The 141,259-nt window shown below is 39.3% G+C and overlaps 1 protein-coding gene across 2 annotated transcripts; it reads right to left on the bottom strand.

The window, feature by feature from the left end:
• Nucleotides 1-19,879: 19,879 nt before the first annotated feature.
• On the bottom strand, nucleotides 19,880-119,353 carry IFT81 (intraflagellar transport 81). Of its 2 annotated transcripts, XM_027956496.2 has the most exons (19): nucleotides 119,302-119,353; nucleotides 114,051-114,215; nucleotides 113,424-113,527; nucleotides 112,673-112,853; nucleotides 107,951-108,040; nucleotides 105,280-105,345; nucleotides 104,855-104,965; nucleotides 103,736-103,820; nucleotides 96,475-96,638; nucleotides 95,115-95,210; nucleotides 83,455-83,601; nucleotides 55,977-56,126; nucleotides 48,753-48,881; nucleotides 47,691-47,780; nucleotides 31,603-31,689; nucleotides 30,510-30,581; nucleotides 30,339-30,424; nucleotides 26,630-26,675; nucleotides 19,880-23,380 (listed from the first exon to the last, which is right to left on the bottom strand). In XM_027956496.2, exons 2-19 carry the CDS (start codon nucleotides 114,192-114,194, stop codon nucleotides 23,198-23,200), a joined length of 2,031 nt encoding a protein of 676 aa, XP_027812297.1. In that variant the 5' UTR covers nucleotides 114,195-114,215; nucleotides 119,302-119,353; the 3' UTR covers nucleotides 19,880-23,197. The 2 variants fall into 2 exon arrangements, with proteins under 2 accessions (XP_027812297.1, XP_027812298.1); XM_027956497.2 differs by lacking the exon at nucleotides 83,455-83,601.
• Between the last annotated feature and the right edge of the window lie 21,906 nt (nucleotides 119,354-141,259).

The raw sequence follows: 141,259 nt of genomic DNA, 5'->3' as shown, positions 1-141,259 counted from the left end.
TCTCCCATTTGGCTTCTTTCCACGTGGAGGATGGCTAAAGGAAGAGAGAGCTTAGAGCCGTTGTGCTGGTGCCTTAAAAATAATGATATAAACACAGCCACAGAGGTTGGCCTATGGAGTCCCTGATGGGGACCAGAGAAGAAATGTTGTCCTGACTTACCCTTCAACCCTCGCTCTGCAAACAGAAGTGACCCAGCCCTCATCTATCACCTCTGAAGCTAAACAACTTCCTCAGATGGCCCCATGGAACATAAATCAAGAGGGCCCTGGCTTCAGAGAAACCTGTACACAACTGAAGCCCTCAGAAATACTTGTCCTCATATTTTCTTCCTCTATGTTCAGAACAGGGTGCCAGCAAGTCATAATGCCAGAGGAATACAGCAGATCACCTTAACTGTGCTACTCAATTTCGCTGAACCTGGATCCTCACCATTAAATGAGGAATCATGTCGTGGGTTTGAGGTGGCAATTAAGGGAGATAATTCAAAGAGAGTGCTTAGTTCAGTGCCTTGAATAATATTAGCTTCTATATTATCGTGTCATTGTTTGAGGGCCATTCCTTGGTACAAAGAGGAAACGCAAACACATAATAGCAATTCTAATTGTAATCCCAAACAAGAAGGGCTGTGGACTAGAGCCTCAGTGATTTCACAACACACAAGGCTTCTGTCTCCTGCTCACTCTCGAGCCAAATCTGGGACAGACCTGGTTATACTTGGCAACCTCAGTGGCCTCCAACTTGTTTAAATTCTCAGAGAATCCCAATGGATACTTAGACCTGCTGACGCAGAGACAAATTCAGACATGCTGAGCTGGCAGTGAAATGGAGGATAAGGAATCAAAGAAAGTGTGTTCACATTCTAAGAGTGTCTGAAGCGCTGTGGTTTGCACAGAGAGCCCTCCTCTCACATGGGAGGCTCACAGATTCTTTCTTCTCGTGGTTATTCCACAACAGGAGCATCACGCCCATAACAAATATAACAAACATGGTTTTGCTCCCAACTGAACAGGTAAAGACATGACAAAGCTATTGAATGCCAGCTCCTCTGCTTCTGCTCAGGTTGTTCTAACCATCCCTGCCTGGGAACTGGATCTGGGGTAATGGGTGACCCAGCAGGCAGAGAGATGACAGATTCCTACATCGTGTAGCAACGCCGGGACAACCTGGGGCATCTGGCCTGGCAGACGGGCAGGCAGGCTGGGAGAGGCAGCTGTAAGTACACCGACCTTTGTCCCCATTTGCTCTGGGAGAGGGTGGACCTGCCAAGGCTGCTCTCTTCTTTCTCTCCGTGGCCGCTGGGCACTCCTGCTAATCACAATGTTTTCAGGGACCTCAGAAAACCTGACCCTTGCGGGTGGCAAGCAGAGACCTCTTCTGGCAGCCGAAGGGCGCTCTGAACCTCTGTCCAGACACGGCAGGCACAGGACTCCTAGGCGTGCGTGTGCTGCTCCTGAAAGAAATCTCTTCCCTTCTGGCTTTCTCCCAGCTAGAAGGCTTATCATTAACTAGCCATTTACTCCTCTAGAAAACTATCCACTCTGGGCACTCCTTCATTCAGACTGCTAAGGGATCCAAGGGAACAGATTAGAGGTCAGTGCCCCTGACTTTGAGCTCAGCAGGACTGCCTTCCTCTTTGCAGGGCTTGTCCCCCGGGGAGGGAAACGCTCCTGTTGCTGCTGTGCTCACTGTCAGCACTGTCAGCTAAGTGCCGGTTCTGAGGAAACTGTGTTCTTTCTTCTGCAAGGTCCTCCAGTCCTCTGGCTCGCCAGGCTGGACATGAGGAGGGTGAGGAACGCACATGTCTAGTGGGCAGGTGGGGGTACTCTCTGGTTCGTTCAGGGTAAATTTGCCTTCTTTTTCCCCTTTCTTTCTTAGTTTCCCTGAATGATGCTGCTGGGGGTTGAAGCAGGTTGGGCCGGAAAGTCAATTTTTCTTGAGAAAAAGTCAAAGTTTGCTCTTTGGAGTAAGAAGTTAGGCCCCGGTTGCCTATCCCCTTCACCTTATGGAGGGCACTACGCCTGCTAGTTCCCATCCAGCTGGCAGCGGAGCCCACGGTCAGAGAGAAGCATCCTTCTCTTTCACAAATAAACAAATCCAATCCATGTGCTACAGGACTTAGGGTATATTAATAGCCAGATATTTTGTTTTCCTATTCTGGTGCTTATCCCCATCCACTAGTATGAAAGATAAGAGAACACAAAATGTTCTCCACTAGCCACCCTTCTCCCCTCCCCCAGGAGAGGCAAGCCAGGGGGCATGAGCTATTCTGTTTAAAGTGATCGCTGCTGTCCGAACTCTGAGAAAAGAGACTTAAAAGTTCATATTCGGTCTCTCTTGGCTACTGTTGCTGCTCAGCAAAGAAACTCCATACTGTTTAAACCCTCCAGGCAAATGGGTTGCAAGGCAACCTTCAAACAATAGAAAATACCCCAAACTAAAAATACAGGCATCGAAGGATTGAAAGCATGGTGGTATCTTGGGGAAGTAATTACAAAACTGGGGTGAAGGAGAAAGCTGTCGGCTAAGCTGCTGTTATGTCACGTTAGCCCATTTGCCAGCTTTCGCCCTTCACTGAGTTTCTTATAATCCACATATACTGGACTTAGTTCTTTCTATGGTCATCAACACCTTTATGAGGGAAGGGAGGATGCTCAAAAAGCCTGTAATAGCAGGCTGTCTCCTGTCCTACGAAAGTTACAGTGATTCTAATCAATGTACTTCCCTACTAGCTCCCAGCCCTGACAATGATTGCAACTTCTATTCCTGAGAAGTCCTTAGAAACCCAAGAAAGAAGAGGGCTCAGGCTCAACCATAACGGTCCTGTGCCAGGAAGGCAGAGGCTCAGTTAGACAGTAATGTGATGATGGAAGGAAAGGTGAGAATGATGCATTTGGAAGACAGTTGAAGGGACCACAAGCCAAGGAATGCAGGCGGCCTCCAGAAGCTGGAAAAGGCAAGGAGTTGCATTCTCTCCAAGAGCCCCAGGAGGAATGTAGCCTTGCCGACACCCTAACTTTAGCCTCATGAGACTTCTGATCTCCAAAAAAGTTAAGAAAATACACTTGTGTTGTTTTAAGTTTGTGATAATTTGTTACAACAACAACAGGTCACTAATACAGCAGGTGAGAATCCAAGGATCTTTTCCAAGAACAAGAAGCCTTCCATTAGTTCTTGGGTCCTCCACACTCTAGTACTGCAGGCAGATGACTGGGAAACCAAGGTGTTTCCTTCCTGATGTATTTACCACAGATGACCAGATCATCAAAGGGCACTGAATCAGGTGGGCTGATTCACAATTAAACACAAATCAATGAAAAGGCTGCTCTTTGGGGACTTTCCTGGTGGCCCAGTGGTTAGGAATCCACCTTGCAATGCAGGGGACGCAGGAACTGGTTGAGGAACTAAGATCCTACATGCTGCAAACTACAGAGTGCACGCACTCTAGAGCCCGCATGCCAAAACTACAGAGGCCCTGCACCATCCCGGGGCCACAACGAAGACTCAACACAACCGAAGACTACAAAAAAACAAAAAAGGCTGCTCTTTTATTTTCACCCATCAACACTGCAGGCTGATCAATCTATTATCCAGTAGGCAGACTTGAGCAACTGGGACGTGGTTTTCTCCCTTTACTTGTGGCCCCACCCCAGCCAGCATCACTTAGACCAGACTAGAAAGGCAAACTGGCAGAAGGAAAAATGAACCACCTCTATATCTCTACTCCAGGAAGCTGGCCAGAAACTAGAAGAGAATCTCTTAGACCTCTTTGAAGGAAACACTTCAGAAATTTCAAGGCTCTCTTCTTTTGTGAGCAGTTTTGCTTTTTTCCAGACTATTCTCTGATTAAATGTCTTCCTAGGGTTTGCACAGAGTGCCTAGAAAACCCTATCTCAAAAACAGAAAAAAAAAAAAGAGAGAGAGAAAAGCACAGAATTTCCCTAGTTCCATGCCTCCTAGAAGCATAAGTACTGGAAGACAGCAACTCACTCTGTCTTATGACATTTCGAGGAGATAAGAACTATCGATCTGGCCCCCATTTTATATTTTGGGACCCTGAGTACTACAGGAAGGGCAGCAACACAGATATGGTCACCCAGCAAGTAGAAGAGATTTGCCCAAACTAGAACACAGCTCCCCCTACTCCTAGACTGGCGCTGCCCTCCTGTCCTCATGCTTAGTCTTGGGCCCTGGTGAACCAGGTCAGGAGGGTGTGGCCTCTGGGTAGGTGGTCTCAGTGGAATGCAGAGATATCAAACCATTAAGCCTGTCATCACATGGCAAGCTACTGACGCCCCAGGGGAAAGATTTTCCAGACCAGAACAGAGCTAGGAACTGCTCTGTATGTCTGGTATGTGTGTGTGTGTGTGTGTGTGTGTGTGTGTGTGTGTGTGAATCTGGAAGGTAGTTAAGGGTTTGAAACAACTGTCAGGTCAAGGTATGTGCACTTTACCTTACCTAAGTAAACTCAAGATGAGGTTTCATTTTTTTCTACCATCAAAACAAATCTTTTTCTAGCTTCTCTCTCATTTGTCCTTTCTCTCCCTCCCTCTACCATTCTGCTGCTGGTGCTGCTGCTGCTGCTGCTGCTGCTAAGTCACTTCAGTCATGTCCGACTCTGTGTGACCCCATAGACAGCAGCCCACTAGGCTCCCCCCATCCCTGAGATTTTCCAGGCAAGAACACTGGGGTAGGTTGCCATTTCCTTCTTCAATGCATGAAAGTGAAAAGAGAAAGTGAAGTCGCTCAGTCCTGTCCGACCCTTAGCGACCCCATGGACTGCAGCCCACCAGGCTCCTGCGTCCGTGGGATTCTCCAGGCAAGAGTATTTGAGTGGGGCGGCATTTCCTTCTCCAACCATTCTTCTGAGAGAGCCTGAAATCTAGCTTTAGGAGCAAATCTAATAGACTTACCAAGCTCATCGCAAAGGGATCGCACTGGCTTGTACTGAAATGGTGACTCTGGCTTCAGAGCCAGATCTACAGATGCCCCAGCTCAGCGTGAATGCTGACAAGCTCTACACAAACTCCACCGTTCTACTGGCCTTTCACACACAGGGTGCTAGTTTCTCTGCCACAGATTGAACAGGGGCACCTGGCAGTGAAAGCTCAGAGTCCTAACCACTGGCCCATCAGGGAATTCCCTGGCTAGTGCTTTTTAAACTCTGGGCTACTAATGGACTCAGATCTTTTTTTAGTTATCTATTTATGTATTGGCTGTATTGGGTCTTCACTGCGACATGCAGGGTCTCCTCTCTAGTTGTGGCACGCGGGCTTCTCTTGCTGCCGAGTGCGGGCTCTGGAGCTCGAGAGTTCAGTTGTTGCAGCACTTGGGCTTAGCTGCCCTACTGCATGTGGGATCTTAGTTCCTTCCCCGACCAGGCACTGAACCCGTGTCCCCTGCATTGGAAGGTGGATTCTTAACTAGTCTACCACCATGGAAGTCCCCCGGGTTTGGGTTTGACTGACTGTCCCTCAACCTTGTATTAGTCCTACATGAAAAATAACCAATGCCCCTGAGTCTCCTTGCCTTATGCTACAACTATGCATACACAGGGATGACAGGATACAGGATTGGGTTTTATCGGTGAGGAGAAGTGAGACAGGAAGACTGGGACTCAGGGCAAAGGATCAGATGAGAACCAGAACCAGTTACAAGGTTAACTCTGAGAAGTCCAGAAATAAACCATCAGAGTTATGATCAACTGACTTTAAATAAGGGTGCTAAGATAATTCAGGGGCTTCCCCAGGGGCTCAATGGTAAAGAATCCACGGGCAATGCAAGAGATGTAGGAGACACGGGTTTGATCCCTGGGTTGGGAAGATCCCCTGGAGAAGCAAATGGCAATCCACTCCAGTATTCTGGTCTGGGAAATCCTATGGACAGAGGAACCTGGCAGGCTACAGTCCATAGGGTCCCAAAGAGCTAAGACTGAGTGACAGCACACAGACACACACTATGAAAATTCATTGGGGGAAATTATAGTCTTTCAACAAATGGTGCTGGGACAAATGGATATCCACATGCAAAATAATGAAGTTGGATCTCTTCCTTATATCATACTCAAAAATTACCTAAAAATGAATCATAGACCTAAATACAAGAGCTAAAACTATAAAAAAACTCTTAGAAGAAAATAGGAGTAAATCATCGTGCTCTTTGGTTAGGCAAAAGCCTTTTTAGATATCACACCAAAGGTACAAGTGTCAAAAGAAAAAGTAACTTTGACTTCATTGAAGTAAAAAATCTTTGTACTTCAAAGGACACCATTAAGAAAGTATAATATAAGGCAACCTACAGCACAGGAGAAAACGTTTCATTTCTAAGTCATATGTCTGACAAGGGACTTGTATTTAGAATAAAAAAAACTCCTACAACTCAACAAGAAAAAGACAAATGGAGGACTTTTCCTGGTGATTCAGTTAGGAATCCACCTGCCAGTGCAGAGGACACAGGTTTGATCGAGGGCTGGGAAGATTCCACATGATGCCACAGGGCAACCTAAGCCCATGCAGCACTACTGAAGCTCACGTGCTCTACAGCCTGCGTGCTGCAACAAGAGAAGCCACCACCGTGAGAAGCCTCTGCAACTCCCACTCGCCGCAACAAAAGAAGACACTCAGTGCAGTCAAATTAATTAATTAATTAAAAAAAAGACAAATGGAAGGGACGTCCTTGGAGGTCTGTGACTAAGACTCCATGCTCAGGAAACTAGATCCCATAAGCCGCAACGAAGACCCAGCACAACCAACGAACCAAATATATAAATAAATATTTTAAAAAGACAAATAAAAATATAAGGAAGGATCTGAATAGACATTTTGTCAAAGAAGATATGCAAATGGCCAATAAATGTAAGAATGTTAGCCATTAGGCTAATAGTGACTTCTCTGGTGGTCCAGTGGCTGGCATTCCACGCTCCCAATGCAGGCTGTCTGTGTTAGATCCCTGGCTGGGGAGTGAGATCCCACATGCTGCAGCTGAGAGTTTACATGCCGCAAGCAAAGATCTTGCATACTGCAACAGAGGTCAAAGATCCTGCGTGCCTCAACTCAGACCTGGCACAGTCAAATAAATAAAAATGGTTAAGGGAATTCCCTGGCAGTCCAGTGGTTAGGACTCCATGCTTTCACTGCTGTGGGCCCAGGTTTGATCCCCAGTTGGCTGGGGAACTATAATAAGACCCTGTAAGACACATTATACAGCCAAAAAATAAAAAGGTTAAGATGGTAAATTTTATGTTATGTGTATTTTCCCACAATTAAAAAAAAAAAGTAATGATATACACTGTGACATGGATGACCTTGAAAACCTTATACTAAGGGAAAGAAGCCAGACACAAAAGACCACATATTATATGGTACCATTTAAATGAGACATTGTCATTTCCCAGACTGAGGTGTCTGGGGGAAATGGGGAGGGACTGCTAATGGGTACAGGGTCTCTTTTCAGGGCACTGAGATGTTTTCAAAATGAATGTAGTAATGGCTGCACAACTCTGGAAATACACTGAAAATCACCGAGTTTTTGAATGGGTGTACTGTGTGTACGTGAATTACATCTCAATAAAGTTGTTAAAAAATTAAGGTGGGCAGACTGAAAATGAATGAACTGCTTCTTTTTTTAAAAAATTATTATTGTTAGGTTCTGTGATCTAACAATATCTTAATGAACTGTGGGAACATGAGGCTGTTGCCATGACAGAATGCAGGAGAAGTGTTATTCACAAATAGGAATACAGCTAACTCAGTCGAAGAACTCAGAATATCTGCAGGCTGGAAAGAAAAAAATAACGCAGCAGCAGAGATTTTTTTAAGGATACTTCAAAAAAAGTTGTAATAGGTCAAATACATTTTTAGAAAAAGAAAACTAAAAACCTTCAATACAAGGGGCTTGCAAAAGGTCTTTAACGTTTTTCTCAAACTAAGCCCTACACTGTTTAATCACTTTATAACCTCTTTTGATTTCTTGACAAGATAATTTGGAAGTTCAAATGTGTATTTCAACTTGCTTCTCATCATTCTGTATTTGATCAGGTCTGGGACATTAAAATAGACAATACTGCAAAGATGCTTAAGAGTAGAATACACTGTACCATAAAAATGACACTGAAAAGGACAGTGGGGCTTCCTTGGTGGCTCTGTGGTAAGAATCTGCCTGCCAATGCAGGAAACACAAGTTCAATCCCTGATCCAGGAAGATCCCACATGCAGAGCAACTAATCCTGCGTGCCACAACCTTTGAGCTTGTGCTCTCAAGCCCGAGAACCACAACTTCTGAAGTCCCCTAGAGGCTGTGCTCTGAAACAAAAGAAACCATGGCAATGAGAAGCCCAGGAACCACAATTAGAGAGTAACCCCCACTTTCTGCAACTAGAGAAAAGTTTGAGTAGCAACAGAGACCCAGCATAGCCAAAAATAAATTTGAAAAAAAAAAAAAAAGGGACAGGGGTCTGCCTTAAACAGGAAAGAAATCCTGTCACATACTACAGCTTAAGGACACGCTAAGTGAAGTCACCTGGTCACAAAAAGATAAATACTTTATAATTCTACTTACTTGAGGACCCTAGAATATCCAAATTCAGAGACAGAAAGTAGAATGGCTGTTGCCAGCTGGGAGAAGGATGGAGAGTTAAATGTTTAATGGGTATAGAGTTTCAGTTTGTTCTGGAGATCTACTGTGCAACAATGTGAATCTTCTAAACCATACACTTAAAGGTGGTTCAGTTCAGTTCAGTTCAGTCGCTCAGTCGTGTCTGACTCTTTGTGACCCCATGAACTGCAGCACGCCAGGCTTCCCTGTCCATCACCACCTCCCAGAGTTCACCCAAACCCAGGTCCATCGAGTCAGTGATGCCATCCAACCATCTCATCCTCTGTCGTCCCCTTCTCCTTCTGCTCTCAATCTTTCCCAGCATCAGGGTCTTTTCAAATGAGTCAGCTCTTTGCATCAGGTGGCCAAAATATTGGAGTTTCAGCTTCAACATCAGTCCTTCCAATGAACACCCAGGACTGATCTCCTTGAGGACGGACTGGTTGGATCTCCTTGCAGTCCAAGGGACTCTCAAGAGTCTTCTCCAACACCACAGTTCAAAAGCATCAATTCTTCAGTGCTCAGCGTTCTTTATAGTCCAATTTAAAGGTGGTTAAGATGGTAAATTTTAGGTTATGTATTCTTCACCATAAAGAAGGATGAGCATCAAAGAACTGATACTTTCAAACTGTGGTACTGGAGAAGACTCTTGAGAGTTCCTTGGACTGCAAGAGATCAAATCAGTCAATCCTGAAGGAAATCAACCCTGAATATTCACTGGAAGGACTGATGCTGAAGCTGAAGCTCCAACTTTGGCCACCTGATGCGAAACGCCAACTTACTGCAAAAGACCCTGATACTGGGAAAGATTGACGGCAGGAGGAGAAGGGGGCAACAGAGGATGAGATGATTGGATGGCATCATCGACTCAATGGATGTGAGTTTGAGCAAACTCTGTGAGATAGTGAAGAACAGGGAAGTCTGGCGTGCTACAGTCCAGGGGGTCACAAAGAGGCAGATACGACTTAGCAACTGAACAATAACAACAAATTCTTCACCATAATTTTAAAAAATTAAAATAGGACAGTGCTGAGTTATAAGCCTTAATAAATTTTCATTTTTATTCTATTAAGATATGACTGACTTGGAAAATATTTTCAAATTTGATAAAGAAACTTGTTGGTTGTGTTTATCTTTACCTTTTACTCCTCCTGGAGTATAATGAAAACAGATCACTTGGCTTAATTTTGTGATTATTTTAACCTCTTGATTCCTGCCTGATTATGTACTGCTTTGATTGCAAATAGGAAAAAAAAAAGGTTATGTGCTAGTATTTTTATGGTATTACATTAAAGAGGAATGGACTAAGAGATATTTCTACTTACATAAGTTTTATACAGATTTATTTCTAAATAAATTTTAATTTTGGAAGGTAAGGAATCTTCCTTAAGAACTATGAGGTGATGCTAATTTAGCTTCAACAAACTTAAAAGGTCATAGAATTGATCTTGAGTAAGACATAAAATATTTCATAGATTTTAAAAGTTTCATCACATTAACTCCAAAATATAACCATTGCTTGGAACTGTCTATGATAATTTGATACAAGATAAGCCAAAAAGGACAGATGTTCATTACAATTATGTACAATGGGTCACTCTGAGAACAGTGACCAACTATTCCATACTTGTACTATGTGCATTCCTTAGTTATCCTCTCTGCTTTTAGACAGTAATCATACATATGCATTTCTAAGTGTGTTAAAGGCCTGATAACATTCATTTTCTATAACCTTCATCCTAAGTCTGATGAGTTTTTTAGTACTGTACTAGAGTTATACAACATACTCTTAAATAATGAGAATGAAGCAGTGGTTAAGATGTCAGAGTCTCCAGATCATACTGACAATTATTTCTAATTATAGAGCTATGTTATATTTAGTTTATTCTCTACCTGGTTAATCAAGATGACACTCGGGCAGTTACTACAGTAAGCTCTACCTGAAGGGTGACTCTCCTTTGAAGTTTTCAGAGAAAGAAACTAAGGTCCAAAGCAATTAAGTAATTTACTTAAGGTCACTCTCTTTTACTTTCACTCATTCATTATTCATTTAACTAGTATTTACTGATCAAAGTTGCTCATGTGCAAGTAGGCACAGGAAATGCAGCTGTGAACGGAAACCAGTTCTGCATGCCATGCTCGTACAGTCCCAAAGGAGAATCAGGTAAGGATACGTATGATTACCATACAGGACTTGTACCTTTAATTGGCTGACCCTGTCTGTTACATATTTTACTGTTCTCCAGGTGTCTACCATACTTCCTGAAGGTTCTTACCCTGGCTCACTAATCTCATCTCCTGTTTTATGTGTGTGTGAGAGAGAACAATGATTATATATATTCAGACTCCTCTATCTTCCATGCCATTAAGGGATTATACAGCTCCTTTTCCTCCACTAAGAGACCTATTGGCTCCTAGGAAATCGCCTCCAGTTTGAGCCCTGGTAGTGACAGGACAGTGTCAAGGAAAGAATGCTAATGATTTTTCCACTAGCTGATCCCAAAAGCTTGGCAGAGGGGAGCTCAGTCCACTGAATATTTATATAGCACCTTGATTAAAACAGCTCAAAGCAGTATTCTAAGCAGCTGTATTATAACGTCATTTTGTAAACTTTGTATTTTAAATACAAAAATAAGCTCCTTTACCAATGTTAAAAATAATCATGAGATAAGTTTCACGGACAAAAGACTAGAAATAAAATTGTAAATGGTGATAATCCCTGGGTGGTAGGATTACAGATTATTTTAATTACCTTCTGTATTCAAAATTTCTACAGTTGACATTATGGACTTCTTATTTAGAAAAAAAAACTATTACTGAGGCTTCCCCGGTGTCTCAGTGGTAAGGAATCTGCCTGCCAATGCAGGAGACACGGGTTTGATTGCTGGTCCCCTGGTTTAGGAAGATCCCGCATGCCATGGAGCAACAAAGCCCAGGGCCCCAAATACTTGGCCTGTGCTCTAGAGCCCAGGAACCACAGCTACTGAAGCCCAGAGCATCTAGAGCCTGTGCTGTGCAACAAGCGAAGCCACTGCAGTGAGAAGCCTGTGTGCTGCAGCAAAGAGTAGCTCCCTCTTGCTGTAACTAGAGAAAAACTGGCACAGCAATGAAGACCCAGCACAACCAAAAATAAACAAATACAATTATAAAAAATATTACTTAAGCAATTAAAAAAGAGACTGTGAAAACTCAATGTCACATAATTAAAAACTGCAAATTAAAATAATGATTTAAACCTATCATATTGACAAAGATGTTATGAAGCTAATATACATAGTATAAGTAAGGGGACAGCTAACAGGCACTGACACATGACTGATGGGATTACAAACTGTCACCAGCTTTTTGCAGGGTGATTTGGCAATACTGATCTAAAATATCTATCTAAAAATTTAAATGCAAATCTGAATCCAACAATTCTAAGATATTTTTCTCTGAAGATATACTTGCATAACAGTACAAAGATATAAGTAGAAGGATGTTCAATAAAGAACTTGTTAAACTGTACTATATTCATGTAGTGGATATAGTGGAATACTCTGAAACTATTAAGAATAAGATAGCTCCATATGTACATATGATTATAATTTACTGTTTAGTGCAAACAAGAAATTTCAGAAAACTGAATATAACCCTTTTTGTACATAATTTTAAAAGGCTGTAAATGCATACATGTGTTTGTGCATGCAATTAAAATGTCTGGAAGAATATTCGAAAACCTAACTGTGGAAACATCTCTGAGAAGTGAGAAAACTGAGACAGGTGAGGGTTTATTTTTTCAAACCACTGATATTATCTGAAATTGTTACACTGAGCGTGTATTTCAAACAGCTTTATTGGCACATAATTCACATACCATACAGTTCACCAATTTAAAGTGATTTTTGTGTATGTACACATTCATTATTTCTTTAGCATATTCACAGAGTTGTAAAATGATTATCACAGTGTGTAATTTTTTTAATGAAAAACATTTTGAAAAATGCTCTAAAAGTAAACTTAGTAGTAAAACAATGCGTGTCTGAGATAGGATCAGAAAAAAATTTGAGGGACTTCCCTGGTGGTCCAGAGGCTAAGACTCTGCACTCCCAATGCAGCGGGCCTGGGTTTGATTTCTGGTCAGGAAACTAGAACCCACATGCCACAACTAAGAGGTGGCATGCTGCAACTAAAGATCTCACATGCTGCAAATAAGACCTGGTGACGTCAAGTAAATATATAAAATAAAAAGTTTGAATAGTAAGGGAATGATAAACATAAACAAGGAGAAAAAAAATGATGGAAAGGATCTGAGACAGAAAATAAATAAAGATGTTAAACCGAGTTTTAACTAGGGATGTATTAGATCTCCCTTCATTAAATCAACACATCTGGATTCTGTAAGAACAAGATCAAGGTAAGACATTCAGGCATGATAAGAAAAAAGAAAGAAATCCTTGATTTGATGGTACTACAAATATTTGGATAAACCAGATTCTATATAAATCTGCAGACAGCTGGATATGAATTCCATCTATGGAAGACACAGATAAAAAGAATTTAGAGAAATATATTTACTTTGTAGTTGCTAGAAATCTCTCCTCTTAGGAAAATGGCAGAGAAATACTAAGTCTTGAGCAATGAACACGACTGAGTGACTTCACTTTCACTTTTCACTTTCACGCATTGGAGAAGGAAATGGCAACCCACTCCAGTGTTCTTGGCTGGAGAATCCCAGGGACTGGGGAGCCTGGTGGGCTGCCGTCTATGGGGTCGTACAGAGTCGGACACGACTGAAGCGACTTAGCAGCAGCAGCAGCAGCAGCAGAGCAATGAACACTTACTGAACTCAACCGTGGTCTGATTTACATGAGAATACCCAAGAATATGAAGACTTGGGTAGAGAAAAGAGCTCCTGAAACATAAACTTAATAAACAAACACTGTGTAGAAATATTCATTCTGACTCTTTGACTCAAAGTTTTATATATGTTTTTAGAAGAAGGATGAGAAAACATACATTTGAAAGATAATATTTTGTGAAAACATTCAGTAAAACTCACATTTAATCTCTGTACTATTTAAAATTACTTTTTCTCTGAGACTTTTCCCTCATTAAAATCTTCCTTGAGCACTACAGATCTTAGGAACACTTTGTAGAATATCACCTATTTTCCTCTTTCGTATCTTTAAAAATGCAGTTCAAAAGTTGTGAGGTTAGAGGATTCTCTGGCACCAGGAAAGGCGAACTTTATTGATTATCCTATGAATCAATTAGCTTGGGTACAATGAGCTCTTATCTATAATAATTAGGGCACTGAGGAGACTGTAGCAACTGATCTGGTTCAACATTAATAAAATAATGGAAATGTATGCAAGATACCCACACTCATGCAAAACCTGTTTTTATAAAGAAGAAAATGTGAAGTTAAAAAAGGTCACCAGTTTTGAATTAGGAAACTACAAAGTAACAGTGGTGTAATAGTTTTTTTTTGGCGATCCTCCTGAAAGTTGGTCAGTCTTTGAGACCCCATGGACTGTATAGAACCTCCAGGCCAGAATATTGGAGTGGGTACCCTTTCCCTTCTCCAGGGTATCTTCCCAACCCAGGGATCGAACCCAGGTCTCCCACATTGCAGGCAGATTCTTTACCAGCTGAGCCACAAGGGAAGCCCAAGAATACTAGAGTGGGTAGCCTACCCATTCTCCAGGGGATCTTCCCGACCCAGGAATCAAACCAGGTCTCCTGAATTGCAAGCGGATTCTTTACCAACTGAGCTATCAGTTACCGTGTGGCAACTTGCAGGATCTTAGTTCCCTGACCAGGGACTGAACCTGAGTCCTCAGCAGTGACAGCAAGGAGTCCTAACCACTGGACCATCAGGGAATTCCTGCTGGTCCAATAATTTATAACAATTAAAAATTTAAGATCAATCTGTTATCTGATAGTAGGAATCATCTTTAAAAGTAGCTTAAGTGTTAACAGTTGCAAAATCACTCACCCTTGTGGCTCACAATTGACACAATATTTGATTCAAAATCAAGCAACAAGACATAAAGGACAGACTTTCGGACACAGGGGCAGGAGAGAGTGGGATGATCTGAGACAGTAGCACTGAGAATATGCATTACCATACGTAAAACAGAGAGCCAGTGGGGTGCAGGGAGCCCAAAGCCAGTGCTCTGGACAACCTAGAGGGGTGGGATGGGGAAGGAGGTGGGAGGAAGCTTCAAGAGGGAGGGGACATATGTATACCTATGGCTGACTATGTTGATGTATGGCAGAAATCATCACAACATTGTAAAGCAATTATCTTCCAATTAAAAATAAAATAAAATTTAAAAAAATCAAGTAAAGAATGCTCAAGAACAAGATATGCTTTTAAGTATTATAATACGATGTGTTTTCCTATTTCTACATGTGCATGTTAAATGTGTGCATGTGTGTAACACAACATTTTCCTGGGAATTAATGAATTGTGCATGCTGGAGGCTGTTGCTAACAACATAATCATCTCTATAAATGCTCTGATGGACTATGACAGCTTAGGAAACCATGTGAAAATAAAAAGCGCTATGCTCCCTGAGAATATGCTATGGAGAACAATGATCAAACTATAACTCATAGTTACTTATTTGCTTAAAAGTAAAATTGCTTTATCAGAAAGGTTACCTAAGTCTTGTCCTGTGACTGTGACAACAGATTAAAAATGGAACTGCTTAAACCTCCAAAATATGCAAAATGGTAACTGAAAGAATATCGCTTTAATGACAGTTAAAACCATCCATCTCCATGGGCTAAATGTAGATGCATTTGGAAGCTAACCTTGGCTTTCAGGCTTGAGGTTAGACTAGCAGGACTTCTATTGTCATCTGGACAGGTGGCAATAACCTTAGACGGGGATGTCAGAGCCTCCGAAGTCTTCTTTTAGATCTGACATCAAGCTACAATGAACCCTGGCTTCTGAACAAACTTTGAATGCCAAAAGGCAAAGGCGAAGGGTTAACTGCTCGTTATTTTTTTTTTTCAAAATTTCTTACATGCTAAAATATTTTAAAAAGCAAGGACAGCTCGATTTAGATTATAAAAAAGGCACTCTGATGAAAAGCAAATGTGTTCCTAAATGTATTTTGAAGTAGATGGTTAGCAAGCTAATATAGAGCTTGCAGTCTAAATATATCATTCTTTTAGAGGCAGAACATATTGCTGGGGGAAAAAAATTCTCTATCACAGGACTTATGGCATATAGTAACTAAAATGTTTTTCCATTCGTTGAATCTTCAATGTTCAGGAATATTATTCAGTAGACCCAGAGAGAAGTCCTAAATTGGAAAAGCAGCTGAGTCCAAGGTCATCTCTCTTGTTTCCAAATATATCTTGAAACAAATGCAAGAAGGGCACTTTGCTGAGTGTTATCTGGACATATATAGTTTCAATCAAATTCTTCAAGAAGTGTCAGAATAAAAGTTGAACATTTGTTTGACACTGCCAAGTCACTAGCAAGTGGGTCTCTTCAAGGGCTGAGGCTCTCCTTGGCTACTTGGCAATTATTACAACGTAAAACAGTTCTTTTTCTTACTCTCAAGAAAAAGCAATCAAGGACTGTTAAACACCAGCTTTGAATTTTTTTCCTCACATTTCTGGTTACATAGGAAATCAAATAAACTTATAAAAATGTCTCCCAACAAAAATGTAACTTTAAAATCTTCTGTTTCTCATCTAAATTTCTTCAAATTAGCAAATCTTTTCCACATATCTGAAAATGTGACATGAAACAAAAAAGTGATTGTACAAATGAGATGACAAAGAGTTGCAAACTGAATCAAAGAATAAAATGTTGAATCTCTGAGTTAGTGTAAAAAAATATTCCCCCAAAGATGATGAAACAAACAACTGACTTATTGCCTATACTGCTCTCTTTTGTCATAAAAAACAAATCAAACTTAGTCCATGATAGCAGTCTTTTGTGGAGATGATAATCTGTGATTCCCTGCAATGCAGTGAATCTCTCATTTCATTGAGGGTCCAAAAGGAATTAGGATATTAACAACAGCTCCAACAACTGTACCAACTCGAAACAGCTCATTGATTTGGTTTCCAGCTCCTTTTCCAGCTTTAACTCTCTTACTCTCTGCAGCCTTGCCTGGCTGGTACCTCAGGGCATTCCTTTCTTGGGGCTTCCTCAATCCCGTGGAGCTCTTGTTCCCTCCCTAAGCCAAATTCTACCCATGCTTCCAGAGTGGTTTTAAACTTGTACCATCTCTTTCTCCAGTCTGCCCAGATTGCTCCAGCCCACAGTGTTTTTTCCCCCTCTGAATTCCCATTAGACTAGTAACTCTTGATGGGATTCCAAAAAGCTAAACTGAAACTTTCAGAGACCCTGAACTCTAAGGAGAGTGTAAGGAAGTCTGAGTTTTGATTTTTCTAAAGAAAACTTCTTTGATTTCTGAAATATCAAATATTGGGGTATATCTGTTTGATAATCCAGTGCTGTAAATTGCTTCAATCGCTGGTTCCTATCCAAACTTTACTCATCTTTCCAGGCCCAGATCATTCCCTCTTCTTTGATGAAACCTCCTGGACGCCCCTTTGACCTTTTAGTCTTCCCTAGTCCATTTTGGAAGGAAATGGCAACCCACTCCAGTACTCTTGCCTGGAAAATCCCATGGACAGAGGAGGCTGGTAGGCTGCAGTCCACGGGGTTGCGAAGAGTCAGACATGACTGAGCGACTTCACTTTCACTTTTCATTCTCATGCATTGGGGAAGGAAATGGCAACCCACTTCAGTATTCTTGCCTGAAGAATCCCAGGGACAGGGGAGCCTGGCGGGCTGCTGTCTATGGGGTCTCACAGGGTTGGACACGACTGAAGTGACTTAGCAGCAGCAGCAGCAGCAGTAGCAGTCTGTTTTGACTGAACTTCTACAGCACACAAAATTTAGCACTAGGTTTTAGGATTCAATGTATTTGCTGTATTGTATTGTTAGTCTGGCTAATGACAGGGGCCATGTCTTATCCTTTTACTGTACCTTTTCATGGAGTCCAGCTGAGTGCCCAGCATGTCAAATTACAGAGCACACGAGCTTAGCCCATATTAGGAACTCCTTACCCTGGCCTCACACAACTAGGTAACTTATTGAGCCATTCTAGACTTGCCATTTCCTGAACATGTCATGTACTTAAATGCCTTTATGTCTTCCACTTGTCTTACACTATCAAAATCTTAATTCATTCTTATAAATCCAGCTCAAGTCCCACCTCTTCCATTAATCTTTCTCCAATCCCCCATGTCAAAATTAACTGTTTCTTCCTCTGAGCTCCTTGTTTTATACATTTAAAAAAACTTTTCTTTTTGCTGCTTAATGTTAGAATCTTCTAGACTGTGTGCTCTTTGAGAGAAAAAACCAGGTCATGTTCACTTTCTATTTTAGCATGTAGCACAGTGTCAGGCATGCAGAAGATATTCAATAAATATTCACATATAAATAAATGAATGAACTTACAATTTTATTCTCCAGTTAATCAAGTAACAGCTTGTTAATATCTTTGGTTTAGCCTTGGCATTTTCACAGATGAAGGTGAGAAAAGTCCATAAAACTATTCAATGAATTCTGGATTTGACTAAATAAATTTTGTGGTTCTGCTTAATATTTTATCTTATTTCAACCTTTAAGTTTGATGGTAGCATTGTTTGTAAAGTAAAAAACTGGAATCAATCTAAATGTCCAGCAACAGGAGACATATATGAGTTTAAGACTTTCACAGAGAAAGTTTTTTTTTTTTTCTTTTTCACCACCATCTACCTCCAGAACTTTTTCATCATCCCAACTGAAACTCTTCATGGAGAAAGTTTTAAATTATAACCTATAAAGTTTCTACTCTCTCTTTACCTAAACCTATTACTCACTTCTTTTATGCATTTACTCGACAATCATTTTTACTATAATTCCCTCATCTGGTTGGTAGAGTTTATTCACTTTAAAATATTTATTGATTTATTTTATTTATTTTTGGCTGTGCTGAGTCTTTGTTGCTGTACACAGGCTCAGTAGTTGCGATTTGTGTGCCATAGTTGTTGGTGCATGGGCTTAGTTGCCACAAGGCATGTGGGATTTTCCTGGAGCACGGATAGAACCCATGTCCCCTGCACTGGCAGGTGGATTCTTAACCACTGGACCGCCAGGTTAAGTCCCAGCAGAGTTTATTTTTAATCATTTAGTAAAGCAGTGAAGTTTTTTTTTCAGCTATAGTTAAGGAAATATATTATTGAAAATGCATTATAAATGCAAAAAAAATAATTTCACGTATACTGCAGTTCATAAATGGACAGCAACCTTTATGGATATATACAACTATGGGTCACATTGCAGGACAGCACATAGTTAAGAGCACAGGTTTTGGACCCTGGCTCCACCTGTTACAGTTATTAGCTGTGTAATACTGTAAAAGCCTTTCTGTGCCTCAGTTTCTCCATTTATAAAGCGAGGATAATGGTATCCATCTCATAGGGTTATTTTGAGAGTTACACTAGTTCATACACATAAAGGACTTAGGACGGTGTCTGGTACATAATCAGTGCTTACTAATGGACTAGCTGCTAGCATATTATTATTTTCATCTTTCCCACGATTCTGATTATTATAATAACCACAATAATATTACTCCCCTGAAGTAAAATTTTTTTCAGGGAGCAAAATTTGTTCAATCTGGCTTTGCCGAACTGCTGTTTAACGAAATTTCCCTTCCTCTGTAAGTTGGCTTTGCTTCTAGAACCAATAAACCAATCAGTCTTTGCTCTTTAACAATGGGACCGGCTCCCTCATGAGGAGTGAACTGCATTGTGGTTACTCTACTGAGGCTGGAAAGCCATTTGCCACAAGCACTCCTGTCCTGATTTCTGCACTGAGAGAGGCTGAAAGAGATCCCTCAAAGGTCCCAATTTAATGAATGACCATATGAATCATTCTGAGGTTCCTTTCAAGCTCCAAAATTCTCTGCCTATTCACCAGGTTCTCACATGCAATGTTAAGCGGCAGTCTTGCCAAGAACCTGCAGTTCATACTCTGAACTGAGGCGGAAACAAATACTGTCACAGAAGAGCAGAAAGCTTAAATTTCTTTCTGTCTTCTGAACAATGCATTTCCACAGCAGTGAACCACGTTTGGTGACTCAAGTCTCTCAGCAATTCTAGAGAGGAAATTGTGAAATTATCGCTGTTTGCTGAGACAGTACTTACAGTTTGCCAAAAGAGGGAGCATGGGAGCAGAAAACACATTTGTCCAAGTCTTAAAAAAAAAAATGTTTGTTTGGATTTAGTTTTTTAGTTTTTTATTTCTTTTGCAAGGATTGGATGAAACTAAATGACAGTTACAGACAATATTTTCTTTTTAAGACTATCTTAAGACAGAAAGGTCCAAGATTGAAAATAGACACATAACTTTAAACGATCTCTCTCTATCTTCCCCAGACAAAACATTCACCTTATGCCTGGCTGCCACACATCAAATTGCTCTAACTAAACTGCTCTCATTAAAAAGAAAGGAAGGAGGAGCTCAGGCCAGCAGTTCTCCTGAGTAGGGAAGCAATCACATATTCAATAAAAGTACAACTTTCTCTCCTGGCTGCCATGGATTGTTTAAAAGAGAAGGATTCATTGTATATATAATCTAGATCTCACCTTTACTACAATAATGGAGAAGTTATTGAAATAACCAAGTTTAATGAAAGTTAATCATCAGGGTGCTGTTACTCACTCCCTAAGGCTAAACACTCCTTGGTGCCAAGCAAGAGGAATGATGTAAGCTCCTAGAACCTTTTGTAGAAACAAGTCTTGGATTCACACTCATTAGTCACTAATACTGGGTGAAAGCCTGTGTAAGACAAGGAGGTTTCTATATATCATATCCCTACAAAGTCATTTTTTCAATACAAATTTGATTGCTGCTTTTGTAAATGCAGCTTTGGCAATTTCCCCATTTGTACATATATTTTTAGTATTTTTAGTTTAAGGAACATATTCAGTCTCTTACTCAAATTACCAAAAAGTACTCTGTATCATGTTTAGCCTAAAAATTTAAGAAAGACACCTAGAAAATTCACAGAGCTTAAAAATTTTCCCCCCAAATTATGTATGTTATATAAACTAATTACATGATAGTTTAATGAAATGGTTTCTTTCATTGCTGCTGTCCACTGCATTAAAGCAATATGATATAAAATATTAATCTAAAGAACAAAGTTAAATATTCTACAATTTCCTGAGAGTTGGTTTAATTTCCATATGCCTCTGAACAATGCTCTAAGGTAACTCTGCTAACACTTTCTAGACCTGGAAAACACATGACCTTAGATTCAGTTATTAACAGATTTATAACAGAAAAGACATTATATTATAAAATTCTTCTTAAAGGACAACCTTTAAAGTTGTATTTTTCCTTAACTAATACAGGAAACAAGATAGGCAGTGGCTTTTTGAAATTTATGGTTTAGTCAGTCCCATGCAACAGCTGGCAATACTGGGTCCTAGTAGGAGAAAAATCTGTGAACAAAGAAGTAGATTTCACAGGCTACATTTTTTTCCTTAATTTGGGTCATCATGTGGAAGACGAGATTATTTTCCAAAATGATTAGGCATTCTCATCAATTAGCCAGCTAAAGTATCAATCCTGAAGGAAAAACGTAATCAGCTCTTCTTTTGTAAGTGCCACCTGTCAAAAACTGTCAGAGTTAGTCAAAGCTTTTTACTGTTCCAATCAAATCATAAAATGAGTGGAAAGTCACTGTATAAAACCCATTAAGCTATGTTACTAAATGTCCAATGTTACATAAAAACTATAAATAGCTTTGCACTTTTAGGCCTTTTTTTCAATTTGCTTTTCTTGAAGTAGTAATGATGTTCTGCTTCAGTGAATAAAATAATTTTGGAGCTGCCTTAGTGTTTAATCCACATAACTCTTTCTGTGTGGAATGAAAGCAAGCAGTAATCAAATCAGAATTATAAGCATTCCTTGACGTATCTCTTGCTAACAATTTAAAAAATTAAGAGCACCAAAGATAGCAAAGACTGAAAAAACTAGTCACTAGGCTTAATAGTCTTACAAATTGGCATTTCTTTGGGGAATAAAATGCTGTTTCTGGGAAGGGCATCTAGTCTTTTTCAAATATTTTTAAAGGAATTCATACTCTAAAAGGAACATCACTTACTACTGGCTTAAAAATAACAAGCCAGTAGCCAACTCTGAACAAATACAATGTCCAAAAACTGATTATTGAATTAGTAAGGGTTTGTTTCCACACACTGAACACAGTCTTTGCTCTTTTAGTACATGGTTGATCCAATAGTTGATCTAAGGGCCAAGTGAGAATTCTGATAACTGATATTTGTCCAAATAAGTAGTTAAAGTAAGCTGAGGACCAGATCCAAAGCACTTAATAACACTGAAATACTTCTCTTTTTTCTTCTTACAATATGTTAAAAGAAGTTTCTTTCTATACTTTCCTGGTAAGTTCTTCCATACTCGGATGGATCCTATCTATTCTGGTGATAGCTCCTAGAAATGTAAGTAATTTCCATGCTAATGAAATTCTCTAATTATCAAGAAAGACAAAAAAAGGGTAGGACACATTTGGGAACAGACACCCAAGGCCATTAATCAAGTTTGTATATTTTGCAAGGGTGGAAACAATTTTTTTCATCAAAATGTTTTTGCTTTGTTTTCTCCAGGAAAGCTAAGAAGAACGAACCCAAGAAGGACATGCTAACCATTTGAAATCTGAGTTTTCAAGTCTAAAATAAAGAAAATTTGAAAAGTATATTGAAACTGAAATGAAGTAAAGGGTGGCATATGAATTTAGTATCTTTAAGGAAAAATTAAAGACATCTTCAGATACCTTGTCCAAATGAAGCAGAGATTGGAGGCACTTTGACAGTTTCTTATATTTAAAATAATAATGCCCAGAACCTACTGTGTTAGATTTTTGGTGAAAATAAGCAATAATCTTAAATTTAGTACAGTACTATACATGAATACTTACTTTAAAAATATTAAAATTTATACTATATAAATTTTAAATAGCCATGATATGTGCACCAAGTTTTATTTGCCTTTAAACAATACAAATAGAACAAATATGTGATTCAAAATATTAAATGTTCTTGAATTGTACAGAAGAAAAAGAAACTGAAGTGAAACTGTAGGAATTGCTGAACTTCAGATAAACGTTTCTTCAAAACAAGAGATATTAGTTCCTAAAAGATTTCTCTAAAGTTAAAAAAAGATTAAGAAAAACATTAAGCCACTGGGTTATTATGTTCAAACAAAAACTTACATGTTTCTTAATGGACATGTGTTTACATTTACAGATAGTAAACTCAGTCTCTTGTCTTATAAAACAGAAGACGCCACTGATGTATAAACTAAGCGAAATAATAAAAGCCTCTTTTTCATATTAGAAACTTTTAAAACCTAAATCTACCTTAGCATTATTTTCCATGAAAACTTAATAGAGAATGGCTAATCTGAAAGCAAAATGTTGAACAAATCACTTAAAAAAAAAAAAAGAAATACACCGTGGGATTTTGCTTATAGCTAGCAGCATCAACTAACGCCCCTAACAATGGCAAATGAACTCAGAGTATCAGCCGGTCCTCTCCTCCCTCCTGAATTACCTGACCAATGGAAGTTTGGGTTTGTTGTTTCAGAAAGCACTGTTTCTTACATTCCATCAATTGTTCAAAATCATGCCACATTTTTGCTTGTTTCATATTTGGACCATGACTTTCTCGTACAGCTTTTTGTTTTTCCCGGAGTTTCTAGCATTAAAAAAAAAAAAAAAAGAATAATTAAATATCATATAGGGATTTACTTCTACTGCTCTAATCAGAAGAATATGGTATGCTTTGTACATCTGATAAATAATAGCTAAACCAGATGATATATGAAAGCTAAGATGATAAAAGTTAATTAAATTTACCATAGATCTAAGACAACCTGAAGCTAAAAAGAACAGAAAAATAGAAAAGAAGGGGAAAATAAGGGAAATCAGGAAAGTGGAGCAGTATCATGGTATATAAAAAATGCAGATTTTGGAAGTCAGAAGACTTGAGTTCCAACCTTGGCTTTGTCACTAGCCATAAGGAAGACAATTTCTCTGGACTGTAGTTTGTTCAACTGTTAATTAAGGTTAATAATAGGAGTAATTATAAAAGTATCTGCTTTATAATACTATTTTTTTCACATGACAATAGATATAGAAATAATTACAAACTATCATGTGTTATATATGTTATTATTATTAAATATTATATTATTTCCTAAATCAGTATACTCTAAGGGTATGCTCTATGCCCAAATAAATCAAATTGTATGCAACTATTCTTCAAGGAGAAAGTCCAGTGATATTTTTAAAAGACTCAGATCCTTATCAGAATTATTTTTGTTACTAATAGCCTACATATATAGTTCCACCTTCCAATACTGTTCTACTTACTGACTAAAATTATAAACAGGAATAGGAACATTTTTCAGTAAACTGCGAACTGTTCTTTGGCTCTGTGTTATGGCAAATCAAGGAAGAGTGACAAAGAAAAGACCGCACAAAGTCAGAGAGACAATGAGAGGAAAGAAAAGTAGGAAGGAAAGAAGAGAAAAACAGAGATGACAGCACACACAGAAGGAAGCAGAGAGTAACAGAAATACACTCACTGACACAGACTGTCCGAAATCACCAAGAAGGGCAGAAAAACAAGCAAAGATTACATGGGAACATCCCCATCTTTTCCTCTTTTAGTATGCAGGGTTGATCTAACAGTTGATCTAAGGACACAAGTGAGAAGGCTGGTGGTCGGTACTTGCCCAAATAAGAGGCTAAACTAAACTGAGGCCAGATTCAAAATGCTTATTAAAGACTGCCCTTCCCACCTATGGCTAAGAAAAGCAAAGTTAACAGCAGACAGCAAAACAAAACAGAATGAAGAAAATATAATTTAAATATAAACAGCAAATTTTTGACACAATGCCTGGCATGCAAATACATCTACTTAACTCTATGTTACAAATAAAGTATCTTACAACAAATATTTTTATCCTTATAAACTAAAACAAAAGTAGTAAGTCAGATCAAGAGTTTTAAGAGTATTGAACCTGATTTTAAGATTAAGGTACTACTTAACTGTAACTTTTCTTATATTATTGGAATAATTTCTTTTTCAGAAATCCTAACAACCAATAAAAGCTATTTAAAGAACCAAAGACAGAATGCAGGCATTGTCTGTATCAAAAATATTAAATTTAATTTGCTTCATAACCATATGTGTTTGAAACCTTTAACTTTATGAATACAACTGACTTTATAATTTATTTTTAATGTTATGTCATATACTACAGATTTATTTTATGGATAGTTGTAATGCACAAAAAATATTTGTCACAGATTTCATTGTTCTTAAAAGGAAGAGGTGGTACAGGAGGGGGAAGGTTACAACTTTGAGCATCATATTCCACGGCACTTGGTAAGGCAAAGTCTAGTATACGATAGTGTGAATTGTAGCACTATAGCTTGGTCTCATTTCAGAAACTCAAGCTGGCCTGAGGAGGTCTGTGGATGTCCAGTCTGCTGGTTTGGAAGACTTACGCTATTGTCAGTTTGAAAGCCTAGGTATATTCTGTGTTTGCTTTGAAAATTCAGATCTATTCTAAGAGCGAGAGGATCAAGAAGCTTTCTTTCTTAAGTGATACAGCCAGACAATCAGGGCATGAGCTAATCAATGGCTCATTTTGCTCAAACATGCTTGATGTCAGAATATTGCTACTGCTTTCCCCTCAAATCTTGCAGTATAATAAAACACTACACTGGGAGGGGAAAGAATAATCATATTTAGCCATTAAGTTTGAGTCTATGAAAGGATTCAAGGTTTGGCAAATATTTCTCTATATACAACATCCATTCAGATACTAAACAAATGAAGTGGAGGAATAGTTTCATATGAAAAAGTGCATTACTTCACTTAAAAAATATCTGGATGAAAGTCTATTATTGACAATCATACTAAATCCTAAAGCCCCCAAAATCTCTAGTTAAAATACTATACAAATGTGTCTACAACTTGATTCAAATACATACATTTGAACATGAAAGTATCCAATAGCTAAACTGTACAATGTATTGATTGAAGCAAAGCCCTACTGTTAATTTTTACTTTCAGAACAGAAAAGCCTATATTTATATAAAATCATTTCCAGGCTGCAGACTCAAGAATATTTGAACACTGAAATGAAACACTGACATATAGTTAGTATTTTAAAAGAAAAACTGCAGCTAACAATTCCTAACAAATGATAATACAAACTGGACACTCCTATTAGAAAAACTAAGAGGAAACTTCAATTTTCAGTAGTGAAACTCAGTAAGAAACAGATAAAATGGTATATCATGAAGCATGGTTAGCATTCACTATGTAACATGGTCTTAAAATCATTGAATATTAGAATCAGTTAGAGAAATCAGTTAGTCATTTACATCCTGATGGTCAAGGCCCCTACCACCTCTTCCACTAGGAGTGTCTCAGGGAACTGAAAAAACAAAGCTCAATCATACACTCCTATTTTTAGTAGTCCTCATATAAGACTGGCAGGTAGGGAGTGAATATCTTAAGAAAAGTTTTTTGATTATTTTTAACTGAGTCAATGTTTGTAAAGGACTTAGACCAGGCCCTGGCTCATAGTAAGAGCTTTGTGCTTATTAAATAAAATAAATGAGTAAGTTTATACTTATCTTATAAACAGAGATACCTGGGAATAATGTGAAACTTGTAGTTCATTCATTACATGTGGCATTTTGTTATGTATGAACTTTTTATTTAAAACTAGATTTCTCCCTTTCCCCCAAAATCTATGTGCCTTCACTTTTATAAAAATAAATTTCTAAGGAAGAGTCTTCATTTTTCAAAGAGAGTAAGAAAGTTCTAATTTCCCCTATAACTTTAAAAAAAACTGACAATGACATAACCATGTCCCGTAAACCTGAATTATGCACACATTAAAAAACAAACAAATATTCTTACCTTTCCAAGATTTTCCTGTTCAGCAATATTTTTGGTATATTGTTCCCTAGGGAGTCAATATAATGATATAGTTTACATTTACTTCAATTGATTTGATCATACAACTAAATTATAAATCAACATATCTATCTAAATATATTAGCTAATACAGTTTAGAGTACTAGAATCAGAATGAAACCCATTATCAAATACTCCCTTTTCTAATCTTTAGTTCATCTAATAAACAATAATATAAGTAAAAAAACAAGGCAAAATATCATGTAAGAAATTAAGTACTATTTGTGGTTAATCTACACTTAAAACAATAGCAATACATTTGCTTAAATTACACTTTTTTGGAAGAGGCTTGCAGAAAAGAGAGAGGATACACATTAAAAAAATAACAAACCACAATAAATATCATCTAACCCTGCAATCCAACTTCTACGAAGCCTTCCTACAGAAAAACTCTTAAAACTTAATAAAAATAAAAGCAAAGACTATTCACTTCACCATTGCTTACTGTAGTAAAAATCTACAATCAACTAAATGCTGATAGATGGGGAAATGTTTAAATAAATTATGGTACATCCATTCAAAAGAATGATACAGAGTTGTAAAAAAAGAATGAGGTAGATTTATAAATACTAAACTGGACAGAATTCTAGATAAATGAGGTATGGCAATGTAGACAACATTTAATTTTTGTGCACTACTTGATAATGGTTACTTTTTATTTTTATAAATATTTCTTTTGTAAGCTAAAAAATTATAAATTTTTAATGTAAAAAATATAAATAATATCATATGGTATTTTTAAACAAAAGTATAATTATATTTTAAGACAAAAAATAAGATTTAAAGTGTTAAGGACAAAAACTGAAGAATGAAGACAATGGAACCAATGATAAGAAGAGAAACTTTAGACCTCAAATTTGTATGGAAAAAGACTGTATTTCTGTGAAAAGCTACACAGCAGTACTCAAGAAGAAATTACATAACACAAAATTGGGAATCTAAGAAATCATAAACCACAAAGACAAACTCTAGCAGGTTAAGCGAAGAAAGATTTGCATTTGTGTAAAAAAGGGAGGTTAATGTCTTTAGAACAGAAAGAAAGGCAATCAGAAGTACCTGAAGTCCTTACAGAGATGAAGTGAAGGTAGAATTTGTGCACAAGGATAAAAGCTAAAGGGAACAGACCCAGTCTGGATGAACCTTCATTTTGCCCATAAAATTTATGAGACACTAAGTCAGTGTTTGCTTTTCTAGCTCTCCAGTGAAAAACAGCTCAGAGGATATAAATGACATATTACTCAGAATAATGTATGATTATAATTAAGAGAACTTTAAATAATTCATTTATTACCCCAGGTCTGAGGAATGTCCAAATTGTTTTAGGATTTCCATTTCTATTTTATCAAGAAATCAATAGGCGCATGCTCATAACACTAATATGTAATTTTATTCAATTGATTTACTCAAGTAGTAATTACAGAGCACCTGTTCTATACCAAGTATGTCCTGGGATTTCAAGAAGAAAACAGGGACAGACAAAGTCCTCACTCTTCAGGAACTCATACTATACCATTTCCAAAATACTGCTGCAAACATTACATTGAACTTGAGCTCCTATGGCATATATTGTTCTCTTTATTTTATAGATGAAAAAGTGATATATCCAAGATCACAAAACTAGGAACTGGAAAAATCAGGTTAGAAACAAAATTTTATTGAGTCCCTTTCTAGAACTTTGATATATAACATGCTGCCTCTTTAAATAAAATTACATTTTACAAGTGATCTTTCAAAAACAAGCTAATTCCTTAGAACTTTGGCCTTACCAGAAAGTACCATAAAAGTAGAAAATGAAATGACATAAAAAATATTGTGTCTACACTAATAATAAATTTTACATATGTATCAGTGAGTTTAGAGTATAACTCCATTTTATTCCTAAATATTCTTATCATGTACTTCTCTAGTCAGGGTGCAATATTTTTCTATTGGAAAACTGAGGAATGGTAAAGATTTACAATGATTTTTAAAATAATGGAAATCTCCTTGGAAGTCCAGTGGTTAAGACTTCTCACTCCCAACACAGGGGGCATTGGTTCCATCCCTAGTTGGGAAACTAAGATCCCACATGGTGCACTGTGTGGCCAAAAAATTAAATAAATAAAAATGATGAAGAGGAATATCTAGAAAACAGATCAGAAAACCAATAGCTCAGGAGCAATGTTTCCTTCTTTATTAATTGCATTGATAACTTTGGAAGAAAAGAAACAATTTCTAAAACTTTTATTTTTCAAGAACAAAATTACTTCTCACATTAGTGAACATTAGTATCGACTATATAGATTTAGAGAGCAAAATTTACATGCAATAAAATAATTTGATTAAATACATTCAGTATGTTTAATATGCTAGAGTATTAAAAATAATATCCTATTTATAGGATGTTTTCAGCCTGGCTTGCATTATATAAAGAAATTTAGACTCTGCAAAACATTCTACTTCTTAGATTCCTTTTTATAATACCAATGTACTGTTGTTGTTCACTTCCTAAGACATGTCGGACTCTTTGTGACCCCATGCATTGCAGCATGCCAGGTTTTCCCATTTCACTATCTCCTGGAGTTTGCTCAAACTCATGTCTATTGAGTCATGAATATCAATGTATAAGCTACTAAAAATCTCAACTGCAATCTTGAATAAATGTGAATCCTACACTTCATTTGAGTTCTTATTGAATGGTAAAAGCAAAGCATTTGAATTGTGATTAAGGGCAAAGAAAGTTTATCTTGTTCACTACTGCATATTTTTTTCAAAGCTAGCAATTCAACTATAAACGTATTTTTAAGGCAGCATTTATTATGTTATAGTATGCTAGAATTACAAAAAGAAAAAAATCACCATATTAGGGCTAGTAGTATTTATACATTCTTCGTTTCAAAGGCTGGCACTCTGCAATCATAGAATTTCTAGCTGAAGTGCAGCTGCTCACACTGCAACAATGAGCACACCAATGACCAGAGTCCAGGCTACGTGGGACTTTAAAAATAGACCAAATTTAGTGCTTATAAAAAAGCAACCATGAAATTATACGTAATGCTACATGCATACATACTCAGCTGTGTCTGACTCTTTGTGACCCCATGGACTATAGCCTTTCAGGTTCCTCTGTCCATGGAATTCTCCAGGCAAGAACACTGGACTGGGTTGTCATTTCCTACTCCAAGGGATCTTCCCAACCCAGGGATCAAACCTACGTCTCTTGTGTCCCCTGCATTGGCTGGCAGATTGTTTACCACTGCACCGCCTGGGAAGCTCAACGTATTCCTGAGGAGGGGGGAATGGGGATTAAGTGGCTTAATGGCTATAAGAGTTTCTGTTTCAGGTGATGAAAATGTTTTGGTAATCTATAGTGATGGTTACATAATATTTTGAATGTAATGAATACAACTGATTATACACTTAAAAATGGTTAAAATGGCAAATTTTATGTTATATGTCTTTTGCCACAATAAAAAGTAAGCAAGCAAGCAAGAAAAATTATATGTATTCTTACTTAGTCAGGAGGGCTGGACTACCCAGAGGATGTTCAACAAGATCTAATTCTAAATAATATCTTACTATTTGCTTATTTAGGTACTCTGTATAATTCCATCTTATCTTCTATAGATGAAAACATTAAGTAACTCAATATAAAAACAACAAAATGACTTGCCTAATTGCTTTTCTTTTTTCTTGTTGATCAGAGGAGACATATGCCTTCATTTCATCAGTAGCACGACGAAGTTGTACTTCTAGGTTCTAAGTGGAAAGACTATGTTTTAGGTTAAGTCCTTGATACAGAAAAATCTCAGAAAAGTTTCTGATCCAATTTTCTTTGTCTTACCTTAATCATACAGTTTATATAATGGTATCTACTTTCTTCTTGAAGACACTCCTCACGGAGCCCTCTGACTTCCTAAAAGATAATTTTAAATGGGCAATATTATCGAAATAATAATTAGATACAGAAAGGATAACCAAATGCACAACAAAAAAAATACTATCAGAGTATTTCCTCTTCTGTGCCAAAACTTTATTGTATCAGACTAGGTTGCAATCTTATCTAGAGACATGCATACCACTCTACAACCTATAAGTTCAGTTATTAAGTAACTACTGTGTGCCTAGCTCTGTGCTAGGTGCTGGGGACAGAGAAGTGAACAAGACAGGTCCCTGCTCTCATTCAAGTAGAGGAGACAGATATAAACAAGGTAATGTGTAATGAAGGCAGTTGCAGATGGGGTAAGTGCTATGAAGAAAATTCTGCAGTACAATGTGATAGGGGTACTGAGTGGGCGAAGTTAGACAGGTGATTAGAGAAGATCTCTAGGAGGCGGTAACATTTAGGCTGAGACCTAAAATGGTGAAAGAAAAAGAGAGAGAAAGGCAAAGAGCTGGTGGTAGAGTATCCCAGAGAGAGAAAAATATATGCAAATCTGCCCCTGAGGAGAAAACAAGCTTGGCCTGTTTGAAGTACAAGAAGAAGGCTAGTATGTCTGGGGTCTGTAGGTGAGGAGGAGAGCATGTGGATATGAAGTTCATGGAGCAGGTAGGGTCTTGAAAACCAAAGTTTTGAAGTTAGATTTTAAGTGCAACAGGAAGCCGGTAGAAGGTAGTTTAAGTGTTGTACCGGTTTCTTTGGCTGCTCTATGGAGAATAAACTTTAGGGAAAGGCAAGTGTGGAAGGGGAGAGGAGGTTGTAGGTTACTGTGGTAGTCAAGGAAACACATGATGGGGCCTGGACTCTGGCAGTAGGGGTGCAGATGGAGAATTTAGTGTGTGTACATCAAGTTTGAATAATAAAAATCTCTGCAACTTGGTAGACAGACTCAAGGCATGAGGGCAAAGATCTGGGAATCTTTTGACATTGGTGTAGTGGAAATATGCATACAAAGTCAGTTTCTGCTAGGCTGTTAAAATAAGAACTATCTTCTTACCTGTTCTAATTTGGACCGATTGCTTTCAAGGCCTGCAGCACAGCTATCATACTGGGATTTCTTTTCATCACACTCTTGGGTTAACTCCTAGTATGAAAAGGGTGATTGATTGAATAAATGAAAAAAAAAACGAAGGCCTAAAAGGTGACTCTGAAACAATACATGCCCTTGTCAGTCTTGTAACTTAACTCTAAGCTTCTTGGCATACTAACGAGTTATTTATACAACAACCAGATATTTGAGCATTATGACAGATGAAGGTGCTGATAAAAAGAATAGCTGCCATGTATTAAGTTGTGTGCCAGGCTCTCTGTTAGAAGCTGGGGATACAAGAGTGAACAAAAGAGTCAAAAATCCTTCCTTTCAAGTAATGCTCAGACAAGTAAATAGGCTGAGTGCTACGAGAGACAAATGCAAGGTGTTACAGGAGCACATGCAACTCTCATTGGACTTAACCCAGGCTTGGGGATCAGCAGGGACAACTTCCTGGAGAAACTGATATCTAAGCTGAGGTACCAAGGATTAGTAAGAATAGTTAGACAGACTAGGAGACAGACAAGGAGGAGAGTGTTCAGAAAAAAGGAACACTATGTATGAAGTCTTGGAAGATTAGAGGGAAGGACAATTTAGGATGTGTAAGTAGTTTATTATACTGGAGCACATCTAGGAAGTGTGAGAAGGGGCTGAAGACTTTGGCAGAGGCCTGATCAGAACTTTGTAAACCATGTTAAGGGCATTTGAGCTTTACCCTTGACAATAACTAAATCTCACAACAACCTCTTAAGGTAAATACTAATATCCCCACATTGTGCTTAGAGAAAATTCACAGAGGACAAGTATCTTGCAAAAGATTATATGGCTGGAAAGAGGTGTTAGAATTTGAACTCAGGCTGTTTGAGTAGTTTCATGCTTTTTTCTAATGTAATATTTTGAAGCTGCTGCTGCTGCTGCTAAGTAACTTCAGTTGTGTCCGACTCTGTGTGACCCCATAGACGGCAGCCCACCAGACTTCCCCGCCCCTGTGATTCTCCAGGCAAGAACACTGGAGTGGGTTGCCATTTCCTTCTCCAATAATATTTTGAAGCAGATAATCTGAAAATTTGCTACCAACACCTAGAAATGCTAAAAGTATCAACAAATGCTTAATAAGGTAGGGTAAGCATCCTTTCAAATCGAGAGCTAACTGAACTCTCAAAGAAGTAAAATGAATTACCAGAGTTAGAAACAAAGGATGACAGCCTGTGGATACCCTTGGTGAAGGGAGTTGGGAGTCAATCTTGATAACAGAATGATTAGAATGGCTAGGCAGGGCAAAAGACCTTAAAATCTGTGAGTAAAGGGTTAACACCAGGCCAGCCTGGGAATGACCTTGGTTTTACATAGCACAGTTTCCTTGGGAACAAGAGAGTTAACATTACTGGGTAATGTTGTGTGGTGCTTCTATTGCTGGATGGGATTGCATCTGGGTTGGGGTGACTAGCAAAGTATAAAAGATTGGTGGGAAAAAGATGCCATGGTTTTTATGTATCAAAGTGACCTACAGACATTTGTGGCTCTCGTGGTTGACAGTCACATACACACCAAATAGGAGAAGGGGCAATAGAGGCTATGTACTTGGGTAGCTGTTGGGCCTGTAAATGAGATGAAGATACTATAGTAGATGAAAGACTTTTTTTGTCTGTGAGTCTGATGGAAAACCGATCAGTAAATGTAGCTATGTTGCTTCAGAAGCAGATGGAACAAAGGTGCCTGTCCTCAGCAAGTTTGGGATTTGGACTTACCCTGTGTCCGTGACCTAAGAACTTCCAAGCTGAGACATTAACTCAAAATTAGCTCCAAACTTGTGACATTCAGAACAGAGAATACAAGCAGAACAACGGCAAAAACACCCTGGAGGGACACACCCTCCATCCTAGCTGCCAGGATTCAAGAGACAAAACCCTACTAAAGGTAAGCTCACAATCCAAAACTATAAATATGCAGGGAATAATCAATCCATTATGAGTGAGAATTAGAAGATATAAAACAGTAGGAGTAAACCTCCTCTAGCAGGAGAATACTAGAAATAAATCTATTAAATAAGTATACTTAACATTTTATTAAAGGAGGAACTGAAAACAAAAGACTGAAAAAGGTACAGTGAGTAAAAGAACAGACAAAAATGAAAAAGAAGTCACTGAAATTAAAACTAAGTAGGCAACATAAATATAAGATTAGCTCAGGAGATAGAATGAGTTAGAAAACAGAGCTGAAGAAATTATCAAAAATTCATCACAAAGAGACAAAGAGATGAAAATATGAAAATGAGGTTAAACAACAGAGAACAGAATAAATACATCTAACATACATCTAACAGAATTGCTGAAGAACAGACCAGAAAGACCAGGGGAGAGAATATTTGAAGACATGTAGAATATGTCCAGAATTAATGAGAGACAAAAAGCATGAATTGCAGCAGAGCAAATAACACTAAATCTATACTTAGATCATGTCAGTGAAATGGGACACCACCACCGACAAAGATAAAAATACTAAAACTATCTATAGATTCAAGGGAATCCCTATCAAAATACCAATGGTACTTTTCACAGCACTAGAACAAATAATTATAAAACTTGCATGGAAACACAAAAGACTCTGAATAGCCAAAACAATCTTCAGAACGTAGAACATAGCTGGAAGTACCATATGCCCTGACCTCAGACTATACTACAAAACTACAGTAATCAAAACAGTATGATGTTGGCACCAAGGAGAGACACATAGATCAATGGAACAGAAAAAAAGCCCAGAAATAAACCCACACACTTATGGTCAATTAATCTATGACAAAGAAAACAAGAATATACAATTGAGAAAAGACAGTCTCTTCAATAAGTGGTGCTGGGAAAACTGGACAACTACATGTAAAAGAATGAAATTAGAACATTTTCTCACACCATGTACAAAAATAAACTCAAAATGGATTAAAGACCTAAATGTAAGAAATCATAAAACTTAGAAAACATAGGTAGAATACTTTTTTTTTTAACCTCAAATCAAGAGTTTTTATTGTCTCTTTAAAAGATCACAACTGAGTCCATAGAACCATCTGCTATCCCATCTGCAGCAGGATCACTGAGATCTTATTCATCAGCCTACTGAACTGTTCCTTTTTCAGAAACATAGATACCATCCAAAAATTTTCTGATATCCTTGTTTTTAATTGTGGTGGCTTGCTGAATCAAAGCAGCTGAATTTGACACAAGTTCAATGTCATTTCCTTCAAGAATCAACTCATCTTTCTGGGCTTGAGATACTGAACAGGCAACCCCTGGCCTCATTCGAACCCTGCGTATATATTTTTCACCCAAAAAATGTCAGATTTCCACAAGAGAACCATTCTCCTGAGTAACAACGTTGATGGGGAAGTGGGCATACACTGACCTCATCTTGTAATGGAAGCCCAATGTAACACCCTTGATCATGTTCTGTACGTGACTACAGATTGTGTGAACAGTGGCCAGTTCCTTTCTGTTTCCCCACTATTTGTCAACACGGAGCCTCTTCCTTTTCTTTCCAAGGAGACTGAGTTCTACACTGATGTGGTTGAAGTCCGTCCGTAGGGTGCCTCTGGGGCCCTTCACAATAACTGTCCGTCCCTTCAAGTTAATGTCGACATTTTCTGGGATGTCGACAGTCTGATTGCTGAGAATGGTCTTCATTTTCACAGTAGATGCGGCAAAGAGCGGTAGAATACTTTCTGACATTAATAAATCATAGCAATATTTTTGGATCTGTCTCCTAAAACAAAGGTGAAAGTGAAAGTGAAGTCGCTCAGTTGTGTCCAACTCTTTGCGGCCCCATGGACTGTAGCCTACCAAGCTCCTCTGTCCATGGGATTTTCCAAGCAATAGTACTGGAATGGATTGCCATTTCCTTCTCCAGAGGATCTTCCCGACCCAGGGATCGAACCCAGGTCTCCCGCATTGCAGACAGACGCTTTACCGTCTAAGCCACCAGGGAAGTTACAAAGGTAACAAAGGCAACAAAGGCAAACAAAGGTAACAAAGGCAAAAATGAACAAATGGAACTTAATTAAATTTAAAATCATTTTCATAGCAAAGGAAACCATCAGCAAAACAAAAGATAACCTACTGAGTGGCAGAAAATATTTTTAAATTTATTGGTGATAAAAGGTAATATCCAAAATATATAAATAGCTCATACAACTCAGTATCAAAAAAAAAAAAAAAAAAAGGCCCAGTTAAAAAATAGAAGACCTGAAGAGTCAGGTTTTTACCAAAGACATACAGATGGTCAACAGCACATGAAAAGATGCTCATCATCATTAACCATCAGAGAAATACAAATCAAAACCACAATGAGATATCACTTTACACCTGTCAGAATGGCTATCACCAAAAAAGACCACAAATAATTTGTTATTCATGAGGATGTGGAGAAAAGGGAATCCTTGTACACATTTGGTGAGAATGTAAATTGATGCAGCTACCATGGAAAATAGTGTGGAGGTTCCTCAAAACACTAAAAGCAGAACCACCATATAATCCAGCAATTCCATTTCTGAGTATATATCCAAAGAAAACAAAAACATTAATTTGAAAAGATATATGCATGCCAATGTTCACAGCAGTATTATTTATAATAGCCAAGATATGCAAGCAACCAAAATGTCCATCAAGAGATGAATGGAAAAAGAAGATGTGAGATACACATACACACACACACTATGGAATACTACTCAGTCATTAAAAACAAAGAAATTTTGCCATTTACAACAACATGATGAACCTGGAGGGTATTATGCTTATTGAAATAAGTCAAAAAGAGAAAGACAAACACTATATGATATTACTTATATGTGGAGTCTAAAACAAACTAGTGAATATAAGAACAAAAATTGAAACCAGTTGTAGGGAAGATATTACCTAAAAAGAAATGAGAATTAAATGAATAGCATATCCTTCAACATGACAAGAGAAAAGAGAAAGCAATGAATATAGTTTTTTCTGACCAAGTGACTATCGAAGAGGAAAAACAAAGATGGTTTACTTTCGGCAATGATTCTTTACTGAGAGAACTACTAAAAGAAAACAAAACAAGGAAATTTCATTTCAGGAAGAAGGAAACTGAATCCAGAAGTAAGGAATAAAGTACATGAGGCAATGGTAGGAATTCCTAAGTATGTGGGTAAATCTAAACAGGAAATGACTGTGTGAAGTAGTAATTATTATAACAGTAATGACTACCATGACAACCACTTTTAGAGTTGAAGAAATAAAATGGAAATTAAATACCAGAGGATAAGAACACATGTGTAAGGCAAGAGAGGGTATGAAATCATTCTGAGGCCCTTATATTGTTCAGGAGATTAACAATTGTTCAGCTGACTAACTTTAGGCAAGAAAAATGTGCTAAAAATATAAGAGTAAACAATACCAGAACAGGAGTAGAAAAGGAAATAAAGGGAAAAAAGAAGATAAAGAAAACAGGATTGGTACAATGGAAAGTAGAAAAAGAAACCATAGGAAAAGCATAGTCAATAGGATGTGCAAAACATAAATAACTTCCAATGTATCAATAATAAGAGAAAATATAAACAGGACTAAACTCACTAATTAAAAGACAAGTTCTCAAACTGGATGTAAGAAACTATATCTACATGAAATCCCCTATATGATATTTAAGAGACATATGTAGAACAAAAATAAGGATGCAGACAGCTGAAATTAAAGAAAGACATACCAAGCAGTACTAAACATAAGAAAGCTGGCACACTTATATTAATAGCAAACAAAATAAGACCCTTAGACAAAAAAGCACTGCAAGGAATTGAGTCATAAAATAATGATAAAATGAATAATTTACCAGGAAGTATTTTTTTTAAACCAGGAATCTTTTTCTAAATTGTGGTAAAATACACATAATCTAAAACTTAACTATTTTAACTATTTTTAAGGCTGCAGTTCAGAAGTATTAAAACATTCACATTATTGTACAACCAATCTCCAAAACTCTTTTTATCTTGCAAAACTTAAACTCTACATCCATTACACCAAAAGTCCCTACTCACCAGGAATTTTTGAACAGGCACATTCAAGAACCTTGATCTGATAAACACATGGAGAACTCAGTACTCAACAACTGGAAAATATATTCTTTTCCAGATCAAGTCATTAAAAAAATTATGTTGGCTTCAGCTCTCTCCATGTCCACCCTTAACTCCTGAAGACTGTGGAGCTACTCTTTAAAAATCCTCAAGGAAAGAAAGCATGATGTAATGATTTTTATGCCCAATCAAGCAGCGATTGAAATATTTAAGGCAACAAACTCTAGAAACCTAAGAACTCATCAGGGAATATCGTTCTTCTAAACTTTGAGGACTCTATTAGAAAACAAATGAGAGACAATAAAAAGTAGCAGAATGGGTAGTGAGAGGATTAGTAATGAGCACTGAGTCTAACAAGTACAGGTATAATACTAGAGCCAAAAGGGAAAACTAGTATAACAGAACAGAAAGTAAATGTAATACGCTCTGACAATGTAGACATGATACGTAAAATCTGCAGGGAGGGGAAGGGAAAAAGAAGGTGGAAGGTAGAATGAGTAAGCTGGTTTCCTCAGTAAGCGGTTTTCCATTGCTGGGGATGGTAAGGGAAGGGCAACAGATACAACTTAAAGCTGATGAATCAAGTCATAGTATAAGCATATTACATGTATAAAGGCAAACAGTAAGAAAGACAAATGACCAAAATGAGGTGCTAAAGGAGAGGGAAGAAGAAGTTTAGAGGAAAAATATCAATTTCATCATTACTCATAGTGGGAATTAATAGATACTATCAAAGTAATGAAATATTAATGGCGGCATTACAGATACAACCAGTAGAGCAAAACCACAAGCCAGAAAATATGAGAGACAGAGACAGAGAATGAACAGAGGAATTTATTTTTATAGGCTATAAAGTCAGAAGCAAAACATAATAAAGTACACAAAGACCAAATATGTTTGCATATCAGTAAATAAGAACTGGCTAAACTTATTTATTAAAATAAACCTGTCAGATTATATCATATAACAAAACACAATTCAAGATCTATTCAGAGACATACCTAAAACAAAGCAACTTTTTAAAAGTTGAAAGCAAAAGATGGGCAAAAGGATAGCAGGTACAATGAAAACAAAAGGAAGAAGACATTAATACGTCAGAGTTGACTTCTGCCCCCTCACCCCAAAAAGCCTTTGTATTTTTTTAAGACAGTAGAACAAAGGTGTGGAGAGCAAACTTCAGGAAGCCAATAAATAATTACCTATTCATTAATTTTCAGAAAATTTCTAGAAAATACACAAAGAGCTGTTAACATTATTTCTAGGGAGTGTGCTGGGGTGGGATGTAGAGAGAGAAATAATTTCAATTCTTTCCGTTAATAATTCTTTAGAGTTTGAATTCTTGCCAAGAGCATGGTTTTACTTCTATAAGAAAAAACAATCAATAAGAAATATTTCAGTGAAATCAATAATTACCATATTATATACTCTAAAACAAGTATTTTAGCTTTAGCAATTACATGTATTATGCCATTTAATTACATATAATTTAAGGAACAGTTTCTAAAAAACAAACATGAAACTTCAAGATGCTAGCTAATTCCAGATAATTATAAAAGATTTAGATAAATATAAGTTGTACATCTTAAGTTGTGACGCTCCAATTTTCAAATGATTATGAATATTCAATTTATAACAAAATGCAAATACAAAAGAAGGGAAATGTATTAATACTTCACTGTAAACTTTCCTAAATTTTGAGAGTTGTCCATTAAAACAAGAAGTGTAAAGTATTTTTTAAGTACTCCTGCACTTTAACACTATGATAGGGGCTTCCCTGGTATCTCAGTGGTAAAGAATTTGCCTACCAATACAGGAGACACAGGTTCAATTCCTGATCCAGGAAGATCCCACTTGCCGCAGAGCAACTAAGCACGTGCGTCCCCCTGTTGAGCCTGTGCTCTAGAGCCTGGGAGTCACAACTGCTGAACCCACAAGCTGCAGCTACTGAAACCTGTGCTCCCTAGAGCCGGTGCTCGGCAGCAAGAGGAGCCACCACAATGAGAAGCCCTCCCACCACAATTAGAGAAAGCCAGTTCACAACGAAGACCCAGCACAGCTATAAAGAAAGAAATTAAATTATTAAAAAAATGATAATACATCCATGTCGTTTCAAGTGTTAGACATACTTAAACAAGTTAAAAATAAATACCATTCAAACTAGAGAACAATTAAGAATTTCAGTTACTATTTGGAAATAGCTCAAAGTCAATGAAGTAGCTTTTTTTTCAGTACACTCTTCATTACAAAAGGTTCCTGGGTAAAAAAAACTATACAGGGATGTAGGAATTGACATATGGAGATAAACAAGATGAACATTAGGGACTCAATAAGGTAACTGAACTCAAACATTTAAAAAAACCAAATGGTTGATAAAAACGTGGGCAAGTTCTATACTCTTTTCTTTTTTTTAGACTTTTAAAACTGTGGTAAAATACTCATAAAATAAAAATAATCAGAATAAATAAAATACTTATTTATTATTTTTTGGCTGTGTTAGGTCTCAGCTGTGACAAGCTGACTCCTCTCTAGTTGTGGTGCACGGGCTTAGTTGCCCTGCCATGTGTGGGATCTTAGTTCCTCGACCAGGGATTGAACCCACACCCATGCATTGGAAGGCAGATTCTTATCTACTGGACCACCAAGGATGTCCCACTTAAACCCATTTTAAGTGCACAGTTCAGTGGCATTAAATATATTCACACTGCTGTACAACCATCATCACTATCTATCTACAGAACTCTTTCCATCTTCTAAAATTGAAACTGTCCCCATTACTTTTCAACATGGCAGAAGACAGAGATGGAAAGCTTACACGACTTCGGTGCCCTTTGATTTGATGAATATGTTAAGAACTGAAGAGCTGTATTATCTGGGAATGGTGGTGAGATAGCTATATTTCTTTGAAATGGAACAGGCAGGAAGTACTTGACATACAGAGAAATCCAGTTAAAACACGTAAAAATGAATTTCAGGTTTTGGTTATATTTTATAATAAATGACTTTATAGAATTTAATCTAGTATATGGTTTAACTGAGAAAATCAATTTTTTTGAAAGGCAATAGTATTCCTTCCTTTAAAACTATTGCTAATAGTTAAAATGATAAATAACTTTTTAAAACAGTTCTTATGTATTAGTCATTGCTACTGCTAAAGCATCGCCACGAACAAAGCTAGTGGAGGTGATGGAATTCCAGTTGAGCTATTTCAGATCCTGAAAGATGATGTTGTGAAAGTGCTGCACTCAATCTGCCAGCAAATTTGGAAAACTCAGCAGTGGCCACAGGACTGGAAAAGGTCAGTTTTCATTCCAATCCCAAAGAAAGGCAATGCCAAAGAATGCTCAAACTACCGCACAATTGCCCTCATCTCACATGCTAGTAAAGTAATGCTCAAAATTCTCCAAGCCAGCCTTCAGCAGTACGTGAACCATGAACTTCCAGATGTTCAAGCTGGTCTTAGAAAAGGCAGAGGAACCAGAGATCAAATTGCCAACATCCGCTGGATCATGGAAAAAGCAAGAGAGTTCCAGAAAAACATCTATTTCTGCTTTATTGACAATGCCAAAGCCTTTGACTGTGTGGATCACAACAAACTGTGGAAAATTGTGAACGAGATGGGAATACCAGACCACCTGACCTGCCTCTTGAGAAACCTGTATCTAGGTCAGGAAGCAACAGTTAGAACTGGACATGGAACAACAGACTGGTTCCAAATAGGAAAAGGAGAATGTCAAGGCTGTATATTGTCACCCTGCTTATTTAACTTCTATGCAGAGTACATCATGAGAAACGCTGGGCTGGAAGAAGCACAAGCTGGAATCAAGATTGCTAGGAGAAATATCAATAACCTCAGATATACAGATGACACCACCCTTATGGCAGAAAGTGAAGAAGAACTAAAGCCTGTTGATGAAAGTGAAAGAGGAGAGTGATAAAGTTGGCTTAAAGCTCAACATTCAGAAAACTAAGATCATGGCATCTGGTCCCATCACTTCATGGCAAATAGATGGGGAAACAGTGGAAACAGTGTCAGACTTTATTTTTTGGGGCTCCAAAATCACTGCAGATGGTGATTGCAGCCATGAAATTCAAAGACACTTACTCCTTGGAAGGAAAGTTATGACCAACCTAGATAGCATATTCAAAAGCAGAGATATTACTTTTGCCAATGAAGGTCCATCTAGTCTAGGCTATGGTTTTTCCAGTGGTCATATATGGATGCGAGTTGGACTGTGAAGAAAGCTGAGCGCTGAAGAATTGATGCTTTTGAACTGTGGTGTTGGAGAAAACTCTTGAGAGTCCCTTGGACTGCAAGGAGATCCAACCAGTCCATCCTAAAGGAGATTAGTCCTGGGTGTTCTTTGGAAGGACTGATGCTAAAGCTGAAATTCCAATATTTTGGCCACGTCATGCGAAGAGTTGACTCATTGGAAAAGACCCTGATGCTGGGAGGGATTGGGGGCAGGAGGAGAAGGGGACAACAGAGGATAAGATGGCTGGATGACATCACCAACTCGATGGACATGGGTTTGGGTGAACTCCAGGAGTTGGTAATGGACAGGGAGGCCTGGTGTGCTGCAATTAATGGGGTCGCAAAGAGTCAGACACGATTGAGCAACTGAACTGAACTGATTGCAAAGTACCTTACGTGTGTTATTTCATAATTTTATTACCACTTTTAAGAAGGGATTGGTTTATAGGTGCGGACACAATACAGAGATGAAGTCATCTACCTAAGGTTATTTAGGGTCTGCCTGATTCTGTAGCTTCTCCAGAAGGAAAATTCTCTAGGCAGCTATGCTTAGTTCCATATTATCCTCCTTTCTTCTGATCCTTACCCACAAGCATGGCTGGTTCAACTAAGGATGGATCCTTGATCTGACCTGAGGATAGCAGTAATCTCTGAGTTGGTCTGGCATGGAAAACTGCTCTCCAAAGAGAGGCACTGCACCAGGAATTTAAATTAGAAAATGCAGAAAAAATGGGAATTATAAGTTCACAACTTCAACACATATGTAGAGAAAGGCTACAGTGTGAGATGTGAACATTGAGGAGCCATAAGCAAGCTAAGGTTACAACTCTGCCAATCCAAAGAATGAGGAGAAACTAAAAAATGGAGAAAAAAAACAGCACACAGGTAGACACATGCTGTGGCAGGAACAGTGAGAAGCCAATATGAAGTGAGTCATGTTCTGGTGTAGTATGAGTTCTTTTTTAAAAAAATATATTTATTTTAATTGGAGGCGAATTACTTTACAACATTGTAGTGGTTTTGCCATACATTGACATGAATCTGCCATGGGTGTACATGTGTTCCCCATCCTGAACCCCCCTCCCATCTCCCTCCCCATCCCATCCCTCTGGGTCATCCCAGTGCACCAGTCCCGAGCATCCTGTCTCATGCATCAAACATGGACTGGCGATTCATTTGACATATGATAATATACATGTTTCAATGCCATTCTCCCAAATGATCCCACCCTCGCCCTCTCCCACAGAGTCCAAAAGAGTGTTCTATACATCTGTGTCTCTTTTGCTGTCCTGCATATAGAGTTATCATTACCATCCATCTAAATTCCATATATATGCATTAGTATACTGTATTGGTGTTTTTCTTTCCAGTTTACTTCACTCTGTATAATAGGCTCCAGTTTCATCCACCTCATTAGAACTGATTTAAATGTATTCTTTTTACTGGCTGAGTAATATTCCATGGTGTATATGTACCACAGCTTTCTTATCCATTTGTCTGCTGATGGACATCTAGGTTGCTTCCAAGTCCTAGCTATTGTAATCAGTGCTGCAATGAACACTGGGGTATACATGTCTCTTTCAGTTCTGGTTTCCTCAGTGTGTATTCCCAGTAGTGGGATTGCTGGGTCATATGGCAGTTCTAATTCCAGTTTTCTAAGGAATCTCCATGCGTTCTCCATAGTGGCTGTCCTAGTTTGCATTCCCACCAACAGTGTAAGAGGGTTCCCTTTCTTTAGAACTTTGCTCTGCTATGTACCAGCTGTGTGATCTTGGGCAAGTCCTTTACCCTGTGTGCTTTTATCTGCTTCTTTGTGTAAAGGGTGGTTTATCTAACTGGGTGGTTATGCGGCCTGAATGAAAAACGTAATAGTGCCTGGCACACAGATAGCACTTGATAAACGCTCTTATTATCACTGCTGCTGTTGCTGCTGTTCAGTCACCAGGTAGTGTCCGACCCTTTTGCAACCTCCTGGACTACAGTCCACTAGGCTCCTACAGTCCACCAGGCTCCTCTGTCCATGAGTTTTTTAGGCAAGAACACTGGAGTGGGTTACCATTTCCTTCTCCAGGGGATCTTTCTGACTAGGGGTCAAACCCACGTCTCCTACATAGGCAGGCAGATGCTTTAGTGCTGCGCCACCTGAGAAACCCTCTTATTATCACATACATTGATATTATCCACAAATTCCCACTAATGTCCCTGAAGCTTCCCTGAACCCAAATGCTCAGGCAGTAGTACCTCCAACTGCTCCAGACAGACTACAGTTTTGATCTTTGGATTTCCATAACAGTGCATTTCCTTTGTGTGTGTGTGTGTGTGTGTGTGTGTGTGTGTGTGTGTGTGTGTGTGTGTGTGTGTGTGTGTGTGTTAGTTGCTCAGTCATGTCCAACTCTTTGTGACCCCATGGACTGTAGCTCATGAGTCTTTATCCGTGGGATTTCCCAAGCAAGAATGCGAGAGTGGGTTGCCAATCCCTTCTCCAGGGGATCCTCTTCACCCAGGATTGAACCCAGATCTCCCACACTGCAGGCGAATTCTTGACAATTTAAGCTACCCAGGAAGCATTTCCTTTAATGAACTAAATGCTCTTTCAATAACTCTCCCCATTTAAAATGTAAATGGATTTAATGAAAGAACTATAGGCATACTGCCTCAGTTCAGTTCAGTCGCTCAGTCCTGTTTGACTCTTTGTAACCCCATGAATTGCAGAACGCCAGGCCTCCCTGTCCATCACCAACTCCTGGAGTCCACCCAAACCCACGTCCATCGAGTCGGTGATGCCATCCAGCCATCTCATTCTCTGTCGTCCCCTTCTCCTCCTGCCCCCGATCCCTCCCAGCATCAGGGTCTTTTCCAATGAGTCAACTGTTCGCTTGAGGTGACCAAAGTATTGGAGTTGCAGCTTCAGCATCAGTCCTTCGAATGAACACTCAGGACTGATCTCCTTTAGGATGGACTGGTTGGATCTCCTTGCAGTCCAAGGAACTCTCAAGAGTCTTCTCCAACACCACAGTTCAAAAGCATCAATTCTTCAGCACTCAGCTTTCTTCACAGTCCAACTCTCACATCCATACATGACCACTGGAAAAACCATAGCCTTGACTAGACGGATGGACCTGTGTTGGCAAGGTAATATCTCTGCTTTTGAATATGCTATCTAGGTTGATCATAACTTTCCTTCCAAGGAGTAAGCGTCTTTTAATTTCATGGCTGCAATCACCATCTGCAGTGATTTTGGAGTCCCAAAAAATAAAGTCTGACACTGTTTCCACTGTTTCCCCATCTATTTGCCATGGAGTGATGGGACTGGATGCCATGATCTTAGTTTTCTGAATGTTGAGCTTTAAGCCAACTTTATCACTCTCCTCTTTCACTTTCATCAACAGGCTTTAGTTCTTCTTCACTTTCTGCCATAAGGGTGGTGTCATCTGTATATCTGAGGTTATTGATATTTCTCCTAGCAATCTTGATTCCAGCTTGTGCTTCTTCCAGCCCAGCGTTTCTCATGATGTACTCTGCATAGAAGTTAAATAAGCAGGGTGACAATATACAGCCTTGACATTCTCCTTTTCCTATTTGGAACCAGTCTGTTGTTCCATGTCCAGTTCTAACTGTTGCTTCCTGACCTAGATACAGGTTTCTCAAGAGGCAGGTCAGGTGGTCTGGTATTCCCATCTCGTTCACAATTTTCCACAGTTTGTTGTGATCCACACAGTCAAAGGCTTTGGCAGAGTCAATAAAGCAGAAATAGATGTTTTTCTGGAACTCTCTTGCTTTTTCCATGATCCAGCGGATGTTGGCAATTTGATCTCTGGTTCCTCTGCCTTTTCTAAGACCAGCTTGAACATCTGGAAGTTCATGGTTCCCGTACTGCTGAAGGCTGGCTTGGAGAATTTTGAGCATTACTTTACTAGCATGTGAGATGAGTGCAATTGTGCGGTAGTTTGAGCATTCTTTGGCATTGCCTTTCTTTGGGATTGGAATGAAAACTGACCTTTTCCAGTCCTGTGGCCACTGCTGAGTTTTCCAAATTTGCTGGCAGATTGAGTGCAGCACGTTCACAACATCATCTTTCAGGATCTGAAATAGCTCAACTGGAATTCCATCACCTCCACTAGCTTTGTTTGTAGTGATGCTTTCTAAGGCCCACTTGACTTCACATTCCAGGATGTCTGGCTCTAGGTGAGTGATCACACCATCATGATTATCTGGGTCATGAAGATCTCTTTTGTACAGTTCTTCTGTGTATTCTTGCCACCTCTTCTTAATATCTTCTGCTTCTGTTAGGTCCATACCATTTCTGTCCTTTATTGAGCCTATCTTTGCATGAAATGTTCCCTTGGTATCTCTAATTTTCTTGAAGAGATCTCTAGTCTTTCCCATTCTGTTCTTTTCCTCTATTTCTTTGCATTGATCACTGAGGAAGGTTTTCTTATTTCTCCTTGCTATTCTATGGAACTCTGCTTCCAGAGTTCCAGAAATAAGCAGAAGATGTAAAATATGCTAGAGATGCTAGAGTGAAGCTCCAACTCTCTCATTTCCTTCTCTATTTGGACAAGTTACTAAACCTATCACCAGAGAGTTGGACTGTAAAGAAAGCTGAGCGCCAAAGAATTCATGCTTTTGAACTGTGGTGCTGGAGGAGACTCTTGAGAGTCCCTTGGACTGCAAGGGACTCCAACCAGTCCATACTAAAGGAAATCAGTCCTGAATATTCATTGGAAGGACTGATGCTGAAGCTGAAACTGCAATACTTGGGCCACCTGATGCGAAGAACCGACTCATTAGAAAAGACCCTGATGCTGGGAAAGACTGAGGGCAGGAGGAGAAGGGGATGACAGAGGATGAGGTGGTTGGATGGCATCACTGACTCAATGCACATGAGTTTGTGCAAACTCCAGGAGTTGGTGATGGACAGGGAGGCCTGGCGTGCTGCAGTCCATGAGGTCACAAGGAGTTGGACACAACTGAGTGACTGAACTGAACTGAAACCTGTCTCAGACTCCATGGCATTTTCTATAAAAAAGGAAACAAGGTCTATCTGATTTCAAGGTCCATGCGATCTCTCACTGTGCTTCTCTTGTCTCTGATGGATAGCATTTATGAAGAGTTTTATAGTTTATCCTTAGGCACATGCAGTATCGCTCACATTCAAACCTAAAATTACTACATGGAGAATGAGAAAATAACCATTGTTATGTCAAATGGTGAAGGCCACCTGATCTGGGCATTTACCTTCTTACAGTTTATCTTTAAAGCAGTGTCTAGAATTAGCTTCCAAGTAACTGTATTTCATCACTTAAGCATAAGTTATCATGATTTGCCCCCCATCCTGCTCCCCAGCAAAGCAAGTTCATTAATCTAACATTAACTTGTCACCACTTGTTGGCACAATCTGAACTTTCACCTGGCCACTGAAGAATGTGACTTCATATTTATAGCTCTGACATGAACATTATTTAAAGCACAAATCTCATTTGGCTGCACTTTTGACTGTAGCTTAAACTCCTTCTCCTTCTCTTCCCAGCACAAAAATTTATGACAAAACAACATAAATTAAACAAAAACTATTGATGGTCACATCATTATTCTTTTTCACAGAATCATATAGAAATAATGATTTGTTTGCCAGGAATTATCCAAGTGAAATATCTAGGATTTTAACTAATACATTTGAACAAGAGAGAGTATTAAAAGTATCATAAAACTAAATTATCTTACTTGGCATTTCTGACGCAATTGTCGTAGTTCTTTTATAATTGGAGCCAGAGCTGACTTCTTTTCAGATACCAGGGAATTTAGTTTTTTTACCTGCCATTTAAATAAAATATATGACATCTAAGAAAGAATTCAAAAGAACAAAAATACTATATATACAAAGACATTTACTGAAGTATTTATATAAGTGAATACAACTATAAATTATTTCAATGCCAACCAAAGGGAAGTCATTTAATAAGTATTGACTTCTCAGTAAGACAGAATATGATTTAACTATTCAAAATGTCAATTATTAAGACTGCAAACCATTATGGGGAAATATTTATAATCTAGCTGAAAGATAAAACAAATTATAAAGTTGCTGATATACAACTCTGCATTAAGTATAAAAAGTATACAAATTATGTAGGTTATATAAAATGCACATAAACATGGATGAAGTGATAGTCAAACTACTTAATAACCCAAAAGGTATAGCAATGACCAATCACAATGGACACCAGCCATAGAGATGAATCAGGTCTTGGAGGCATCTGCTGTGCAAAATGTTAATCTTTTTAGGAGTTAGGATGTTGTGAAATCCAGTGGGCTTTGGGAACAATGTGGACAAGATAGGTAGAGGTAGGTACTCTGAGAGTTTGGGGCAGCAGCTATTTACCAATAAATAATGAAAGATTTAAACATTTTAAAGTCTGATGAAGCTCTATCTGTGCATTCTGGTTGAATAGCAGTCCTGAACATGGAAAAAAACTAAGGACATACACAAAAATGAAATAACTGAATTAAGTAGTATAATTTGGAAAAACTTATTTTTTTATCTTAAATATTTCTTTAATGCTGTGTAACTTTTACACCCTTCAAAAACCACAAAACGTGTAAAGTATTACAAATTGAACAACCTCCTAAGAATGGAAAAATTTTAAAGAGAGTAATAAAGACAGATGAAAGAATATAATGAAAGCAATACACAGAAATGAAAATCTGAATGTTGCACTAAAAACAGAACAAACACAAAAATATCTGCCTTAGAGCCTGTGTGTAAAACAAAGCCTATGTAATCACCATTTCAGACATGTCATCCAGTGTTCGTCCTTTCATTTCATCAACTTCACTCTTCAGAGCAGACACTCGTTCTAGTTCTTCTTGGGTATAACTATATCCAGATATACCCCTTTTCTCCTCAATAGTTTGCTGAAAGTAAAGAATAAAAATAGGCGTAAAAAACAAGAGTCCACAAAATTGATGTCTAACCTTGATGATTCCATAAGAAGTATATAGATTTAATACATAACAATAAAGTTGTAAGTAAAATAAAGGAATTTAGTCAACAATCTTCACTGACTTCAACAATAATTATATCCCTTTATACTTTATAAACTTATACTAAATTTTACTATAGTATTTTCAGGGACATAGGAAGTAATTATAATTTTAGACTTTAGCATAATGCTATGTACTTGGCATAGAAGCTAAAACACAGGACGCACTCATTAAATATTTGGTGAATGAATGATCTCAAGTGAAAAACTGTACATATTTGCTCACTTATCTAGTATTTATTAACGTGCCAAGTATAGTTCTAGGCTCTTCAGAAGAACTAAACAGTCTCTTGATGAGGGCAAAAGAGGAGAGTGGGAAAAGCTGGCTTAAAACTCAACATTCAAAAAACACAGATCATGGCATCTGGTCCCATCACTTCACAGCAAATAGAAAGGGAAAAAGTGGAAGCAGTGACAGATTTTATTTTCTTATGCTCTTGAATCACTGTGGATGGTGACTGCAGCTGTAAAATTAAAAGGTGTTTGCTCCTTGGAAGGAAATCTATGACAGACCTAGGCAGAGAATGAAAAAGCAGAGACATCACTTTGCCAACAAAGGTCCACAGAGTCAAAGCTATGGTTTTTCCAGTAGTCATGTATGAATATGAGAGTTGAACCTAAAGAAGGCTGAGTGCCAAAGAATTGATGCTTTCGAATTGTGGTGCTGGAGAAGACTCTTAAGAGTCCTTGGCCTGCAAGGAGATCAAACCAGTCAATCCTAAAGGAAATCAACCTTGAATATTCACTGGATGGACTGATGCTGAAGCTAAAGCTCTAATACTTTAGCCATCTGATGCAAAGAGCTGACTCATTGGAAAAGACTCTGATGCGGGGAAAGACTGAAGACAAAAGGAGATGGGGGTGGCAGAGAATGGATGGTTAGATAGCATCACTGACTCAATGGAGATGAACCTGAGGAAGCTTTGGGAGAAAGTGAAGGAAAGGGAAGCCCGGTGTTCTGCAGTCAATGAGCAAGATACAACTTAGAAACTGAACAAGAACACAGTTCTAGACACCAGATATACTGCAGTGAAAAAAAGAAAAAACCAGGGAAAAAAATCCCTTCCCTCACAGAGCTAACTTCTAGTGAGAGCAAATGGGCAATAGGTAAACAACTAAAATATATACAGTGTGAGGGAAGAGTAGGGTTGGAATCTTAAGTAACAAGATGGTTAGATAAGGTCTCCCTGAGAAGATGACACCTAAGTGAAGCTCTGAAGAAAGTGAGGGAGCAAGTCATAGAGATACTCAGGGGATCAACAAGAGCAAAAGACATGAAGTAGGTACGTACTTGGGGACTTCTCGGTGGCACAGCGGTAAAGAATCCGCCTGCCAATGCAGGAGACATAGGTTCAATCCCTGGGTTGGGAAGATCCCCTGGAGTCGGAAATGGCAATCTACTCCAATATACTTGCCTGGGAAATCCCACAGACAGAGAAGCCTGGTGAATTACAGTCCTTGGGGTCACAGTCCTGGGGACCGGGGGACTAAAATCTTGGACACAACTGAGAACAGCCCAGCACAGGAGCATGCTTGGCCCTTTCAATAAACAACTAGATGGAGGTGGGGGGGGGGGGGGGCGGGGAGCTTAAAACAGAGGTGGAGATAGGGGAGGGATCATATAGGACTTAGCTGGTTAGCTGAGACAGTATCAGTTTACATCTATTGTCCTTTGCATTCTGAAAAGTGTCCTAGTTTTGATGACAAATAATAGTGTTGTGTTTTAGGCCAGTGAAAGAGCTTGGACTTTAAATAGAAAGGGAGACTTGTTAGAAGGTTCAGAGTAAAGGAGTTTTTTAGTGAAAACTTTAACATCTATGCTGACTGAGATCAATCTATAGAGGGACAAGGGGAGGGGCAGAGAAATCAGTCAGAAGACAATTCCAATAATTCAAGTTAGAGATGATGGTAGTATGAAGCGTATGGGGGCAACAGAGGTGATGAGAAGTGGTTCTGTATATATTTTAAAGATAGATCCAACAAGACGTGTGTGTATATACATATAAACATATAATTTCTGGCTGCACTGGGTCTTCGTTGCTGCGCCTGGGCTTTCTCTAAGTTGCGGCAAGCCAGGGCTACTCTCTAGTTGTGGTATGCGGGCTTCTCTTATTGTGAAGCACAGGTTCTACGGCAGGTGGGCTTCAGCAGCTGCAGCACAAAGGCTCAGTAGATGCGGCTCGCAGGCTCTAGAGCTCTAACTCAGCAGTTGTGGCACATGGGCTTAGCTGCTCTGTGGCATGTGGGATCTTAGTTCCCGGACCAGGGATTGAATCCAAGTTCCCTGCATTGACATGTGAATTCTCAACCACTGGACTGCCAGGGAAGTCCCTCCCAGAAGATATTATGACAGGTTAGGATGTGAAGGAAAGTGAGGGGTAAAGATGACTCCAGGGGGTTTTGGCCTGAAGAACTGAGAGAATGGAGTTGCTATTTGTTGAGATGAGGAAGACTCAGGAGGACAGGTGAGGGAGTAGTGAAGGTCAGAATTTTAAGTTTGGACGTGTTGAAAAAAAATCTATACTCTCTAGTAGAAATCCAGTAGACAGTTCAAGATGTTACATGCACAAGATTGGAATTTGAGAAGCAATCTAGGCTGGAGATACAAATTTGTGAGTTGTCTGCACAATGTCTTTAAAGCCATAAGAGAATAAGATCACCAAGGGACTGAGGGCAGAGAAGAGATCCAAGGCCTGGGGCACTCCGACATCTAGGCTTTGAAGAAGTGGGAAGAAATCAGCCATGGAGTAGGAACAGTAGTGTTAGTAAAGAAAAACAAGGAGAGTGTAGTGTGCTAGAAGACAAGTAAAGAACAATTTTACAGGAAGAGGGAGTTATCTATCATGTCAAACAAACACTGCCAATAGGAAGGTAACTATAATAAATTCATATGGACTAATCTCAGGATACCTGCAGTGGATACTGTGGGTGCTCTGCCCTGATCTGCTTACTGTGTCAGTGTACCCAGCCCCTACATCTTGTGAGAATTGGTATTTTGATGGTTTACAGTTGTCCCTTCCTCAAGGTGTACCCTTGGCTGAACAGGAACTGTGTCACACAGTGGAGTGGTAAGAGGATCCACAGCAAATGGACTGACTGACACAGGGGCCCAAAGCGGGCAGCCCTCTTGCCTAAAGATGAGACCAACTTTGTGATGCAACTTATGCTCCAGAGCTCCTTGTGCAATCAGAATGAAACTGGACTCCAACTGAATCTACTTCTTCCTCTTTGCTTCATCCTGGTTCCTTCCCTTCCTTCCTCCTAAGAGCACTCACTGAATTAATCATGTAAGAAGAACAAGAATTCTTGTTTCAGATTCTGCTTCTAGAGAACCTGATCAAACCTGGCCTCTAGGGTTGGATCACTACTGGATGAACGAGGCAGAGGGCCTTCTGACTGGGGGCAAGTAGAGTAATAGTCTTGGGCATGTTATAGCAGTACCATTGTTAAGACTTGTCAACTAGGGCAGAAAATAGGTGGAAGGAATTATAGTGGTCATAACAATGGATTGCCTGAATCTCCTTCAAGAGTTTCCTGAGAGGAACAAAGCTGGATGACAGCCATTACTGCTGGCCCTCTGTCTCCACCATCATGCTCATACCAAGGCCATGCTTCCCCCAGGCTGTTACCAGCGGCTAACCCATTCCCTCCTGACAGGGAACTCCTCTTACTGGTGACTGGCTCAGGAACTCCCCATCTTCCTAACCAAAATGTCCTTAAAATATCCTATAGCCTGAGGTTCTTCCTCCACAATCTTCCTTCCTCCTTCTTCCTTCATAGATATTAGACTTGCATTAGAGCCTAACATCTTTCCCTGCCTCCTCCTGCCCAACTCCCTCTACCCTTCACAAATATTTCCTTCATAAATATCTTGTACATTTAAACCAATCTGGATGATGCTTCTCGGAGGACCTGAACTATCACAGGAAGGTACTAGCTGGTGCAATGTGGCTGGTATTTGAGAAGCATAAATAAATAGTCACTGTAAGACTATGAAATCTGGGTGGCTGTTGCTAAGCTCAACTGACAGGCTCAAATCCATTAATCAGTGATTTAATGCAAAGCAATAAGGTCAGAGAACTTCCTTAGAAGGTTTAAAGAAACCCTCATTTCCTATGGCTACAGAGCAGAGGAAGCTGAAAACAAGGGACAGGACTTAATCCTGGCAAAACTTCATAGAAGGCTGACTATATCCCATGTCAAAGTCAGGGCTGTGATAGGGAAGAGAATGTGTGCTGAGTCTGAAAGGGGGATAACAGGATAGATTCACTTGAGAATCTTAAAACCCCAGATTATCTTGTATCCTCTGGGCAGTGATAAATGGCTTAGCTTGTTGGTCAGGGGCCTGGGGGAAACAAGAGAGCAAGACTGAATGGCTAGGGACAAGGAGGTCTGGGGAGAAGGCATGCGGACCAAGCTATAAGAACTAACACTAAGTGTGAAGATCTCTTCATCACATGTATATACCCACTAGAGAATGCCCACAACAGAAGAGGCACAACTTTAGGCTCTGTGAGTATAAATGTTCTAATTTCCAGGATGGGCATGCTTTTACCAGAAGGCACACTGACAGGCCCTCTAAACTTAATCCTCTGGCCACCATCCTGTCGCATGGGCTCCTCATGCCCAAAGACCAGCGGGCAAAAAAAGGAGTGATTTATTGGCAGGATACCTTAAGGCTATACTGATGTTGCTATTAATGGGGGACAGACAGGAATATATTTGGCATTCATGTGATCCATTATGGCATATCTTGGTACTCTCCTGCCCAGTTTTACCAGTAAATGGGTAGGTTTAGCAACCACAGCCTGAGAAGGGCATTGTTACTAGAATCTCATAGTTCTGAGGAATGAGGGACTGAGTCATCCCACCAAGTAAGTCATCTAGACCACTGGAGGTACTAGCTAAAGGTGTGGGGAATCTAGGATGGATGGTAGAGGAAGGAGATATTGAGTATTAGTTATGTCTTTGGGACCAAATGCAGCAAAGAGAGTTTTAACTTGTCCCACTAACTCTCCTAAATTGTCCTAGAAATTTTGACCAACTGTAATCCTACGGAAGAAATACCAGGATGGAGTGACTTTAACATGAGAAACAAGCAGATCTCAGGGCAAGGGACGGGTTATAGAGGATGTTGTTGGTGCGCCACTCAGACCTCATCTGCAAGCTGCTAGAGTGCTGCAAGAGTGCTGATTGCTAATGCCTCACAGCTGCCCCTTCTTCAGAACATGCCCTTGGCCCAATGGGAGCTGCCTCATCTAGGCCTCATCACCCTACCACCGCTGATGACTGACTGATATGGGAATATAAAAGGCCAGACCCCTCGCCTCAAGGTGGAATCAACTCCATGGAACAATCTGTGCCCCAAATGTTCCTCACAGGATCAAAATGAAGCTGTTTTCAGTCAAGAATACACCCTTCTTATGTATACCTATGGCTGATTCATGTTGATGTATGGCAGAAACCAACACAGTATTGTAAAACAATTATCCTCTAATTAAAAATAAAATTAAAAAATACACCCTTGTTTGGCTTTTTTCTACTGCTCCACTTGTCTCCCGCATTCCCTTTTTTCTGAAGGTACTCCCTCCCTCATAAAATCACTTGTACCAAGTATTCCCTTCTCAGGCTCTGCTTCTAAGAAGCTTAAGGAAAGATGTACAGCAAAAACTGATGGAACGAAAAAGAGAAAGATCATAGATATTGTAAAACATCTTTCTCAATAATTGATGGGAAAAGCAGATGAAAATGTCAATAGAAACACAGAAGATTTGAGTATCGTGGTTAACATACTGGACTGAATTGACATATATGGAACACCATCCTCAACATAATATATATTCTTCTCAACTGTGCATGGAACAATGATCAAGATAGACCACATGCCAGGCCATAATGCAACACTCAAAATTTTCAAAGAACTGAAATCACAGAGTATGTTCTTTGGTCATAGCAGAAATAAACTAGAAATCAATAACAGAAAGGTAACTAGAAAATCCCCAAATGTTTGGTTTTAAGCAGTAACCATAGGTCAAAGAAATCACAATGAAAATTAGAAAATATTTTGAAGTGAGCAATAATACAGTTGCTACGTATCAATTTTAAGTTACTGCTGTTAGAACCTATGTTTGATGTACTGTAAATGTTCAATCTTTAGTTCCCTAGAAGTAAACAATATTCAACAGCATGAGACAGAAAAGTTCATATTGCCAGCTAACCACAACTGGTTGAAATTTCATTAACCTCTAACAGATTATTGCTTGCTGGTAAGCCAACATCCAACCCACTTCAGTATTCTTGCCTGGAGGATTCCATGGACAGCAAGCCTGGTAGGCTACAGTCCATGGGGTTGCAAAGAGTCAGATATGACTGAAGCAACTTAGCATGCATGCATGCAAGCCAACATCATATGATGACATAATTTCCACATGGGTGAAAGAAAAAAAAAAAAAGCCAAATTAAGAAAGCTCAGAGAAACTGGTACCCACAACAAGAACAGCTTTGTTGCTAGAGAGATTTCTCTGGGTTGAACTTTTTTTGACAACCAAGGCACAAATATATAGGGAACCAAGCCTGCAGGCAAACTTCCATATAGAATCTTCCCTGAATATATCTTTCCACAGCTCCATGGAAGTGGCTGCTTAGATTTCTGCCTAGTAGGCCATGATAAATAAATAAATTACAGTCAATCTCCTGGTATGATTATTTTTGTTATATTAGTTAGCTATCCAAAAGAAAAAGCTACTTGGAATTCAACTTCTATTAATTATCCCAAAGTCCAGCACACATAAAAAAACACTCATTGTTACAGTAAAGTGCATGAATCAGCTTATAGGTCACCTTTATAGTTAACCAGAAAAAATGAATAATTTTATGGTTTTTCTAATAAAAACAATGACTTCAGTATGAAGCTACAACTTATAAACCTCTAGGCATTTGTACTTTTAGAACCTCAATTCTGTATTACCAGTTGATGTTGAATATTTTCATGACGTTGCTTAAGAAGTTCTTCTGTCCTCTGCAAGAGACCAAATTCAGCTTTAAATTCGGCTATTATTTGATGCTTCTTTTTGAAAACTGTACTTTTGCTTCGAAGTTTACTGACATATCGCTTGAACTGCAAAAGAACACAAGTGTAGTTTAATAAGTAGAAAAGTAGTTGCTAAATATTATATATAACCTCACTGTATTACAAGCATTTTCTTTTCTACTGTCCAACATGTGTGTCACAAATACAGAACAATAACTTAGTTTTATTAAAAACTTGGAAAAACTAACTGCTCAATTAAAATACTTTGTGTACATTTTGATTTTTTGGACCCATTAAATACTGTAAATCCTTATATAAAAGCGTTCATTGTGAGCTTTATAATAAAGATTTGGAAAACAACAACTTCAATCCTATACAAGTTAAAAAGGTTAAAAAGAAGAAGAAAAAAGTGGAAGACCAATTCTGGCTATGGTTTTATCTTTTTATTTCTTATGTACTGTACTATTTTGGTGACCCTGGATCTACTGGGATTATTATAACCAAGCAGAACGGTCAACATTTGCAGTTACCATTTATCATTTAAGAAAGGTACTGTGACCATATACCCTAAGAAGCATCTGAAACTCATCCCAAATGTTCAAAAGCTAAAAATACTCCAAATTAGTGGGAACTCATAGTTGCTTAATTCAGCTACTGATCTACTAATAATTGTAACTACTCTAATGGAAAGACCCCATTATTAAACAATACCAACTAGAGTTTGGAAAAGCACATGAAATGAATACTTAAAGGAATTTATTTATCAAGTACTGCTGCTGCTGCTGCAAAGTCACTTCAGTCGTGTCCGACTCTGTGCGACCCCATAGACGGCAGCCCACCAGGCTATCCCGTCCCTGGGATTCTCCAGGCAAGAACACTGGAGTGGGTTGCCATTTCCTTTTCCAGTGTATCAAAGTGAAAAGTGAAAGTGAAGTCACTCAGTCCTGTCCGACCCTCAGCGACCCCACGGACTGCAGCCTTCCACTTATTAACTATTACATAGGCACTGGGCAGACACTGAGAATACAACTCTAAACAAGATACACATCCTGCCCTTAACAAGCTTAAGAAATAGTGGGGAAAATAAACACTGAACTGATGTTCACAACCACAGCGAACATTATGAAACAGTGAAGGGGCCCTGAAAATAAATAACAGGAGTTTAACCTGGGTTGGGACCAAGGTAGAAAAAGCAGTGGGGAGGGGGTGTTGGAATTTTAGAGAGGTGAGTTATGACAAATTTCTCAAAAATAATTTAAGCAAGACTGAAGTAGCAGGAGTATGTTAGAAGAAGGAGAAAGAAGCAAGGAAGAGCATTCTAAGTAGTAGAAACAGCAGATGTAAAGGTCCTGAGGCACTGGCTCATTAAAAGTATTGCTCAACATAAGAGACAAATGTGAAAAATTTCTGGTATTTCTAAAACAGAACAGAATGCTTTTAAAAATCACTTTCTCTTATGCACCATTAGTACTAAGAATTTTCAGATTTTTTTTACTACATAAAATAATTTTTCTGCTCCAACCTTTTAACTACATTCTTTTAAAAATGTCCATACTGAGAATCTGGCCTATTATACTTAAATGCATCACTTCAAAACAAAAGTAAATCTCCATATTACCTATAATGTGAAAATTCTTTAATAATCTTAAACTTTGTAATGCCCAGTTCTTTATAAGGATAATTAGGGAGGTAATAAATAATTTTATAAGTAATAAAAGTAAATGAATGTATTACTGAAGCTTTAGAAAACAGAAAAAAAGGAAAATTCATTCAAAGCCACTATTTAATGCAAGCTCTATGACCATGTGGTATTTTACCTCCTAAAAATAGGCTAAATCTAAGGTCAGTAATTCTCTTGGGTTGGTTCAAAAAGTTAGTTTGGGTTTTTCTGTAGGATGTTACAGAAAAATCCAAACAAACTTTTTGAACCAACCCAATAAACTGTAAGGCAGCAAAACAGGAAGGAGAACGTTTCTAAAATATAGGGGTTTTTTTTTTTTCTTTAAAGACTTGATTGATTCCTGAATACACAAAGAAAGTCCTTAAAACCCATAAGATTAAAAATTCTTCACACAAAAATAACCCACTAATTCATTGTTTAGACATCTTTTTAAATGACTTAAACTTTGAAAGAAATGATGAACACATTGTGATTTAGAAGAAGGAAGTTCAAAATATTTCTCTGTCCATGACTGAGTTAGTTTTAATATTAAGGAATCTAGCCCACACACAGCAAAATTATCAATGGCTGGATTACAGAAACTGTTTAAAAAAATTTAAGTCAGACCAATATACCTAGAATCTAATAACTTGCAATTTTTCCTTTAAAAGAATAAATGTGTAAGCTTGACACAACCACAGATTCAGAATCCTGAGAGTAACTATATGTTCTATTAAAAGTGTCCTGGGCAAAGTGCCCAAAATGAAATCAATCCTGTTCATCTGCTATCCTCTGTATTATCTAGGCCAATCTTCCCTTTCTCTGTCTTGCTGTGCTCTGGAACTATTTTTAAAAGCTAAAAGCTATAAATGTTTTGTGAAAGAACAAACCTACTGATTACTCAATGTGCTCTATGCTGATTGGTTATTTGACATTCACTGGACAAACTACCTAGGGGAAAGGTAGTCAGGGTCAGATAAATAACAAGGATTTACTATAGCACAGGGATATATTGAATATATCTTGTAATAACCTATGATGGAAAAGAATCTGAAAATATGTATGTAACTGAATCATTCTGCTATACAACAAACTAACACTGAAACTAACAACTCTGCTTCAATTTAAGAAAAGAATAAAATGCTCAATTAATGGAGCCCTTACTTGATAATGTAAAAAATCAATACCAACTGGATTATACAGACTTAAATGTGAAAACTAGAACTAAAAATCTAGAATATAGGAAAATATCACTATGATTATTGAGATAGGAAAGGATTTCTGAAAATGGATGTTGATAAACTTGACTGCTAAAATTCAGAACTTCTGTTCATCAAAATATATATTAAGAGATTAAGAATATAAATCACAAGTTGGGAAGAATATATTTGTAACATGTTAATCCAATAAAGAATTTAATCCAAAAATACATAAATTAAACCCACAAATCAATGAGAGAAAGGCAAATAACCCAATAGAAAAATGGATAAAATACTTGAATAGTCACTTCATAGAAAAGAAAACCTAAAGTGGCCAATAAGCATATTAAAAGATGTCTGACCTCATTTATAATCAGTGATGCAAATTAAAACCATAGTAAGATACCATTATTATGCCCATCTGAGTAGTAGAAATAAAAAGCCCTTCCATACTAAGCGTTGTTGAAGATGTGGAGGAAGTAGAACACCTATACACCACTGAGAGTGAGGGATATAAATTTGGAATAATAATTTGGAAGTCAACTGGGCATAGCTACTAAGGTTGACCATGTACCTCCCATCTACCACCAAGACCCACAAACAGCAGGGTTTCTCACACTTATCTATGGTGATTAACCAGTTTTTCAAACTTTCTAATTGTTTGTGAACTGGATACTCTTATAAAATAATAACAATGTTTATACAGTATCAAATCTATCAGATCAGTTCAGTTCAGTCACTCAGTCATGTCCGACTCTTTACAACCCCATGAACTGCGGCATGCCAGGCCTCCCTGTCCATTACCAATTCCTGGAGTTTACCCAAACTCATGTCCATTGAGTCGGTGATACCATCCAACCATCTCATCTCTGTTGTCTCCTCCTCCTGCCTTCAATCTTTCCCAGCATCAGGGTCTTTTCAAATGTGTTAGCTCTTCACATCAGGTGGCCAAAGAATTGGTGTTTCAGCTTCAACATCTGTCCTTCCAATGAACACCCAGGACTGATCTCCTTTAGGATGGACTGGCTGGATCTCCTTGCTGTCCAAGGGACTCTCAAAAGTCTTCTCCAACACCACAGTTCAAAAGCATCAATTCTTCTGCACCCAGCTTTCTTTATAGTCCACCTCTCACATCCATACATGACTACTGGAAATTCCATAGCCTTGACTAGTCAGAACTTTGTTGACAAAGTAATGTCTCTGCTTTTTAACATGTGGTCTAGGTTGGTCATACCTTTCCTTCCAAGTAGTAAGCGTCTTTTAATTTCATGGCTACAGTCACCACCTGCAGTGATTTTGGAGCCCAAAAAAATAAAGTCTGACACTGTTACCACTGTTTCCCCATCTATTTGCCATGAAGTGATGGGACTGGATGCCATGATCTTCATTTTCTGAATGTTGAGCTTTAAGCCAACTTTTTCACTCTCCTCTTTCACTTTCATCAAGAGGCTCTTTAGTTCTTCTTCACTTTCTGCCATAAGTGTGGTGACATCTGCATATCTGAGGTTATTGATATTTCTCCCAGCAATCTTGATTCCAGCTTGTGCTTCATCCAGCCCAGTGGTTCTCATGATGTACTCTGCACAGAAGTTAAACAAGCAGGGTGACAATATACAGCCTTGACGGACTCCTTTTCCTATTTGGAACCAGTCTGTAGTTCCATGTCCAGTTCTAACTGTTGCTTCCTGACCTGTATATAGGTTTCTCAAGAGGCAGGTCAGGTGGTCTGGTATTCCCATCTCTTTCAGAATTTTCCACAGTTTATTGTGATCCACACAGTCATAGGCTTTGGCATAGTCAATAAAGTAGAAATAGACGTTTTTCTGGAACTCTCTTGCTTTTTCTATGATCCAGTAGATGTTGGCAATTTGATCTCTGGTTCCTCTGCCTTTTCTAAGACCAGCTTGAACATCAGGAAGTTCATGGTTCACATATTGCTGAAGCCTGGCTTGGAAAACCTTGAGCATTACTTTAGTAGAGTGTGAGATGAGTGCAATTGTGCTGTAGTTTGAGCATTCTTTGGCATTGCCTTTCTTTGGGATTGGAATGAAAACTGACCTTTTCCAGTCCTGTAGCCACTGCTGAGTTTTCCAAATTTGCTGATATATTGAGTGCAGCACTTTCACAGCATCATCTTTCAGGATTTGAAATAGCTCAACTGGAATTCCATCACCTCCACTAGCTTTGTTCATAGTGATGCTTCCTAAGGTCCATTTGACTTCACATTCTAGTATGTCTGGCTCTAGGTGAGTGATCACACCATCGTGATTATCTAGGTCGTGAAGCTCTTATTTGTACAGTTCTTCTGTGTATTCTTGCCACCTCTTCTTAATATCTTCTGCTTCTGTTAGGTCCGTACCATTTCTGTCCTTTATTGAGCCCATCTTTGCATGAAATGTTCCCTTGGTATCTCTAATTTTCTTGAAGAGATCTCTAGTCTTCCCCATCTATTGTTTTCCTCTATTTCTTTGCACTGATCACTGAGGAAGGCTTTCTTCTCTCTCCTTGCTATTCTTTGGAACTCTCCATTCAAATGGGTATATCTTTCCTTTTCTGCTTTGCTTTTCGCTTCTCTTCTTCTCACAGCTATTCGTAAGGCCTCCTCAGACAGCCATCTACTTTTTTGCATTTCTTTTTCTTAGGGATGGTCTTGATCTCCTGTACAATGTCAGGAACCTCTGTCCATAGTTCATCAGGCACTCTATCAGATCTAGTCCCTTAAATCTATTTCTCTCTTCCACTGTATAATCATAAGGGATTTGATTTAGGTCATACCTGAATGGTCTAGTGGTTTTCCCCACTTTCTTCAATCTAAGTCTGAATTTGGCAATAAGGAGTTCATGATCTGAGCCACAGTCAGCTCCCGGTCTTGTTTTTGTGACTGTATAGAGCTTCTCCATCTTTGGCTGCATGAAAAGTATATAATCAATCTGATTTTGGTGTTGACCATCTAGTGATATCCATGTGTAGAGTCTTCTCTTGTGTTGTTGGAAGAGGGTGTTTGCTATGACCAGTACATTCTCTTGGCAAAACTTTATTAGCCTTGCCCTGCTTCATTCCGTACTCCAAGGCCAAATTTGCCTGTTACTCCAGGTGTTTCTTGACTTCCTATTTAGATGTTCTTAAATGCTTCCTCCTAATTTACATGGTTGTGGATTAGTAACTAACAGTTTGTGTACTAGAACAGCTCTTCAGACCACACTTTAAGAAGCACTGCTCCAGAGCAGGTCTTCCTAAATGGGGTGTGCTCCAGGACACTCATGTGGCACAAACAGTACAGGTGTGCCCACATATTAATCCACTTAGACTCTGCAGCAGCTGGGCAAGATATTATAAAGAATTCCCAGGCCAGTAATCCTCAGCTATAAGCAGCCTTGTCCTTTTATCTCAGTATGCTAAACAGTAACTATTTACTTTAAGTGCCATGTTGTGAAAAAAGTTAGGAAACACTACCCTCCAAAAATCCTTGCTCATAGTCACAGGGAAACATACATAATAATATTGATAGAAACCTGCAATAGCAAAAAGTCAGAAAAAATGCCATAACTAATTGTTTTATATTCATACAATATAGTATACACAATCAAAATAAATAATTATAGGTTCAAGAAATAATGTAGAGCCAAAAAAGCAAGTTACAGAATAAACAGAGAATGCTCCCATTAGCAGTATTGCTTAGGAAACTAAATAATATACTGTTTAGGGATACAAATGGGTGGTCAAACAGTAAATAAAAATCACAGAAGGATAAAAACCTAACTCATGATGGAGTATCCTCTGAGAGGGGTGGAAACTGGATGGGATAAAGTGAAGTCACTCAGTCGTGTTCGACTCTTAGCAACCCCATGGACTGCAGCCCACCAAGATCCTCCGTCCATGGGGTTTTCCAGGCAAGAGTACTGGAGTGGGGTGCCACTGCCTTCTCTGAGACCTCCTACTACTCCTGTTTAATTCCAACCTCTACAAGGAATGCTGGGGTCACCTCCCTGTGCCGATGGTGCCTAGGAAGGGAAGCGTTTTGTCCACAGTCACATCACTCCTCACCCCCATCTCCTGACTGTGAGGCCAGAGTCCTGCTACGGGGACAGTCAGGAAAGCCCTGAGGCCCCTTTGACAGCTCCCACAATGGTTTCCCCCCCTTTCCTGTGAGAAACAGGTAGAAAAAAGATCTTTTCACTTGTTCTTATTCTTAAGTAGGTTTCACCAAGATCTGTGATCTTTCTCGGAAGACAATCTAGGTGTTGCAGCGAGGAAAGAGAGCATGTGATGTTTGCAAAGTGTCTGTGAGAAGTTCCTCTCTATCTAGAGGTTATGCTTGCTTGCTTTTCTTTTCTGGGTGTTTTTATTAAGGAACGGCAAAACATTTAAATGTCCCTTTGCTTAGATTGTCCCCAGCTGTCAGTACTGTCTACAGTGTCTGCTTGGAGGAAAGTAGTAAACAGGGTCAGAAGCTCACCCAGCTCTGGAATGATGGCCCCAGCCAAGCCTGGCCACAGGGGTGGGAACCCTAGATGGCTGCCTCCACCCAGAGAACGGGAACCCTGAACTCCTCTGAGCAGTGAAGATACCTGCTTCAGGCTGTAGGCAGGGATAATGTAGAGGCACAAAAGGAATTTCAAAAGTGTTGTTTTTTTAAGCTGAGTAATAAAAGTATGTGCTTAGTCACTCAGGCGTGTCCAACTATTTGCAACCCCATGGACTGTAGCCTGCCAGGCTCCTCTGTCCCTGTCCTTTTCATACTGTTTGTGGGGTTCTCAAGGCAAGAATACTGAAGTGGTTTGCCACTTCTCCAGTGGATCACATTTTGTCAGAACTCTCTACCATGACCCATCCATCTTGGGTGTCCCTACATGGCTTGTCTTATAGTTTCATTGAGAGAGACAAAGCTGTGATCCATGTGATCAGTTTGGTTAGTTTTCTGTGATTGTGGTTTTTATTCTGTCTGTCCTCTGATGGATAAGGATAAGAGGCTGGTGGAAGCTTCCTGATGGGAAGGACTCACTGTGGGGGAATCTGGGCCTTGCTCTGATGGGTGGGGCCATGCTCAGTAAATCTTTAATCCAATTTTCTGTGGATGGGTAGGACTCTTTTCCCTCCTGTAGTTTGGCCTAAGGCCAAACTATGGTAGGGGTAATGGCAGTAACGGTAGTCCTCCTTCAACAGGACTTATGCCAGCATGCCCCAAGGTTCCCAGGACTGTTGTATTCAGTGCCACTGGCCCCATAGCAGGCCACTGTCCACCCATGCCTCTGCTGGAGACTGCTGGACACTCACAGGCTCAGTCTCTTGTGGGGTCACTGCTCCTTTCTCCTGAGTCCTGGTGTGCACAAAGTTTTGTTGGTGATGGACAGGGAAGCCTGGAGTGCTGCAGTCCATGGGGTTGCAAAGAGTCAGATATGACTGAACCACTGAACTGAACTGAGGCTCCTCTGTCCATGGGGATTTTCCAGGCAAGAATACTGGAGTGGGTTGCCATGCCCTCTTCCAGGGGCTCTTCCCAACCCAGGGACAGAACCCAGGTCTCCCACATGGCAGGCAGATTCTTCACTGTCTGAGCCATAAGGAATGCCTTTCATATACAACACACACACACAAACTTTCACTACTCTTATTTAACATAATTTTTAAAAATTAAACATTTTGAAAGTAAATAAACATTAAACAATCAATCAAGAAGGTCCCAAATCTAACCAATGAATTCCAGAAGACAATAGAAACAAAAAAGGTAGAAATAATACAAGAAAATTTTCCAAAACCAAAGAACAAAAGGTTCTAAATTAGAAGAGCCAACAGAATGCACAGTTCAATGAAAGAAAGAGCTATACTTAAGTATACAATCTTAAAAATTTAGAAAACTAGAGATAAAGAGAGGATTCTAAAAGTTTCAAGAAGAGGTAAATGACAATAATAACAATGAAAGATCACATCAAAGGACTGGGAATCAGAACAGCCTCAGATACCAACAATGAATACTAGCAAGTGTGCACATACTCAGTTGCTTCAGTCACGTCCTACACTTTGGGACCCTTTGAACTGTAGCCGGCCAGTCTCTTCTGTCCATGGGATTCTGCAGGCAAGAATACTGGAGTGGGTTTCCATGCCCTCCTCCAGGGCATCTTCCCCACCCAGGGATCGAACCTCAGTCTCCTAATCTCTTGCATTGGCAAGCAAATTCTTTATCACTGAGCCACCAGGAAGCCCAATGAATACCAGAAGACAATAGAATAATGCCTTCAAATTTCTCAGGGAAAAAGATTTTCAACCAGAATTCATTATTTAGTCAAATTATTGATCATGTATGAGGACGGAAAAAAGACAGTTTGAAACAAGCAAGATTCACAAAAACGTATTATCCATGTTCCTATTTTCAGGAACATTCTCTATTATAACAAGGAAATAAACCAAGGAAGAGAAGACTTGAGGTTTGGAAACAGGAGATCCAAAACAAAAGAGTGGTAAGAGAAATTTTCAGGATAACAACTGTGAAGCCTGAGATTACCATTGTATAGCAAGCCTAGAAATTAATTTTCCTACACTGGAACAGAAGAATGAGAGGGGCTCCAGAAAGAATTAGTCCCAAGGTTTAAGAAATATAATTACTAGATTACTGTGGATGACCATAATGCCATATTAAGAGAAATTGTACAGATCTACCAGAAGGTTTAGAGTTAGGTGAGTGATAGGTACTTAAAAAACTAACCAAACAAAAACAAAAAAATGAGGTCAGTATAAGAAGAGAAAAAAACAGAAGTGTACAAGAAAGGATATGTAATCATAATATGCTGTGTGGCTTAGCTATAAATAACATGTTTATATAATCATCATAATATATATAGTAAATAGTGACATAACCAGAAATTATAATTATATTGGGAGACTATAAAGAACATAAGGATGGATATGGAGGGTATACAGGGAATGGAGAAAGTAGAGCTAAATCCTCATTTCCTATGGTTCAGTTCAGTTGCTCAGTCCTGTCCACCTCTTTGTGACCCCATGGATTGCAGCATGACAGACTTCCCTATCTATCACCAACTCCTGGAGCTTGCTCAAACTCATGTCCATTGAGTTGGTGATGCCATCCAACCATCTCATCCTCTGTTGTCCCCTTCTCCTCCTGCCTTCCAACCTTCCCAGAATCAGGGTCTTTTCCAGTGAGTCAGTTCTTCTCATCAGGTGGCCAAAGTATTGGAGTTTCAGCTTCAGCATCAGCCCTTTCAATGAATATTCAGGACTGATTTCCTTTAGAATTGACTGGTTGGATCTCTTTGCATTCCAAGGGACTCTCAAGAGTTTTCTCCAACACAACAGTTCAAAAGCATCAATTCTTTGGCTTTCAGCTTTCTTTTATAGTCCAGCTCTCACATCCATACAAGACTACTGGAAAAACCATAGCTTTGACTAGACGGACCTTTGTCGGCAAAGTAATGTCTCTGCTGTCTAGGTTGGTCACAGCCTGTCCAAAATTTTTTTAAATATCAAGAAATATACAAAGAAATATCTTTGTTGTTTAGAAATACAAAGGTAAATATTAGAAGAAACAAGTAAAAGCATTAAAAGTGGTTGCCTCTAGGAAGCATGACTTGGGAGCATGGAAGGGCATCATTATTTTCATTACGAGCTTTGTTTACTGTTGCACTTTTATGTGGCTGCACTGGGCCTTTACTGTAGCGCGCAGGCTCTCTCTGGCTGTGGTGAGTGGGGGCTACTCTCTAGCTGCAGTGTGTGGGCTTACTGTTGCAGAGCACTGGCTCTACAGTGCGCGGGCTCAGTAGTCATGGTGCATGGGCTTAGCTGCCCTGCAGCATGTGGGATCTTAGTTCCCAGACCAGGGATTGAACATGTGTCCCTTGCACTGGCAGGCAGATTCTTAGCCACTGGACCACCAGGGAAGTCCCCTGTTTTAGTTTTTAAACTACATATTTGTGTTACTCTAAAAAATTATAATGAAAAGAACACTCCACCTCAAAAAAGCCCATCACCAACAAAAACCTTACAGCTGATAGACTTTAATTTGAACAGACTTTGAGTATTAAAAATTAAATTTACTCATAATTCTGTTATAATGACTTATCTGGGCAAAAATTTATAAACTTATAAATTAATCACTAAAAGTCCTAGGAGAAGTACAACAGGGTCACAGAAGTAGTTCAGAGAATTGTCGAGATCATGGGCTTTGCAATCAGAGAAACAATTTCAAATCTTTGCTCCACCACTTAAAGTGACCTTGCTGCTACTGCTACTGCTAAGTCACTTCAGTCATGTCCGACTCTGTGCGATTCCACAGACGGCAGCCTACTAGGCTCCCCGGTCCCTGGGATTCTCCAGGCAAGAACACTGGAGTGAGTTGCCATTTCCTTCTCCAATGCATGAAAGTGAAAAGGGAAAGTGGAGTCGCTCAGTTGTGTCGACTCCTCACGACCCCATGGACTGCAGCCCACCAGGCTCCTCTGCCCATGGGATTTTCCAGGCAAGAGTACTGGAGTGGGGTGCCATTGCCTTCGGGGAGGTATTTAAATAAGATCCATAAAATGGACTAATGTTCTATAAAATTGAATGATGGATAATGATTAATAATGTCTATCATTTTGTTTGAACTGCTACTGAGGCTGTAATTCCAATACTTTGGCCACCTGATGTGAAGAGCCCAACTCACTGGAACAAACTCTGATGCTGGGAAACATTGAAGGCAAAAGGAGAAAGGGGCAGCAGAGGATAACATGGTTAGATAGCATCACCGACTCAATGGACATGAATCTGAGCAAACTCTGGGAGATAGTGGACAGAGGAGCCTGGTATGCTGCAGCCCATGGGGTCACAAAGAATTGGACTTAGTGACTGAACAATAACAACAAAGATTACATGGAAGATGAGATAACTTACTGTTCCTTTTAAACACTAAGAAACAAAGAAATGTCAAATAATTAGAACGAACAGAAGAGTAAAGATCTAGGTGTGATATAGTGCTCTTCAGAAGTAAAACAGAACAATCACTACTGCAAGAAACTACAAATCTACATACTCTGAGTACAACTAAAATTTTTGTATGTATGTTTATAAACTGAGATTGGAAAAGAATGAAGAAATAAAGATAAATGTTGTGTGTTGGGTATGTAGGGTCATACGTGAATTCTTTGAGATTTATTTCTTAGATATTTAAAAATTAAAAATATTTTGAAGGAACTTTGGCACGAGATAAACAATAAATCCTTGGAACATTAAGGAAAAAGCTTTCAGCAGTGCACTACATAGAGCAGGCCAATCAAGTCAATTTGTCATGAAAGTAAACTATAAAGATTGCCACTGTGCAGGAAGGCCCATTATAGCAGCTATTACTAATCATTTGGTCCAATACAAAACTGTAATCTAAATTTGTCATCTATGAAAGAGCAGCCATCATTTCAGATGCTGAGATTAGTAAGATTAATGTTTTAATAGTGCTAGATTCTGGCTTCAGGACCAATTTTACAGACTCAATTCCTTTGTGATAAAAATGGAATTTGACAGATCTTCTTTCTCCTTTTGCCCATTTAATATGTTTTGGAACCTTTAATAGTAATGGTCAAAATCTGAGCAAGCTTTTTAAAAGGACAAGGCAGCTTATTTCCCTATGTATATAATCATTTACAAATATTTTTCAAGCTTATCTGGAACTCAAAAGTATTACTGGATCCAGATATCATTCTGGATATTTACGTGGAAACAAGAATCTCTGCTTATGTTGCAAATTTCCAACTCAATATCGGGCATGAAGCTATTTTCACAGTACTTAAGCTGTGAAGACGTTATAAGACAACCGTATAATAAGCACTTTATATGGTCAAGAATTACAAAGAGCTATTTTTTAAAACTATTTCTCCTTTTACAGAGGAGAAAACCTATAGAGAAATTAAAACAACTCACTGAAGTTCAGAAAGTTAGAAAAAAAACTGGATTAGAATGAATACTTGTGTCCTCAAATCCTGTTAGTGCACTATCCATGCTATTTTCCACTTCTTAATTAAATCACATCTTTGTCAGTTATTTTATCAAATGATGTTTAACCATAGAAAACTATAGAAATAGGCCCAAGAAAGTTATATGTGAGATGGATAACACCAACTGTTCAAGAGTAGAATGAATATGCCCAAATGGCCATAATTTTTTTGGCCACTTCTATTCTGTCTGAATTCAGAATTGCAGAAAACCTGAAAAGGCCATCTTTTCAAGTCATGCTTCATGTCATAAATCATTTGGATTCTCTGAAGTCTGGTATCAGAGTGGTTATTTGTTTTAAGTCAAGAAAAAAAATGTTTTTAAGCAACTTTTGTTTTCTGCTAAAATGTTAGTCTTCTGAAATCACTCATCATAACTAGCACAATATATAAATATAGACATACAAACACTATTCTAACCTTTTCCAACCTGTTAGTTTAATGTTTTCAACTTTAAATTAGAAAATCTCACTAAGCCAAGCATAAACAACATAATTACCTACATATGGTAGTGGATAGTTAAGTGCTGATTCTCTTGGGAGGGTCTATAATAAGCAATGTGATATATGCTAGTAGAAATCTGTCTTAATAGAAACTTGTGGCATAGGAATATCCATCTGGGAAACACAGTTAATCATACCATCCAAGGTCTCTGTGCTTCTATTATAAATCAAATCACCACCACACAGCTGTTACTATATCTCTAATGGGGTTTTCAACTGCTGTCCAAGCAGTTAACTCTCAAAAAAATTTTCTATGAAGTTTTCACATTTGGAGTTAAAGCTGTGGGATTACGTGGACTGCATATATAATAGCCTACCTTCTATTGTAGTGAAATGAGGCAAATTTATTTGATTCTGTTTTGTTCCATCTCCTGGGAAATTTTAGGGGCCTCAGGTCCTGCTATGAACTCTAAAGAGGGTAATGTGATTTGAAAGGTTCTAAAAATATCACAAGTTTGCCTGGACTCACTTAGAAGGGTGGATGATTCAATTACAAGTGTCAAAATTTGATTCCTAATTTTTCAGGATCTGACAGCTGCAGCTAATCTTGCCAGGATTCCCTTATCTTCATTGTGCTTCTCTTTGAAGTATTTAAAGAAGATTTCATAATCTTTGCAATTTAGCTCTAGGATTTCCATCAGTAGCTGTAGAATGAGTCGGTTGGCTCTTTCTAAAGCTACTTATACATATTATTTGATCAAGCACATTTTTAAAGTAGCCATTAACTGCAAAACAGCTGACCTTCTTTTAATGGTTAGGGAAGAAAATATAATGAACTCTAAACCCGTACACCATAAACCAGGAGTGACCTTTCAATGCATGAAATGCCAATGGAAACTTAACCAAAGGTTCAGTTGTTGCTATAAAAAAGTTCAGATTCAAAAGGCATGCATTCATTTGAATGACAGCTCTGAGAAGGGTACTAGCACTGAATCACTGTGGCTAATTTTTTGTTTTACTTTTCAAATAATTAAAGCAGAGATTCAGAGATACCAAGGTGGCAAAGATGGTAAAGATTGGAAGCTATGTGGCACTACTACATTAGGTACAGCCTCTATTCTCTGCTCTTCCATCAGTGAGACAAAGTCACCAAGCTGATTATTGCCCATGAAAGGGTAAAGATCATATTTAACAAAAGAACTGACTGAGGACTACTGTATTAAATGGCAAATTTAGGTTTATGGTCAGGTATTTAAAAATAACTTCATATAATAAACAACTATGGTTAGGATGAAGACTTTATAAAAATAATTTTTCTTATCAACTGAAGTGCCATGACATTTTAAAATATCAATTTTCTAATGAAAAAATCTGTATCTGGATTAGATTATACACTTCTATTCAGGTTTTCTACACATTTACCAAGTGTTTATTACATGCCAGCTATTAAGTAAATGGTGGCGAAAAAGAGATATGGCCCTGCCATAGAGGAGCTTACTGGTTTCTTAGAGGAGGCAGAAATTTAACAAGTGATCTTAAGTGAGCTGTATCGTAGAACATGGGCTTTGCAGGTGGCTCAGTGGTAAACAGTTGGCATGTCAATGCAGGAGACATGAGTTCAATCCCTGGGTTGGGAAGACCATGTGGAGGCCTCCTCTGGAGGCCACTGCAACCCACTCCAGTATTCTGGCCTGGAGAATCCCATGTACAGTGGAGCCTGGAGGGCTATAGTCCATGAGGTTGCAAAGAGTTGAACATAACTTGAGTGATTGAGCATGCACATCTTAGAACACATGTGAACAGAGTGGTATGCGAATGTTTCAGGGCTGTGGGGTGTGAGCTGGGAAAATAATAACAGGTATGATTCCTGGGAGAGATGCTATTCCAGCTTTGTTATCTTAAAATCGTACTGATCACATCAACCTTTTATTGACAACTCAGATTTATAATTATGAACATTTACTATTATACTCTGCTCTAACACTTTTTAAATCTCTTCTAACACTGAATTTTGCATAAAGCAAGATAATTCTATGTAAACACTTTTATAGCGCCTCAAACTATGGAAAACCAAGGTCACTTATTACTAAAATTCTGTTCCAATATATGAAGTTATCATAGCATGGAACAAGAGCAACAATTTGTACTTTATCATAAATTATATCTCAATAAAACTATTCGGAAAAAAAGGGGAGGAAACCCTCAGTGTGACAAAAGACAGCATATACAAAGTTCAGAGATAAATGACAGACTAGAACAATTATCTAGATTAACAACTAAAATCCAGGTAAAAATATGATAAAGAGATAAAAAAACATTCACTCCATTAGAAAAAAATGAAGAAAGACAGTAAAAGGGCAAATGACAGAGGAAATATAAATGACCAAACATGTATGTGGACAGCTGTTCAATCTTAAGAGAAATGAAAATTAAAATATAATACTGTCAGAATGAAGGAAATTAAAAGAATGAGGATCAAGTGCTATTTTAAATAACAGAGGAAACAGATCCTTTTGTACATTCTCGGTTGGAATAAAAAATTGTACATTCTATAGAACACAATAGAGCAATTAAATTTTGTACATGACAATAATTATTATGACTGTAGTTTGTATTTATGAAGTACTTCCTATAAGCCAGCCACTATTGTATAGTGCTTAGTTATATTAAATCATTTAGCCCTCACAGCCACCATACGAAGGTGAGTTCTATTATTGTCCCCATTTTACAGATAAAGAAACTGAGGCACAGAGCAGTTAGGTAACTACTGACATTAGCTATTAGGTTGAACAGCTGAGAGATGGCAAAGCTGAGATCTGCACACAGGTGTTCTGCCTCCAGAGATGATTTTCTAAACCTCTAGAGAAAAGCCTCTTCATTTACTGACGTGGAAAAATTTCTGACACATGTTATTAAAAATAAGTCACACAACACACACAGTACAATACCATTCACATTTTTAAAAACCCACAAAGCATATTACCCAATCTGTGTCTATCTCCAGAGAAAGGACTAAAAGGGTTTACAAAATTAGTAGCAGTGGTTTCTCTCTGACAAAGAGTCCAAGGACTGGAGGTAAAAGGTAATCAAGGGGGACTTCTGCTTTATGTGTACTGTTTGCTTTTCATTTCATGAAAATGTATTCAGATATTACTTGCACAATCTGATTTTCAAAATATTATATTATTATTATTTTATATACCTTGGAATAAATCATACTTGATCATGGTGTATGATATATACTATGTTGTTGAATTCAATTTGATTTGAAGATGGAAAAAGGTATTCCATGCAAATAGAAACAAAAGGAAAGTTGAGGTAGCAACATTAATATCAGACAAAATAGACTTTAAAACAAAGAAAGAGGACATTACATAATGACAAAGGGATCAATCCAACAAGGAGATACAACAATCATAGATGCATCCAAGACAGGAGAACCTAAATATCCAAAGCTAATATTAACAAACATGAAAGGAGAAACTGACAGTAACACGATAATAGTAGGGGACTTTACCACCCACCTACATCAATGGACAGATCATCTAGACAGAAATTTAATAAGGAAACACTGGCCTTAAATAACCCATTAGACCTGGTGGATTTAATAGATCTAGCAAGAACATTCCATCCCAAAACAAGAGTAATACTAATCCATCTGAATCAGGGGTCCCCAAGACAACCCCCAGGTTCAATGATTTGCTGGGAGAATTCACAGGACTCTGCATAAAATCATGCTCTTGGCTGTGCTTTATTATAGTGAAATGGTACAAAGCAAAACCAGCAAAAGGAAAAGGCACATGGGGTGAAGTCAGGAGGAAACCAGGGGCAAGCTTCCAAGAGTCTTCTCCCTTAATTCCTCCAACAAGGAGGTATAACAACACATGTGAAATTCTGCCAACCAGAGAAGCTCATTAGAGACTCAGAGCCCAGAGTTTTTACTGGGGGCTGATCACGTAGGCATATTCTGCCTAGCCCATACCAAAATTCCAGACTCCAAGAAGGAAAGCAGGTATTCAACATAAACCACACTCTTCGTACATATAGTTTAGGCACGTGAGCCAATCTTATCAAGGAATGGTGGGAATTCTAAAATCCAACTTCCCAGACGCCAGCCAAGGGCCAATCTTGCAAGCAAGTTTTTCTAAAAATAGCAGATTTAGGTCCACTGTTTTAACTCTTTTCTGCAGATCCTTCCATAATCCTAGCTTTTTGTTCTCAGCTAATTCATAATGAATTCTTTCCATGAATGTTTCCAGACTTTTCATTTGTTCTGGTCACCTTCATGTGGACTCTGGCTTGATTATGTCTTTCTTAAAACATGAAGCCAAAAATGCAAAATAATATTCTAAGCATAATTTCACATAAATATGATATTACATTTTTATTAACAGAGTATAATTTAAAAAATTTTTTTCTTGGCCAAGCTAGGTAGCTTATGGGATTTTAGTTTCCCTACCAGGGATTGAATCTGGGGCCCTGGCAGTGACAGTACTGAGTCCTAACCACTGGACTGTCAGGGAATTCTCAGCATTTTGTTTTTAAAGCCGCATTACGACTGGATGATTTTTTTAAAACTTTTTATTTTATATTGGAGTATAGCAGATTAACAGCTACAGTCCATAGGGTCACAAAGAGTTGAACACAACTGAAGAGACTGAGCATACACGCACAGCTGATTAACAGTATTGTGAGTCTCAGGTGGACAGCAAAGAGACTCAGTCATACATATACACGTATTCATTCTCCCCTAAACTCCCTTCCCATACAGGCTGCAACAACAACTAATGCATAATTTTTGAGCTGCAGATAAAACTCAGATTCTACATTATTATTATTTATAATCCCATTAATGACATTTTGTTTACTTAAGCACAAGTCTCCTAACTACCAAGATGACTTTGAATTACAGTGCTATCACCTGTCTCAGACTGACTATTCCTTCTAGCTTCCTGCTATGTGAAAATTATTAAGGTTTCTGGAGCTAGACTGCTGCTGCTGCTAAGTTACTTCAGTTGTATCCAACTCTGTGTGACCCCATAGACAACAGCCCACCAGGCTCCTTTGTCCCTGGGATTCTCCAGGCAAGACTACTAGAGTGGATTGCCATTTCCTTCTCCAATGCATGCATGTATGCTAAGTCACTTCAGTCATGTCTGACTCTGTGCAACCTACCTCAATTCAAATCATGGTGCCACAACTTACTAGCAATATGACCTTGGATTAGTGAGCCTAAGCCCTCTGTGTGCTGGTTTCCTTATCTGTAAAACCTAGGAATAATAATCATACCTATCTCATAGAGTTGTTCAGTGAAATAAATGAGATAATGTATATAATAAACCTAATATAGTGTCTGGCACATTCAATTACATAATAAACATTATTAACCTAAATTATTGATGAGAATAATAAGCAGGTTAGGATCAAGGGCAAAGTTCCATGGCATTTTGGGGGTGACTTCTCTCAGAGATGAAAGCAATCAAAATTCTTTGAGAATATCATTCAGTGAGACTTCTACTTTATGTACTTATATATGTACTTTATATACTTAAATCCAGTACAGAAAACTTCAAGATATAAAGGAGAGTTAGAGACTCATTATTATAAATTTTCAGTTATGTTAGAAACTGTAGTCTCTAAACTTAACCTCTTTATCACCTACCGAACACTTGTTTGAAGAGAAAGAAATCAAGATAGACTAGACTGGCAAGAAAATCTCTATCACTAAGAAGATACTTCCAACTGTGTAAGAAATTCCTACCTATGTCAGAAGTCTGGCAGAATAAGATTTTGCTGTGCTCATCCCTATACATTGCCTACAAGGCCATTATTGAAAATAAACTGTTAACCAAAGTATAAGGAAAAAAACAAGTGTTTTTAGGCTCTTCACCTGTTTTTTTAAAAATATGCATTTATTTGGCTGCTCCAGGTCTTAGATGCAGCACTCAGGATCAAGTGCCCTGACCAGGCCTCCTGCACTGGGAGCACAGAGTCTTATCCACTGGACGGCCAGGGAGGTCCCCATCTTTTTTAATAAGAAAAATCATAGGAACACAAATGAAAAATCTAGTAGAGAACAAATGCCTGTAGCACTTGTCATCTGCAATTAGAAGAGCTAAAATTCTTAGACAAAATGTAACATCTGGAATATTGACTTTAATGGCAGTAGGAAGCATCAAAATATACACTTTGATATTGAATTTTAAAAATGAACTGATCTCTAAAGAAAAAAAATGACAAAGGACTATAAATTACTATATGTATAATATTTGTTCCATTCATCCTAACACAGTCACATTCCTCAATTTTTCCAAGAAAAGATTAGTCAAACAACTACATATGGACAATCAAGGAATGAAAGTTTATTTCCAAATAAATGGCTGTCATACAGTTTCTAGCAAACTATTGTTTCCAGTTAATGACTGTGTACAATGTGGTCCTATTCAGAGTCAAATATGAATTTTAAAATTAACTCATTCTAATAGTACCTTGAAGAATAGTTCAGTATTCATTTTGGAGCACAGATGCAGAGACATTCAGATCTGGATTCAAATCCTTGCTCTGCAACTCACTGTGTGACTTCTGGCAAGTTACTTACTGTCTCTAAGCATTAAGGAAGCTGGCCAAGGTCACCCAGCTAGTAAGTAGGCTAAGAAAGCCAGGATGTGCACTCAGACCAAGTTATAGAGACCATAACCTAACTAGTCTGCCACCCTGCCTCTTCCAGGTACAGCAACATGGGTCCCAGAGGAATGATCACTTTTGGATGCCAGATGTTACATGTTGACTTAGCCTTTGAGTTTCTCAGAAGCTTGGACATCCATTATTTTTAAAATGGAGAAGTGATTTGCTTAAGGTCAACAGGAACACGTGAGAGAGACCTGGATCCTGTGTGGCCACTTATTAGTTGTGTAAATCTATAATTTTCCTGAGTTTCAACTAGTTGTAAAATGGAAATAATAGTAATCTCTCTTTCAAGAAGGGAAATATGTTTGCAAATCATCTAGCACAGAGCCTTGCATAAAAGTTGCTCAATAAATGTTAGCCCTCCCTTTCCTCATTCTTCTATTTGTGACTCTGGGCACAATACTCTTTTTGAACACCATGCTACTATTTCTTGATACCCTCTCACCAACTGTGTTAACAGATGGGTGGCAAAGAACATGATTTTTTGGCAATTACCATGTGATACCAAATGAAACCTCAGTGAAGTCCAGCTATATTATATAATTTTAAGTAGAACAAACTTCCTCCTTTTTGTCCATATGGTCTACCGCTTTATCAGAGCAGAAAACAAAATTGGTCTACCAAGATTTGTTCTTTATAAAATTATGCTTAATGTTCCCCAATACCTTCTGTTCTTTTAGGTAACTGCCAAATGATTTACTTGATTTGTTCTAGTTTCTGACCAAACATTGTTTAAAAATTAAGTTGACCTTATCCATATCCAAAAGTATCTTTTTCTCCTTAAAAAATGTGCTCTTTTCTGTCATCAGATACTTTTCCTATTCACTATAATTTGTCAAAGATAAAAGCTAATAGCTTGGCATGAGGTTCTTTTCTGTCACATTTGCATAGAGGGAATATCCAATACTGAGTTATAAGCACTATTCAGTGCCAAATATGGCCATAGCAATTGGTATTTGTCAAATAGGCAGTATTTTCCTAAGAAAAGATAAAAATGCAAGGAGATAGACTGTTCTCTTATAAAGCAAAGTTGCTGCATAATTAATCTTTATTTCCTGGATAGCAAGGGTATCATGAAGCACACTCTGTTGGCTTCCAAGTATCATTTAAAATACTCCCATTTCTTTTTTTTCTTGGTTTGGGTTTTTTTTTTTTTTTTAATTGAAGGATAATTGCTTTACAGAATTTTGTTGTTTTCTGTCAAACCTCAACATGAATCAGCTATAGGTATACATATATCCCTTCTCTCCCATCTCCCTCTCCATCCCTAGTCACCCCTCTAGGTTGATAAAGAGCCTCTGAGTTTCCTGAGACATGCAGCAAATTCCCATTGGCTATCTATTTTACATATGGTAATGTAAGTTTCCATGTTACTCTCTCCATGCATCTTACCCTCTCCTCCCCTCTCCCCATGTCCATCAGTCTGTTCTCTATGTCTGTTTCTCCATTGCTGCCCTGCAAATAAACTCTTTGATACCATCTTTCTAGATTCCATATATATACATTGGTATACAATATTTATCTTTCTCTTTCTGACTTACTTCACTCTGTATAATAGGCTCTAGATTTATCCACCTCATTAGAACTGACTCAAATGGGTACTTTTTATGGTTGAGTAACATTCAATTGTGTACATGTACCACAATTTCTTTACTCATTCATCTGTTGATTGACCTCTAGGTTTATTCCGTGTTCTAGCTGTTGTAAATAGTGCTGCAATGAACACTGGAGTGTATGTGTCTTTCTCAGTTTTGGTTTCCTCAGGGTATATGCCTAGGAGTGGGTTGCTGGGCCATATGGTGGTTTGTTCCTACTGTTTAAAGGAATCTCCATACTGTCTTCCATAGAGGCTGTATCAATTTACATTCCCACCAACAGTGCAAGAGGGTTCCCTTCTCTCCATATCCTCTCCAGCATTTATTGTTTGTAGACTTTTTGATGATGGCCATTCTGACTGCTGTGAGGTGATATCTCACTGTAGTTTTGATTTGTATTTCTCTAATAATGGGCAATGTTGAGCATCTTTTCATGTGTTTGTTAGCCATCTATATGTCTTCTTTGGAGAAACGTCTATTTAGATCTTTTGCCCACTTTTTGATTGTGTTGTTTGTTTTTCTGGTATTGAGTTGTATCAGCTGCTTATATATTTTGGAAATTAATCTTTTGTCAGTTGTTTCATTTGCTATTATTTTCTCCCATTCTGAGGGTTGTCTTTTCACTTTGCTTATAGCTTGCTTTGTTGTGCAAAAGCTTTTAAGTTTAATCAGGTCCCGCTTGTTTACTTTTGTTTTTATTTCCATTATTCTAGGAGGTGGGTCATAGAGGATCTTGCTTTGATTTATGTCATCGAGTGTTCTGCCTATGTTTTCCTCTAAGAGTTTTATAGTTTCTGGTCTTACATTTAGGTCTTTACTCCATTTTGAGTTTTTGTGTATGGTGTTAGGAAGTGTTCTAATTTCATTCTTTTACATGTAGCTGTCCAGTTTTCCCAGCACCACTTATTGAAGAGGCTGTCTTTGCCCCATTGCATATTCTTGCCTCCTTTGTCGACAATAAGGTACCCATAGGTGCATGTGGAGAAGGCAATGGCAACCCACTCCAGTACTCTTGCCTGGAAAATCCCATGGACGGAGGAGCCTGGTAGGCTGCAGTCCATGGGGTCGCGAAGAGTCAGATACGACTGAGTGACTTCACTTTCATGCATTGGAGAAGGAAATGGCAACCCACTCCGGTGTTCTTGCCTGGAGAATCCCAGGAATGGGGGAGCCTGGTGGGCTGCTGTCTATGGGGTTGCACAGAGTCAGACACAACTGAGGTGACTTAGCAACAGCAGCATAAGTGTATGGCTTTATTTCTGGGCTTTCTATGTTGTTTTATTAGTCTATATTTTTCTGTTTTTGTGCCAGTACCATACTGTCTTGATGACTATAGCTTTGCAGGATAATCTGAAGTCAGGAAGGTTGATTCCTCCAGCTCCATCCTTCTTTCTCAAGACTGCTTTGGCTATTCAAGACTGCTTTGGATATTAAGGGTCTTTTGTGCTTCCATGTGAATTGTGAAATTTTTTGTTCTAGCTCTGTGAAAAATGCCATTGGTAATTTGATAGGGATCACATTGAATCTGTAGATTGCATTTGGTAGTATAGTCATTTTTACAATATTGATTCTTCCTACTCAGAAACATGGAATATCTCTCCATCTGTTTATGTTGTCTTTGATTTCTTTCATCAGTGTCTTATAATTTTCTGTATACAGTTCCTTTGTCTCCTTGCTGCTGCTGCTGCTGCTGCTGCTAAGTCACTTCAGTTGTGTCTGACTCTGTGCGACCCCATAGACAGCAGCCCACTAGGCTCCTCTGTCCCTGGGATTCTCCAGGCAAGAATACTGGAGTAGGTTGCCATTTCCTTCTCCTTAGGTAGGCTTATTCCTATTTTATTCTTTTTGTTGCAATGATGAATGGGACTGATTCCTTAATTTCTCTTTCTGATTTTTCATTGTTAGTATATAGGAATGCAAGTGACTTCTGTGTATTGATTTTGTGTCCTGTGAATTTGCTAGATTCATTGATTAGCTCTAGTAATTTTCTGATAGTATCTTTTCTTCTTATCTGTATCATGTTATCTGTAAACAGTGAGAACATCACTTCGTCTTTTCTGATCTGGATTCCTTTTATTTCTTTTTCTTCTCTGATTGCTGTAACTAGGACTTCCAAAACTATGTTGAATTATAGTGGTGAGAGTAGACACCCTTGTCTTGTTCCTGATCTTAGGAGGAATGCTTTCAGTTTTTCACAATTAAGAATTATGTTTGCTGTGGGCTTATCATATATGGCCTTTTCTATGTTGAGTAAATCGTACTTCTATGCCCATTTTTTGAAGAGTTTTAATCGAAATGGGTGCTGAATTTTGTCAAAGGCCTTTTCTGTATCCACTGAGATTATCATATAGTTTTTATCTTTCAGTTTGTTAACATGGTGAATCACATTAATTGATTTGCATATATTGAAGAATTCTTGCACCTCTGGAATAAACCCAACTTGATCATGGTGTATGAACTTTTTAATATGTTGTTGAATTATGTTTGCTAGAATTTTGTTGAGGATTTTTGCATATATGTTCATCAGTGATATTGGCCTGTAGTTTTCTTTTTTAGTGTTGTCTTTGTCTGGTTTTGGTATCAGGGTGATGGTGGCTGTGTAGAATGAGTTTGGAAGTGTTCCTCCCTCTGTAATTTTTTGAAAGAGTTTTAGAAGGATAGGCATTAGCTCTACTCTAAACACGTGACAGAATTCACCTGTGAAGCCATCTGGTCCTGGGCTTTCGTTTTTTGGGAGATTTCTGATTACAGTTTTTATTTCAGTGCTTGTAATTGGGTTGTTCATAATTTCTATTTCTTCCTGGTTCAGTCTTGGAAAATTGAACTTTTCTAAGAATCTGTCCATTTCTTCCAGGTTATCCATTTTATTGCCATATAGTTCATATTGCCATATTGTTCGTAATAGTCTCTTATCATCCTTTGTATTTCTGAACTGTCTGTTGTAACCTCTCCTTTTTCTTTTCTAATTTTGTTGATTTGATTCTTCTCTCTCTTTTTTCCTTGATGAGTCTGGCTAAAGGTTTGTCGATTTAGTTTATCATCTCAAAGAGCTAGATTTCAGTTTTATTAATCTTTATTATTGTTTCTTTCATTTTTTTTTCATTTATTTCTGCTCTGATCTTTGATTTCTTTCCTTCTGCTAATTTTGGGGTTTTTAAGTTCTTTTTCCAGCTGTTTTAGGTGTAAAATACTCTCATTTCTTAAAGCGATCTGTAAGTTAATGTCTTTTTTTTTTTTTTTTTTGGCTTCACCATTCAGCAGGCAGTCTTCAGCTACCGGACCAGAGATTGAACCCGTGCCCCCTGCAATGAAAGCCTTCAGTCCTAAACACTGAACTGCCAGGGAATTCCCCTGAAGTGGATGTTAAAAGCCAAAGAAGTTTTTCAATCAAGTGTTGATTTATGAATTCTACCTCCCCAATAAACTAGAAGCCATACAGAGAGGCTACAATCAAAAGCACCAGAGGAAAGTGGTGCTATGGAAACAATTCATTTGTGTTTGGCATAGTGAAGATTCACTGCCAATTTGTAACTATGAATTCAATAACTTTTCAAAGCCAAAAATGAGGTTTGGACCTGAGCAGCTTTTCAAAGTAGCTTTTTTTTTTTTCCAGAGTGCTTCCAGGTGACCAGTGGGTTACGTTTTATTTTAAAAACAAAAACAAAAACAAAAAAAAGTCACAGCAGAAGGGGCCAGGGCACCCAGTGGGACCATTGGTCTCCACAACACCATCTGGGTCACTTAAAAGGAATGAGCCCTCTCCTCAGGTTTACCTGAAGAGGAGCCAATCATTTACCTCGCATGGAGGCCGCAACTTGATTATGGTTCACTTGAGCCCATTAAATCTAAACTCTGGATCTCACTAGTTTCACGTTCAAGTCTCACAAGACCTTACATTTCACCAGTCAGCCACACACGGCTGGCACCGAAATGCACACGCTGACACCTGTCCGCCCAGGGGAAACTCTAAGGAGCCACGTTATCTAGGTGGAGAGGGTGGCGGGTAGGCCGCGGGACTCTCCAACAGGCGTCCGCACAGACCCCCACAGGCACTGGCGCCCGCACACATTCACGTGCCCATGGGCGCCAGGCTTAACGCCGGGAAGGCCCCAGAGGCGTCTCTCCCGCGAGCCCACTGATGCAGAGAACGCCCACCCCCTGGGAAGGGCTTCCTGGTGACCCCTCTCAACAGCTCCCCACGTCTGCCGGCCAGGGACTGCGGGGAGGGGGCCGTGGCCTCTGGGCCCCGGCCGGGCCCCCGGCACGCCCGCCTCCAGACGCCCGTCTCCACACGGCCCTCGCCGTCATCAGCACCCACCAGTGCCTCAAAGTAGCTTTCGCTGAGAACAATGGCACCCCACTCCAGTACTCTTGCCTGGAAAATCCCGTGGACAGAGGAGCCTGGTAGGCTGCAGTCCATGGGATCGCTAAGAGTCGGACACGACTGAGCGACTTCACTTTCACTTTTCCCTTTCATGCACTGGAGAAGGAAATGGCAACCCACTCCAATGTTCTTGCCTGGAGAATCCCAGGGACGGGGGAGCCTGGTGGGCTGCCATCTCTGGGGTCGCACAGAGTTGGACACGACTGAAGTGACTTAGCAGCAGCAGCAGCAGCAGCAGCAGCAGCAGCAATAGCTAATATCGGAGAAGGCGATGGCACCCCACTCCAGTACTCTTGCCTGGAAAATCCTAGGGAAGGGGGAGCCTGGTGGGCTGCCGTCTATGGGATCACACAGAGTCGGACACGACTGAAGTGACTTAGCAGTAACAGTAGCTAATATAACATAAAAAAGCTGTTAGAGGTGGTAAAGAGATGCAATGTTTATGAATTAAAATATGACCTATCACCTGTTTTGCTAAAAGGAAAAAAAAAAGCACTGAGCTGAAGGCAAGATATTTTGCTTCATTTATTTACTTTCTTGAGATAACTTCATAAAAAGGAGATGGGGTTTATATTTTTGATGCTTAACTTCAACCATCTATAAATGACAATATTACTTGTCCTACTCATTTCATGAGTCTGACAGAAGGATAAGTAAAATAAGAGCTGCCAAATCATTGTTCAAAATGTAAAGAGACAGCAATGTAAGACATAATTATATTTTTAAAATTTGTAGGCATTTTTTTAATGAAGTCATTTTAATGATGCCAGTCCCACTGGCCAAGTACACATTATTGATGAAGCAACTTAGTGATACTTTCTCAGCTCTTTATGGAATTATATTTATCAAAAAATATGAATATTTGCTTACCTGACAGTTCCTACTCATTCAGTTTTACTTTTATAACCTAATACTTATACTAAATCCAAAATAAATCCACTTAAAAAGTGAAAATTTGGAACATTATTTCATAAAACCACTAAAATCTCTGTCATTATATATCAAGCATATCTAATATTATTGAAGAGATTTCAGTTTTATTCTTATTTTTAAAAATATTTATTTTTATTTTATTTATTTGGCTGTACCAGGTCTTAGCTGCAGCATGCAGAATCTTCATTGCAGCATGCAGAATCTTTAGTTGCACATGTGGGATCCCTGACCAGGGACTGAACCTGGGCCCCCTGCATTGCAAGCATGGAGTCTTAGCCATTGGATCACCAGGGAAGTCGCAGAGTTTTCAGTTTTAAATAAATAAGTTTCATAGAATAAATGAACTTCCTATTTTTTATCTTTTTTAAAATTATTTTTTAGTTGAAGGATAAATGCTTTACAGAATTGTGTTGGTTTCTGCCAAACATCAATATGATGAATGTCCCATTTACTGACAGACAAACTGAAAAGTAAAAAACATTAATGGTTTCCAACAAAAGCAATAACCATATTCTCTTCCCATTAGATATCTCAACTTACCTCATCTCCCTTCAAAACTTCAGTACCATCAAATTCACGGGTCTGACTTGTCTTCACTGACACTTCTCTCTCTAGGTTGGCTAACTTTTCCTTTGCTTCCTGAAGTTCCTCAGCTTTGGCTTCTTTTTTACGAGAAATGATAGATGCCTAATTAAGCATTAAATAAAAATGTAAAAATGAGACAGTCAACTTTCTATTATTTTCTGAAATTATGTAATTTTTAGATTTTACTGACTGAGCTAAATTTTCAATATCAGGTTGACTTCTCCTGACAATACTCTTTGCCCTACCACCTGCTATCACGAGTTTTATATTTAGTATGAGCCGACTAAGGTCCGTCTAGTCAAGGCTATGGTTTTTCCTGTGGTCATGTATGGATGTGAGAGTTGGACTGTGAAGAAGGCTGAGCGCCGAAGAATTGATGCTTTTGAACTGTGGTATTGGAGAAGACTCCTGAGAGTCCCTTGGACTGCAAGGAGCTCCAACCAGTCCATTCTGAAGGAGATCAGCCCTGGGATTTCTTTGGAAGGAATGATGCTGAAGCTGAAACTCCAGTACTTTGGCCACCTCATGCGAAGAGTTGATTCACTGGAAAAGATTCTGATGCTGGGAGGGATTGGGGGCAGGAGGAGAAGGGGACGACAGAGGATCAGATGGCTGGATGGCATCACTGACTCAATGGATGTGAGTCTGAATGAACTCCGGGAGTTGGTGATGGACAGGGAGGCCTGGCATGCTGCGATTCATGGGGTCGCAGAGTTGGACACGACTGAGCGACTGAACTGAACTGAACTGAACTGAACTGATGCTATACACACACACACACACACACACATATACACATATCCCCTTCACAGATCACTGCCTTGTCATGGCAGAGAGGCTTGCATAACTTTGAATCTATGAGCCATGCCGTGCAGGGCCACCCAAGATGGACAGATCTTAGCAGAGAGTTCTGACAAAAAGTGATCCACTGGAGAAGGGAATGGCAAACCATCCCAGTATACTTGCCGTGAGAACCTCATGAACTGTATAAAAGACCAAAAAGATAAGACACCAAAAGATGAGTCCCTTGGGTCTGAAGGTGTCCAATATGCTACTGGGGAAGAATGGAGAATTACCAATAGACCTGGAATGAATGAAGGGGGTGGGCCAAGGCAGATACAACACTCAGTTGTGGATGTATTTGTTGATGAAAGTAAAATCCAATGCTGCAAGGAACAGTACTGTATAGGAACCTGGAATGTTAGGTCCATGAATCAAGGAAAATTGGATGTGGTCAAGCAGGAGATGGTAAGAATAAACATCGACATCCTAGGAATCAGTGAACTAAAATTGACGAGAATGGGCAAATTTAATTCAGATGACCATTATATCTACTACTGTGGGCAAGAATCCCATAGAAGAAATGGAGTAGCCCAGATAATTGACAAAAGAGTCAAAAATACGGTACTTGGGTGCAACATCAAAAATGACAGAATGATCTCTGTTTCCAAGGCAAGCCATTCAATATCACAGTAATTCAAGTCTCTGCCCTTACCACCAATGCTGAAGAAACTGAAGTTGATTAGCTCTATGAAGGCCTGGAAGACCTTCTAGAACTAACACCTAAAAAAGATATTCTATTCATCATCAGGGATTAGAATGTAAAAGTAGGAAGTCGAGATAAACCTGGAGTAACAGGCAAGCTTGGCCTTGGAGAACAAAATCAAGCAGGGCAAAGGTTAACTGAATTCTGCCAAGAGAATGCACAAGTCATAGCAAATAACCTTTTTCAACAACACGAAAGACAAGTTTACACATGGACACCACCAAATGGTCAATACCAAAATCAAATTGACTACATTCTTTGTAGACAAAGATGTAGGAGAAGCTGCATACAGTCAGCAAAAACAAGACCTGGAGCTGACTGTGGCTCAGATCATCAGCTTCTCACAGCAAATTCAGGCTTAAACTAAAGAAAGCTGGGAAAAACACTAGGCCAGCCATATGAATTAATCCATATGAATTCACAGCAGAGGTAACCAGTAGATTCAAGGGACTAGATCTAGCTAACGATGTGCCTGAAGAACGATGAACAGAGGTCCATAATATCGTACAGGAGGCGGTGAACAAAACCATCCCAAAGAAAAAGAAAAGCAAGAAGGCAAAGTGGTTATATGAGGAGGCTTTACAAATAGCGGAAGAATGAAGAGAAGTGAAAAAGCAAGGGAGAGAGGGAAAGGTACATTCAATTAAAATCAGAGTTCCAAAAATTAGCTAGAAGAGACAAGAAGGCCTTCTTCGATGAACAATGCGTAATAATAGAAGGAAACAACAAAAGGGGAAAGACTAGAGATCTCTTCAGGAAAACTGGAAACATCAAGGAATAATTCCACCCAAAGGTGGGCACAATAAAGGGTAAAAATGGTAGAGACCGAGTAGATGCTGAAGAGATCAAGAAGAGATGAAAAGAATCCATCAAAGAGCTGTATAAAAAAGATCTTAAAGAACCAGATTACTATGATGGTATGGTTAGTCACCCAGAGCCAGACATTCTGGAGTGCAAAGTCAAGTGGAACTTAAGAAGCACTGCTGTTAATAAAGCTGCTGCTACTGCTGCTAAGTTGCTTCAGTCATGTCCAACTCTGTGCAACCCCATAGACGGCAGCCCACCAGGCTCCCCCGTCCCTGGGATTCTCCAGGCAAGAGCACTGGAGTGGGCTGCCATTTCCTTCTCCAATGCATGAAAGGGAAAAGTGAAAGTGAAGTCGCTCAGTCGTGTCCGACTCTTAGCGATTCCATGAACCGCAGCCTACCAGGCTCCTCCGTCCATGGGATTTTCTAGGCAAGAGTACTGGAGTGGGGTGCCATAAAGCTACTGGATGCAATGAAATTCCAGCGGAACTATTCAAACCCCTAAAGGATGATGCCATCAAGGTTTTGCATTCATTGCATAACAATGCCTGCAATATAGATGCTGCCACTTCCTCAGGACAAAGGGATGGGAAAATGTAGGATGCTGGCCCCAGATAGCTGTGTTACTTGCTCAGTCATGTCTAACTTGGCAACCCTATGGACTGTAGCCTACCAGGCTCCTCTGTCCATAGAATTCTTCAGCCAAGAATACTGAAGTGGGTTGCCATTCCCTTCGCCAGGGGGTCTTCCTGACCCAAGGATCGAATCTGGGTCTCCTGCACTGCAGACAGATTCTTTACCATCTGAGCCACCAGGGAAGCCCTTGGCATTCATTATGTCAGCAAATCTGGAAGACCCAGCAGGAGCCACAGGACTGGAAAAGGTCAATCCTCTCACCCCAATACTCAAGAAGGGTAGTACCAAAGAATGTGCTAACCATCAGACATTTTCCATGTCAGTAAGGTCATGCTTAAAATCTTGCATGCTAGGGTTCAGCATTATGTGAACCAAGAACTTCCAGATGTCCAAGCTGGGTTTAGAAAAGGAAGAGGAACTAAAGATCAAATTCACTGGATTATAGAAAAAGCAAGGGAATTTCAGAAAAAACATCTATCTCTGTTTCACTTACTTCGCTAGATCATGACAAACTGTGGAAAGTTCTTAGAGAGATGGGAATACCAGACCATCTCACCTGTCTCCTGAGAAATCTGTATGCAGATCAAGAAGCAACAGTTAGAACCCTGTATGAAATAAATGATTGGTTCAAGATTGAGAAAGGAGTACAACAGGTCTGTCTGCTGTCACCTTGTTTGTTTAATCTATTTCTTGTGAGCACGTCACAGGAAATGCTGGGCTGGATGAGTTACAAGCTGGAATCAAGATAGGCAGGAGAAACATCAATAACCTCAGATATGCAGATGATAGCACTCTAATGGCAGAAAGCAAAGAGGAACTAAAGAGCTTCTTGATGAGGGTGAAGGCGGAAAATGAATGAGCCTGCTTAAGACTAAATATTAAAAAAACTAAGATCATGGTATCCAGCCCCATTACTGCATGGCAAATAGAAGAGGAAAAGGTGGAAGTAGTGACAGATTTCCTCTTCTTGGGCTCCAAAATAACTGCGGATGGTGACTGCAGCCATGAAATCAGAAGACAAGTGCTTCTTGGCAGGAAAGCAATGACAAACCTAGAGAGAGCGTTGAAAAGCAGAGACATTACTCTGCCAACAAAGGTCCGTATAGTCAAGGCTATGGTCTTCCCAGTGGTCACATTCGGTTGTGAAAGCTGGACCATAAAGAAGACAGAATGCCAAAGAACTACAATGCCTTCGAACTATGGTGCTGGAGAAGACTCCTGAAAATCCCCTGGATAGTAAGATCAAACCAGTGAATCTTACGGGAGATCAACTCTGAATATCCACTGGAAGGACTGATGCTGAAGCAAAAGCTCTAGTATTTTGGTCATCTGACGCACACAGACAACTCATTGGAAGTCTCTGATGCTGGGAAAGATTGAGGGCAGAAGAACAGGGCATCAGAGGGTGAGATGGCTGGATGGCAGCACCGATGCAATGAACATGAATTTGGGCAAACTCTGGGAGATGTTGAGGGACAGGGAGGCCTGGCGTGCTACAGTCCATGGGGTCGCAAAGAGTCAGACATAACTGGGCAACTAAACAACAACAATAATATACACATATATGTATATTTATATATGTATCTGGCTGCACCACATGGCTTGTGGGATCTTATCTTCCCTACCAGGGGTTGAACCTGGGGCCTGGCAGTGAAAGCGCCAAGTTTGAACCACTCCCCTCTGCCACGAGGGAATCCCCTGTGATGTGCATTAAATAGCAGCCTTAAAACATTTTGGAAGGCAAAATATAGGATATATCAGCAGAGAAACAGAAATACAATAGTAATAAAAAATATTAAAATCTTGTCAACTAACATTGAAATGCTAATGAAAATATCTTCTAGGTAAACCCAGAAGCTAACACTAAGTCTGCTGTTTTTCTGTATGGTTGGTTTCCTTTCACAGGAATAAAACAAGAATGCTTTATTCCCAAAACTACAATACAGATCATCCTATCTAAATTCAATACCCATACTTTAAAAATAAAATGTTAAAACATTTATTATATTTGGGGCATTCTAATAAATAAAATGCAAATTGAAAATTAAACATCTGATTCACCAGAATTATGCAAATGTTTACACAACCCAGATGGGTGCTCTTAGCCATAAATGCAGCATTTATGGATAATGTAGCATTAGCAACTTGTGGGGCATTTCCTTAAATGAACCATGACTGTACTAGTTTAAGAAAGACATTAGCCAAACTGTCTTCTCCAGTGAAATATTACAAATATTTTTATCAAACAGATTTTATAAGAGACGGAAATCTTTAGTGCAAACCCTTTAAACAATTCTCCCTGTTTAAAAAATGAAAATACACATGATATGAAAATACAGATGCTCAACCTTGCTTATAGTAAGATTATGTGAAAAGATGATCAACCTTGTTTATAGCAAGATAAATAAACATTAAAACTATCATAAAATACCATTTCTTATCTACAAGGATAGCAAAAATCTAAAAGTTTGACAACATACTCTACTGATGAGGCTGTAAGGAAATAGGCGCTCTCATATACTACCACAAAATGTAAAATGCTAAAACCCTTATGAAAAGAAATTTGGCAATATCTAGCAAACTTACATACACATTTACTGTTTGACGTAGCAATCTCACTTCTGAGACTATATCCCAAAGACACACTGACAAAAAATGCAAAGACATAAACAAAAAGCTATTTATCGATGTATGATTGCCAATCGCACAAGAATGGCAACAACCCAAATGTTCATCAACTGGAGACTGGTTGAATAAACTGTGATATACCCACTCCATACCCAGTGGAGTATGTCTGTGAACAGAAATAAGCATATCCACTACAGGATACAAAAAAGACAGATAATAACAAGTGTTGGTACAAATGTGGAGAAATCAGAACCTTCATACACTGTTGGTGGCAATGTAAAATGGTACAGCTTCTTTGGAAAGTAGTCTGGCATTTCCTCGTGGAGAAGGAAATGGCAACCCACTCCAGTGTTCTTGCCTGGAGACTCCCAGGGATGGGGGAGCCTGGTGGGCTGCCATCTATGGGGTCCCACAGAGTCGGACATGACTGACGTGACATAGCAGCTGGCATTTCTTCAAAATGTTACATACAGAATTATCATTGAACCAACAATTGCACTCCTACAAGTATACTCATGAGAAGTGAAAATTTATTTTCAAACAAAAACTTGTATAAGAATATTCCTACCGCATTATTCATAATAGCCAAAAAAGTAGGGACAACCCAAATGCTCATTAACTGATGAACAGAAAAACAAAATGTGATATATCTGTATAATGGAATATTATCCAGTAATAAAAAGGTTTAAGCATGTAGAAATACATGTTAACAACATGAAGTGAATCTGACTCTTTGGAACCCTACTGACTGTAGCCTGCCATGCTCCTCTGTCCGTGGAATTCTCCAGGCAAGAATACTGGAGTAGGTTGCCATTCCCTTCCCTAGGGGATCTTCCTGACCCGGAGATCGAACCCTGGTCTCCTACACAGAAGGAAATTCTTTACTGTCTGAGTCATCATACATGAAGGAACTTTAAAAACAGTATGCTAAGTAAAAGAACCCAGTCACAAAGGACGACATATCATATGATTCCATTTATATGAAATGTCCACAACAGGGAAATTTACAGAGCTAGTTTAGTCTTTTGTAGTTGACTGGGGCTGAGGATCTGGGGGAAAATGGGAAGTGATTGCTAATGGGTTCAGGGTTTCTTTTTTGACATGATAAAAATGTTCTAAAATTGATTTGGTAATGGTTGTACAGCTCTGATACTAAATATCATTGAATTTACACCTTAAATGGGTGAGCTGTATAGTATGCGAATTGTATCTCAATAAAGTTATAAAGGAATAAAGATTATTCTACTATACTATTCAATAGCATATATTGAGAAAAAAAGCACTGTGAACAAAAGTGTGTATAATATGCTCTGCTTTCTCTAAGGATGGAAATATATGAATATATGTATATATAATATTATTTTTAGTGTAATAATAAACTTGTGTGTAACATACGGATTAAAGCAAATGATGAATAATGTTGATGCCATTAGGGGATTTGGTTCCCAGGAGAATAGACAACCCTGCACTTTCAAGACACAGATTCCAGTGTCTAGTCATGGGTCAATTTAAAAGGATGAAGGATGAAGAATATCCATCGTTGGTCACACTACAGGAGGCCAGGGACCATCACATTAAAGTAGGTGGGGCTTTTCCATCCAGAGCAAACAAGCGGGAAGTGGGGTTTACTGTGGGATTTCATAAACCACAGAGAGATTAACCTAATCATCCTGGCTCTTTTCCACACTCTATCCTGCAGCACAAACATCTTCTAAGCAGTTAGCGAAAGAGTGCTTGGAAAATAGTCATAATAATTACCCAGTATTTTCTGGATAGAGCTTTATATACTCTTCTACATCTTTCTTTCACTCTAAAGTTGTTCTCTGAGGAGCTAATGTCTTATTCCAATCATGAGCCGTGCTTCTCTGCTCTGATATGAGGCCATCTACTCAGCAGGAATGAATATTGTGGAATTTAGTCTTATTCAGAGAAACTATATCAAAAAGACTACTCGCCATAAATAACTGAGCAAGACTCCTTTTCTGTAAACAAATATTGGTCAGAATGGCCCTGTCTGACAGCAAAGTAAAGATAAAAAAGAAGTTGGCCTAACTTCAACTCCTCTATACTCCAGGGAATGGCAAAATACCAACTAGAAAGTATTCTTAAAAAAAAAAAAAAAAAGCCTGTTCAAGTTTCTAGTTGTTTCAAGTTTCTAATATATAGGAAATACAGGACACAGAGGAACATTTTAAAAGGACACCATTCAGTTGCAATCAGCAAAACATCAACCATGGGAAATGCTATAGGAAAAATAAATTTCTTCAATAAAAAAAAAATCACAAAAAATTATTAAATAAATGGATAAATAAGTAAGGAAGAGAGTCTATAGATTAAGAGAGATTTAAATATCAAACAAAACAAAAACAAGACCAGGAACTGACTGTGGCTCAGGTCATGAACTCCTTATTACCAAATTCAGACTCAAATTGAAGAAAGTAGGGAAAACCGCTAGACCATTCAGGTATGACTTAAATCAAATCCCTTATGATTATACAGTGGAAGTGAGAAATAGATTTAAGGAACTAGATCTGATAGAGTGCCTGATGAACTATGGACGGAGGTTCGTGACATTGTACAGGAGACAGGATCAAGACCATCCCCATGGAAAAGAAATGCAAAAAAGCAAAATGGCTGTCTGGGGAGGCCTTACAAATAGCTGTGAAAAGAAGAGAGGTGAAAAGCAAAGGAGAAAAGGAAAGATATAAGCATCTGAATGCAGAGTTCCAAAAAAGAGCAAGAAGAGATAAAAAAGCCTTCTTCAGCGATCAATGCAAAGAAATCGAGGAAAACATCAGAATGGGAAAGACTAGAGATCTCTTCAAGAAAATTAGAGATACCAAGGGAACATTTCATGCAAAGATGGGCTCGATAAAGGACAGAAATGGTATGGACCTAACAGAAGCAGCAGATATTAAGAAGAGGTGGCAAGAATACACAGAAGAACTGTACAAAAAAGATCTTCACGACCCAGATAATCATGATGATGTGATCACTAATCTAGAGCCAGACATCTTGAAATGTGAAGTCAAGTGGGCCTTAGAAAGCATCACTACGAACAAAGCTAGTGGAGGTGATGGAATTCCAGTGGAGCTGTTTCAAATCCTGAAAGATGATGCTGTGAAAGTGCTACACTCAATATGCCAGCAAATTTGGAAAACTCAGCAGTGGCCACAAGACTGGAAAAGGTCCGTTTTCATTCCAATCCCAAAGAAAGGCAATGCCAAAGAATGCTCAAACTACCTCACAATTGCACTCATCTCACACGCTAGTAAAGTAATGCTCAAAATTCTCCAAGCCAGGCTTCAGCAATACGTGAACAATGAACTCCCTGATGTTCAAGCTGGTTTTAGAAAAGGCAGAGGAATCAGAGATCAAATTGCCAACATCCGCTGGATCATGGAAAAAGCAAGAGAGTTCCAGAAAAACATCTATTTCTGTTTTATTGACTATGCCAAAGCCTATGACTGTGTGGATCACAATAAACTGTGGAAAATTCTGAAAGAGATGGGTGGTGCCTCTCAAGGTGGTGATTTCTCAAGGTGCCTCTTGAGAAATCTGTATGCAGATCAGGAAGCAATAGTTAGAACTGGACATGGAACAACAGACTGGTTCCAAATAGGAAAAGGAGTATGTCAAGGCTGTATGCTGTCACCCTGCTTATTTAACTTATATGCAGAGTACATCATGAGAAACTCTGGACTGGAAGAAACAAGCTGGAATCAAGATTGCTAGGAGAAATATCAATAACCTCAGATATGCAGATGACACCACCCTTAGGGCAGAAAGTGAAGGGGAGCTAAAAAGCCTCTTGATGAAAGTGAAAGAGGAGAGTGAAAAAGTTGGCTTAAAGCTCAACATTCAGAAACTAAGATCATGGCATCCGGTCCCATCACTTCATGGGAAATAGATGGGGAAACAGTGTCAGACTTTATTTTTGGGGGCTCCAAAATCACTGCAGATGGTGATTGCAGCCATGAAATTAAAAGACGCTTACTCCTTGGAAGAAAACTTATGACCAACCTAGATAGTATATTCAAAAGCAGAGACATTACTTTGCCGACTAAGGTCCATCTAGTCAAGGCTATGGTTTTTCCAGTGGTCATGTATGGATGTGAGAGTTGGACTGTGAAGAAGGCTGAGCGCCGAAGAATTGATGCTTTTGAACTGTGGTGTTGGAGAAGACTCTTGAGAGTCCCTTGGACTGCAAGGAGATCCAACCAGTCCATTCTGAAGGAGATCAGCCCTGGGATTTCTTTGGAAGGAATGATGCTGAAGCTGAAACTCCAGTACTTTGGCCACCTCATGCGAAGAGTTGACTCATTGGAAAAGATTCTGATGCTGGGAGGGATTGGGGGCAGAAGGAGAAGGGGATGACAGAGGATGAGATGGCTGGATGGCATCACTGACTCGATGGATGTGAGTCTGAGTGAACTCCGGGAGATGGTGATGGACAGGGAGGCCTGGCATGCTGTGATTCATGGGGTTGCAAAGAGTCGGACACGACTGAGTGACTGAACTGAACTGAACTGAAACATCAAACAAATCCAATGTATAAATCCCATAGGGATCCTAATTAAAACAAAGCAACTAAAAAAAAAAAGAAAAAGAGATCAGGAAATCTGAACATTGATTGGATAATTGCCAGTATTAATTTTAAATATGGTATGTTGTTAAGCTTTTTAAAAGCTTTTATTTTTTAGAGATACATTCTGAAATATTTACATGTGAAATAATATGAAATCTTAGATTTACCTCAAATAATCCAGATGCAGCTGGGGGCTATAGATGAAATAAAAATGGCCATGATAGCTATAGTTAAAGGACACACAAGGATTTATTTGGACTATTTTCTCTACCTTTGTATATGGTCAAATTTTTCCATTATAAAAAGGTTTTCCAAAAATTCTAGCATCCTTAAATAATGCTTTGTTATGTAGCTCAGTATTTTCAAATTGGCTATCATTTGAATCTGCTGTTTAGCAATACATAACAATACATATATATCCTGATGATTTAATACTTCTGTATAAAATAATAAATGCATTAGCCCTAAAATTTAATTTAATTCTGTATTTTTTCAAGCTAACTTTAAACCTGAAAAAGTATATTGCCTTTAGTTCATTAGGACTTCCCTTCTGGCTCAAACAGTAAAGAATCTGCCTACATTGTAGGAGACACCTAGGTTCAATCCCTGGATTGGGAAGATCCCTGGAGAAAGGCATGGCTACTCACTCCAGTATTCTTGCCTGGAGAATTCCTTGGACAGAGGAGCCTGGCGGGCTACAGTCCATGGGATTGCAGAGTTGGACATGACTGAGCTGCTAACACTTTGACTTTAGTTCATTAAAGATTATAAATATTAAAAAAAGATTATAAATATTTATTTTTATCACTTGAGGTAAGCATTCACATAAAAAAAATCAAATTTCACACTCACAGATATAAACACAAAGAGCTCTATCACCACAGTTGGCAGATATTGAGGAAGCTGAGCATTATCGGATATATCAGATTTAATGTATCTTTGTGGCTTTTCCAGAAATTCTCTGATTTAATCTGGAGATTAACAATGACAGAAGAACATTTCTTCTTTATTTCCTTCTCACTTTAAGACTATCGATAACACAGACCATGGTGTTTATAAAGATATTCACCAGCAAGATTACAGGTCAAAGTATGTGAGCCAAAAAGAGTGGTCTTAAGTGTGTTTGCTACCCTGGTGGCTCAGAGGTTAAAGTGTCTGCCTCCATTGGAGGGAGAAATGCGGGAGACCTGGGTTAGATTCCTAGGTCAGGAAGATCCCCTGGAGAAGGAAATGGAGAATCCCATGGACGGAGAAGCCTGGTAGGCTACAGTCCACCGGGTCACATAGAGTTGGACACGACTGAGCGACTTCACTTAAGTGTGTTGTTGGGCTTCCCTCATAGCTCAGACAATCAAGAATCTGCCTGCAATGCAGGAGACGTGGGTTTGTGAGCCAAAAAGAGAGGTCTTACCTGTTGCCTATATAGTGACAGTTTGCCTTCAATTGGTTCATTTCTCATCATTTTCTTTTCAATCAGCTGATTGATCTGTGTGTTTATTTCATTTATCTAAAACAGTATGAAAATAAAAAAGGTTAAAACTATGGCTGTGATTACCTAAATTAAGGGACATCTGGTCAAACAAAGCTTTGAATTGACAGTTGTTATTATCAGTGATTTTGATAGGAGGCTCAGTCCTATTAATACCATTGATGGGTTGTTACGATTACTTTGAGACAATCTGCATTTCGTGGGTCATGCTACGTATTTACAGAACTGGATTAGTTACATGGATTTAACCATCCATGTCTAAATTATCCTATTCTACATGAAGTATTTAAATTATTTTATAAGACAATTTCTAAAAATCTGAAGTTACCCCTTTACCTAGGCTGTGATTTTTCAAGTAATTAAGTGATAAAGCAGATCTGGACTAATATTACCCAGGGATTTAGTACAAGGAATTTACAAACCCAGCTGAGAGTTGACATGAATGCCATCTAAAAACCCTTTCTATTCGAATGAATGATCTGTGATTCTAAGATAGCTGTCATTTATCCCATTCATTCATCTAAACTTTTCTCAAACGTAATAAAACTGAATAAAGGCAATAGAAGCATACAGTCCTATAAGTTTTTTTAAAAATTATATGACTTTCAGTATAACTATCCTTTGAAAAGACTAGAATTTTTCTGCTAATCCTATGACATTAAATTTAAGCCAAATCTGAGTTGGACAACTAATTTCTATACATAAATTAAAAGAATTATGTATTTAATTGTAGTGGCTATTAAGCCTATTAATGTCAAAATCCTTCAATCAATTTTCATGGTATTTAATTATTATTTAAAGAAATAAACACTTGATTAGTATTTTATTTTTAAGAAACAAAAATGCTATGATATTGGGTTTCAATGAACATTACAAGAAAGTTCAATAATTCCAAAGCAGGCATAAAAAGCTAATAAAAAACATTAGCTCTAAGTACAAAATTGCTATATTATTTTTGGAAATAAAAAGTAATCATTTAAAATATTTTTAAAATTTTGTTATCTAAATGACTATATTATAAACATATAAATCTATGAGTCAACCATATGCATTAATTTATTTCTCCAAGTTACCCAGTTTCCTAATCAGTTGTGGATTAAGAAACAACATAATGTGTTATAATCTCATAAAGAACAATTCCTTATAAGAGCTGTCAACTCTTAGCACAGGTTAATTTCAGAGTCAAGAGCAGAACACTATAGAAGCAGTTCACATAATTTTCATGGGACTGGAGAAGAGATAAAATTGGGAGCTTATAAAAAAAAAGGTGATTGTTACTTACTTTAGATTCAAGTTCAAGAAGATCAGAATGGCCCATAGCAGGCTCCGAGACCACTTTTTGTAAAAAATGTAATTCTTTTTTCTTGTTCTCTAATTCTTTAGGAAATTTTTCAGTTACCATATATGAATTGAATTTTATCTCCTCCTCTAGCCTCTTCATTAAACCTATGAAAATTAAATAAGTGATTATTCAGCCCAATAGAGTAGGTACAGTGATGCTTTCTACATTTTAAAATATACAACCTGGAGAGAGTAGGTCTGACTCTGTGACCCCATGGACTGTAGCCCACAGGCTCCTCTGTCAATGGAATTTTCCAGGCAAGAATACTGCAGTGGGCTGTCATTACAGAACAATAAAGGATTGGCCACTGAAACTTTTTGAGGTTAATCAGAATGATAATAAAGGACAATTTACATAGACTATAGTTGAAGTCGCTCAGTGTCCGACTCTTTGCGACCCCGTGGACTGTAGCCTACCAGGCTCCTCTGTCCGCGGGATTTTCCAGGCAATAGTCCTGGAGTGGATTGCCATTTCCTTCTCCAGGGGATCTTCCCAACCCAGGGATCGAACCCAGGTATCCCATATTGTAGACAGACGCTTTACCATCTGAGCCACCAGGGAAGTCTTAATTTACATAGAAGAATATTTAAATTACAGAAAAAGTAATATTATGATATTCCCAAATTACCATCTAATTCTTTTATACTCCACATTATGCAAAAATAACATTTACAGAGCCAAATATATTGCTGGATCATATTTTGTCTCCTATGTATTTAAGGAACCCATGAACCAAATGACAACACAAATGAAATCTAATCCAGGTTACTTCCTCTGTAAGTAGTCATTTATTCTTTTTCTTTTGCAGTACTTATGCAATTTATATCGGAGAAGGCAATGGCAACCCATTCCAGTACTCTTGCCTGGAAAATCCCATGGATGGAGGAGCCTGGTAGGCTGCAGTCCATGGGGTCGCTAAGAGTTGGGCATGACTGAGCAACTTCACTTTCACTTTTCACTTTCATGCATTGGAGGAGGAAATGGCAACCCACTCACTCCAGTATTCTTGCCTGGAGAATCCCAGGGATGGAGGAGCCTAGTGGGCTACCGTCTATGGGGTTGCACAGAGTTGGACACGACTAAAGTGACTTAGCAGCAGCAGCAGCAGCATGCAATTTATATTTCTATTCTAATACTTAACAACAGTAATAATACATTGTAATTTTTAGGTTTAAACTAATGAAGACATTACTAAAGGTACAAGTTAAATTCTGAAAAAGAGAAATTATCTACATTCATAAACATTTTCAGTTTTCCACATTTGGTAGTTTTGATTTTACAAAGTATTAAGTTTACAGTTAAGTGACAACTTAAATTATATTTTAAAGATTTGATAGTTTTCTTATTCTGGCAGAGAGCACAATTGTACACATACACAGATTTTCAGTGAATAATGATTTTGTTATAAATTCCCAGCCTCAAGAGATTTTAAAAGTTTATTTCAGATCTTTCCATTACACATCTACAAATTCTGGCTGGACTTTTTAAAACACCGGATTTCCGGTTTAAGTAATCTACGTACGTAGATTGCATAATAAATTTGGACCAAAGCCTTAAAATTATTTTTAGTTTTCCTGAGCTAACCATGTATTAATGGGTAAAAATTTATTAATGGGAAATTCATAAGTTTTCCATTCATCCCTACAATTTCCCATCTCTTTTTTAGGGACTGGAGAATGGAAGTGAAGAGAGTGTTTCATGAATCACTATAATTAGGCAATCATTCCTATATGGTTTCCAATTAACTCTACACCCTGGCTTCTTTGGCTGTTAGATGACCAGTTTTTCCATCTTCAAGTTCTTAAAACATACCGCATATAATCCAGAGATGCAAGAAATAAAGTCTAAAATGTTTTTAAAAGATTTTAAATTCTTAAATATTATTTTGCCTGTTTAAAAAAGTTCCTAATTCTAGAAAATACAAACTAATCTATAGTAACAGAAAGCAGGTCAATGGTTGTCTGAGGAGGGTGAGAGGGACAGAAATGAGACATTACAAAGGAAATGTTTTACGGTGATGGATATAGCAATATTTATATTTTGATTAAGGTGATAGTTTCATCAGGGTACACATATGTCAATACTTAACAAGTATATACTTTAAACATTTGCAGTTTATTATATGTCCATTTTGGAGAAGGCAATGGCACCCCACTCCAGTATTCTTGCCTGGAAAATCTCACGGACAGAGGAGCCTGGTAGGCTGCAGTCCATGGGGTCGCTAAGAGTTGAACACGACTGAGCAACTTCCTTTCACTTTTCACTTTCATGCGTTGGAGAAGGAAATGGCAACCCACTCCAGTGTTCTTGCCTGGAGAATCCCAGGGACGGGGGAGCCTGGTGGGCTGCCGTCTATGGGGTCGCACAGAGTCGGACACAACTGAAGTGACTTAGTAGCATATGTCCATTTAACCTCAGTAAAGCTGAGATAAGGTCAACAAAAAACAGTTTCTGTCACATTTTAAAATCCTTCTCTTAAAAAATTTAACTTATACTTTGAAAAGTGGACATATTTCTATGCAGTTTTTAAAAAAGATTATCTTTCAAAATCCTGGTGAACATGTATATGTATGGCTGGGTCCCTTCACTGTTCACCTGAAACTACCACAACATTGTTAATTGACTATACCCCAATACAAAACAGAAAGTTTGATAAAAACATGCTGATGAGATAAACATAAGGTCACTAAGATCTCAGCAAACATTGTGATTAAAAACCCTCTGAAAACATCCTGCTGATCCTACTACAACTGAATAAGAAGCTTCTTTTATATAACAAATCTCAGGAATATGTAGAATATAAAGATAAATTAAAACTTCAGTGAATGTTTTATAATATGGCTGTTACTCAGAAAAAATACAAATTACACTGACACTAAAAATACTTTCATGTTATTTACGCAAATAGAATTTTTTTGTAAGCCATTTTTTTGTTACTAAAATATTTAGATGGACCTTATTAAACTAAATACCTGAAGCAATTGAACATCTGTTTAATTTACTCTTTTCCTAGTCTGCTGAATATAATCCTTAAGACTCTGCTTCCTAGAACAATGTCAACAAAGCAGGGACTGAACTTCCTGCTCCCCATTCCCTGTCAACCCACAAAAAACACATACTGCACAAATAATACCTTATTTCAATATTTTTAGCAGTTTTTTCTTCTCTGATTCCCCTCCTACCTGTGGAAAAGATAATTTTCTTCCTATGCAGGGTTAGGGTCTCTACTTCCTCCTCCCAACTATTTAAGATTATTTACTAAATGCTTACTGTGCAAATCTGTGTGCTAAGGCCTGAAAATAGAATAATTATGACTTCATGACTAGCCCGGAGTTAGCTAGTCAGGTATGCCAACAATTAACATGTTATGGTAACTGCTGTAGAACATTCAGTGAAATAGCTGGGATACAATGGGAGCACACAGGAAAGATTGCTACCAGTTCTCACCTTTTCCTCCCGAATCTTCACATCTTCCTTGGTCTGACTGACTCTTCAGTAAACACCACTACACCACTACCGCCCCTCAGTCTATGCATAGATTTCTCAATCATTCCCACACTCCCTCCCTTGCCTTCTTTCCAAAGACAAGCAGTCAGAAGAAGCCTGACCTTTTATCTCTACTTCCTCCATCATCTGCTCAGCCCAGTGCATTGTTGTTTCAGTCACTGTGCTTTAGCATGGAATGTCTTCCATTCCTCCACCTCTGCAGCATTAAGTTACTCAATCACCACACCTCCAGGAAGCCATTTGACTCTGTGTTAGAGTAGCTCAGATGGTAAAGAATCTGCCCGCAATGCGGGAGACCCAGGTTCAATCCCTGGCTTGGGAAGATCCCCTGGAGGAGGGCATGGCAACCCATGCCAGTATTCTTGTCCAGACAATTCCATGAACAGAGAAGCCTGGCGGGTTACAGTCCATGCGTTTGCAAAGAGGCGGGCATGACTGAGCAACTAACAAATGTGCTGGAGTTTGGTGCTCTTTGCCTCTTTGTTTTCATCGAAGCTGGGGTCCATCAGTTTATTTGTCATGCTGCATTATCATTGTCTACTGCTTGTCATTTCACCATTAGCCTGTGAGCACTTTAATAGAAATAGCTTTCCTTTCTATTCCCAGTACTTAGCACAGTACCTGACATGGAGCAGATGTTCAATAAACACTGAATTAATGGACTGGTTCTGAGCCAATTATTTCTATTACTACTTAGCAATACAACTGATTTTATTATTTAGCAGGATCTACTAAACCATCTCAAGAGATGCCCCAAAGAGAACAAATTTTATTTGTCCATTTTATTACTAAATATGTATTTCCTGACCTCAAAATTCCATTTAGTCTATAAAGCCAAAGCAAAATAAAGTCTATCTGCTTAAATAAAAAATGAAATATTACTAACACTATAAATACCTTTGGATATTCTTAGTTACCAGAATTAAACCATAATAGCAAGAAATACTTAACCTAATAAAATTGAGGATAACAGACACTGAAGAAACACATGTTCAGGCTAACATTTTATTTTATTTTATTTTTTTCAGGCTAACATTTTAAATTGTAGTAAACTGTGCTGATCAATAAGTTATTTTTCTGCTTACTAAATCTTTCAATTCTTCTACACATTACTTTCATTTTCCAAAATTCACTATTAATGGTAAGTTCTAAAAATTTCTTAGCAAAGATAGACCTATGCAAACAAATTTCTTGTTGATATTCATTTTTAAATGTATATAGTTTAATGAATTTCTTTTAAAGATTTATCTTAATTTTTTACACTAAAGATGTGAAGGAACCTACATCAAATCCAGAGAACATATACTAAAAAGTTATACTGTATATTCTACTAAGGAGTAAAAAAGCACTAAAAATTATTTTCTTTTGTCTTAAAACATTCTCCTAAAAAGTGAAAACCTAGTGAATAAAGAATCAAACGATGCCAACAACTACATGCACAGCAACTTCCAGGTATTGCTTGAAGCTGAATTTATGACTGAGAGGAGTGAGAGATTTCATATAGTTAAACAACTCAGTGGTGTCTGACTCTTTGCAACCCCATGGACTGTAGCCCACCAGGCTCCTCTGTCCATGGAATTCTCCAGACAATAATATTGGAGTGGGTAGCCACTGCCTTCTCCCGGTGATCTTCCCAATCCAGGGATCCAGGGATCAAAACTCCTGTATTACAGGCAGATTCTTTACCATCTGAGCTACCAAGGAAGCCCAAGAGATTCTATGGAAAGTCATTAATTCACATGTATTAACCATACATTTTATGGGGACTACTATTGTGGTTTCTTAAATATTAATTAAATGTGTCATATTTCTTTGATTTTAAGATGCTATTAATTATAAGACATCAACTAAATTAACAAATACCATATGAAATGTATACATAAAGTACAAGATATACCCCAACTGCAAAAACAATTAAAATGTTAAAGATCATGTATCTAGAATCAAGGAAGTACTGTATTATCTCTTTAACAGATTTATTGAGATATAATTTACCATATAGCCATAAAATTCATCTACTTAAAGCATACGGTTCAATGGCTTTTAGTATATTCACAGAACTGTATGACTACCACAATCAATTTTATACCATTTTAATCAAGTTTCAAAAGAAGCCTCTATACCCACTAGCAGTCTCCTATCCCCCATCACCCACCCACCAACCAACACAGTTGTCCTCACCTATAATTTCCCAACCCTAGGCACTTATCATTGATTTCTGTCTCTATGTATTTGCTTATTCTGGAAATTTCATACAAATGGGATCACATAATAAGTTGTCTTGGTTTCACTTAGGATGATTTGGGAGTTCATCCATATCGTAGCATGTATCAATACTTCATTCCTTTTATTGTTGAATAAAATTCATCAGTTCATCAGTTTAGGGACATTGATATTGTCTTTATATTTTGGCTATTATGAAAAGACCCTGATGCTGGCAAAGATTGAAGGCAAGAGGAGAAGGAAGAGCAGCAGAGGATGAGATGGTTAGATAGCATCACTGATTCAATGGATATGAATTCGAGCAAACTCCGGGAGAGAGTGAAGGACAGGGAAGCCTGGCGTGCTGCAGCCCATAGAGCTGCAAAGAGTCGGACATGACTTAGCAACATTATAAACAATGCTGCTATGAACATGCGTGTACAAGTTTTCCTGTGGACATATGCTTTCTACTCTTTTGGGTAGATATCCAGGAATAAAATTGCTGAATCAAATGGTAACTCTAGGTTTAACATTTTGAGGAACTGCTGAACTGTTTTCCAAAGTAGATGAATCATTTTACATTTCCACCAGCACTATATGCAGGTTCCAATTTTTTCACAACCTTGTCAACACTTGTTATTGACTGTCTTTTTTATTATAGTCATTCTATATATTATATATTAGAGTATAATGTTTCCTAGAACACTTGAAAAATATCCTCCAAGAGCTGGATATTTACATTGAAATATTTCTCCAGTACAAATGAGAATTTTTTACTGCTCTTTCAGTTTACATCATCTCCCTTCTGATGAACAAAAACACCTTAAAAATGCCTAGGATGGGTTTGGTGGTATAATCTGGGATTGCTGTTCAGTCGCTGTCATGTCCAACTCTTCGCAACCCCATGGACTGCAGCACCCCAGGCTTCCCTGTCCTTCACTATCTCCCAGAGTTTGCTCAGTCTCATCATGTTCATTAAGTCGATGATGCCATCCACCCATTTCATCCTCTGTTGCCCCCTTCTTCTCCTGCCATCCATCCTCTATGTAAAGCTAATGTGATAACAGAGCCAGAGATACCCATTTCATTGGCACAACCCAAAATACGAAAAGCACTCAGTTTTAAGGATCTAGCATTTTATTCTTTTTCTTTATAGCCCTGGCAGTAAAATGATATTTACACTTTTTCTGTCCAACTTTTTCATAGCGTCCATTCTAAGTATTTTACACATTCACACACCAGAGAGCCTCCCTCCACCATGGTTTCCACTACCTTCACTCTCTGACAAAACACTGAAAGGGAATTAAAAGACCATAGGTGAACACTTCAGGATGTCTTAACCAGGCTGTCACTTACTAGCTAGGAAATGATGCCCCAAAATGCTGACCTATTGCTTGACAATCATCAGTTCCCATTAGTAAGGAAGACTACTGACTTAAACTAGTATTCTCACTAATATGATCACCTATATCACACAGTAATTCCCACTTACTTTCAGGTGTCGCATCTGCTGCTGCGTGTCGCATACTTTTCAGCTGGTTTTGTATTCTTTGCAGTCTCTGCACTGCATGAAATAGCTTTAAAATACAATTACATCTATTACTTGCTTATTCTGCTGAAACCTACCATTTACATAGACAAGCAATGAAAAATACAAGTTCTACATAATTCTTATAAAGGAAATAAATAATAACTAAGAAATTACTAAGCTAAGCCAAAAATGTAACTGGTTTGCTCAATGCATTTTCAAGTAAAACTTTAAAAAAAAAAAAAGGTTTCGGAAATGTTTTCTTTAGTTATTTGTTGAATTTGGTGATCAAGGAAAAATGCATGTTAAAGAAATATTTGTACTAGGCTTTTCTGTTAAAACATGGTTTTCTTAATTCCAAGAAATGCTAACATTCTCAGAAATGATGTTTGAGAATCAGAAAGTGAAGCTAAGTAACCATTCAGGGCACGGGCAAATGCAGCTTACTGCACTAATATTATGAAGCCAAGCCAAGTTCCAGAAGAGCCAAAAACCTAAACTGCCCATTTAGTAGCAAATGACGCTGATTTGAAATATCATTCTAATACACAAGTCCACTCAGTTTTAAGATAGATTTTCAATAAAATAAAAGAAATACTTTCTGGCCAAATTATTTTTTTCTTTAAGGCAAAATCTAAAAATGTGGAGTATGTGTGATTTTTGAGTCTTTTCATGATTTGCTTATTTGCCACTGGAGTAAAACATAAAAAATACCATGATTCGTGGAATAAAATAGACATTCTCATACAGTCTGAATCTTAAGACACCCTTTAGAGATTCTAGAAGTTCTATTAACAGTTAATCTTACCGCTTTACATTACAATGGATATTCTGTAATGCTGGAACAACATGAGTTAAGCATGGCCCAAGAGATAGTGCATAGATACGCATGAAAAATAGAAACCCAAAAGATGGTTTTGTTTTTGCTGTTGGTACCATGCAATACTCTTAAAAAGAGTATTTCATTATGCTAACAAAGGGAAACATGAACATCCTCAATTCTAAAAATCTTCCTCTTAACACCTGAATGATCAGAAGGAACTATTTCTTTCATCATGACAATATAAACTTTTATGTGGGTACCTGATTTTTTTGTTCCTGTTTCTGTTGTGCAAGAAATTCTTCTCTCTCTTTCTCAACTCGAAGTTGCCTTGCTATTTTCAGCATCCTCTGATGATTCTGAACTGCCTCCACCTACAGTAAGGGAATAAGTAGTATATGTTACTGTCAGATTTAAGAGAGACATTAGCATGTCACGTGACTCAGACATTCACTTATCATTTCCTTTTGGTAAACAGCATTCCCTAGAGATGACACTAAAGTTTCACACTCCAGGTCCTTGAAAGCCTTGGGCTGCTGCCTAGGGAGATTCCCTTTCTGTTCATATTATTTGACTCCCTCTTCAGACGTACACTTATGCCTTGCTTAATCTTTACTTGCAATTCCTAATTCTTTGCAAGTTCTTGGGACTGAGGGTCAAAGTTTTACAGTGCTAATTCTTGCCTTACCCTTTTCTTCAAACGTTCAACTCTCTTAATAAGCTGATCCTTTTCTTCCTCCATTGCACTGATATCCTAAAAAGCAGTCAAGAAGACATTATAAGGAAAAAATATTCTTTGTCTGTAGAATTCAGATAAGCTTTTTATATGACTACACATTTAGCACTTCCATCACTTATAACCAGAGCATTAAGAAGCAAAGATCCTCTTCTGGAAGAAGTGCATTTCTATCTACCACCCGCCCTTCCTCTCCAGGGTTCTTTATTCAGAGTAATTTATTTGGTAGCTTGGTATTCATTTAGAAAAGCAACAGGTTATAAAATAGTAAGGTGAAGCTGCCAAGCAGCCCATTTGTGTTCTAATTCCAATATGGACACACGATTTTTCAAAAATCTTTTATAATGGATAGTGTGCAGGTCTAAAAACGTGAACAGCTGCTGACATCCCACCTTCTCTGTTAAACACCAAACTTTATATTCTGTCAGTTTTCCAGTAAAATTATTTTTAAGGCTATGGTGTTTTCAATATATAAATTTGTGTCTGGTTTTGCCAATTAACCAATTCCCTTTCTAAAAATAAAAGATCTCAAAAAAAATTTTTCCACCAGCTCCACAATATTTTCTAGTGAAAACAAAACAAGCAAAAAAATCCTTGCTAAACCCCAAAAACTAACAGGCTAACTCTCACAGTAATAATGAAAGGAAAAATACACATGGTGGTCAGTACTGCCAGGATCTGGGGAAACAGGGACTGTTACTATTGGTGGTATTGTACTGGAGAATAATTTCAAAAGTCTTAAAATAAGTGTGCATACCTTCTGGATCAGTAATTTTACCCATGGGAATCTATAAGGATTCTCATAGATGCTAATTCTATCTAAAATTTGGAACTGACCCAAATGTCTAAGGATTATTAAGTGAATTATGGCACAACACAATGAAAGTTACTAAAAATTACTCAGAAGAATGTTGGATAACATGAGAAGAAGTCATGATACAGCATTACTCGAAAGCAGACTATGATCTTTATATATAATACAATACCAAGAAAAAGATTTACATATATTCACTAAAATAGCAATAAAAGTTACCACAAGAGCATGGGATTTTAAGTGAATTAGTTTCTATTTTTTGCTTAATTGTATTTCCTTACAAAGAATATATTCAAAAACACTCCAGTAATAATTAATAAAATTAAAATCACAGACTCTAGGTTATTTTATCATTTCTGGTTACTAACATGGCATAATGGAGGAACAGTAGATGGGTATCTATCACCCTTATTCCATACTTTGTGATAAGTATCTACTTATGGGTCTTTCTTTTCTATCAGATGTGACTTCATCTTTCATTTCTAATACATTCAATAAACTCTTATTGGAGACCTATTACATGCAGGGGACTGGGGATAGACACTGGGGATATTGTGGTAAATAAGATATATAGACATGGTCCTCGCCCTCACAGAGTTTAAAATGTCTGGAAAGACAGACATTAAAATAACTATAAGTACAATGAGTGTTACAAAACAAAAAGAATTGAGGTGAACTAATCCATCTAGAGAATCAGGGAAGGGCCTCCCTGAGGAAGCAACTTCTAATGATTCTTGTTTGAGAAGATAAAGATGTTATTTCTAAAAATATAAAATTCAAGAAAGCGAAAATTAGCAGTGTTTTAGAGAAAGAACTTATATGTCTGGTGAGAGTTCAAAAATATTTTTTGGAGAACACTAAATAACATGCATCAAGAAAGACATAAAAATCCTTATATGCTTTCTACTTCTAGAAATTTATTCTAAGGAAACAATCACAGATAGCCCCAAATAAATTTATGTAGAAGATAATTATAGCATTATCTATAATAGCAAATTATGAAAACAAAACACCAAAAACTGTAAAATATAGAACTGTAGAATATAGAATAGAATATAGTAAATAGAATACTATTTACTCATTGAAAATCACATTGTAGAAAGATAACAATGGGAATATATTCACAATGCAATGATTAAAAAAATAAGATACAAATAATAATGTATAGTGTGATCCCAAATACATACATACATACACACATACACACACACACACATACACAAAATCTGAAAGGATATAGTACAACAAATGTTAACAATTAGATTTTTTTCCTTCTGTTTTTCTTTCTTCTATGACATAGACTTTATATATATATATGTGTGTGTATATACACATATATATTAGATGAAGACCCAAAACATAATTACTTTTAATCCATGGTAGTGATCTATACAGGCTTCCTTGGTGGCTCAGTAGTAAAGAATCTGCCTGCCAATGCAGGAGACTTGGGTTTGATCTGTGGATCGGGAAGATCCCCAGGAAGAGGACATGGTAATCCACTCCAGTATTCTTGCCTGGGAAATCCCATGGACAGAGGAGCCTGGTGGGCTCTGGTCCATGGGGTTGCAAAAAAGTCGGACATGACTTAGTGACTGAACAACAACAAAGTGCTCTATATAACAACAGTACATAAGAATTAACTGTGAGTTAACCCTGGCCTCATTAATTTCTTTGGTAAAGAATCAGCAAAGAATCAGCAAAGGTCCTACAAAAGAAAATTTGCCATTTGCTATCATTAGTTTCTATAGTCTTAAGACATTCTGAATTTAATTCAAATCCCCACCAAAATCATTATTGTTTTTTCTTTACCCTTCTTATTTCTGCTGTAGAAAATCCAGATGTCTTGAGCTGCTCACATTCTTTATGCAAAGTTTTAAAGGCTTCCATCAAATCTTCATACTAAAAGAACAAGTTAAAAAATTATAAACTGACTAGATCCAGTAGGTTTCCTTAATCAGGTCATCTATTAACTTATAGTCATTATTTAATCAGTATAGAACACCATTAAAATATATCCTTAAATATTCATACAGGACACAAAAATGGTGGTGTATATAATCTGGCCTCTAACATGCCAGCTATGTTGACCTTCTTTAAATTCCTGGTATAGTCCACTTTCACTTTACACACCCTATTCCATCCACCTTCACTTTATACACCTTATTCTGTCTGAGAACAACACTCTATGACTCCCTCATCCCTTTCCTGGATAACTTACTCATCCTTCAGATCTCAGTGTCCCCAAAGAAGCCTTCTTTTCTTTAGCCCTGTACCTGTTCTATATGAATACCATGATATCAGAGTAAATATCATATAAACTTGTAATTGCTAGTTACTTATCTGATCTGATTATGGTTCAGATCATGAACTCCTTATTCAGACTTAAATTGAAGAAAGTAGGGAAGACCACTAGACCATTCAAATATGACATAAATCAAATTCCTTATGATTATACAGTGGAGGGGTATCTTCCCTGGTAGCTCAGAGGATAAAGTGTCTGCCTGCAATGCAGGAGACCTGGGTTCGATCCCTGGGTTGGGAAGATTCCCTGGAGAAGGAAATGGCAACCCACTCCAGTATACTTGCCTGGAGAATCCCATGGACAGAGGAGCCTGGCAGGCTACAGCCCATGGGGTCGCAAAGAGTCAGACACGACTGAGCGACTTCACTTCACTTCATACAGTGGAAGTGAGAAACAGATTTAAGGGACTACATTTGATAGATAGAGTACCTGATGAACTATGGACGGAGGTTCATGACATTGTACAGGAGACAGGGATCAAGACCATCCCCATGGAAAAGAAATGCAAAACAGCAAAATGGCTATCTGAGGAGGCCTTACAAATAGCTGTGAAAAGAAGAGAAGTAAAAGCAAAGGAGAAAAGGAAAGATATAAGCATCTGAATGCAGAGTTCCAAAGAATAGCAAGGAGAGATAAGAAAGCCTTCCTCTGTGATCAATGCAAAGAAATAGAGGAAAACAACAGAATGGGAAAGACTAGAGATCTCTTCATGAAAATTAGAGACACCAAGGGAACATTTCATGCAAAGATGGGCTCAATACAGAACAGAAATGGTATGGACCTAACAGAAGCAGAAGATATTAAGAAGAGGTGCCAAGAATACACAGAAGAACTGTACAAAAAAGATCTTCACAACCAAGATAATCACATTGTAGTGATCACTCACCTAGAGCCAGACATCTGGAATGTGAAGTCAAGTGGGCCTTAGAAAGCATCACTGTGAACAAAGCTAGTGGAGGTGATGGAATTTCAGTTGAGCTATTTCAGATCCTGAAATATGATGCTGTGAAAGTGCTGCACTCAATATGCCAGCAAATTTAGAAAACTCAGCAGTGGCCACAGGACTGGAAAAGGTCAGTTTTCATTCCAATCCCAAAGAAAGGCAATGCCAAAGAATGCTCAAACTACAGCACAGTTGCACTCATCTCACACTCTACTAAAGTAATGCTCAAGGTTTTCCAAGCCAGGCTTCAGCAATATGTGAACCATGAACTTCCTGATGTTCAAGCTGGTCTTAGAAAAGGCAGAGGAACCAGAGATCAAATTGCCAACATCTACTGGATCATAGAAAAAGCAAGAGAGTTCCAGAAAAACGTCTATTTCTACTTTATTGACTATGCCAAAGCCTATGACTGTGTGGATCACAATAAACTGTGGAAAATTCTGAAAGAGATGGGAATACCAGACCACCTGACCTGCCTCTTGAGAAACCTATATACAGGTCAGGAAGCAACAGTTAGAACTGGACATGGAACTACAGACTGGTTCCAAATAGGAAAAGGAGTACGTCAAGGCTGTATATTGTCACCCTACTTATTTAACTTCTATGCAGAGTACATCATGAGAAATGCTGGGCTGGAAGAAACACAAGCTGGAATCAAGATTGCCGGGAGAATATCACTAACCTCAGATATGCAGATGACACCACCCTTATGGCAAAAAGTGAAGAGGAACTCAAAAGCCTATTGATGAAAGTGAAAGAGGAGAGTGAAAAAGTTGGCTTAAAGCTCAACATTCAGAAAACGAAGATCATGGCATCTGGTCCCATCACTTCATGGCAAATAGATGGGGAAACAGTGTCAGGTTTTATTTTGGGGGGCTCCAAAATCACTGCAGATGGTGATAGCAGCCATGAAATTAAAAGACGCTTACTCCTTGGAAGGAAAGTTATGACCAATCTAGATAGCATATTCAAAAGCAGAGATATTACTTTGCCAACAAAGGCTGGTCTAGTCAAGGCTATGGTTTTTCCAGTGGTCATGTATGGCTGTGAGAGTTGGACTGTGAAGAAAGCTGAGCACCGAAGAATTGATGCTTTTGAACTGTGGTGTTGGAGAAGACTCTTGAGAGTCCCTTGGACTGCAAGGAGATCCAACCAGTCCATTCTAAAGGAGATCAGCCCTGGGTGTTCTTTAGAAGGAATGATGATAAAGCTGTAACTCCAGTACTTGGCCACCTCATGCAAAGAGTTGACTCACTGGAAAAGACCCTGATGCTGGAAGGGATTGAGGGCAGGAGGAGAAGGCCATGACAGAGGGTGAATGGCTGGATGGCATCACCGACTCGATGGACATGAGTTTGGGTGAACTCCGGGAGTTGGTGATGGACAGGGAGGCCTGGCGTGCTGCGATTGATGGGGTCGCAAAGAGTTGGACACAACTGAGCAACTGAACTATCTGTCTCCACCTTTGGACACTGACAGTCAGGAGGACAAGAATCATATTACTTGTGGAGGCTTCTATATCCCTAGGGCCTAGCATAGTACTTAACCGATACAGGTGTTCAATAAAAGAGCAGTTAAAGGAATGAAAAAAGTCACAACTCTTATCCCAAAATTTTTTAAAATAGGGTTTTTTTTGTGGATAATGACAAAATTAATATTTTTTTCTTGACATATATCCTGCAAGTCTATAAATCAATTGTTCTAAAACTCTTCATTTAGAAAGACAATGTGAATTTTTTATTAGGTTCTCCGCTAAAAGACTGGCTAAACATGTAAATCATTTCATACATATACTTCAAACATGCTTCAAGAACAAATATGTCTTTAGTATTATTAATTCTTCCATTAATAATTAGTTTGGCATGTTTGATAAAAACTATTAATAAACTTCCTTCAGAGGAATTAGTTTCTATCAAATTTATTGATAGCGGAGTGTAGGGAGGAGAAAATAGTTCATGTGTACACTCTCTACTACTTACATTGTGTAAAGCCTTCAAAGGTAGGGGCTGCAGTGGTGCTGTGCTTTCTCAAGGTGTCTACTGTATTATTTGACATAATTATTTGCATAAACCTTTCAACCCTTGAAATGTCTTAAGAGATCAATACTGACTCTATTTTGAGTTACTGTCATGGCTACCCAAAATAACAAAATATATGGATAAAAAACATTTAGTAGATTGTTTCAATTTAACCAAATTTTGAGCCATATCATACAAAATCCTGGAGGAAAACAAAGATGGATAAGACATGATACCTGTCCTTAGAGATCTCATAAATCTACTGGAAGAGACAGATTGACAAACTATTAAAATTCACAACAAACTGGCACAAATTGGTCTAAAGACCTACTATAAAACAAAAGTACAAATGCTAAAGAGAAGCAAATTTTTTCTTTTAAATCAAAGTTCTTTGCAATCTCAAGCCTAAATTCTCTAACTTCCATAGTCTATTTCCATAGAGTGGTTTAGACAGTCTTCAATCAGCAACATGCTTTGAAATCCCAGGACCAGGAGCCAGACCAGCCAAAATCCTGTATAGTTAAGAGCTTTAATGTCTTAAGGCCAGAAACCCAATATCCATCAAAACTCTGGTGAGGAAAGTACACTGAAATTGCAAATTCCTGGTTCTTTCTCTACCTTCTGTCTGATTAGGACATCCTTTGAGATCATAACCCTGGCTTCTTTGCCTACACACAATTTTTGAAGGTATAGTGCCAATTTATACCTTTTGCTCTGGTGTAATTATTATGATAACCACCCTCCTCTCTAATTTGGATGACAAATTATATAGTCATCTAACTAAGTATTCCGCAGTTCCAAGCCTAGGATCTTATCTACCCACAATTCTTTTTTTAAAAAATACACATGTGTTTACTCGTTCAAGGACATTTTAAAACTTCAGTTAAACTTTTGAGGTAATGGCAGATTCAGTTGTAAGAAACAGTACAAAGAAAGTCCACATGCCCTTTACTGAACCCCCACCCTCATGGTACTGAGTTGGTCAAAAAGATCATTTAACTATGCACAATTCCTAAGTAATAAATTATTTTAAAATCCTAATTTCAGGATTTTTTCTATCCACATACTCTATCACCAAAATGGTACTGGTGTTCAGAAGTCAATATTTTCATAGAGTGATTACAGGCAAAAATTATTGATAACAATTTATCCTTTTGGTTCCAATGGAAATACAGAAACAGCAAATAAACTTAAGTGAGATTAATATATATTTGAAACCTTGAAACCCATTACATATAGCTTAAAAATACCATTTATATATTGTATACCTGTTTATTGGTATCAGCCACAGTTTCATCCTGGAGAAACTCACTTGGTACCTCAAGTTTTATTAAAAAACGAGCTAAATATGCTCTTTTCTTCAGTTCACTAGTTCTCTGAAGAAGCCAGTGGAGCACTGGGTAAATTACAGGTTTACTTCCAATCACCAGACCCTGACGAAAGGTACTCCTATAAAAAGAAAATAAACACACACACACGCACACACACACACACACACATACACACACACACACACACACACACACAGAGGCTTAAAAGTAAACCTTGAAAAGAGTTACCATTTGCTCAAATCCAATTTACACTTTTCCATAACTATTTTAAAAAGATAAAACCAAGGCTATTCTAAAGTAAGTCTGCACATTGACAATAATCATAAAATTAGTCCCTTAATACATCACTGGAATATATGAGGAGGTTATTTTGGAACCATTAACTGGTCAGCCCTAATACTTCACTTCACTGACTGGACAGGTTTAAATTGTAGCTTTTGTATAGGATGGCGGATAAATGATTAAATAGAAACATGGATTTGCCTGACTTTTTTTATTAAGAAAAAGAACTGACTCACTTAAGACTCCTACATGACAAAATAACATTAAAAACCAAGATTATTTTGAAATTCAGTGATTTCATGAGGCCACTGTCTTAGGGAAAACAAATATTGCCAGAAAGACTGACTATGAAGGTTTAGATATTAAAGTACAGCTCTAAGAAAGCAACACTTGGTCAGCTTCTTACATGTCTGCGGCATTTCCTGGAGGTTTGTATTTAAGAATACCAAGAAGGCTCAACATCCTTTTGGCTGTTTGCTCTGGCATCTCCTCTCTGATATCAACAACTTGCTAACAAAGAAATTGAAAAAATGTTATTATGCAAATATAGCAAAGTACAATATTGAAACTCACTGACAAAATTGTCCTGCTAGAGCATAACAGTCACAATGGTCTCTTCATAAAACAGATTAAGTATGGAGGCTTCCAGATTCCAAGGGAGGGTACATACAAGCTAGATCAGGATTCATACTAAGAATGCCAAGCTTAAGAAAGTCTCCAGTGGAAAAGACCAGTGTATATGAGACATGAGCTAACTTGCAACACAATAAAACCTTTTGTAAAAGCATTTTCATTCCGGGACCAAATCTATTTATGTTTGGAACTGCACAAATAATTTCTAAGTAAGGTACAAGGAGGTAATTTAATTTTTGAGCTAGTAGAGAAATCTTAAAGATCATCTACTATCACTTTATAGGAATGGAAAACTAGGCCCAGAGATGTTAAATAATTTGCCCCAAAGTCACAGACATTTAGTGGCAGAAACTTGCTTTCTTGCCACCCTTTTCATCACAGAGAAAAAGAAAACTCTTACCTTTGGGTCAATCTCAGCCAGAACATCATTGAGAACTTGTAATAGTTGCATTGGCTCCAGGGAATCAAATGTGATTAAATTATAGTTCTTCCTAAAAGGTTCCTTATTGAGATTGTCCACGATGAATTTTATTTGATCACTCATAATTAGGTCTTATAATTTAAACTAAAAAGTAAAAATACAGGAAAAAATTCCTCAATGTTGGAAACAAAAATTCTGTATTAACAAAATACATTCACCAGAAGGTCAGTATTAAGTTCATAGGAAGTAGGCATGGAATGTATTCTACATGGAATACAAAATGCTGTGAAAAAGAGTTATTTTGTTGAAAGAGTGTGTGGACTTTATTAGGAATGCTACAGTACATATTGATAATATTCAATGACACATTTTTGTATATGCATCTGATAGCAATCATCTGAATTAACATGGACAAGTGAATACAAAACCCACCCACATTAACATTTCTCCCATTCAACTCTACAATTTTTACCCTGGGGACATGCTTCAATTTTTTTTTTTAATTAGCATCCCACATTCATCCAAGTTTCCAAATTCTCTAGATAATCAGATCTGGGAACCCTGGACCCACTATATGGCCACAACCAACTGAAGCCGGGTGAGTGGGTGAAAGTTGCTCAGTCATGTCCAACTCTTTGCAACCCCATGGACTATATAGTCCATGGAATTCTCCAGGCCAGAATACTGGAGTGGGTAGCCTTTCCCTTCTCCAGGGGATTTTCCCAACCCAGGGATCAAACCCAGGTCTCCTGCATTGCAGGTAGATTCTTTACCAGCTAAGCCACAAGGGAAGCTGGGTAGAGGTTGCAAACTTCAGCCTTAGGTATGCCTTCTTTGAGCTTCCCAGGTAGCTCAGTGGTAAAGAATCCACCTGCCAATGCAAGAGATGTGGGCTCAATCCCTGGGTCAGGAAAAGCACCTGAAGAAGGAAATGGCTACCTACTCCAGTCTTCTTGCCTGGGAATCCCATGGACAGAGGAGCCTAGAGGGCTATGGTCCATAGGGTCATGAAAGAGTCACACATGACTTAGGGATGTGCTCTTCACATACTGGAAGGACTGATGCTGATGCTAAAACTGCAATACTTGGGCCACTTGATGTAAAGAACTGACTTACTGGAAAAGACCGTGATGCTGGGAAAGATTGAAGGCAGGAGGAGAAGGGGACAACAGAAAATGAGATGGTTGGATGGCATCACTGACTTGATGGACATGAGTCTGAGCAAGCTTCAGGAGTTTGATGAACAGGGAAGCCTGGCATGCTGCGATCCATGGGGTCGCAAAGAGTTGGGCACAACTGAGCGACTGAACTGAACTGACTGAAGTCACTTCAGTTGTGTCCAACTCTTTGCGATCCTCTGGACTGTAGCCCACCAGGATCCTCCATCCATGGAATTCTCTAGGCAAGTATACTGGAATGGGTTGCCATGCCTTCCTCTGTTCCTCCTGACCCAGGGATCAAACCTACATCTCTTTCCTCTCCAGCACTGACAGGCGGGTTCTTTGCCACTAGCGCCACCTGGGAAACCCAAGCTCAATTTAGCTTTCCTCAGTTTTGTTTCCAAATTGTTACCTTCACTTCAGTTCAGTTCAGTTCAGTAGCTCAGTCGTGTCCGACTCTTTGCAACCCCATGAATTGCAGCACACCAGGCCTCCCTGTCCATCACCAACTCCTGGAGTCCACACAAACTCATGTCCATTGAGTCGGTGATGCCATCCAGCCATCTCATCCACTGTCGTCCCCTTCTCCTCCTGCCCTCAATCCCTCCCAGCAGGGTCTTTTCCAATGAGTCAACTCTTCACATGAGGAGGCCAAAATATTGGAGTTTCAGCTTTAGCATCAGTCCTTCTAAAGAACACCCAGGGCTGATCTCCTTTAGAATGGACTGGTTGGATCTCCTTGCAGTCCAAGGGACTCTCAAGAGTCTTCTCCAACACCACAGTTCAAAAGCATCAATTCTTCGGTGCTCAGCTTTCTTCACAGTCCAACTCTCACATTCATGCATGACCACTGGAAAAACCATAGCCTTGACTAGACCAGCCTTTGTTGGCAAAGTAATATCTCTGCTTTTGAATATGCTATCTAGGTTGGTCATAACTTTCCTTCCAAGGAGTAAGCGTCTTTTAATTTCATGGCTGCTATCACCATCTGCAGTGATTTTGGAGTCCAAAAAAATTAAGTCTGACACTGTTTGCCATGAAGTGATGGGACCGAATGCCATGATCTTTGTTTTCTGAATGTTGAGCTTTAAGCCAACTTTTTCACTCTCCTCTTTCACTTTCATCAAGAGGCTTTTGAGTTCCTCTTCACTTTCTGCCATAAGGGTGGTGTCATCTGCATATCTGAGGTTAGTGATATTCTCCCGGCAATCTTGATTCCAGCTTGTGTTTCTTCCAGCCCAGCGTTTCTCATGATGTACTCTGCATAGAAGTTAAATAAGTAGGGTGACAATATACAGCCTTGATGTACTCCTTTTCCTATTTGGAACCAGTCTGTAGTTCCATGTCCAGTTCTAACTGTTGCTTCCTGACCTGTATATAGGTTTCTCAAGAGGCAGGTCAGGTGGTCTGGTATTCCCATCTCTTTCAGAATTTTCCACAGTTTATTGTGATCCACACAGTCAAAGGCTTTGGCATAGTCAATAAACCAGAAATAGATGTTTTTCTGGAACTCTCTTGCTTTTTCCATGATCCAGCGGATGTTGGCAATTTGATCTCTGGTTCCTCTGCCTTTTCTAAGACCAGCTTGACCATCTGAAAGTTCACAGTTCATGTACTGCTGAAGCCTGGCTTGGAAAACCTTGAGCATTACTTTAGTAGAGTGTGAGATGAGTGCAACTGTGCTGTAGTTTGAGCATTCTTTGGCATTGCCTTTCTTTGGGATTGGAATGAAAACTGACCTTTTCCAGTCCTGTGGCCACTGCTGAGTTTTCTAAATTTGCTGGCATATTGAGTGCAGCACTTTCGCAGCATCATCTTTCAGGATTTGAAATAGCTCAACTGGAATTCCATCACTTCCACTAGCTTTGTTTGTAGTGATGCTTTCTAAGGCCCACTTGACTTCACATTCCAGGATGTCTGGCTCTAGGTGAGTGATCACACCATCATGATTATCTGGGTCGTGAACATCTTTTTTGTAAAGTTCTTCTGTGTATTCTTGGCACCTCTTCTGCTTCTGTTAGGTCCATACCATTTCTGTCCTTTATCGAGCCCATCTTTGCATGAAATGTTCCCTTGGTATCTCTAATTTTCTTGAAGAGATCTCTAGTCTTTCCCATTCTGTGGTTTTCCTCTATTTCTCTGCATTGATCACTGAGGAAGGCTTTCTTATCTCTCCTTGCTATTCTTTGGAACTCTGCATTCAGATGTTTATATCTTTCCTTTTCTGCTTTGCTTTTCACTTCTCTTCTTCTCACAGCTATTTGTAAGGCCTCCTCAGACAGCCATTTTGCTTTTTTGCATTTCTTTTCCTTGCATCTTTTCAATCTTCAGCTGACTGAAATAAGCACTACTCCCTACATAGTTTTTCCATCTTTGCCTTCAGTTAATGCTGCATTTTCTGCCTAGGGCTGTTTTCCCTTTCCCTCATCTCCAGAGGTGCAAAACTTTACCATTTTCAAGCCCTGTTCAAGCCCAGGCAAGAATACTGGAGTGGGTGGACATTTTCTTCTCCAGGGGATCTTCCCAACCCAGAGATCAAATTCAAGTCTCCTGCACTGGCAGATGGATTCTTTACCTCTGAGCCATCAGGAAGCCCACCTGAGGACATATCTGTGCCTAATTCTATCTTTGAATATCACATATAAAACAGCGACTTCTTCCACTAGAATGAATTTGTTCACAGGCCCAAGGCCAGAAAATTAGCATAAGCCTAAACAAGGTGGCAGTGAGGAAGATTAAAACTTTTTAAAATTGATTATCTGATTATTTAATGGCTGAAACAACTTAACCATGGCTCTTAGTGTTTCTTGCATGCAGACATCATGCGTTTAGTATGGGGGAAAGTGGTAGAAATTTGCAGACTGGCAGTTTTTTAGAGTAGCAGTTTTTAAAAATGAATTTAACAGTGAACTGCCAAAAAAAAGAAATAAGGAAAAAGATATTTCAGTGTTCCCTAATGGTTTTTAACCATGAAATGAAGAGATGCTAATTTACTTAAGACATTAGTTGGAGCTGCATGCATCTTGCTCTGAAACAGATTTTTTAAATTGGGTAGATAGAGTTGGATACTTAGAAAACATCAAAATGTAAAAGTATCATCATTTTATCATAATTATGATAAAATTATGAGTAAATGATTATATTATTTTTGAAAAATAAGCCAAAAGATGGTAAAAAAAATATAACCAATGTGGTTTAAAATTTTAAGGTTTCCTTTAAGCTCTAAAAGGAAAACCTTTAGAGAAATAAAAATCCACACTGGAGATGCAAATTTTCCACTGTGTAAAGTATTTTAAGTAAAAGTTCACGTCACAACCTTCATACACGGATATACTCAATTTTTCATTCTTTAGAAATTATATATATGTAAAAATTGTAAGTATATAAAACATAACACATACACACATATATTCTTTTTTTCCCCTTCCAAAACCCAAAATACTAGGATAAACGCATAAAACGTTACTAGGAGAGGAAAAGAAACCAGTTGATTTTCACTCCTAGCTGCCCACCAGCTTTCAGATGGTCACCCACTAAGGACAAAGATATACTGAATAGGTAGGTTGTCTATGCCCAGTGGGTTCTCCGCTCTAAAATTAGCAAAAGCAATTACTCTCCCTGTTCCAGCGGAAAGTCGCCTCACTAATTCACAAGCACTCACCCACATAAGAACCCGAGAGGGTGGGGGAGAATTAAAACCAGGACGTGCGTTTATCTAGCACAACTCGGGACAGAAACAGCGCTGTCCGGGTCCCAGGCTGGCACGAGCCTCCTAAGATTCCCCAAAATAGTTCCCCCGCCGCTTCCCGCCCCTGGGGTCGGGAGAGGGGACAGAGGACCCCACGTCTGACCCAGGCACCTCGCGAGGGCTGCTCTGGGCTCCCCTACGGTTCACCTTGTTGGGGAGCCGCCTGGATCACTGCGGGAGCTGACCCCCGAAGTGGGGGATTTAACTGCTGCGACCCCTCCACTCTGGAGGTGCCGCACTGGAAAGCGGAAGGGAAGGGGGAGGGAGTTCTCTCCTATTCCGGGGTTCAGGGGAGTTTCCGACCGCGACTTGGCGACGTTACCTCAAATTCTCCTCACGAAACCACTTTACCCCACACGAGGCATCCAGGCTCTAGTGGGTTCCTAGAGACGAGCTCCTTGGCAACGGTTGCTAGGCCGTGGACACGTCACTTCCGGAGGAGAGGGTTGGCGCGTTTCCGCGAGGCCCTTGGCGGGCGCGCGCAGTGAAGGTGAAGTTCTCGATGCGAAAGGCGGAGAGTGCGGGGCCCAAGTTCAAAGTGTTTCGCAGGTTCTGAGCCACTGCAGACAGCCTAGAGAATTGGGGGTTGTTACGGTGATTCATGGAGTCGCAAAGAGTCGGACACGACTGAGCGACTGAACTGAACGGAGGCAATAAAGTTTCGCAAATGTCCTGCAGTTTGCAGTTTACGAAATACTCTTTTCATTATTATTATGTTCTTTAGTCCATAAGTCTTGCGGACTCTGCAGCCCTATGGACTGCGACCCTATGGACAGGCTCTGTCCATGGCATTTCCCAGACAAGAATCCCGGAGTGGGTTGCCATCGCCTTCTCCACGATATCTTCCTGACCCAGGGATCGAACCAGTGCTCCTCATTGGCAGGCAGGGTCTTTATCCCTGAAGCATCAGGGAAGCCTCTCTTCATTATTAACCTATTTTAAATTCTTGTGCCCTTTCCCTCTTTCCTGCCTTCCCTCCTTCCTTCACCAAACATCTGGTGATGACTTCTTTGAGGCAAGGCCAGCAGGATTTGGATTGAGGAAGCATTTGGCCTGGGCTTCAAATTTAGGTTTTTGACATAAATATCTCCGAATTGGGTTATACATGGAATAATTGTAGAGTCTCCGGTGGGATTAACAAAAGACACATTCATCATAGAGATCTCTGCTTCTTTGTCACATTATTGGGCCACATAGCCTGTATTGGGAATTAATTTTTTTCTTCCAGAATTTCTTTAATATGGAGAGAGACCAAAAAAAAAAAAAAAAAAGTAAATGGCCTAAGGCTCTTTGGTTTCTGAGAGCCTATTTTTAGGCACTTGCAGAAATGAATAAGGTCCTCCTTACCTTTCCAAGGAGTTCACATTCTATGAGATAGGGGAGAGGAGATCTTAATGCCCAGATCACAGAGGAGGCCAGGAAGTCTACAGAAGCAGAACCCTAGGATTTTACTAACTGGTGTAAGGAGAGAACTTAGTTGGTGAATGGTATTTTGAACTGCCCCTATCAGAGTGGACACCACTGTACTTTGTGATGTCAGCTAGCAGTGAAGAAATGAGAAGAAGAAGAAAAAAAATGAAAGTCCTCACACTGAAAACTTAGTAGCCTGCTCAAACATCTTGGAAGAAACCAACTACGGATTAGCATCAGACTTACAAAATAAAGCAAAACAAAACAAATTCCATATTAGGCATCTCCTGTATGCCCTGCTTTGTGCTGGCTTCTGGGAATGCAGTGGAGGGCAGGGAATTACCTGGCCCCTGACTTCATGGACCTGACAGTCTATGCAGGAAGAGTGACAGCTGAATGGGCAACACCAATACAACAAGAATAAATGCTATAAAGAAGGATCCAATGATGGGAGAGTCCAGATGAAGGGTCTCAAGTTTATTTGGAGCTGAAGGGATTGTACTGTCAGGAGAGGTTCCATCAGAAAAAAAGATGTTTAAAGGTCAGTAAAAAGTAGCCGAACAAGAAAGGGGAGAGATTTTTTTGGGCAGAGGGAACAGAACATTCCAAGATGGGTACATCACTGGCTGCAGGGCGCTTGGAGAGAAATTAAGACAGGTTTCAGCTCACAGATGCTCAAGACTAGTTGAAGAAGGCAACACTGAAAACCTTAAAAGTTAACTCTGGACAGTTAACCTTGAAAAGTTAACTCTGGATGGCTAAACAACAATAAAAGATGCATGCCATTGTCATGTCTTTGCGACCCCACAGACTATAGCCCTCCAGGCTCCTCTGTCCATGAGATTTCCCAGGCAAGAATACTGGAGCAGGTTGCCATTTCCTTCTCCAGAGGATCTTTCCAACCCAGGGATCGAACGCATGTCTCTTGCACCTCCTGCACTGGCAGGTAGATTCTTTTACCACTGCACCACCTGCGAAGCCCAAAAGATGAATACAAGGGATGATGTAATTACTTGACCCTATTGGGTATGTTAGATTTTCCTGACTACCTGAATTTGGAGCTTGGATTGCCATTGTTTGGCTTCACTTGAGATTTCATTTCCTCGTCTATAAAATGTGGCGATATAATTCTTTCCTAAAAGGATTGATGTGAAGATTAAGTGAGTTGATATGGGTTTTGAGATTAGAACAGTGCCTGATATTAGAAGAGATAAGTACATGCAAGCATGCTCAGTTGCTCAGTCATGTCCTACTCTTTGCAACCCCATGGACTGTAGCCTACCAGGCTCCTCGTCCATGGGATTATCCGGCAAGAATACTGGAGTGGATTGCCATTTCCTTCTGGGTTGGATCTTTCCAACCCAGAGGTCGAACTCAAGGTTCCTACACTGACAGGTGGATTCTTTACCACTGTGCCACCTGGGAAGCCCAAGACAAGGACATCTTACCTTCCCCCCTCCCCACTTTTTTTTTTTTTAAAGATACTCTATATGCAAGACAGCAAAAGAGACGCAGATGTATAGAACAGTCTTTTGGACTCTGTGGGAGAGGGCTAGGGTGGGATGGTTTGGGAGAATGGCATTGAAACATGTATATTATCATATGTGAAATGAATCACCAGTCCAGGTTCGATGCGTGATACAGGGTGCTCGGGGCTGGTGCACTGGGATGACCTAGAGGGATGGGATGGGGAGGGAGGTGGGAGGGGGGTTCAGGATGGGGAACACATGTACACCCATGGCAGATTCATGTCAATGTATGGCAAAACCACTACAATATTGTAAAGTAAGCCTCCAATTAAAATAGGTAAATTTTTTAAAAATTTAAATAAATAAAAGATATAGTTAGATTTGCTCCTTCTATAGTCTACAGATGTAGGCTATACAAAGATGAGTGACTTTTCCAGTAGTTTTTAGTTCCTTCTTTGCCTATTGCTGCTCTTATGAAAACACTATACATTTCAGTTATAAGAATGCAATCCTGGGCTTCCCTGGTGCCTCAGTGGTAACGAATCTTGCCTGCCAATGCAGGAGATATGGGTTTGGTCCCTGGTCCAGGAAGATCCCACATGCTGCAGGGCAAGTAAACCTGTGTGCCACAACTATTGAACCTGTGCTCCAGAGCCCAGGGACCAAAACTACTGAAGCCAACAGGTCCTAGAGCCCGTGCTTCGCAACAGGAGAAGCCACCCCCGTGAGAAGCCCTCATACCAGGCTTGCCACAACTCAAGAAAAGCCCACGTGGCAACAAAACCCAGCCAATAAATAAATAAATAAAGTGATATTTAACAAGAATGCAATCCTGTGTAAATTCAAGTGAGCAATGGAATCTACTCTTTGTACTAAATTTGAATTGATTTTATGCTTAATGTGATTGCTTTGAAACACAGGAAAGAATTTGAAGCCAGTCTGCATGCTGCCTGGGATCCATATAATGAGAAGTTTATATTCCAACTAGAAGCAAAGAAGACAGGCATAGAGCAGCCTTGCACATGTTGGGTCCCCGCCTATCTATCAGGTCCACACACAAGACAAAGGAAGATTTTGCAACCATCCCTTGATTCATTTAAGATAAAAAGATTCACTGAGGGATCCAAGAAGAACCTATCAGCAACAATTTCACAACCATGAAGGCATTGCTGATTATATCCCAAGTTAAGCCACCCACACGTATTCTTTTTTTCCCTTAGGTTCTATATTGAGTCTTCCCTGTAAAGAAGATGCCACTTGGCTGAACTATAGTTGACATTTTTAATAGGTGAAAGGAAGTTTCAGTCACGAGACAGCCTCTCTGAAAGATTCTTGCTCCTATCCTGACCCTCTCTTTTTTTAATATCTTATTAAGATAAAGTCCACATACATACAATTCACTCACTTAAGTGTATGATTCCATTGCTTTTACCATATTTGCAAAGTTGTGCAACTATTACCACTATCCAACCCCAAAACATTTTCACTGTCCCTGTCAAATCAATTCTCTTTAGCCATTATCTCCCAGTTTGCAATTAAAAAAAAACCTACCACTTCTCAGCCCCTGGAAACCATTAATCTGCTTTCCTTCTCTATGGATTTGTCTTTTCTGGACATTTCATATAAATGGAACCATAAAGTATGTGGTTCTTTGTGTCTGGTTTCTTTCACTTAGTTGCAGTATTTTCAAGGTTCATTCATATTGCAGCATATATCAGTACTACCATTCTATGGCAGAATAACATTTCATGGTATGGATTTTGTTCATCTGTTTATCTATTAATAGACATTTGGATTGTTTCCACTTTTTGGCTACAATAAACAGTGTTGCTATGAACATGCATGTACATACCTCCACTCTCAAGGATAAAGCACTTCCATTGGCTAAATCAGGTAAGCAGGGTATGCAAATCAGGGACATGGGTTAATGGAGGGGTGCCCTTTCTTGGATTTGTCTTTTCCTTTCAATTATTGTTAATTTTGGCCTCTTGGTTGCTTGTGGTCGCAGACTATAGGACCCAAGCTGTAGATTCTTTAGAGTTTTTGGTTGTAAAACAGACTGTTGTTGAAACCTACTCTTCCCTTGCTATCAAAGCACTAAAATTCCCAATCTGCTTCTCAAAGTCCTCTGATAAGAAAATGCTATTATTTGGCATTATCACCAGCCTCCAGTGGAGGAGAAGGTGGGAAGAAGTGTGGAGGAGATGAGAGAGAAACTGGGAGCTGCCCTTCTAGCTCCCTTATTTTACCTTGTAGATACTACAAGGACCATCAACAGTTATGCACCTCTACTCTAGTTATTCAGAGGGGAAAAAAATCACTCCTAGTCAAGTGCCTTTTCAAGACTGAGTTTAATATTGAATTAAAAATAAGGAGATTGGTCATTATTTCATGTAATTGTGAAGTCCAAGGAAATTACTACCATCAGGTATGGCTTGATCTAGGAGCTCAATGATGTCATGTTAACTTTCTTTCTCACTCTGTCTTAACTGTCTCTCATTCCCACTTTTCCCTGAATGGGCTGTTAGTAGCAAGAGGCTTACATTCTTCAAATCTAGCAACCTCAATAAAACAATCTTTAGGGGAATTCCCTGGTCTTCTCATTGCCAAGGGCCCAGGTTTGATCTCTGGTTGGCGAACTAAGATCCCTCAAACCATTCCCCTACAAGTCACATAGTGTGGCAGGGGAAAAAAAAAAAAATGAGGATCTTTGCTTTCATGGTTCCAGCAAATGCCCAGGGAAAACTCTCAATGGTCTTAAGTGTGTCTGATCATTCTTGAATCAATTGTTATGGCTCTGATAAACAGTAATAGATAGGGTAAGGGCAGTTTCCCAAAAGAAAGGGCTGGATTTTCTTACCAGAGGTATAAATACTGTGCATACAAGAACAACAGATGTCCTGTTCAGGTGGTCTGGGAAGGTGGTTAAATCTTAAAAGCTAGGTAAGCCCAACCAGAAGAGGAAGAAATGAGTCTGTACTTATTGTGGGGTGTTTGTGCATCAGTGTAAACCTTCTCCCTGATTTCCTTCCAACAGATTATCTTCCTTCAATGCAGGCTTCCAGCATGGGCCAAATGAGATCTTGGGATAACAGCAGACCCTCAACATCCCCATAAAAATCTGACAACGCTATGAACTTAATGTCTCCAGCCCCTTCTCATTTCAGAACTTTCCAACAAGAACTTTCCTGTGCAGAGCACAGGGAAGCCAAGCCAATTTTCTGTTTTGGGTATTAAATTTAGACCTTTCATTCTGACCATGAGATATTTCTGGATTCTTCATGAGTATTCAGTGAATGCCAGTTTTCAAGATGCTATCCCATCTGGGGCTACTCTGCATACTGCCCACTTTATCTCATTCTCTTAAACCAGAGAAAAATGACCCAGACACAGGAACAAATTCGGAAGTGGGGTATTCTGTTATCCATTAATGTTATCCATTTAATGCCTTTGCCATCTAGGTTATTTGGAGATGAAAGAAATTAAATTTAAATGGAAACCTATTCAGTTTTGCAGAGAGGCTAAATTGTCTCTGCTCTGGCAATTCAATCTTGTGGGTATGTTTAGTAGCAGAATGTGCTTTCCTGAAAGGTTAAAAGGTAAATCATATGTGAAACATTAAACCGAATGGATGAGATTCCAGAGATCTTATTAAATGCATGCCTGGTATGACATTTTTGTCACATAGTTTTTTAAAATGGGTTTTGTGAGATTAATAGGGAATGCAGAGGAGCCAAAATAATATGTAATTCATATTAGTTCCTTCCTTATAATCATGGCTTGAAATATAGAATGCACCTAACATTCTTACTGGGCTCAAAAAATAAGTATAGCATCACTTATTGAGTGCTTACTGTATGTTAGGAGCTTTGTTAAATAATTCATGTATGTGTCAGAATTTATTAAAATATTAATTTATGTGTGTACTCCTTCTGTTTCCCCTCCTCTTGAAACAATCTGCATCACCTTGAGTTTTACAGGCCAAAATTAGAAGTTGCCCTTACATCTTTTGTAAAGGTCTGAAGTCTTTAGGGGAGCTTATACTGGTTGTCCTCAGGGTGAGTGCGGACAGGGAAGTTCAGAGTAAGAACAGAGAAGCGAGATGCTGAGAAGACTGGGAAAGCATCACAGGTGGTAAGTTTGGGGTAGCTCTTAAGAAGGTGGAAATACCCCCAAGGAGGCCACATCATCCATCTGGTGGCTTCCAGTGTGACCTAAGCTTACCTTGTCCCAGGTCTCACATGGAAGCATCAGTTCCATTGAACCTAAAAGGACCAGGCACCCCAGGATGATGGGTGGGTGACCTCGCAGTCAGTCACCAGGACGGGCCATTGACAAAAGACTATGAGTGATTCTCTGAGGCTTTTGTCCCAGCAAAAGAACCCAGAACCTTGGCATCCCCCAGGAACTGTGTGAGGGAGAGAAACTCACCACTGCCAGAATAGGGGCTCAGAGCTGGATTTCAGTTGATTATCAAACAATATACTTCCTCTGGCAAACCTGAGACATGAACTAAAATGGGTGACTTCTGTATCAGTCAGTTCCTGGCAGGATAAAGATGGCACATTCTGGGCAATGGCGGAGAGCTTAACAAAGGACTATTTATAAAGGTGTGGGCAGGGTTTAGGGAAACCAACAAGTGCCGGGGTCCAGCCCCGGTGGATCCAGGGTGATTCGATGGTGGGGGGACGGCATGGGCGTCTTTGGAAAAATACATATTTAATTACAGATATATAGAGAGATTAGAAACGGATAGTGTAGTAGGAGATAGTGTAGTGGAGAAAAGGAGGCTGAATCTAGATGGGAATTCAGCCCGAGGAATGGGAGCAAGAAAGAAGCGACATGGGGGAATCAGTCTTTCCGGAAACTGATCCGATTTCTTTATTTTGGGGTTTGCTTATATACCTTTTGTTACACATAGGGATGAATACAGAGTCACGCGGGGGTCAGCAGTCCTGACCTTTATCAAAATCAGGTGCTTCACATAAAAAGGTCTTAGGGATTTTATGATCCTTTCTTTCTGATAACCAAAAACTTATTTCTTCCAAGGGTGTTTTTTCTTAAACCAGGCACCACCCTCCAAATAAAGTTACATTTCTATAGGGTGAGGGTGTAGTGAGTTACAATCAAGAAAGGAATTTATTTAACCCAAGGTTAACATGATTAATCTTAAAGGTTAATACTTATTTCTCCTATATACTTAAAGGTTAATACTTCTTCCTATATGCTAGTTATATTTATTATAAGGGTAGGGAACATGGAGATTTAGCAGCAAACATCAGCCCAACAAATGAAAATCCTTTCACCAATGCTCCCCTTAAGATCTATTTAGTCTTAAGATAGTGATAAAGTTACATTTTTACATAACAAGGACACAGTGATTTATAACAAAGCACAGTGATCTATTACAAAAGAGAAAATCCATTAACTCAAAAAGTCTAGTATTGCTAACATCAAAACTACTATATTTCCTTTACTGTATTCCAAATGCATTGATTAATATATTCCCAGGTGCCTAAGGATATAGAGGCCTGGCGGCAATCATTGACTCAACATGAAGAAAAAGCCCTATGCTAACTAAGACTCTCAAAATACTCCAAAACTCTCTGTGCTGTTTATGGTTAAGAGGTAGAAAACAATCATGTGGCAGGAGTATGGATAATCCTGTCACACAAGCTAGACTGTCAGCAGAGAGGTTTGACCTGAGACATCTTTGTCCCACCCAGAGGAGGGAATTAGCAGCAATTATTGACACAACAAATGAAAAACCCTTCACCAATATAATTCCTAACCAACCCACTATACTAATAATTTCCAACTCCCCCAAAGAATTTGCCTTTAGTAAGTCTAAAACATCTCATGCCTCTCAGATTGGGAGGCTGTAAACAATCACATGTGGCCGGACGAACCTATACAGGTGGGCTAGATAACCTTCAGAGGAGTCCATAAGCTGAAACACTCTTGTCACGCCCAGGAATTTTTATTGCCTTGGAGCTGCACGTTTACTCCTTCTCCGAGAGAAACGGTTATGGGGAAGAGCCCCCCATAAAGTCAGAGGTGTAGGTGAGAGCATAAAACAGACTCTGGTTTTGGGGTAGATGCTCGGGAACAGGGGGTTTCCTGCCGCTTGATCACGCCTTTGCGTATGCCAAGCCTCCTTCCTCATGACCTTTGCCATGGGCTGAGTTCCTCACGCTGGCCCCCGGCAAACAAGCATCCAGCAACAAAGGCAGTCATGCGTCCCTAAGCCTGAAGCAGCGAGAGAAGGGACCAGGTACCAGAACCCCAACACAGCCCCTGTTGGGGGAAGGTTGCTCAAGAGGAGCCTCTAGGTGCAGCCAGTCTTGGCCTCAGTCTCCTTCCACCCTCTGATCTTCTGTTTGGCCTCCTGTTGGCTAAACCTGACAGGGAACCGAAGGAGCAGGCAACCACTTGAGATTATCCATGCAGACTGGCCTTCCAAGGGAGAAAATGGCAGGGTGGAGATCTGGAGGGGCAGATGGACTGAATTATAAAGCAAATTATACAATCAAAATGATGGGCAGAAAGGCCTTGTCAGGTCAACCAAATCACCCCCACATGGCCAAGCTGCCCTGATTCTCCAGCTGAAGTTCCAGGCATCTCCTTGAGTTAGGTCTAATTTCATTCCTGCACACTGCCCACACCCGCATCATCTCATTTAACCTTCACAATAGATTTGCAAGGACAGTATTGCTTTTTCCATGTAACGAAGGAAATTGAGTCCTGGAGAGTTAATAGAAGGCCCAAGGTCACATAGCTAGCAGCTGGCTGAGCCAAGATTCAAACACCAGTCTGCTTGATCCCAAAGCCATTGTTACCAGGCTGGCTAAACTGGCTCAAAACCAGATCAATGGAGTCCGGAAGAAGGACCATAAATCACACTGTTGAGGCAAAATGATTTTCTGTGTGAGGCAAAGGGATTTTCTGTATGGGAGGGCCAGGGTTAACATGCTGTCTGGCTTTCTCTGCCTATGAGGGCTTTGCCAAGGAAGTTCTTTTCTTTCTCAGGTAGGGCTAATGGTTTGAAATCCAAGTACTTATCCTGGAATCAAAGAGAGAGAGAAGATGGAGAGAAAATGCTTGGCTGATGATGGGAAAAAAGTATATTTTCATTTCAGATGCCTTTCAAGTTCTTTTTTTCCCAGCTGAGTGTTGGTGTATTTATAGAATTCAGGGGGAGTATTTAAGGGTAACCAGCAGTGAAGCTGCATTTTGGGCCATCAGAAAGCTCAGAATCTTGCAGGAAAACGTTGATGGGAGGGACAAGAAAAGGCCAGGAGCAGCAGGGCATGAAGCCTCTTCATGTTGCCAGGACCTTTTCTCCTTTCTGGGCTGATGACGTCAAATCAAGGTCTATAAGAGTGCTACAGATGGAATTATAGAATCAAAATGACAGTTAAATGGATGGATGGCTAAAGCTGTGTGGTATAACCACACAGCTGAATATTATTCAGCTACAAAAAGAAATGAAGTATGGATACAGGTCGCAACAGGGATGAACCCTGAAAACACTTTCAGTGAAAGAAGCTAGAGACACCAAAGGCCACCTATTGTATGACTCCATTTATATGAAATATCTAGAGAAGACAAACCTGTAGAGACACTATGCAGGCTGGTGATCACCAGGGGCTGGGAACTAGAGAGACTGTGGAGCAAATGCTTCTTGGGGACAGGATATCCTTTGGGAGTGATAGAAATCTGGAAACAGACCAGGGTAGTGGTTGCATAATATTGTAAATGTACCCAATGCCACTGTGTTTTCCCTTTAAAAAGGTTAGTTTTATGTTACATGGATCTCACTTCAATTTTTTTAAGAAAATGATGGGCAGTCAGGCCCTTAGGAGGTCACCCTACATCTTCCAAGCTGTTTGCTCTCAATGGCTGAAGTCTCAGGTGCTGCCTGGTTAAAGGTCTGATTTCACACTAGATTCCCCTTCTTTCTCTGCTCTTCTGACCATTGGTTTCCGTTCAGTTGCTCAGACACACCAAACCTGTCCCCGTCTCAAGACCTTTGCGCCTGGCTGTTCTTTCCCCAGATCTTCACCAGCCTGGCTCCTTCTCCCCATCCAGATCACAGCTCAGATGTTAGATTTTCAGGGAGGCCTCTTCTGATGCCATTACTTACAGTGATACATCTATGGGTCATTTTCTTTCACTGTGTTTTTCAGACTGTCGGTTATGGCCCATTACTAGTGGGTATTGAAATCAGTTTAATGGGTCTTTTTTTTCTTTTAAAGAAAGGGGGATGCCCAGCTCTTTATAAAAAAAAGAATTATTTATTTTTGGCCGCGCTGGGTCTTTGCGGCTGTGTGGGCTTTCTCTAGTGGTGGAGAGCAGGGAGCTACTCTCTAGTTGCAGTGAGCGGGCTTCTCATTACAGTGGCTTCCGTTGCAAAGCATGGGCACTAGGGCGTGTGGGCTTCAGTAGTTGCCGCACACAGGCTCAGTAGTTGCAGTTCCTGGGCTCAAGCGCATAGGCTCAGTAGTTGTTGCACATGGGCTTAGCTGCCCCAGGGCATGTGGTATCTTACCTGACCAGGGGTGGAATGGGTGTCCCCTGCATGGCGAGGCAGATTCTTAACCACTGGACCACCAGGTAAACCTGGGTTAATGGGTCTTGGTTAAAATTTTAAAAAACTGAAATGAAGTGGAATAGAAAATATCACACAGAATAAGAGTAAATGCTTCTTTGGTCAGAAATATTATTTGCTGCATAACAAACCAGTCCAAATTTATTGGCTTAAAAACAACACCTTTCCCAACAAGTCTGTGGGTCAGCTGGGCTCAGCTGGGCAGTTCTGCTCCGTGTAGTATCTCCTGGGGTTACCATGTTACTGAGTTTGGCTGGGAGTGGCTGGAACATCCAAGATGGTTTCCATTCCTTCTGGGGCCTCAGTACTGGCTACCATTTCTCCCTCAAGTGGACTTTCTCTTTCTCCTTGTGGTCCCTCATCATTCAGTGGTCTAACCTGGGCTTCTTTACATGGCAGCTGTATAGTAGGGGAATAAAAGTGAAAGCCACCAGGCCTCTTAAAGCTGAGGCCCAGAACAAGCACAGTGTCATTTCCATCACATTCTATTGGTCAAAGGAAGTCACATGACCCTATTAGGTGCAGAGTCCTGACCACTGGACTACCAGGGAATTCTCTAGACTCCACCTCTTGACTCAGGAGTGGCATGTGCATACCAGGAATGATGTTCGCCAGATTCCTGGTAGACATCTTCACAGACAATCTACCACAGTTTATGTGAAAGTTTTATTTCAGCGTAGTAAACGTACATGTGTGTTCACTGAGTCACAGAATAAACATATTTCTTACTGTGAGTCACAGTCAAAAGGTTTTAAAAAACACACTCTGGGACTTCCCTGGTGGTCCAGTGGTTAAGAATCCGCCTTCCAGTGCAGGCAACTTGGGTTTGATCCCTGGCCAGGGAACTAAGATCCCTCATGCCACGGGGCAACGAGGCCTGCATACTGCAACTACTGAGCCCACCTACTCTGGAACACATGCCCCACAACTAGAGAGAAGCCCTCATGCCACAACTAAGATCTGACACAGCCAAGTAAATAAATATATATATTTTAAAACTCCACATTCTTCCACATTCATTTTTTTAATATCTTCTATAGCACTTTATACTCTCAGAATTTAATTTACTTTACTACACATCTCTCCCATTAGAATATAAGTTCTCTGAGGGCAGGGACCTTGTCTGTCTTGTTCACCATTATATCCCCAGTACCTATCAAGGCCTGGGTCTAGACAGGTGCTTAAGAAGCATCTGTTGTTGAATAATAATAAGTTATCATTTACTGGGTGCTGAGCATTTAAAAGAACTATGTCACTTAATTTGTTTAATACACTTGAGCTCCTACTGTATGCTGGTGAAACAACAGTGAACAGGATAATAATTGCTGCCACATGAAGTTTACATTACACTATGACGCTAGAATACTATCGAGTAGATTTGTTGATATTGTTTTGACAGATAAGGAAACTGAGAGTCAGAGAAGTCAGTCAGTTTACCCAAGGTCACACAGCTAATAATTTCACCCTGACACCTGGCTCTTCTCCACTCAGCCACAGATGTTGGGTTTTGCCCAGAGATGGCCCTACGTGGTTACAGATCTCAATTCCTGCAATTGCTTCTCTGAAGGATTAGACTTCTTTCCCGGAATCAGGCGCAGGGCAGTGGGAAGAGGCAAGTCCCATGACCTCAGAGTCCCTGCCTACCCCACTCCCTGCCCTCCCCATTCTGTGACGATGTCTCACACCTGGGGTGTTGCAGATTTGAGCCGCAGGTCTCAGTCACCCCCCACTGTCTTATCAGCATGTGACATCCCCAAGTGGCTGGGGACTGCAGGCCTGGCAAAGAATGCATCCCGAACAAAAATAAACCTGCCACATTCCTTGGCAGCCCCCTGCCCCTTCCCGCTCTCCAGCCATCCATCCTCACTGCAGAGCTTGCCAGGGAAGGCCGAGAGAGAGCAGGGTGGAGGAAGTGCTGCGGCAGCCCAACCCTGAGAAAGAGAGGGCGAGGGGAAGAGAGGAAGAGAAAGAAATAGAGAGATCACCTTATATGGGAACGTGCGCAGACAATGTGTGGCAATGGCTTAGAGGGCAGCAGAGGTCAGATACCAGACAGATGGAAGAAATTAAACATGGGACAGAGCGTGTTCCTGAGCCCTGAAAACAGCTCTTGTTTCACAGCGAGTTCGCACAAAACCTGGCCCGTTTTCCTTTTTTGCCTAAGCCAAGCAAGATGTGCGTCCTAAACTCTACATGACTTTGAGTCAGGCCCGTGACTCTGGCTGGCTGTGGTCTCAGTCCTCTCAAGTAATTTCTTTGACGAACAGAAATTCCTCTTTGGGAAAAAAAAAAAAAAAAAGACAGGGCTTGGTTCCCAAGAGTTTCCAATATCACTCCAAAACACATAAATTAGCAGTTAATGAGTAAATACCCCTTCATTTCTCATGCATTCATTCATTCACTCATTCAACAAATACTGAGGACCAGTTATGCCCCATGCATTGAGCCAGGGTCTGAAAAGACAGTGTTGATGATGATGATAATTGTAAAAATAATAACATCAATAATAATAACAGTTACCATTTATTGATCTGCACTCATCTGATAAGCATTTTAATTCATAATAATTTACTTAGTACCTTCCATGTTCTAGTCATTAGTGATACCAAATGTTGATCTTAAATCATCCAGTCCCTGCCATTGTGGAGTTTACAAGGGAGTGGGGGAACAGAAATGACAGATATTGAACATATGATCCCACTGGATCCTTACAACAGCTTTTAGAATTAGCTACCATTACCATCTCCATTGTATACAGGGTTTTCAGCCTCAGAGCTATGGACATTTTGGGTTGGATTATTCTTTGCTGTGTGTGTGTTGGGGAGACTGCTCTGCACACTGTAGGATACTTACCAACATCCCTGGCCTCTACCCAGGGTTTTCCAGGTAGCGCTAGTGGTAAAGAACCTGCCTGCCAGTGTAGGAGATGTAGGAGACACTGGTCAGGAGGATTCCCCTGGAGGTGGGCATAGCAACCCAATGTAGTATTCTAGCCTGGAGAATCCTATGGATGGAGGAGCTGACAGGCTGCAGTCCATGGGGTCGCACAGAGTTGGACACAACTGAAGCGACTTAGCATGGCCTCTACCCAATAGACGTCATTATCAATACTCACCCACCTCCAGTTCCTCCAGTTCTAACAACCAAAAAGCACCTCTAGACATTGTCAGATATTCCTGGAGGACAAATGACTTCTGGTTGAGAATCACTTTTTTTTTTTTTTTTTTGAGAATCACTTTTTTCAACAAATGAGGAAATAGAGACTCAGCGTGGGTTATAAAACTTCCTTAAAGTCATACCACTGGAGAGTAGGGCTTACACCCTGATCATTCTGATTCCAAAGCCCATGGGCCTAAACATTACAGTGCGAAACCCTATTTCCTTGTTCTAACAGATGACTCTGGATTTGTATGATTGTAGACTTCACTGGCTTATTTCACAAAATGGAAGTCATCTGTGCGCAGATCCCCTGAGAAGCAGGTGCTAAGATGGGCATAGATCAGCAAGAAACATACTGAGGATTTATTTATTTATGCCTATGAAGGATAGAGGGGAAGGGAGGGAGGGAAGGCAAGAGACTGTTCAGATTGTGAGGCTGGTCTGATACCTTTGGCAGGAGAAGGGGACAGGAGGATAGGGTAGGAAGAGCCTTGGACAGCAGCACGGTTCTAAGAAAGTTTTGGCCATGCTCAACGGGAGTTCCCCAGCCATAGTCTGGAAGAGGGATTCCAGGTCAGGAGGCCGTGGGGCTTCACTAGCACTGTCATTAGCTGGGAGCATACCCGGGGAGGTATGACCTTGGCATGAACCTGGTGGATCCAGAGGGATAACTAGTGCTGTCGGTCAACCATGCTCTTCGAAGCAGAGCTGTCCTGAAGGAGCTCTAAGCGGTGCACTCCGTGGCTGGCACGTCATCAGAGAAGTGCTGCCCAGTAGCTACATTCTCCTTAAGACAGGAGATTGAAAAGGCGCTGGAGATGCAGTGGGTAACAATGCCAGCTGGGCATCCTTGAAGCAAAAGGGTTCTTTTTTCCCTGCAATGTCTTGAGTTTCGAAGTCAGCCCCAACTTGGGTACCATCAGTGAAGAGGTAAAGAGTGCAGCCTTGAGGGTCCACTTTGTAGTCTATGGATGTGAGCACTCTCTGAGCCTCAGTTTCCCCATCCGCATAATAGAATTAACTTGCCTTATCTCATAAGGTTCATGTGAGGATTCAACAGATGTTCACGGAATTGCTTCTCAGGAGAAGATGGAGCTCCTCCTGCGCAACCTTTCTGTTTTGTACAGACATCTCCCTACTAGCCACCCTCTCATCCTTCCCACTAAGATTCATCTTGGCATCTAACCAAGAAACAAAAAACTAGCATCTCCAGGGCTAAGTCTGACAGATAGACTAGTTGTGTTTGCCTCATAGAATGCTAAACAAACAAACCAACATTTGAAAATTGAGATATTTCAGGAAGAGAAGAGTCAAAACCAGTGATACTCAATTATATTCATTGGGACTGTCTAGATTTCTGGGTTCCACTGAAATTTTAGGAAATCGGGATATACTGTATGGCAGGTTGGCTGAAGGTGAGAAGAGGGTGCCCCCTTCAGATGGGACGTGCACTGACCTGTCTGTCACAGTGCCCATCACTTCCTACCATGAAGCCGGGGTCAGTTGCTGATGACCATCGCCTTTGTGCTGCCATTCTTCATAGAATGACATCCTTTGTCTCATGCACCTATTGAAGAGCAGAGTGTAGATGCGGAACCCTACCTTCTTTCTTGTACCTGCTCCCATTTCAGTCACTTAAATCATCTCCTGCTGCCCATAGCATCCAAGTTTACCTTTAAGCTTGTCATCCTTTTTTAGCCCTTCTCAAATCTTCCTAAAATTATCCCTGCAATTTCATAACAGATCTCTACATTTTTATTTCCTTTCAGTTGGCAAAGCACTGTCATTCACTTCTAATAACCCAAGAGGCTCATATTTCCTCCATCTATTTATTTTAAGTGTAGTTTAAAAAACATACTTCTTTGTTTAAAAAAAAATTTTTTTTTTTTGGCTTTGCTGGGTCTTTGTTGCCGCACACAGGCTTTCTCTGGTTGCAGTGAGTGGAGGCTACTCTTCTCTATGGTGCACTGGCTTCTCTTTGCAGTGGCTTCTCTTGTTGCAGGGCATGGGCTTTAGGGCGCGTGGAGTTCAGTAGTTGTGGCCCACTCCCCAGAGCGTGTGGGATCTTCCCAATCCAGAGATCGAACCTGTGTTCCCTGAATTGGCAGGTGGATCTTATCCACTGAACCACCAGGGAAGTCCTATTTCCTCCATTTTTGAGAGTCGTCTTAGAGGGGTGAAGGGCAGTGCCCAAGAACACAGCTGGTTAGTGGCAGAGCAAATTCCTTCTGACTCTAAGTTTGATATTTATCCATTACTTTAGACTGCAAAGTGTGTTAGAGCTTTTAGTTGCAAAAGACAGAAAGTTTGCTGAAACTAGCTTAAGCAAAAAGACAGTTTATTAGCTCATGTAACTAATGAGCTAATCCAAATGAGCCATAGGCTTTAAGCATAACTGGATGCAGGAGCTCAAATGTTGTCCCAAGGACTCTGTCAATCCTTCTCCAGTTCTCTTTATCGACACTTTACTGTGTTGCCTTTATTCTCAGGCAGCCATTCCACTCACAATGGCAAGGTAAGCTTCACCTGTTACTTTCCAATCCAGTGGAAAAAGAGCTGCTTTTTTGAGACCAGCGGGGACAAACAGGAATTAAGTCTCATCGGTCCTGATTGGCCTGATCTAGCCATGCACCCCGAGCCAATCACTGGCCAGAGAAATGTGGTGTTTTGATTGACCACTTCCAAACAAGGGGGTGGGTTAGCTACAACCAAACAGAAGCTTCTATTTGACAGTGGAGGAGAGATGACCCAAAGGAAAAGCAGGTGCTGTTATCAGAAGGGAGATGAATTCTAGACGGACAAAGAACCATGTTCAGTACACCTAGGCTCTTCCCTACCACTGACTCCTTCCCTCTAGCCTTCCCAGTGTGCATCAGTTTTCTTCTCTACTCCCACCTGCCCTGCCTTCTTCCTGGGACATTCCCTTCCTCTCACTGGAAGGCCATCTTCAGACCCTCTTTCTTCATTCCAACTGACTTCAAGACCCAGATAGAGCCTCACCTATTCAACCATTCTGGGCTACAGTGAAATTGTTCTTCTGGGAACTCCTAATACACTGAGCATCTGAACGACACACACCCGCACTCAACTCCATAGCTGTTGGATGACTGAATGCAGAGATAATTTACATGAATTGCGATAATTAGAAAGTGGGGTCAAGATAAGAATGAAATAAACAAAAAATGTTAGTGGTAGCTATTTTGATGGGTTATGGGTGATTCTGGCTTTTCTTAATTCTTTTCAGTATTTTCTACAATTAGGGAAAAGATTATGATAAAAGGCAGTAATGTGAGTCTGGTTTAAACATCTAGACTATAAGCACGGTGAAGGTAACGACTAAGGGTTAATTCTGATATGCCTCCTAACTCCCCGCAACAGGGCACAGATAGTGTAAGAGCCAGTTGGAGCTCACTGGAAGCCATGTTAGTAATAACAGCAACAGGGCTTAGAGACTGTTGATTCTCTTCCCCAAAGCCAGTCCCCCTTTCCTCCTTCAGACTCTCCAAACCTCGATTTTATGTGGAGTCCTTTGCCTCATCCTCACTGCCACGCGCGTCATGGAAGAGGATTCCAGCCCCAAGCCCTGCACTGATCAGTCCAACCCAGGGTTTCTCACCCTCGGCATTAGTGACATTCAGGGGCAGGATAACTCTGCTAATGTTGAGTTGTTGCATGTGCCACCTTGGAGTTTACTTGTTGCATGAAGTAAAAACGTTCCTTAATGCTTAAGCTCATGCGAGTTGTGCCTTTCTGTTACAGCATCTTAACCAACCCAGGGGTCTATTAAAGGCATTGCACACACATACAATAAAAGGACCATCCAAAAAGTGAGAATCTGGGGACTTCCCTGGTGGTCCAGTGATTAAGACTCTGTGCTTCCAGTGCAGGGGGTGCAGGTTCCAACCCTGGTTAGGGAACTAAGATCCCACATGCTATGGGGCAAGGCCAAAAGGGTGGTTGAGGGTAAATATCAGAATCTGGAGTTTGGGACAGGTATATCACTTGATAGCCTCTTTTGAGTACCACTGCTGATCTAAAACAGTTTCCAGTGCCATGTGAAATTGCTGATAACCTGTAGAGATGCTGAGACAACGAGAGGAGCTTAATTTCTTTTGCAAAACGAGCAATATCTGGACTTGAACCCACTGGGTCTCACCATATGAAAACTGCTGCAAAACACCAATGTCTATAGTTGTTAAGCTAATATTTTGGGGAGTCTACCAAACAGTCTCTCAGATGGTGCTTTTAAGTTAAGAAAATACTAAGCCAAATAACATAACCTCTAGAAGCCTCAGTTTGCTTATCTGTAAGCTGGGGAGAACAAGAGGAGAATCCCCTGATACCGAGGATCAGAAAACACTTCCTGAACCATAAAGTAGGTAGTAAGTTATCAATACTAAGCAGATAAGACATACAGCAATGCTGTTTCTAGCATTGGAATGTTCTAAATTTAAGATGTGGTATGACCAACATTTTCTGTTGATTAAATTTCTTGTTTCTGAGGTTCTGCTTTCTCGTTTTTGTACTATGGCGAGACCTCGTTCTGACTGTGCGGTGAGGATAAAATGTGGCTCTTTGAAAAAGAGAAACATATTACTATTACTATTTCCCACAGTTTTCTTGTCCCAGATGGGACTTTAGCAAGAAGGCAAGCAAAACAGACTTGGAGGCAAAGACTCCATAGTTCACCGCTACCCTCTACTGGTCATTAGTGGTGCCACAGATGGATAAAGAGAAGAGGGTCCCAGAGGGACCCCAGGGAACTGAGGTTCAGAGAGGGAACGCGACTTGCCTGAGGGCACAGAGCTAGCCTTGGACAGAACGCTAGGGACTCCTGATTCTTAGCTTTTTCCAAAGGGAGAAAAATGAGGACTAGAAGCTCACTCACTATGCTTCAGTCTTGCTAGGTTCTCAGATTTTCTAGACAGTCTGGGATTTTTCTCTCCTGTTCTTCCCTCACCACCCAAACTGCTTGCAACTCCCAAGCTTTTCTTCATACCAAGGTGCCCTCCATTGGCCCTGAGGCTACGAGTTCTGTTGGGTGCTGGATGCTTTACAAAAAATGATTTCATATCCTTACAACTGCTTTGTAAGGCAGGCCAGGAAACTAAAGCTCAGAGAGGTTAAGACTCTTGCTCAAGGTCCAGTAGCTGGTTAAGAACAGTAACCATGATCTCAACTCTCACCTGAGACCCCAAAGCCCACATTTGCCTGCCACAAAAAAAAAAAAAAAAAAAAAGGCAAAACATCATGGCAACATGTGTTGAAGGGATGATTAAAGGTAATCTTGTGGCGTTTTTTAATGCCTCAGATGGCATTTGCTGGGCAGACAGACATAGGATGAAGCAATGAAAGAAAGAAATTATTTGAGCACCTCATACATGCCGTTGGCACTCATACACATCATCTGTCAATTCTCCTGTGACACATATATGCTCTTCAATTCTGTCAACAATATTGAGGCACAAATGAGAAAATTGAGTTCAAAGAGATTAAGAAATTTGCCTAAAGTCCCTTGGTAAAAGCTAGCATTCAGACTCTAATCCCCCTGACTGGTGTTAGTATATAAACAAATCACATTCTTAAAAACAAAAGGAGCACAGAGGAGGGTATATGGTAGTCTGTGTCCGGCTCGACTGCAGACCTCCAGCCACGAAACCCCTCAGACTCTCCTAGAAATCATTTTATACCTGGAGGCTTCAGGATTTGAAGTCCTCCTGATCTAGGTTCAAACCCATTTACGAGCATGACTGTGTGCCAGGCCCTAACTGGGTATATTATTTCATTTGATTCTTGAAAGAACACTGTGCAGTAGATAGCAATTATCATTCCTGTTTTACAAGTGAACAGATTGAAGCTCTGAGAAGTATAGTTGACCCTTGAATAGGTTTGAACTGCCCTCACCCACTTCCATGAGGACTTTGTTCAATAGTGAATACTGTCGTTGATTGAACCTGCAGATGTGGATGAACCACAGATATGGAGAGTTGACTATAAGTTACACTGGGATTTTCAGCTATGCACAGGGTTGGTGCCTCTAACTCCTGTGTTATTGAAGGGCTGTGTGCTGTGCTGTGTTCAGTCACATCCAACTCTTTGAGATCTATGGACAGTAGCCTGCCAGGCTCCTCTGTCCATGGGATTCTCCAGGTAAGAGTACTGAAGTAGTTTGCCATGCCCTTCTCCAGGGGATGGTCCCAACCCAGGAATTGAACCTATATCTCCGGCATCTCCTGCATCATTGCAGGCAGGTTCTTTACCCACTGAGCCACCTAGGAAGCCCCCACTGAAGGGTTAGCTGTACCTTATTAAAGTGTGAGTAAGCCCAGGTGTTGATAATTTGCCAATATTTTATGTGATATTATCTTCATGGTCTTATTTTTCTCCATTGACAGACAGGAAAATAGAATTAAAGACAAGTGAAAATGACTTTCCTCATGGCATTTGCACTCACTGTTCCCTCTGTGTGCAATGCTCTTCCCAGGCATCCAGAGGGTTTGCTCCCTCACCTCCTAAGGTCTTCACTTGGTCATCTTCTGGATTTCCCTCGTGGTCCAGTGGTTGAGAATCCACTTGCCAATGCAGGGAACATGGGTTTGACCCCTGGTCCAGGAAGCTTCCACATGCGTTCAGGCAGCTAAGCCTCGGAGCCCCAACTACTGAGGCTGCACTCTAGAGTCTGTGCTTTGCAACAAGAGAAGCCACCACAACGAGAAGCCCGCACATCACAACTAGAGAGTAGCCTGAGCACAGCAACAAAGACCCAGCACAGCCAAAACTAAATAAATAAAAATTGTTTTAAAGTCATCTTCTAAAATGGAACAGGACCCTGTGGTCCTTCCCGCCCCACCCCCCACCACCCCATGTCCTCTGTCTGCCTTTTGTCTGTAGAAAACTTTAGTCAATGAATAAGTTTAATTAGAGAAATGAGAAATACAGAAACAAAGGAAAACAACGGAGACCAAAAAATAATAATGTAGTCATTAAACATAGCCAAGGACCTTTAGTTCTTTCTCAAGGGCTATAGATAATATTCTGAGTCCCGTCCTGTGACCTGTCTTACATCTACTAGAACACCAGGGTGAAGAAGTTAACTATATGATAACCAGATTGTACCCACGACATAAGCTGCCACAATTCTGAGAATTAGCCTCAAAGAAATGGGAACAAATGGACCCTGGAATTGAAGATTAACTGTGTCTAAAACAATCAAGATGATGCTGGTCATACCCCAGTGACCTGTTTGAAGATGACTGTAAGAGGTGACTGTACTGTTTCTACAGGTAGGCCCATCCTTCTGTCTATAAAAGCTCTTACCCCACTGGTTCTCAGTGTAAGGGGAGGGAGTTGGCCTTTGGACAGATGTCTGCCCTCCCCTCCACCCAGTTGCTGGCATCTGAAATAAAGCAAACTTTCCTTTTCACCATCCTGGCCTGGTTATTGGCTTTTGAGGGGCGAGCAGCTGGACCCCGCACACTCTTCTGGTAACACTTCTGGACTTCTCTGGTGATCCAGTGAGTGGCTAAGACTTCCCACTCCCAATGCAGGTGGCTAAGGTTCAATCCCTGGTCGTGGAACTAAGAGTTCGCCAGCCATAACTAAAGATCCTACATGCTGCAATGAAGATCAAA

Source organism: Ovis aries, chromosome 17 (genome assembly GCF_016772045.2).
Source record: "Ovis aries strain OAR_USU_Benz2616 breed Rambouillet chromosome 17, ARS-UI_Ramb_v3.0, whole genome shotgun sequence".
NCBI classification, from domain to species: Eukaryota; Metazoa; Chordata; class Mammalia; order Artiodactyla; family Bovidae; genus Ovis; species Ovis aries.
This window is presented reverse-complemented; position numbering and strand designations above follow the sequence as displayed.

Excerpts from the sequence above, each read along its gene's own strand:
- IFT81 (XM_027956496.2), bottom strand. The coding sequence starts at position 114,194 with ATGAGTGATCAAATAAAATTCATCGTGGACAATCTCAATAAGGAACCT. Across the intron at positions 108,041-112,672 it reads TGGCTGATACCAATAAACAG|TATGAAGATTTGATGGAAGC; the intron begins GTATACAATATA and ends TTGTTCTTTTAG. Across the intron at positions 103,821-104,854 it reads AACAGGAACAAAAAAATCAG|CTATTTCATGCAGTGCAGAG; the intron begins GTACCCACATAA and ends TGTATTTTAAAG.